Source organism: Camelus bactrianus, chromosome 20 (genome assembly GCF_048773025.1).
Source record: "Camelus bactrianus isolate YW-2024 breed Bactrian camel chromosome 20, ASM4877302v1, whole genome shotgun sequence".
NCBI lineage: Eukaryota > Metazoa > Chordata > Mammalia > Artiodactyla > Camelidae > Camelus > Camelus bactrianus.
In genome coordinates, this window is record NC_133558.1 from 2,211,646 (window position 1) to 2,323,367 (window position 111,722).

Below are 111,722 nucleotides of genomic sequence, written 5' to 3' on the forward strand. Positions count from 1 at the left end.
GATTCTGTTTCTGATTGAAGCCAAGAATCATGGGTGCAAACCTGCCTTCTATAGTCGGGGAGTCTTTGGCCCAGCCGTGTCCAAGACATGGGCAGATTCTGTCCCCTCTGTTTGAGCACGGGTGTTGTGTTTTGTGCACAGTCGACTTCTGCAGCTTAGTTCACGAGGCATAATTCCTTCCAGACGCGATGCTGGCTCAGATGACTGCCTCGTCCCCTATGTGGCTTCTGAGTTTCGCAAGCAGCAAACACAGTGTTCCTCTCGCCAGGCCTTCTGTGCATCCTGCTAACGTGGCAAAGAGCAAACTCGTAATTTTCAGCTTGGATAAAGTGTTTCCAGAATAACGTCACGTGCTGTTCACATTCCAAACCCACATGCGTAGAAACTATAATCCCGTGTGGACGGCAAGCCTCATCTACATACAGAATAAGGGTGATCTTGCCGACGGCACCTGCTTTTGAGATGCTCCCGCATCCGGAGGCCCATCCACGTGGGGCGCCCCGCCGGATACAGCGAAGTAGAAGCTCCGAGCTTCCTGCCCCGACACCCTGCCCGGTCTCCGTTTCCCAGCCCCCAGCAGAGCTGAGAAGAGAGCTTGAGGGGGCTGCTGTCTGGGCTGGTGACCACAGAGGTGTGTGGATGAAAGTCATCAATAAACAATCAGTCATAAGAATAGAAAAGGGTTTTATCTGAGCCAAACTGAGGACCAGCCCGGAAGCTGCTTCCCAGATGACTCCGCAAAACTGCTCCGGAAAAGCAGGGTTTCCAGCCCAGTTTTATATCTTGCCAGAACAAAGAACACCACACAAGTCAGAAATATGTTTCTTCAAGGCTTGAAAAAACACACAGATCAGCCCGTCCACAGCGACTCAGTGTGGCCTTGGCACCCGGGAAGGGGGTCTCGTCAGCAGAGGAGGACCAGCATGGGCGTCCCAGGAAGAGGGGTGTTCAATCTTTACTTTAAACATGGACACTCTTACTTCTAGTCAGTGGGCCCTTTTCTTTAGTAATTAAAGCAAATGGACAATGTATGTTTGATGGGCCACAAACAGGCTGTTCTAGTACACATCAAATTCGAGTTAACTCGTATATAAGCCATAATGGCTTGCCCAGACCTCAGTGTGTGCACATTTCTTTTATCAGATGCATGGAGCAGTGAGGAACCTGTGGGTGTGGGGTCTTCCTCAGGGACTGGGTTTTAAATAGTGAAACAGATACAAGTTCAAGGGCCTTCTTGCTTTTAAAAAGGGGCGGGGGTTAGTTATATTGCCATCGATAGTTTTAATGTACTTTAAGGTAAACGAAAATTCCATAAACAGAGAGAACTCTAACTACCAGCCCCTAAAGATTCGTGTGCAGCTGTTTCTACCTCCTCCAGAGTGGAGGGAATTCCAGGCCTGTGATGTCACCGCGTTAGCCAGATGGTTCTGAGGACACGGCTGTTCGGATGTGCAGACTTTCTGGTTGGACCATTTCCTCTGCGTGTCCCAAAGGCAGACAAGGAGGCCCAGTCACGGCAGCTTCAGCAAGCTGGGCTGACCCGGGACTGTGTGTCCACATGCGCGCGCGCGCGCACACACACACACACGGCCATTCCTGCAGCACTGCCTGCCCGGCCTCCCTCGCTGAGAGCTCCGAGCCTCAGCCTTGCAGGGAAGCTCCCTCCCGGCCCCTACACGCTGGCTGGGAACCCGCTGGAGCATCCTTGTGTGCACGGCGCCCCAGCTCCTTCTCACTCTCCCACCCTCGCCTGGATCACTATTTCCTTCCTCGGTGGTCCCCCAGCTTCCACCTGACTCCTTCTCCCGGAGGCACCCAGGAGCTTGGCTCAGAGACGCTCAGCCTCACCTGTGTCCACATGTCATTTCAGAGTCCTGGGTCGCCCTCGCCCCTGCGCTCTCTGCATCTCCCGTTCCAGCTGGAGCAACGGGATGGTCTCCATGCTCCACAGATCTCCCCTGCACCCCCACATCGTGCTCCTCTGTCCCCTCAAGGTCTTGCAGACTCACCTTCCTTTCCTCCCCGTCACTGTCTCCATGCACGCCCTGGGCTCGCCATGGGTCTGATTCCAAAACTGGCGTCAGGGGCAGACCAAGCCTTGGGGAGGCAGGGAGTCCTGTCCAGCACCATTTAAATAACTGTAAGTTATGGCTGCAGGAAATGTGCAGAATATGAAAAGAGTTTACAATAGAATCAGCCAGAAATAACACTGTGAACTCCATTCCCATAGTAAGAGACACGGCAGGAAGACAGAGGTGACACACAACTGAATGTGGGGAGAAGGTGTAAATCAAGCTGTTTCCAGACAGGGACACAGCAAGTCCAGAACCAGCACAGCAAGTCCAGAACCAGGCGCAGCTTGGCCGTCAAGGAAATCCATCCTGTGTGTCTCTAGCTCTGGCTCACACACCCCACCAAACCCCCTGCACTGATGCAACTCCACTGTCAGGGGTCCCCAGAATTCACCTGGGAATTCAGCCCCAGATTTATTTAGAGTGATATCATTTCCTTAGTGAGCACATGACATTTGATCTTGAAAAGACACAGAATTAAGTGTAAAAATGATGAAGATAAGCTGCACCTACTTTTGAAACACTGGGGTCAAGGAAAAGCTTGTGCATATTCGGTGTTTTCCCATTTGTTACGTGTAAGAGGCCTTTGTGTGCTGGTCACACACTCACAGCTCTCATTTAAACCACGTGGTTAAACAGTTGATTTAGATTATGATAGTATGTTGACATTTTAAGAGAATGTAAAATGCATCGTGTGTCCAGATTTTGTTTGTTATCTTTCCAGGAATATTTCTTAAGTGTTTGGCATGATCTGTTTGTTAATCAGACAATTAAGGAAATCAAATTATTACATGTGCAAACGCTGTTTAAAACGTCGTTTGGTTTTCTAAATAGGACAAAGATTAATCAAAGGCCCTCTCTTAAAAGTTATTAAATATTACCCAATTCATTGTTGAAAATTAGACTGGCAGGTTGAATGGCAGGAAAGGACACTGCCACTGCGTTAATTAAAGAACATTTACAATATTCACCAGTTTTAATTGTGGGTGCATTTCTGATGAGGCACTTTGGCAAGGGTCACATTTTCTTCCACTGAAAAGACCATTTCAGACACTAACAAGCATGTGCTCACAGAGAGGCAGAGAGTCTGGTCTGAGCTCAAGGGATGTGGCTGGTTAGCCTGTTGACCCTGAGCCTCTCAGCCTCTCAGCCTCTCTGAACCTCAGTTTCTTCATCTGCAAAATGACGTAAGAGCATCGCCACCGCGCAGCCGATCGTGAGGACAGAAGGAAACCAGGTGGGCGAGGAGAGCCCCTGCCCGCCCCGCTACAGTGGGCACCATCACGGTCTCTTTCGGGAGGACTACAGTACAGTAAGTGCAATATTCTTTGCCTGGGCCACCACTTTCTCGGATTTTATCAGAAATTTATGCTGTAAGGAAAACTTCCTGGTGACCCTGTTAGAATGCAAGAAATAAATCACACGTCGGCTTGAAACCCAATTCCCCCCAACAGCTCCATCTCCATCAGGGGACCAGGACTGTGGGCCCCCATCCCGCCGCAGGCCGCCTCCTCGCCCTCTGACCCCCCCCCCAACTGCTCCCCCCGGCCCCGCTGCGCTGCGCGCGGACCTGCCTCGGTGGCGCCTGCCCCTCTGCCTGGGAGCGAGACGTGGATTCCATGTGGCTGCCCGCCGCCCGCTTTCAGGCCTCTGTTCACACAGCGCCTGAGCCCCCTTAAAACTGCACCCCACCCCTCCCGCCTGGGCACCCCACTGCCTTGTCTCTTTCTCCCAGAAGCCCACATCACAGTTAATCAGACCCCTGTGTGGGGACGCATCTGTCTATCCACATTCCCGACCAGAATGTGAACAAAAGCCGAGGCTTTGCTGATTCTGCGTGCTGTCGTGTTCCCCAGGAGTAACAAGGGTGGCGAAGCAGCGGAGGCCAGAACCCAGGGGAGGTGGGTTTTAAGCCCAGTTCTGAGACTCACCTGTTTGGTGACCTTGTACGAGCACTCCTGAGTCACTGCCCCCGTCCACACAGCAGGACAGTGACGCACCTCTGGGCCCCTCCCAGGGGCCCACAGCGTTCCCTGGGTGTAAGGGCATGGGTACTAGAAGGCGGAGCAGAAACGCCACAGGTTATTCTCACCAGCTGAGGACACTTAAAAGACTGCCTGCAGGCGCACTGTTGGAGATGTGTTGTTTTCCCTTATGCAACGAGATTGCTACATCGAGTGGACTCGCATCTCCAGCCTCGATGTTCAGCCCTGCGGCATGACGCGGGGAAAGACGGTCACTGCGAATTTTCTCAAAACTGGTGGAAACAGGGTCAACCTGCAGATTCTGAGATTTGTCAAGGAGGCCGTGTTAGCATCTTTGGAATTAGCCTCATTGTTCTGTGAAATGCCTGGAGTGCGTTCTCCTGGGGGTTTCTGAAAAATCATGTGAAGGGAAGGAACCTGATGAAGTTCATGATCCCCGATAGTTAACAATTATGGCCGCAGCGGTAGTGGAAAAGCTTAAGAGGTAGAAACGTGATTTCGTCACTGTTTGTCTTGGGTTGCTCAGTCTGCATTTTAGAAAACTCCTCGCGTGCAATTCAGAGATGCAGGTTTTTCCTCTTGCAAAGAAGAGGCCCAGGCCTGGCTGCAGTACCGGGTCAGCGTGAGACGTCACCTCGCGGCACTACAGAGTAAGGCCGACGGCTCCCCTGGCTGAGGCCGCAGGTTCCAACACAAGAGACTCAAACCAGTCACCGCGCCACCACCCCAAACACGGCGCTCAAGCTGGCTTAGGCCCTGGTTCCGTGCGGGGTGGGACAGCCCTGTACCCCGTTTCACGGGGACATAAAACAACGTGCAGGCGTCTACAGTGCTGCAAAGCAGGTGGCAGGCGGTGCAGGAGGGTGGACACGGAACCTCTTCGTGGCCCTCCTAATTGCTCTGCAGCAATTTGAGGACGAGTTTGGGAGCTAAGACAAGAGATGAGCGCCACCTTGTGCGAAGACCTGAGGGTCCTCCTGGTTTCGCGTCCCCCAGCCCCTCTTCCCAGTCCGGCATCTGCCAAGCCCACCCGCCTTCACCGTCGTCAGACTCAAACCACGGGAGCATCTATCTGACAACATCCTTTCAACTTTCCAAAATAATAATAATTTAACAGCTAAAAGCCCTGCTGGGGCCCCCCAAGGTGCTGTGTGCCTTACTCACCGTGACTCACCCCCCAGCTCCTTTGCTCACCCAGGCCTCCCCCACTTCCATCTCACCCCATGTGATTTCAGGCAAGAAGCACCTGTTAGGTACTAAATGCCGCGTAGACACTGGAGATGCCCACTGCCCAAGGCCGGGCCCGGCTCTGGGACCCCGTCTGGCAAGGAGTCAGGATAACAGACACAGGATAAACGCTGTGACTGCGGACAAAGACAGGGACAAATGAGTTGGGGAGGGAAGGGGGGCGGGCCTGGGGCTTCAGAGCAGCCGTGGCCGCTGCCAACGCCCCCAGTGTCCACCTCCCTCAGTGCCGCTGTCCAGGCTCCTCCGAGTTCCAGCTGGAGCCGCTGCGGTGGCCTCGCCGACGAAGCCCGTCCTCGGGGCCTCTGGCCTCCCTGGCAGGGCTGGCCTGGGTGTGGACACGCTGCTTTTCCTCTCAGACCGTCCAAGGCAAGGTTGGAATTTTCCAGTAGAAATGTTTACTAGGCAACTAAAGGAAAAAACAGAAGCAAAAAAAGGAAGCACAGAGGTATGTAAGAGAGCTTGCTGAGCGCAGCCGCAGCCGCCCGCACAGACGCCTAAAGTCCAGGGCTGCTTCCCCGCACACATCCCCTCTGCCTCCTTCGCCTTGCCGCGTCTCCGGGCTGCAAGGCCAGCGGGGGCAGGATGGGGCTCCCATGGCTCCCCGGCTGCTGAGATCTGCAGGACATCCCAGAAGCTGCTTCCTCAGCTCTGCTTGGGGAGACTCCGGGCATCACGTCCCAGCCTCCACTGCAGCCTCTGCGTCCTGGCCCCGAGAAATGGAAGCCCTTTCCTTCTCTCCCTCCTCCTCTCCCCCCTCCTCCTCTCCTCCCTCCTCCTCCCCCTCCCCCTCCTCGTCTCTCCCTCCTCTTCTTTCTTCTCCTTTAAGACTAATGAACATTTGAGTTACATCTGAGCTCAGTAAAGATTTATTCTGGTTACTCTGGGACAGAATCTGTAATCTAATTTTCTGCCTTTCTCAATCTCACCTTGAGATGGGATTAAATACCTCCCGCTTCTAGCCAGTTCATGGGGACAAGCACGTTTAGTCTGGGAAAACTGGAACTGCTGTGAAGCAACACCGAATTCTGGAAGTCAGTCTTGAGGTGGCGTTCATGTAGCAGACACAGAGGACAGACCTGGAGGTGGGGTGGGACTCTTCGTGTCCTGAGCGATCAGCAGGCCATGGAAACAAGGGTCCCCAGCCCTGGTTCTGGACGAGGCCTGAGTCCGCATCTCAGCTCTGCTAAGTACTCACCGGGCCCACCCAGAGCGAGGCTGCCAGCAGGCCGTGCGCTGGTGTCCCTGCTCACAGACCACAGGGAGAGACACAGTGAAGGCGCAGGGCGGAGCCTGGCCCAGGGCAGGTCCTTGGGGAAGGCCCAGCCCCACCAGTGCCAGGCGCCTGTGGCCTGGACTCTCACACACACCTCGGGACAACACTGAGGCCATCACTTAGCTCTGCCTGTTACACCTAAACGGATCAAGTTTTGAAAAAGAGGAACTTTCCTGAGGGCACGTTTCTAAGCAGCAGAGCTGGGCCTCGGACTCTAGTTGGTTAATTGCCAAGTCTTTTTTAAAAGACTTTTTTTTTTTGAGGCAAAACACATGTAAAGAAAAGTACTCAAATCGTCAGAGTGAGTCAGAATTCAGCTCAATGAATCTCCAGAAGATAAACACACCGTGTAACCAGCGGCGGGTCAAGAAACAGACCGTTCCCTGCACCCAGAGACCCCCAGCCCCCGGCCCCCAGCGCAGCATCAGCAGGTGCCCCTGGTTGGAGAAGCAGCCCCCAGGCAGGCTCGCCTCCCTGGGCTCCTCCCCCCGGCTCCTCGGTGCCGTCTCAGTTCTCTGATGTCCGAGACACAGAGCATGTCTGTCCTGCTTCTCTAGGAGGGCTGGTCGAAACCACCGCAGCTGCTGTTACCAGAAGCCAACGCCCAGACCGCCGAGCCACCTGCCCCACCTTAGAGGAGACGTCCATCTTCACCACCTCTAAGAGTGTGTTGCGAGCGGCACTGTGTCCCCCGGACTCACACGCTGAGGTCCTAACCCCCAGCACCCCCGAGCATGGCGGAACTCGGAGACGGGCTTTACAGCGGTGATCAAGGTAAGAGGAGGTCATACAGGTGGGCTCTGACCCTCGTACAGGAAGAGACGGTTCTGACACAGACACACACAGGGATGCCTGTGTGAGGACACGGGGAGAGGGCGGCATCTACAGGCCGAGGAGGGAGGCCTCTGGGGGAGCCCCCGTGACACCCTGACCTTGCACGTCCAGCCTCCAGAGCTGTGAGAACATCCGTGCCTGCAGTTTGACCCCCAGCCAGCTGGGCCCGCTCAGGGCTGAGGGCAGGACCCCGCCTCCCTTCAGCACGTGGGGGCAGGGGGCTCGTCAGAAGCAGGACGGGTGACCTGGAGCAGGTCCCCAGGCCCCCCTCACCCCAGTTTCTTGCCAGAGTCTTGTCTGCAGGTCTCAAAATGTGCCTTGTGCAAACTTGCTTATGTCATTCATTTTTAGATTAAAAAGACCCAGTACTGCAAGGAGGAAGCACTTGACTTTTCTCTCCGGCGGGCTGCGTTCCGGAAGCCCGCGCGGAGCCCGAGGCCGTGCGCTTGGTGGTTTCCCCCAGGGCCCTAGCGGGCTTGGCCGACCCTGGCTGCACCGCGCCGGACCCGTCGCTGGACTTGCCGACGTTCCCTGTGCATCTTTTATCTGAAAGGGAAACACCAGCGATGGCCTGCCCGCTACTTAGGAGGCTCGTGCAGCAGTTCTCACAGCCCTCGGTCACGGCGTCGCGCCTTCCGGCACCGTGCTCCCCCGACGGAGGGCATTAGCAGGCTTTACTGGGGTCACGGGAACGTTCTGGCCTCGTTCTGAAGTCTTCTGCTGCAGGTGGAGAGTGTCAGGTACCCTGGCCAGCTGTGGCTTCCTTCCTCCTTTCTGAAGAGGACTAAACGGGCCGGCTTAGTTAGGTCCACTGTCCTGTAAAATCACATCTGTTTTCTCTGCGGATTGTCGATGTGAAGTGTGAACCCAGCCTGGGGCCTGCGGGGCAGGGAACACCCATCCACCAGCCTGTGCTCCGTCGCAGCCCATTATACCCCATTATCCCTGCAGAGGCTCCGACTGCGTCTCGTTAACCCTGCTCGTTCCCCCTTGTGGTGCCAGCCACTCGCCTCCAGGGCGAGGCCACGCTTGGCTGGTTTCCAGCATTGAGTAACTGGGGCCCAGGTGCACATTGTCCAGGTTGGGGCGGGCGGTGTGAGGGGACAGATGCCCACATCTCTCCTGCTGCTGACGGGGACACAGTGGTGGCCTCAGGTGCCACATCCTGGGTGGCCCACAGGTTGGGCCCCTTCTCTGACACCCATTACTCATCCTCGTCACGCAGCGATTCAGTGACCTGATGGCTTCCAGGCCTACACCCGGCGCTGGGTCATGGGCCTGCACAAGTCCACGGCCTGGTGGGGAGGGAGGGAGGGCCAGGGAAGCCACTGACCCCAGAGCCGTGCCAGGACCCAGGAGTCCCCCTCGTGTGATCCCCTCAGGGCCCTGTCCCGTTAGGATGTTCTCGGTGTAGGTGACAGAAACCCACCGTCCATGGATCAGCGATGGGGAAAAGGAGTGTCTCATGCAACAAAGTTAGAAGAAAAAAGAAACACACACACAGAAACCTAACGTAGAAAATAAAGGTAAAATTTAAAATAAAAACACTGTGCTTCAATAAAAAGCATAAACAATGAATAGGAAGTAAATAAATATGACAATAGGGACAATAATGGTAAAAAGTAAAATACAACCCAATAAAAGTAACTACCATATTGTATACCTGACAGGCCTTTCGGAGTGAGAGGAGCTGGATAACGTCCACACAGCTGCACGTCACTTCAGGGCTGCACGCACGGGAGGCATCGTTAACGTCACATCTCCAAGGCGCCCCTCGGGAAGATGTGACCGTCTGAGCATCAGGAAGAGTTAAGAGCAGCCGCGGACGGAAACACACCTCCATGTTCAGACCCGTCTGTCCCTCTGCCGCTCAGGCAGGACAGCGGCCACAGCAGCTGGCTGGCTGGGCGATGCTAGGAAACCAGCTTAGTATTTTGAAAACAGGAAAACAAGGGGAAAGAACGGAGCGTGCGCCTGGCCTTTCCTGTGTGAGCTGAACTGTGGTCATCAAACAGCCAGCGCAGAAGCACCGCAGGGAGCAGGCCGAAGAGAAGAGGGTCTAAGAAACGAGAAGATCTCCATCCCGCCAACTCTAGCGGCATAACCGAGGCGCTGCTCATGAACAGCCGGGCGTTCTGTGGTCCCAGCTGAGGCACACGGCACCGTCTGTGGAGGGGTCTTGACAGAAAAAAAAAAAACTGACCCCGAGCTCTGACCTCCAGAAGCCCAGAGGGCAGAGACACTTGCTAAAAGATAGCACGTGACTGCGGTGAGCAACACCCATGCCTACGGGACAAATAATTTGGTTTCTCCAACAAATATATTCCGAAGGGGAGGAAAAAAGAAAAGGAAAAATCAGAGATCTCAAGAGACTTGAGAGGAGCATCAATCCGCTGCAATGATTTGACCTTCTTTGGGTCCTGATTTGAGCAAATGTAAAAAATAAAGGAGACAATCTGCAAAATTTTAACAATGAATGGATATTTGATGCCAACAAGTAATTAATTATTTTAGGTGTGATGTTGATATAATGGTTTTTTAAAGAGTTTTACTATTTTAGAGAGCCACACTGAAGTACTTAGAGACAAAATTATGTGGTATCTGAGATTTGCTTCAAAATAACCCCGATGGAGTGTACAGATGAAAAAAGATTGGATATGCTTTGGTAATTAGGTTTTTTAAAGTTAATAATTGTTAAGCTGAATGATAAATACATGGTTTATTACACTATTTTTCTTCTTAATATTTGTGACAATTTTATATAATTTTCCATAATAAATTGTATCAGTCCCAATTTTTATCTCTAGGATAATTAATGTACATATTCCACCCAGGGAACATTTTGTTTAGTGCACACCAGGGACGTAGGTAAGACTAGCCACGCTGTCTGGACCGTTTCCAGTCCTGGGTCAATGATTCGCTGGCTTCTGCTGGAGTAGATGTGGCAAGTGTCCACACAGGAAGCAATTTCAATTCAATACTCTATTAAGCATGAAAGATGCTGTAGGAAGGAATTTTTGACCACAGCATCTTACCATCCTGTTTGTAGGCAGTAGACCAGACCAAGGCATCCATGTAGGTGGTGACATTCACCCCCATAGCATCAAGAACACCCAGAAGGGGCACCTCCGTCACTCGAGGATACACACACCCTTGTTCTCATAACCAGGTTGCGAGAAGCTCTCCTGATCGCCTGGGCCGTCTCACATCACACGCCCCCTTTCTAGCCAGTTGATTCTGGAAGCAGGCTTGCTGTAGGTTAAGCTTCACTGCAGCTTGACCAGGAAAGTGTTACTTCGGTGGGGATGCTGGAAACGCATGTCTTACTCCATGGTGTGCATCCGTAGTCACGCCGCTGCCCTATCTGCGTACTTCAGTGGCGAGCAGCGCTCTGCTGAAGTTTCCAGGCAAGGAGAGCAGAGGGCTTTTCACAGCAGGGGCTTGGATATCAGGGATCTGAGTTCATCTGGGGAAGTCCTGTGGTGCAGTAATGCGGCCACCCCTATCACCCTGTCTCACACCCCAACTCCTCAAACTCTGAGGCAGAGGGAGCCCCCAGTCGGGGCACCGCAAGTTCAGGAGGAACAATACAGTGAAGCCGTATTGGGCAGACGGGCAGTCTGGGAGAAAGATTCCAAGACGAAGAGCTACAGCTGAACTGGGGGGAATCTGGAAATGCCCCCACCTCCCTGCAAATAGCAGGAGGAGGCTGGTCTCCCCACCAATGTAGGGAGGAAGCGGGTCTCCCCGTCAGTGTAGGGAGGAGGCTGGTCTCCTCACCAATGTAGGGAGGAGGCTGGTCTCCCCGTCAGTGTAGGGAGGAGGCTGGTCTCCTCACCAATGTAGGGAGGAGGCTGGTCTCCCCGTCAGTGTAGGGAGGAGGCTGGTCTCCTCACCAATGTAGGGAGGAGGCTGGTCTCCCCGTCAGTGTGGGGAGGAGGCTGGTCTCCTCACCAATGTAGGGAGGAGGCTGGTCTCCCCGTCAGTGTAGGGAGGAGGCTGGTCTCCTCACCAATGTAGGGAGGAGGCTGGTCTCCCCGTCAGTGTAGGGAGGAGGCTGGTCTCCTCACCAATGTAGGGAGGAGGCTGGTCTCCCCGTCAGTGTAGGGAGGAGGCTGGTCTCCTCACCAATGTAGGGAGGAGGCTGGTCTCCCCGTCAGTGTAGGGAGGAGGCTCGTCTCCCCGTCAGTGTAGGGAGGAGGCTGGTTTCCCTGCAAATGCACAGAGGAGGCTGGTTTTCCCAGCGTTTGTAAACTGGGGGTTTGAGAAACTTTGTTTACATTTCAAAGGATGTGGTGACCCCAGTAGCTGGAGGACTGGGCCCATCTATGCAACTAACAGTTGGATGCGCCCCGTCCTGTAGGCCCAGGACCCGATTCAGCAAAAGTGATGCTGAATTACTTGGGGTTACTCTGAAGATGCTGGTTTTAAATTGAGCAAAAAGAGGCCGCACACAGATCTGTCTGTCCCTTTCCAGCCTAGAGTCTGGCTGGTGAACAAGACCTTTTTCACTTGGTGCCATAAATAACACGTTCAGAGAGATCCTATCAATTCAGCCCTGCGGAAATGCTGGGGTCAGAATCAGCAGCACTGCGCCCTTTGTAGGACGCGGGCCCCGCCACGGGGGCTCGCCGGCACCCGCCACGGGGGCTCGCCGGCACCAGCCCCGCCGGCCGACTTCCTTCGTCACACCTTACAAAGGAGCCCTGTTCGCTAAGAGGTTGAGACAAAGAGGTGGATACATAGTTCCTACTCATTTTTCTTTTCCATAGAGTTACTTTTTAAAGAAACTGAAAGAATCATCTCTAAGGTTTTCATTATGAAAAACACTACCGTCAGAGAACGTGGAAAACCGCAGGACACAAGCAGCGCACGCGGCTCCCGGGCTGGCCACGCGGCGTGAACGGTGCGGTATGTTCCTGGGGATGTTTTGATACATTTCTTTGCAATTTTTTCACGTTTGGTTTTTTTTTTAGAAAATTAGGAAATCTTTCAAACCTACAGAAAATAATGTAACAGACACCGACATGCTCATCACCAGAAGTGTGCCAGCGTCTCCTCCATAACTGGATAGCTGTAATTACCACAGCCCCCTCTTTTAAATAGATCAGAGATGGCAGGCACAGGAGAGCTCCCGCCCTGAGCTCACGTCCCCCCACACACGCCCGCACGCTGACGGCGGCGTGCCTCGGTCCCGCTCTGCTTCTGCTTTGTTCACTGCGTGTTACACGCACCCGTAAACAGCTTCTGGGTTTTTGTGTCTTTGAAATATATATAAGTGGTAACCTCTTCTATCTTTTTGTCTTTGTTTTTCCTTCCGACATGCTGCTACTGTAACTCGTCCGCCTTCACCCGCGGCATCCGTGCAGTGGCCTCCCCGGGGGCCTGTCCCCTCCAGCCCCCAGCACGCCGTCCGACAGCAGCCCTGTAAAGCACGCCAAGGCTCAAGGCCGCCCGGCTTCCCCTTTCTCTAAGCGCTGCCCATCAGAGCTCGTCCTGGGCCGCTTAGGTGACGGGGCTGCACACCGTTCCTTTCCCAGGACCAACGGCCCGTCCACGGCGGGGCTCTAAACACCCACCCTCGCGAGTTCCTTCTCACGCCGGACCCGCGGGACCCATCTCCTTCCTTCCTTTACGCCGTGTTCACACCCACCTCCCGGCCTTGGCGCGCACCCTTTCCACAGCCCAGAGTCCCCTTGCTTGTCAGTCCCTTGCAGCCAGGTCCAGGCCCCCCTGCCCGAAGCCCGGCCGCTGCCGGCCTCGTGCTGCGACTTTGCTGGGCCCTCTGGCCAGAGTCACTGGGTCTCCAGGCTGCTGACTCACAGAGACAGGAAGGTGGGACGCGCTCCCAGGGGGACGACAACTGATGGAACGTATTACGTGCTGAGCAGCGTGCAGTTTCCCCGCAACCTCCACCACAGGCCTGGGAAGTCGGTGTGCTCGCCTAGGCCGCGGACGCACACGCTACGATCTGAAATCGGCTTCCAGGCTGCAGCTGCCTGAGGGAAGTCTGACTCCTCCAGGGAAGAGGTACACTCGCTCCCGCCAGAGTCCGCGGGTGCTCCAGGCAGAGGCTGCTTTAAAAGGGGTCCCACACTCACCCGGTGTGAATTCAGTCCACTGCCAGGCCACAAGACGGCTTTCGGTTCCAATCTTCAGCCACGTCTCAGTGCCTTGCTCCCCATGTGCCCAGATGGAGGCAGACGTGCTCCCCCACTCACGTCTCTGCAAGGAAGAGCTCTGTCTCTCTGCCCTTCACGGAGAATGCCTTTAGTGTCTCAGCTCTATGCGGGGGTCTCCATTAGGCTCTCCACCTTGGGCATTTGTTGTTTCCTAGTGGTGTATGAAACACGGCTACGTAAAGTCGCTGTGTGCATCTTCAACCCTGTGATACTGAAATCCCATCATAAGTGGAAAAATGAAGGAAGGGGCCTTGCGCCCGTGGATGAAGGTGAGTGAAGCAAAAGCGCAGGAGGCTCTGACGGGGGCTTGTCGGTCTGCTCATCGGCCGCCGGCTCCGACCCACACCCCTGGGTTAGACCCCGAGCTGATCCGCTTTAGTCTGCATCCCAGGCTCAGGTGAACAGTCGTCCAATGAGGTGCACACAGCTTGGTATACAGACTCACGCAGGCAAACACGCGGCATTCAGTTTGCCGTCATTTCAATCTTCACATCGGGATGGAGAGAGAGAGAAGAAGCTGGGAGCACATCTCGGAGCAGGACGGGGCTGCGCCCCTTCCACGCCAGCTCAGCCAGTCGGAGGTCAGTCTCCAGGAGCGCCCAGCCACACTCAAGCCGGTTGCAAGATTGCTTTGCTGGGTAATTTTCTCCCGCACGTTACTGAGTGTCCTTTCAGAGAAAACCACGAGTCTGAGCACTTCTCAGCAACTCCACACTCACCGACACGGGTGACCCTCAGAGACGTGCTGTTGCGTGGGTCCCTTCAAGTCGAGTTCAGAGATGAGCAAAGCCAACGCCCAGGGACAGAGGTCAGCGGGGGGCTCCCCTCGGGGGCGTGCGGCGGTGGAAGGTGCTCGCGGCGGCTCGGGGATGCCTGTGCTGAGGTTTTCCCTGAGCTGGGCGCTTGCTGCATTAATGTGCTCATTTTGTGGACATTCTTGGAGCTGAACCCTCGGAGCAGTGCACTTCTCTGTATGAATTATGCTCATGTAAAAGTTTTACTTAAAAAAAAGGAAACCCAAAGCACCCTGAAAACACCTGAGGGTTTGGAGTTGCTACCAAGGAAGAACAAACTCACAAAGGGAGGAAGGCGTGAGGAAAACAGAAAAGAGATGAGGTGAGGCAAATAGCGGGCAGTTGGAGCTGCTGGGCACCAGACTGCCCGTGGGGGGCAGCGGTCCAGATTCCCAGCTGGGCTTTGCTCGAACAGCATTCACGCCCCGTCAACCGCCGCTAGGGTGGCTGCATTCTTAACACACTTCTGGGATGCTTAGCAAACACACAAAGGGAAAACTGAAAACCGGGCTGGCCACTTCCAAAGGCAACTGGTGGCTTGTCCCCTGGCCTCCCCAGGTGCAAGGAGGGGCGTGGAAGGAAGGCGCAGCAAGGGTGCGGACGAGGCAGTGTCCACGCAGCGCTGCGCTGTGACACTCTCACTGGTTGACGGGCTCAGCGATCAGAGGGTCCTGGTGGGACTGGCATTTTAGGGAGCCACCCACCCAACAGGGGGGAACAGCACAGCTGAGCTGTGACCTCGCCTGGGACACAAGGAAGGAAGAAGGAAGACGTTTCGGGCTGTCAGAGGAGCGAGCTGAGGCTCTGTGAAGCTGACAGGGTTGCTGGCAAGAATGAGTGGACCAGGTCCCGGCCCCTCCAGGCGGATCTGTGACATGTACGTGTTTGTGTGGAAACACACCGCCTGTCTGGTGCCCGCGGGGATTTACATCAGGTTCTGCGGATTCTTTCTCCCACTTACAAAGCAGCCTGTGTGCAGGGGAGGAGTGACCCGGAGAGGTGGTGATTTACGCTGGGACCAGCCCTGGGGGTGGGGAAGCTGATCCAGGGGGCCATGGGGCGGGGGGAGGTCTGAAAGCAGGGCTGTGTCTGCAGTGCTGGAGGAACATGTGTGCATCTTTGTTTTCTGGACGGGCAGAGAACAGGGACTTCCTGTCTGAGGCTCAGGGAGAAAACTGAGACTCTATTTCCTGTTTCCAGGGAAAGAAAAAAAATCCATCAGGCAGATGACTCAAGGTTCAACTCCCACACACTCGCTGGATGAACTGCAGGACGGGGCCTTACGTGCAGGATCGGGCCTGAGCCACCGGGAGCCACTCGTTAAGTGAACAGTCCCGCAAATAACAGCCTGACAGCCAGTCACTGGTGTCTGCTGCATCCGCAGGCTCTGGAAAATTGCTTCCAGACACGTTGGCATTTTTCTTTTTAATGTTGTTCCAAACCAAGGGAAAGCTGTGAGACTGCTGACTCCCAGCACGTGTTACATCGAGCAGCCACAGGAAGATGGCGCTTTGCCCTGCGAGTGGCAGAGCGTGGTCCCCTCTGGCTCAGCGGGTCGAGCGCTCCCGGCACAAACCCCGAGGGCTGAGCGTGTCTCTGCACCTGCGATGCCATCTTTGGTTTGGAGCCCGTGGCTTCTCCAGGCAACGGTGCCCCAGAAGGACCAGCGTAAGAGCAGCCTGTGACTCAGGGCAGGTGCACCTGGCAAGTGTCTCACTTGTTCCAAGGAAGGGCCCCCCTGTTTTCTCTGAGGACGGCTGTGCCTTGGAGAAAGGGCTTCTCACCAGCTAAGCAGCTGGAGAGACACCAGCTCTGTCTTCCTTCACAGCAGGGTGTGTTCTCCGGGAAACAAGAGACATGAGTCTTGCCAGCGGTCCTGGAAGCCCGACCCTCTGCTGAGCCCTGCGGTTGTGCGGACATGGACGCAGGGCGCATCAAACCCACTGCTTCCTGGGCGAGCAGCCTGCCTCCAATCGCACCCCCCCCATCACAGGCGGCCAACAGCTTACAAATCAACATCTCCACCATTTTTGCAAAAACGACAGCTGTGTGGAATACCCATGTCCAGTCCACATGAACTGAACATGTCTCCCCAAGACGGTGGACTCTCCCCTCCTACAGAGTGTGTGGACGAGGAACAGGTGAACATAAGACCAGGAGGCAGGGACCCTGGCTCCCAGCCCGGCCCCGCCATGAACAAGCTGGAGATCTCCCTGAGCCGTCACTTCCAGGTCTGTAAAATGGGGATCAAAAAAAAAAAAAGCCTCCTTCAGAGAAGTCAGTGAATTTCAGATTTATGAAAAAGGGTATGGGAGAGCTCTGTGGAAACTCCAAAACCAAAATATCACGTAATGAAGCTGTGAAACAGGGCCAACATAACCTGTTGTCGTGATGAATTTAACAAAGTGACCTCTGTGATCTTTACCGAACTGTTAATATGGTTTCCATAAATAAGAAGCAGCTAGTAGAAACTGACGCAGAAAAGGTTCAAAACTATTGATCGGTCGTGCAACGGGCTGGGGGAAGGAAGTGGCAAATTTTTAGTTAATGTACAAAAAGATTAAAAAGGAACACAGTGAAAATGCATGAGCTTATGACAAACATAAGAGCATGACAAAACGTCTAAGCACAGTTTGGACTAGAAGACGGAGCTGGAAAATGAAGGGCCGGAAGCAAGTCCACTTCCTGAATTCCCGTCCGGCCCAGTGGAGGGGTCAGCCGTCTGTGTTCCCGTGTCCCTCCCTGACCGGACGGAGGGCCAGTGCGCAAAGGCAAGCACTTTGAAGGCTGGGGCCGGCTGCCCGGGTCCAGGGCGGGCGGGGCGCACCGGGGAGGAGTGCGGGGTCCCCCCGCACACAGCGCCAGCCACCCCCTTTCCCGTGGTCCCCACTCTGCCGACTGGTGCAGCTGTGACGTCCAAGTCCAACCTGCGGAGGGAAGAGGGAAGTCCTGGAAGCCGCTCTGCAGTGTCCAGGGTCTGGTCCAGGGAGCAGGTCTGCTGCCACTAGAAAGAAATGCCCCTGGGTATGCTGTCCTGTCCGGCTGACTGCACTCTCAGGGATGGCGGCTCTCCCTTGCTGTCACCCTCCCCCCTCCCCCTCCTCTAGGGACTCTTCCATGCTTGGCTCTCCTGGAGGGTCCTGGCTCCACCAGCTGGCCCACAGCAAGGTCCTGGAGGCCACGTTGAATGTGGGCCTCAAATTCTCCCCTCGTAGAAAAGCATCAGGAACATGCCGGCTGCACTGATGGCTCTCGTAGCAAAACTCCTCTGGGTTTTATACCAACGAAGCTGTCTCTGCTCCCTCTCACCGCACACCCCTCTCCCACCAGGTGCAGGGAGGGCAGAGGGAGCTGGTCCTGCCTCTGCTCCTTAAACAGTTCCAGTATCTGCAGCATCAGACTCTGTCCCTTCCGGGGACCCGGGGAGGAGGCCACCCTTTCTAAAGTGCACAGAGCCCTGCAGCACAGAGGCTGCCGAAGTCACGTCTCCGGACAGCCCACTGCCAGGGAAAAACAGGCTCTCTTTTCACGTAGAGGCCTTTAAAGATAGTGAGAGAGACAGGAGGCTGGACTGAGTGACCTCTGGGCCTCCAGGCGAGGCTCAGGAAATTCTGACAAACTCAGAGATGTAGGTTTTTGGAGACTGGGGGCTTCGCACAATGAGGCCCTTTTTAGCATCTGCTGCTGCGGGCTGATGATCTGAATTAATCACTGTTCTCCGCAATCAACTCAAGAAAATGGCCTTTCCTTCAGAAAGCAGCTGTCAGCAATGAGCATAAATTGGCTCATTTTATGCGGAAAGATGCCCTGTGATAGGCTGTCAGCTAGATGAATGCTGGCTTCGCTGTGCCTTGAGACAGGCTGTTGGAGGTGACAACCTATGAATGAACAAGACGGGAATGAACGTCTTCAGTCACACCAAGGCACCACAGAAGGGACACGAGGGTGAATTTTGAAGCTGACAAGGAAAAATCGTAATCCTCACAACGATGCCGCCTGCTCACGTGCTCGCTTCGGCAGCACATATACGATGCCGCCTGCTCACTGGGCACCGATCACGGCTCCGGCACCGGACTGTGCACATCACTTGCCTCATCTCAGCCACCATTAAACACGTCCAGGCAGGTCTGTTTGCTGCCGAGAGCAGCCAGGCTTCACCAAAACCACAGGCCCGTGTCAGTGGCCCAGATGCACCAACTGAAAGACAGAGATTGTCAAGGTGGGTCCAAAGCATGACCAAGTTGTATGTTGTCCCCAAGAAACCCACTTTAACTATAAAGTTGCGTGGAGATGAAAAGTAAATGGATGGAGAAAAACACATCACGTTAATCTCATCACAAGAAAACAGGAGTAACTATATTAATTTCAGACAGAGGGGACTTCAAAGTGAGACAAGTTATCAGGGATAAAGAAGGGCATTATATTCAGCTAAAGGGGTTGATTCTCCAGGAAGACACAACAGATCTTCAAGTGCACGTGCCCCACAACAGAGCGTCCAAATACATGGGGTGAGAACCGCAAAGACAGACTGATGAATCCACTGTCGTAGCTGGAAACGTTAACCCCTTCTCGGTAACGGACAGTCCCGCAGGCAGAAAATCAGTGAGGCCACGGCTGGATCCCGCAAACCGTCCGTCCGCCGGACGTACTGGCATCTGTGGACTACTTCACCCCAAAACGGCAGACAACACATTTTTTTCTTCAAGCTCACATGGAACATTCACCAAGATAGATCACGTTCTGGGCCATAAGACACACCTTAATTAATTTAAAAGAATGAAAATCTTATGTTGTCTGCTCTCAAATTACAATGGAATTAAACCAGGAATCAATAATAGAAAGATACCTGGAAAATCCCAAAATATATGGGTCGAAACAACACACTTCTAAATACACATGGGTCCAAATAGAAGAGTAGACTTGAGGGGTCACCAGTCCCCATCACATCGCGTCCCTCTGAGTCACTCGGCCCCGGGCCGGCATGGAAGGCCCTGCCCTCCTTCCAGCTCTGATGTACTTTTTCTGCAGCAGACGCATCCCTGCTCACAAAGCAGCTCCCATAAAACAGCCTCGTGAAAATCCCCAGAGCACAGGCCAGTGATGCAGGCTCTTTCCTGCTGTCGCTCTTGGCCCCAGGAGGCTTCGCAGAATCTCCGCAGGGGATGGAAGCAGCTCAAGCGTAACTCAACGTCTCCCCTCCCCCTAGAACGGGAAAGGCCTAGACTCCTGGGGAGACCCTGCTACCCAGAGCACTGACCCCGCATCTGGGCCAGCAGGTGACCACCTCCTCATTCCCCAAACCGAAGGGCACTGAGCCCAAGCCCCACCTCGACCTGTGCCCGGACATTCCACACGTCAAACATCACTGTTTAAAGTAGGCCAGAGTCACACCCTCGAGCTGTCGCCTCCTCTGCTTCTGTGTTCCATCAAGGTCTCCCCCATCCTCAGCCTCTGACTATTTCTCTGTGTAATGAATACACACAGCCCCGCCCCACTCCCATCCTGGCTGTTCCCAGTCTATTCAGATCGTGATCCCCTCAGTGAAGGTGAGCACCAGGCTGCTAGACCACAGGGCAGTTTCCCTCGGAGAAGATGCTCTGACCGCCTGCCCCCTGGAAATGAACCAGCGGTCAGATTCTCCTGGCAGCCACTCTTACGTTCAGCTCAGCCTCGGACGCTGATGGAATCACAGGGCGGCCTCCCGCCTGCTCCAGGAGAACCGTGTTGTGGTCAGTCTCAGGATGACATAGTTATTATGAAATGAGATTAAAATATTCGTCATATTTGTACATTTGTAAGACTGGAATAGATTGCCCCAAGTGCATATTTTAGTTTTATTATGGTAATCTGTGCTCACATTTTTTTTATAAAGATAATGACAATGTCGATCACTGTTAACGTCTGGTAAGTGATCCCGTCGCTCGCTGGTAAACGCTGGGCGACTTGAAGCCCCACCAGCAGCTGTTTGAGGTCAGCCAGTTGAAGTGAGGTTCACAGGTTTTTTGGTGAATCTGTGACACTTGATATGAAATAGAAAGAAATTTACATTTCACTTTCTGGCTTTCATTATTATAACTTTGGGCATAGAAATTACATGACTCGGTTGTAAAAATAAAGGTCATCCACATGACACTATGTATAGAAAACCACATAAAAACTGCTAGAACTGATGAACAAACTCACCAAGGTAGCAGGACACAAGACTAACATTCAGAAATCTGTATTAAAGGGCTCTAACAAGTCCAACAAGAAGGCAGACCAACCAATAAAAACTGAGCAAAAGATTTGAACAGACGCTTTGCCAAAGGTAATACATAAACGCAAAAGAAGATACTCAATCATCTGGGAAATGCAAAGTAAACTCACAGTGAGATAGCACCACATACTCCATAAAATCTCAAAATTAATTAGACTGTCGGGACCAAGTCCCGACGAGGGGGTGGAATGACTGACTGGTTCCCGCAGTGCTGGTGACAACGTGAAATGCGCATCTACTCTGCGCAACACTGTCGGTTTCTTCCAGGGTTAAACACGCACTCGCCATGTGACACAGGACAGCCCACACGTTCACCGAGAGAAGAGAAGACACAACCCAAACGACGTGTGCACCCAAGTTCACAGCAGCTTTGTTCAAAGAGCTGAAAAGTGGAAACAAGTCAAATGACCTTACACCGGTGAGCAGACAAACAGGCTGTGCGCCCACACGGTGCGATCCCGCTTGCGCACGGGCGGGCATGAACTCCTGGTACAGCGGCTGTGCGCGAGGGACTTCAAAGGCGCTGCTCCAAGTGACAGCAGCCAGACACCAAGACCAAGTGCTCTATGGTCCCACATTAGGAAATTCTGTAACTATCAAAACTAAAATAACAGCAAGTACATCAGTGTTGCCAGAGGCTGGAGACCGGAGGAGGGGCTGAGTGCAAAGCAGCAGAAGGAAGCTTTCTGAGGTGGTGGGGATTTTCTACGCACTGACTATGGTGGCGGCCACCCTACCATATACGTTGGTTAAACATTACAAACAGTACAGCTGAAAATGAAAATATTACTTCAATTAGTCTTATTTTAAAACCAAATAAAAATACTGTGCTGAGCAAAAGAAATCAAAACCCAAACTAGAGCATACCAAACTGAATAAAATAAAACAGGACAAAAAGCTTAAGCCCATTTGGGTTTACAGACAAGTAAACAGTCACACAATTTCGGAAGCTGGAGAGTCGACGGGCAGGTGGAAACTGACAGCAGACCCAAGGAAGCCGTTTCCCAAGCCAGCTCCAGGGAAGGCTGGAGATGGCCTGGCGCACGTTGCCCGAAGGTCAGACAGACTCTGGGAGTTCTCAGTGTCTCCTCCAGTCGGGGTGAAAATGGGACTGAAACAGGTTGTTTGGTTCAAAGTCTATTTGAGAAGCAGTCAGAGCCCAGACGTAGGGTTACCAGATAATATAGGAAGACCAGTCAAATTTGAATTTCAGATACACAATAAATAATTTTTTCTTTCATCATTTTTTAAAATATATTTTTAATGTTGGTACTGGGGATGGAACCCAGGACCTCGTGCATGCTAAGCACGTGCTCTACCCCTGAGCTATACTCTCCCCCCAATAAATAATCTTTTAGTATATCACAAATATTGCAGGAGACATAATTATATCCAAAAATCATGTGTTGTGTATCTGAAATTTAAATTTAACTACACGTCAGGGGTGGGGGGTACAGCTCAGTGGTGGAGCCTGTGCTTAGCATGCATGAGGTCCCAGGTTCAATCCTCAGTACCTCCATTAACGAAAAACAAACAAAGAAGGAAAGAAATTTAACTACCCATCCTGTACCTCTGTTTGCTGTCTGTCAGCCCTACTCAGATTCCTCCTCCTATTTTTGGCAGAAGACTGGAGGGTAGTTCTCCGGAGATGGTGAAACAGAGTGTCGCCCAAGCACAGCTGAAGGCAGAGATCCTGGATGGGAAATTTCAGGACTGACTGAAAGTTCATGTAATTGATGTCTTAGACCCTCAGCATCTTCCCAGAACACAGATAGCCAGCACTGTCATCTCCAGGTGGGAGTCTGGAAGGTTCTTCCCTGGGGAAGATGGTCAACTGAAGGCAGAAGATCTTAAAATAATTGACTTTGGAAGTTCTCCGATGACACCGGCCTGCCAGGCCACCCTGCCATGAAGCCACAGTTGACAAGGCTCTCCACTCCCCGCGCACAAAGAACTTCCGATCAGCATTACTGGCTCCACTCTTAACGTGAACAGATAGCCAAGAGCACCAGATGTGTGAGGTGACCTGATGTGAAAAATACACACACACACACACACACACACACACACACACACACACACACACAGAGGGAGGAAGACAAGGCCGGGAGAAGGTACCTTTTATATATTTTGTATCTTCACGTAAGTGAGAAGATACTGAGTGCATGAAAAAAACAGCATGTTATAAAAATGGAACAGAAAACACAAAAGAGCTCACAGAAACAAAAAATACGATTAAATTTTTTCAACTTAGGGTTCCAAGATAAATTTAAGGAGATTTCCTAGAAAATAGAGCACAAAAAAAAAAAAAAAAAAAGACAAAGAGACAGAAGAGCTAAAAGATAGGAAATTAATGGCCTAACAGAGAGGTCAACTGCCCACGGCAGAGCTCCAGAAAGTGGGGCGGGGGAAGAAGGGGAGAACCATGGGTGCGAGGACATCTCTAATGGGGTGAGCGCAGCCCAGCTGCAGGCTCTGTCTCCACGCAGGCAGGGACGAACGCGCCCTGGGAACAGCGACAGCCTCTGGCAGAACGGTAACCCTCACGTGAGGACGAGTGGTGTGGGCAGCACGAGGGCTGGCTCTGCACGGCAAAGGCTCAGCCCGCGGCGGACGGCTCGTGTTTGATGACTCCTGAGTCCGTGGGTACAATTCGGAGGCACAATTAGGAGGGTACATGTGTGAAAGGATGAAGATCCGGACAGGGTGGCAGCCACAAAAATGGACAGGGCGGGGAAACTCCACAAGGAAGTGTGGGAAACAAGAACAAATGGGGCTCCTTGTTGAGCGCAGAAAGGTACACGAGTCAGAGCTCTTGGAGCCTGGCCCCCGGCCCAGAGAGGCGCTCCTGGAAACAGGGCCAAGAGGGCTGTGCCTTCCGGAAGCAAAGATGAGCTCGTATTTGGACATTCTGAGTTAGTTGAGGGGGAGAGCTCTCACAGAGAATGAGGTTCTCTTCAAAGAATGTTCTTGTAAAACTGACTAGCGAAGTAGTCCCCGGGGAGCGCTCATTACCTCAAACAAAGGAACATTCTCTAGGTTTTTTAAATAGACAAAGCTTAGCTCTGAGCAAATGTGATGTATTGATACAGATCAGGCCACATCAGACAGATAGAAGGCAGACCATTAACACAGAAAGTGAAGCAGACTTGGTGCCCGCGAACTCGGATAGGAAAGGTTAAACCGCGACTTTGTCCCGAGCCCCCACTGCGGAGAGATTTGGCGGCGGCCGGCTGGGGCACAGAGGTGTCGGCGTCGTTCCCAGAGAGCAGACCCTCCCGCTGCTGTGAGATCCCATTCGGGTTGCTGTGTGGCCAGGGAGGGAAGGGGTTGTGGCTGAGTGACAACAGGGCTGCCGGGATGGGGCAGGCAGGGTGGGGTGGGCTGTAAATGAACCCAGGAAGTGAGAGCCATCTCTCTGGGTCATGCAGGTGACCCCCCCCACCCCACCCCAAGGGGAGAGAAGTTCAATTCCCGTCGTGGGCCCTGGGCTTCCGCACGTCAGGGGGACCCTGCAGCGGCTCGAGGTCTGCTCCTTTGCCTGGCTGTTGGCATTCGGTGCCAATCCTATCTACTTCCAGTTCCATACCTTTACAAGAACAGACTGGGAGGACACTGTAGGAAAATATTTCAATATAAATGCCAAGCCTTGACAGGTGTAATATTTCCACAATTTCAGAGTTAAGCTTCTCCCAGAGAAGGACAGAAGAGTTGGGGTCATCTGTGTGACGCATGGCTGACAGCGTGTATGTTAATTCCAAGGATTTATTGGCTCAGCGTGACTCACACCATGGCGGGGTAGCTACAGAAACCACGGCACAGCTCAGGTCTCCTCTGTGGGAAAAAGGACACTAATGCTGAGACAGGAGGGAGGGGCAGGGCACGACCACTGAGCGGAGGACACGGCCGATGAGCATGTGACCTAAACCGGCTGGAACCACCTGGCCTGAGCCGCCCTCCTGCTCCCTGAGACGGCCCCCACTCTGCCTGTGGAGCGTGTGTCTCCCTGAAATGGACTTTCACTTCACTGTGCCTCACTCCTGTGTTCTCTCCTGCACGAGACAAGAGCCCACTCACTGGCAGTAATGCCTGTGTCCCACGAGACTGGCGTGAGCGCTGAGCGGGGCGACGTGGGTGGCGTACTTCGCACAGGGCCTAGCGTGCAGCTGGCACTCAAGCGCCGGGGGAAAGATCTGCAGCGCTCGACAAAAGCAGCTACCACACGTTCACAGGAGAAAACAAGCATGTTTCCCAAGGACGAAGTGTGTGAACAGGAAGCACAAATAAGCAGAAACAATGTTGGTTAATAATCAGGGAGGAAGTGGCCGCCCTACCATAGGAATGCAAAATAGAAGAGCGGCAAGAGGCAGGGGAGGAGACAGTGTCCTTGACCCTCTCTGGGCCCCTGGCTGCGTGTGCAGATTACAGGCTAAGAGGGGAAAAGCACACACATTTGTTTAATGCAGGGTTTCGGGCAACGGAGCCTCATAAGGAAACGAAGGCCAGGAGCGATGGTGGCCCCCGTGAGCTGTGCCCGTTGGGTGAGGAGCAGAGACTCGTGGAAAGACGGACGGACAAGGGGTGCGGCGACCGGGGAGCGGCGCGGGGCCTGGCGGCTCAGCCTCCGTCGGCTCCCTCGGCCCCAGGTACGAGGCTGCTCCTTCCCTCGGTATCGGGGGCGCCTCTCACGTGAGGGTTTTACCACTTGCTTCAGGGGAGAAGGGCAGGAGGAAGGTCCTAGTGACCTTCCTGCTTCTGCCGTTTTCTCAAACCTCCTGTAACTTAGAAGATTCAATACGCCAGGGGAGGGTATAGCTCGGGGTAGACTGCACGCCTGGCACGCACAAGGTCGTGGGTTCAATCCCCAGTACTTCCATTAAAAAACAAATAAACAAATAAACCTATTTACCCCACCCACAAAAATAAATAAAATAACATATATATTAAAAAATAATCTGCACGCCAAGATGCCAGACCGTGGATCAGTGTGTCCTGAACTCCGTGAGCACCTATGAGACTGGCAAAGACTTTTTTTTTTTAAAGACAATGCCCTGAGCTAGTAAGTATATAGCTAAATTCAAAAACAAAAAAAACCACTCTCTCATGTTTTATTGGGAGTATAAATTGGTGTACTTTTTAAGGTAATTTGTTGGTGTTTATTAAATTTCAACCTTCACACCAATTTGCCCTCACAGGTTCACTTCCAGAAATTTGTCCATGGAAACACTTATTCAAGTAAGTAAAACACACGTTATCCACAAGGACGGCTGCAGGTGAGACCCAAACTACAAATAAGGAAGAATATCTGTCATGTGAATTCAAGACATATTCACAAACGTGTGCAATAATTTATACCGTATAATCTATTTGGTAAGAAAAATAGAATTACAACATACATGCTAATCTACTCATAAAAATATCTACCCCTAGAGGTTAAGGTTATATAGCATTTTCCCTTTCAGTGTTATTTTTATGCTTAAACCACAAGCATTTATAAATCAGTACTAATGACATACTAGTGATCATCTGTGATCATCTCAGGGTTGGAGAGGAGACACCGGCGTGTAAGAGGAGGTCTCAGGAGGGGATGAGATGGGCCTGAGGTCACGCAGGAAGGGGGCAGATGCCAGGGGTGAGAGTCACCAAGAGCCCGGTGATGACCCACCAGCCACGCTGTCTGCACCCCATCAGGTAATATTCAAGTTAAACCGCTCACGCGCTCATTGGCAGTACAGACTAACCACTACTTGAACTTAAAAAAAAAAAAGCTGCCCTACTTTTCCATAATTTAGACTTTGCATTAATTCTGAGGAGGTCCTTCTCGTGCCTCCTCATCTCACTTGAAATTACCTCCCGCGTGAAAACTCAAACACATCTGTGCAAATGCTTTGCAAAGCTCCGAAAAGTGCTAGACGGTGCACATCTGGGCCAGACCTGAGCGCAGCAGCAATCAGCGTACGGAGGGCTCCGGGGAGAAGTGAGTTCTGTGGCTCCACGTCAGGAAGAGTGCACGTGTTTACCACATTTTGCCATGAAACTTTATATTTTAAAAACTGCACATGAGTTTTGAACACAGTCTGTGAACACAGCACTGATTCTCCACCAGTGTGTGGTCACTGCCTGAAGCTGCTGCTTAGTTTTGCCCCTGAAACAATCTCTCCCTTCATATCCTTACCTCTAAATTCATCCCACACTGAGTTTAGACTGTTAGCATTACATAGGCCGTTCCCTGTTTAATTCGCCAATCCAAGTCATTTACTCCTAATCTGAAAACATGCTTCATTTAAAAAAAAAAAAAAAACGCACTCAGGGGAATAAATGCGCGGAAATGGAACCGGCCCAAGGGCCTCACATGAAGGCAGATACAAAAGACATCTGTGCAGTAATCCGGGAATCGGATTACTCCGCTTGTCATCGGTATTTTTCAGGGATGGTAGAAGGAACCGGTGTCACCATGGAAATGCTCCTTCCTAAAACACAAATCTTAAACAAAACCCCAAAGCCTAGGAACATCAAGGAAACCAAGAGGCCCAGCCTTCCAGCGGAGACTCCCGCATTACCATGACACAGAGCGGCCGCCGAATCCTTCCCACGGCGGAGAGGCAAGAGCTACAAAGGCAGGCCTTTGCTTCCACCCCGGGCAAGGCGCCTTCCATTCTGTGAAATAAAACACTTGTCAGCAACCACAGAAATAAAATACGTGTCTGAAATTTTCCTAAGGAGGACTGTTACTCAGTAGCTAGGTTCAGCCACTTTCTGGAGAGAACCGTGGTGTGGCGTTTCAGTCCTAAAGCAGAGCTGGACACTCCCCACGTGCTGGTCAAAATGGGGCAGCACTTTGGGGAACGTGGATCCCTCCTGGCCTAAACTAAACGGAAACAACTGAAACTTGGACAAATTCATATATGGACAATAAACACTCTTCTGCCAAGGAGGCTGGGGTCTGGACCACCAGTAAGTATTTATCACACGTCCGTCGCATGGCAAACACTGCCAGGTGCTGGACAAACAGCTGCCAACAAAACCAACACGACCTCTAGTTTTGCAGCACTTAACGTCTGCTTTAGTGGACAATTACGAAATAAAGTAAAGGGGACAAGGGTACATGGTCTTAAGTAGCGGGAAGGGAACAGAACAGGGCAACGTGGAGAAGGCGACGGGTGAGTGAGGCTGAAAGTCTACGTGCGCCTGAAAGCTACTGAAGACGTGAGCTTCCCCTTAGACCTGGAAGCCAGGGAGAGTGAACGTGTTCTGATGGGCAGGAAGAGAGGCTGAGGCCGAGGAACCAAAACCCAGGATGGTTCTGAGACAGGAGAAAGCCTGGAGAATTAAAATAGAAGAAAAGAGGGTGTGGCTGGCACTTAAAGAGCCCAGGAGAAAATTTAGGGAGGGCGGGCCATGCCGGGGCTGATGGACCACAGTAAGCAGTTTGGATTTTACTGGATGTCCAAGGAGAAAACACTGATGGGCTTTTGCTCTGATATGTCCTCAAACATCCCTCTGCTGCTTTCGAGAAAAAGGACTAGAAGCAGAGGGGCCAGGTGAGACATTATGGTGGCTTAGACGAGGACGATAAAGAAGATGGAGATGAAGATAAGGCAACATCTGGCAACATATTTCATGGCAAAGTCAACAGGCAGGCACTTGCCCTCCCCTCCCCTCAATTAATTAACCGTGGAAAGGCACGTCACTGCAGGAGCAGGCGTGGGCTGACCTCAGCCCTCCTGCTTATTTTAAACTGCGGTGGCAACAGGTCTCACCCTCCAAGAACTAAAGAAAAATTCTCCTGGGGCCAAAAGAGACAACTTGGAAATTCGCAGTGAAAAGTCATAGCTATTTCGTAAGTGTAAAAAAAAAGTCGAAAACACATTCTGAAGATTCGGGTAAATAAAAATTTGCATGTTTCTCTTTTTAAATAAGCCTGGTAACAGAGCTGCTTATTTAAAACAGACAAAAGCTGGTAAATAGTATGAGGACAAATACACAGGTCAGAGTATAAGACATTAACCAAATAATGTGAAATGTGAAATTCTAGTCAAGACTGGGAAAATATAAAAGATATCTGAAAAATATATATAGTTGTGTTAAGAATGGATAAATGAGGAAAGAAACGAAAATAAGATAAAACAGTATTGGAGGGTGGTGAGATATAATATGCTACTACAGTAAAAAAAAAAAAATCATACTTAAAAGAGAAATGCACTGAATGTCTGAATTTAGTGTAGCAGAAAAACAATGAATTACACCCAAGTGCCATGGTTTCTGCTCTACGGAGAAGGAAATAAAGTCTATGTTCAGGTATATGCTGTGTATAAGTTGGCTTTTTATGTGTCCAAATCATTGTTCCAATCAGGCATGTATTATTACATTAATTGTGATGATCATTTCAGAGACCAATTTTCTGTGAAAATCTATGGGTTTCTCTAGATATCGTAACACTTTAGTCAGAAGACTTTTTAAAATATGTATTTACCAGGAAAAATACTTTCTAATAAACAGATGAAATATAGCCAACAATATGGGAAATCATGATGCATTCAAGGATGATCCAAAACCACTGGTGTGGGCACTCACCATTTGGAATTCAGGCTGGCCAAGCACCAGGGCAGGCCTTGCCCTCATGCTGCTGGAGAGGGTCGATGGGCAGGCATCCTGGGGGCTCAGGGCAGCACCTGGTGCCCACCAGTATGGAAGTCTTTTTTGTATGTCAACAACCAGTACGGCTGCACCAGCGGAACATCATTCCTGAGCGTGTCTATCTAATACAGTCGTCTGCGGCCACCGTACACATCAGTATTTCACGGCATCGAGAGCCGCACCATGCCATGTTGTTACATGAATAAGGCAGGCTAGTAACAGCGTGTGTCTCCTGACCCTTCAGGTAAGTCGGCGTGTATGTGCAGGAATGGACAGACAGGACCGAGACGATTTATAGCCTCTAGTAGGATTGTGGGTGATTTTTTTCCCTAATGCTTATTTATAGCTTGTAAATGTCCTACAATAAAAATACAAGGTAAAATATTATGCCTAGAATATAGAATTATACTATTTTAGAAATTACAATGATTGGTAAAGAAAAATGGAAAGGGGGATGCGTATCAGTGAAGAAACTCTGATCCAGTCAAGGAAAGCTGCCCCCTACAGTTGGCCCCCTGTGTCTTCCTTCTTCTATTACCAAGAGTGACACTGTTCTAGAAATACAGCCCTATGCTCTTAAATCAGTTGATTAAGACTCTAGGTCCTGAATACTGGAATTCTACATACCTGAAGTTTTATTTTACTTTCAAAGAATCATGGAATTTTTCAGCAAGAAGGATCCTTAGAAGATCACATGCTCTGTGTTGAGGCTGGCAGACTTCCATTCAGGCATGCTTGGCAGGATGTGAATCCTGCTCTCTGCCAGGCTGGTTAAAATTCAAGGATCTGCCTCTAATGGGCAACACAACATACCCACTCTAGGTTCCCGACAAAAAGGATAAAATCAAATTCTTTGCTGTTCTATATGGATCAAAAGTTTAGTCTCAAAACATGTATTCATGGAGGGTTGCTCAGAAGAGGTGAAACCCACCTGTTGACCTACTCAGCGTATACTCTGTCCTTGGATCACACCGTACAGCGGAAGCGTCACACAGCACAATCATACTTCCTCCTACGTTTGTCACGTTAAAGAACAAACTTCAAATTAGGAGTTTGGGATGAGCAGATACAAACTACTATCTATAAAACAGATAAACAACAAGGCCCTACTGTACAGCACAGGGAACTATATGCAATATCTTATAATAAACCATAATGGAGAAGAATGTGTACATATGTCTATAACGGAATCACTCTACCCTGTTGTACATCAGAAACCAACACAATATTGCAAATCACCTGTACTTCAATAATAAATAAACAAACAAGCTTCACGCCATCACTGTGGGATTGTGATGAAAAATGCTGTTCATAATACCTCGTGGCACCAGTGTCACAAACACCCAAGGAAGGAACGTTTCCCAGGCCCCACTGCCCGGGGAAGCGGCACTTCCTCTGAGCAACAGCTTTAATTCCGTCAGGCCCGTCCTGAAGTCTTGCGGACAGCCCCGCTTCCCTTTTTTGTTTGACTTCCAGGCCGCTCTGCACCTACCTTATGACCGGTGCCGCGTGTGTGAACCTTAGTTGGTGGCTCTGATAATCGGATCAGAGCGTGAAGCCTGGAGCCGCACTAGCCACTAAGCACGTGACCGCGGGCAGTCACTTGACTGTGACTCAGTTTTCTCAACTGTAAAATGAGGGGGCTAATAGTCCCTACTCCTCAGGACTGGTTGGAGGGCTAAACGCGTAAACACAGGTAAACCACGCTGAGCAGTGCCTAGCACGCAGTAATCACTCTTATGAATTCAGACCTTTCCTCCCCTGTGAGGATACTGACACTGACCACAGGTCTCTTTCCAACGAAGGGAGGCAGCTTTCCTACTTGCCCAATGCTAACTCAGACTTTTGAAAAGCAAAAGAAAATAAGTAACTGTTTACAGCCAATGCATTTGAAGATAAGCTTCAAGTTGGTTTCAGAGCTTCCTTGTAGTGGGATGGGGGTGGTGGGGGTGGAGGTGGCTGCCTGGAGATTCACAGCATCTACGTAAATAAGAGGTTGCTCAGGAAAGCGCAGAAAATGGAGAATTAATGTCTTCCTCTCCTCCTGTCTTGACTTTCTCCTTCTTGCCTGGCATGCAGGGCAGATACAAGGGAGGCGCAGACCTCTTCCACAAGCTACAAAGAACACAAAAATGACCAGAGGGAAAGAATCTTTTGTTTTTGTTATTTTCTTATTTCCTGTTCTTGATCGAGCTGGCTGGCTGACTCAAAGGACTTTACTAGCTTCCAGATACACAATAAATGGATGTTTGAGAATACAGAGAAATAACCATCATAACTGCAGTGACGATGCATTTCTAACAGTTGATGACTTTTCTGTGGACCTTTCCCCTTCGGAAAGCTTGAAGGCAAAGAAAAATATACTAGATTCAGTTTGTTTCAAGTATGGATTACAGCACGGTGAGTGATCTGATGAAAAGTTCTGTCTCGAAATTTCAAATCAATGGCCAAATGTAAATGGAGTTGGAGAAAATGGAGGTTGACAATTCTGGTATGTTTGACGTGCTGGTGGACGCGCTGCTGGAGATCCCTGGGGAGAAACTCTGTGACCACCAGTTTGCGTAAGGATCATAATCATTTCTATACAAGTGAACAAAACAAGGGTCTATTTTTCACTGGTCCTCAGTTCTGCTTTTCTTCATTCTAAGATGCTGGCCAGAGCACAGCCTCTACCTGCCAGAATCACGGCAGAAGGAACAGGTAACAACAGTGAACCAGGTGCTGCCTCACAAAACTTGTGTTCACAAATGACGGGCATCACTTCCGCTCACATCCGTCCATCAGACCGAGTCACGTGGCCCTGCCTGACTTCCACTAGGTCGGGATGTATAATCCTCCTGCAGGAGGGGCCAACAGTGAGACCACGCCGTGAATCAGAAAGTAATACTAATGTATCTCTGTGAGGTTCATTTTTAAAAGACACAAAATGAAACAGAAAATAATAATCTCAGACTAAAATTTTAGATTACTCAAAATACAGGCATGTCACAAGGGAGAAATGGAGGAAAACATCAGGTTAAAAGCCTGATGTTATCTGACAGCTAGAGGTTAGACACTGATTAACTCTCAAATTGATAGATATATTTCAAACACGGCCAACAAAAATGTAAGCACAGAGATAAAAACCACCATCAATGAAACTGACAGGCAAAGGAGAAAAAAGAAATAATCAGGAAAGCTTAACAAATGAAAGCCATAAAAAAAAAAAGCCAGAAATAAGGAAAAACGTAATTATTACACTACTCTTGTGAGAGTTAAATGAGGATGAAACAAACTCAGTGCCTCACATCTTATTTTATTTACTTAGAAAATTAAAAACTGGAGTTAACAAATTAACCTAGGCCATTCGAGACAGTAAAAGATTTTGGTACATGGTTCACATGCATTTAATTGGCTTTAGAAGTTACATGAATAAATGATAACTGGTCAGTACATAAATGTGTTCATTAATTTAAAAATATATAAGTAGCCACCTCTGGAATGGCCTTTTTCAGACCCTAAAAAGGACTTTCTTTAAAATAGTAAATAATGCCAAGACTGCAGGCTATCGGGTTAGCCTTTTCTAGGTCCATCTTTTAACTGTTCTTAGCCTCTCCAGGACACAGAAATCCTCTTGTGTTTATTAAAACCATGTGAAGTAGGCACAGCTATTCTTCCTCCCCTCCACCCTTTTTCTTAATAGACGAGGAAACTGAAGTCCAGAAATGTTAAGCAGTCTTTCCATGTTACACAGCTGGCAAGTCACGCTTGTAGCATTCAAATCCCAACCACTGACGCCGCAACCAACATTCAATTACACGGCCATCTCAGATACCACAGGCCACGTGGGATGGTCCACTCTGCAGTACAAGAACCACATTAGACCGTACCAAAGACCACCTAGAAACGATGGAAAGCTGTAACCATGCTCTCTGTTTTCCCTCACTCTTGGAAGATTTCTAATATTTAAGTTTGCAGTAGGAGCCAGTCTCCAGCGTAAGACTGCGTAAGAGCAAAATCAGGACGGTCCTTTGCTGCCCTCTTATGGAAGACGTACAAAGACACACAAAAATCTCCAGGCTCACTCTGCCCTAACTGAAGTACTGCAGGTGTACCTGGCTTCAAGTAACAGAAGAGTTTCTCGAACGGTGCAACTGGCATGTAAGAGGTACCTGATGAATGTTTACAGAAGTGAGCTGGAGGTTTTATCTGCTGAGTCTCTGATATGTACTAGAAACTTGACTTTGTAAGACTCCTACAAGTTATTTAGTTTATTTAGTTAAATGACTAAACACTTTCCAATTTCTAAAATATATTTTTAATTGAAGTATAGTTGATTTACAATATTGTGTTAGTTTCTGATGTAAAGCAAAGTGACTCAGTATATATATATTCTTTTTCGTGACAGGTTATTACAAGATCTTGAATACAGTTCCCTGTGCTGTACAGTAGGATCTTGTTGCTTATCTAGTTTATATATAGTAGTGTGTGTCTGTTAATCTCAAGTTCCTAAATTATCCCCCCCCGCCCTTTTCCCTTTGGTAAGAATAAGTTTGTTTTCTGTGTCTGTGAGTCTGTTTCTGTTTTGTAAATAAGTTCATTTGTATCATTTTTTTAGATCCCACATATAAGTGATATCATATACTTGTCTTTTTCTGTCTGACTTACTTCACTTAGTATGATCATCTCTAGGTCCATGCATGTTGCTGCAAATGGCATTAATTCATTCCTGTTTATAGCTGAGTAGTATTCCATTGTGTGTGTGTGTGTAAATATATATATATCATATCTTTATCCAGTCACCTGTTGATGGACATTTAGGTTGCTTCTATGTCTTGGCTATTGTAAATAGTGCTGTTATGAACACTGTGGTACATGTGTCTTTTCAAATTAGAATTTCCTCCAGGTATATGCCCAGGAGTGGGATTGATGGATTATGTAGTAAAGTCTAGTTTTTTATGGAACCTCCACACTATTCCCCATAGTGGCTGCACCAATTTAGATTCCCACCAACAGTGTAGGAGGGTTCCCTTTTCCTACTTATTATTTGTAGGCTTTTTGATGATGGTAACTCTGACTTGTGGGAGGTGATACCTCAGCGTAGTTCTGACTTGCATTTCTCTAATAATTAGCAATGTTGAGCATCTTTTCGTGTGCCTTTTGGTCATCTGTGTGTCTTCTCTGGAGAAATGTCTGTTTAGGTCTTTTGCCCATTTTTTGACTGGGTTGTAAACACTTCTCAATTTAATCTCCATGGTATACAGATTGGCATATGTTTATTTAAAATTATAAAATCACATCATGTAGCCAATTTATTCACAATGAATAAATAAAATCATAAAATTTACAAAATAAATAAAAATCGTAATCTAAAATTTTCACTTTAATCACTTAAGCACCTTTGCTTCTTTTCAAAGCCCAAATCTAACAAATAGTCAAAGTGAACAGTGCAAGTTTCTTCTTGTTTCCTGCTCTTTGTTTAGCCTGTTGGCTGTGACCACAACCTATTAGGAGAGACTTGAGCTCTGCGCTAGAACAGGCCTAATCACACTCAACAAAATCTATAAAGAACCGCATTGCTTGAAGTTTTAATGAAGATAAATAGCTACCTCCCTCACGATTTCCTCAAACTGATAAGGTTGTTAACGATTATACTAAACACTAAAGTCCATAATCTTTTGACTTCAGAACAGTGAGGGATTTTCATAGCTCAGTGGTAAAGGGAACTGTTTCACTGGCTCATGGATACGTGGTCTAATAAATGACCCGAGCGTTTCCTGGGGCCCAACCCCAGTCTGCTTCTAACACCTAAATATGAAACTAAGCCACTGCCTCTTTATCCACAGTCACAGCCAATACTGGGCCAAAGATCCCTGGATCCTGTCCAGCCCTTCCCACGCCAAGGGCTAACCAAAGGCAAATTTTCATCAAAGAAGTTTTGTAATAGATGATTTACTAATCGAGGTATCACTTAATTAGGTATAAACAACCTGTTTTCCAAAGCAAATTCTACTAAAAAGGAAACTTGCAATTGTATGAATATTTAGCAAAAACCATGTATGCACTATGTATTTCCAATTTTAAAAATTGATATGCATTTATTCAGAAAACATTTCCTAAATACATACTCCATTCTAGACAGTCAGCTATGAATGCTCAGAATGCAGAAGTGCACAGTGGGAAAGAAAGTAATTTTCATTAGAAAATACAAGTTATAATACAAAACAGAAACAGACTCAGACATAGAACACAAACTTGTGGTTGCCAAGGGGGCAGGGGGTGGGAAGGGACAGACTAGGATTTCAAAATGTAGAATAGATAAACAAGATTATAGTGCATAGCACAGGGAAATATATACAAGATCTTGTGGTAGCTCACAGCAAAAAAAAAAAGTGACAATAAATATATGTATGTTCATGTATAACTGAAAAATTGTGCTCTACACTGGACACAACATTGTAAAATGACTATAACTTATAAAAAATGTTTAAAAAAAAGAAAATACAAGTTATATTAACATCTAGTGGGCTTATAACTGATATTTTAAATTAATCACTAAGCATTTTTAAATTTCTAAATTTTAATATTCATTACAACAAATATCAATAGACATAATCCTCATAAATAAAAGCTTTGCAATAATTTGTAAGGATATAAAGGTCCCTTGGTTCAAAGCCACTGAGCACTGGCATCGCAGGCTCAGGGAGTGCGCGCGGGAGGGCAGCTCAGGGGGCCGCTCTGCCAGCCTGACCGCCCGAGCGGGGCGATGACCACGGGGAAAAGGAGCGGACCTGAGATGACGTGGGTTAAGAACACTAGCAGCCCTAAAACCCTAAAGGCCACAGCGCTCTCCCCACCAGGTATTCAAAATAAAGCGATACTAAACCACAGAATAAATGTCACGAGTCTGAACAAATTTCTGAGATTTCCTCTTGTTTCTTTTCTAGCTGTATTGAAACATAATTGATAAAAATGTTATAGATTTAGGTTGTACACTGTGACTTTTTTAAGGTACGTAGCATGATGATTTAATGTCTGCAGGTATTATGAAACGATGGTCACAATACAGTAAGTCAGCACGTCTCTCACCTCACACAGTCACGTGTTTCTGGCGCTGGGAACAGCTAAGATCTATTGTCTCAGAAAAGGTCAAGTGCACAGTATAGTATTATTAACATAGTCACCATGCCGTACCTTAGATTCCCCGGAACGTATTCATTTTATGACTGAAATTTTGTGCCCTTTGTGCCCAGTATCTCCCTGTTTTCCCCACCTCTCAGTCCCTGGCAACCACCACTCTACGCTCTGGTTCCACCGTGACTTTTTTAGATCCCACATACAGGTGAGGTCACACAGCGTTCGCGTTTCTGTGACTGTCTTATTTCACTTAGGATAACATCTTCCTGATTCATCCAGGTTGTCGCAAAGGGCGAGATTTCCTTCTTTTTATGGCTAAATTGTAAATATACGTGTCTTCTTTTTCTTCCAGCTTTATTGAGGTATAATTGACATAAAACACTGTGCAAATTTAAGGTATCCAGATAATGATTGGATATCTACTGCAAGATGACTGCCACAATAAAATTGGTTCATGCATCCGTCATGTCACATAGTTCCACATTTTTTTTGTGCGGTAAGAACTTTTAAAATCTGCTCTCTTAGCAACTTTCAGATATAGCTGACCATACAGTATTGTTAACTACAGTCACCATGTTGCTGATTACATCCCCAAAACGTATTCATCTTATAAGTGGAAGCTTGCACTCTCTGACCACCTTCACCCATTTCCCCCCACCTCCCACCCCGACCCCAACATAGTCTTATTGTATGTTATAGACTGAATTGTGTCCTCCCAAAATTCATATGTTGAAGCCTTAACCCCCAGTATGACTGTATTTGAAGACAGGACCTTTAGTGGGTAATTACGGTTTACTGGGGTCAGCAGGGTGGGGCCCTGAGTGATTTGATTGTTGTCTTTACACGAGGAGGAACAGATACCAGATCTCTCTCTCTCTCCCCCCAACTCTCTCTCTGGAACACACGTAGAGGAAAGGTCGTGTGAAGACACATCAAGACGACAAGACAGGAAGAGAGGTTTCGTCAGAAACCAAATTTCCCACATCTTGATCTTGGACTTCTTGCCTCCAGCACGCTGAGAAAATAAATTCCAGTTGTTTAAGTCACCCAGGCAGCTGGGCAGACTAAGTCACTGTAGGATCCAGTCATGGTCCTCCTGCGTATTTACCCAACTGAGGAGAAAAGGTATGACCACACAAAAACCTGCATGTGAATATTTTATAGCAGCTTTGTCCAGAATGGCGAAAAACTGAAAACAACCAATGGGTGAACGGATAAACTGTGGTACATTCAGACAAAGAAATATTATTCAGCAATAAAAAGAAATGAACTATCAAGTACCCCACCCCAGTGCCAAAAAAAAAAAAAAAAAAAAGACACGTGGGAAACGTAAATATATATTGCTAAATGAAAGACACGAATCTTCAAAGACTATATGCTGTATGATTCCAAGTATGTGATATTCTGGAAAAGACAAAACTATGGAGACAGTAAAAAGATCAGTGGTTCCCAGGGGTTCAGGGAGGGTTGGGGGGATGAACAGGTGGAGCACAGGAGATCTGGGGAGGCAATGAACCTAGTCTGTATGATACTGTAATAGTGGATACATGACATTATACATTTGTCTAAACCCACAGAACTGGAAGATGCAAACAGTGAACCTTAATGTAAACTACGGACTTCATGTATCAATACGATTCATTAATTATAACAAATGTACCACATTAATGCAAAATGTGGAGGTGGGAGAAGAATATGGAAACTCTTTGCACCATCTGCTCAATTTTTCTGTAAATTTAAAAATGTTCTAAGTAACGTTTATTAATGTTTAAAAAATCAAATGATTTGGAAGGGAAGAAGTACAAGTGTTTTTATTTACAAACAAGATGATTAATAGATGGGAAAACCAAACAGATCTGTATAAAAGCTACTAGACATAATGAGTGAGTTTAACAAAGTGGCAAGCTACACAGCCAATACACAAAAATCACTTATATTTTGTACATCGTAGTAAACAAATGAAAACTGACATTGGACAAGCACCACGGCACTGGGAAAGCTGAACATGTGAGGATAAATTTAATAAAATGTGTAAGACATATACTGAAAACTAGGAAATACTGCTCAGAGAAATTTTAAAAGATCTAAATAAATGGAGATTTATTCTATGTTCATGGATCAAAAGACTCAATATTGTTACCACGTCAGTTCTTTCCAAATTGAACTACAGATTAAGCACAATTCCAGTCAAAATCACAGCAGAAGTTTTTGAAAAATCAGTAAGCATACTTCTGTGGTTTCTAGTCAGACATGTAAAGTGCTTTGGAGTTTTCACTCCCATCCTCAGAAGAATAAAGCTAAACAAACTGAAAATCAATTAACTCTTCTTAGAAACATGAGAGAATCAAGGTCACAGGGAAACTGTTGCCCCCCAAACTATGGAAACAGGATACAAAGGATCTGAGGTACAAAGAATCACAGTGTACTGGGAACAAGCACCGGGGAGCAGAGCTGACAGCTGGAGCCAGTGCTGGAAGGAACACTTGAAACTGTAATTGACAGACTGCTGGAGGCTTAGTGTGGAGAAGCTTGAGGGTTAAAATACCTAAGGGGGCCCATTCTTGGCGGGGGGGTGTCCCCACACTTACATGAGTTTTACTTCCAGGAGTCCTACTGTGAAGGTCAGAGAAAAACCCCTTTGTGCTCCCAGGAGGGCCTGGTACCAGAACCTACCAGCTGGGGTTTTACCTTAGCCTAACTGGCCTAAGGGGAGGGAAGTAATTCCATCCTCCCGTAGCCTTCAACGTGGGGACAGGGAAATAGTCAAATCAGGATCACTGAAAGACTGAGACCTAATTGTAGGACTGCAGGATGCTTCCCTCCCCAGACCTGACCGCAAGATCAGCAGAGCGTCTGCATAGTCAGGGGGGTTGCAGCTAAACGAACAGCGAGTGTCAGGACCTATTTAAGGAGCCTCTACCCAGGGGCAACAGAGGACACAAAAACAAGGGCAGCACAGGAGATTTTCACCTCTGACACCACCGCGGCTACAGCCAACCGTACATGAGCCCAACTCTAAGCCAGATACACGTAAAACCTCATGCTAAAGGTCCACCCGCCTCGCTTCCTCACACATGGCTTTCAACAAAAAATGTCAAGGCTAAAGGCTAAAAATGCTAAAAATCGAAAAAACATAGTCTGGAGATATAAAGCAAGCATCAGAATCCAGCTCAGATATGGCAGGAAATTTGGAATGATTAGATCAAGAGTTTAAAAAAACCATGGCTAATATGCTAATTCTGGGGAAACAGACAACAGGCAAGGATGGGTAACCTAAGTAGGAAGATGGAAACACTAAGAAAGAATCAAAAAGAAATTCCAGGAATCAAAAACTCTGTAACAGGAACGAAGAATGGGTGGGCCCATAACAGAAGGAACGAGACCGAGGAAAGAGTCAGAGGTTGAAGACAAATCAACGGAAACTCACAAAACCAAAATGCAAGGAGAAGGTCGGAAAAAACGACACGGAGTATCCAGAAACTCTGTGACAATTGTATAAGGTATGACATGTGTGTGATGGAGCCACCAGGAAGAAAAGGACAAGGGACGGAAGAAATGTCTGAAGGAATAATAGCAGAGGATTTCCCCAAGTTAGTGACAGACACCAAACCACAGATCCAGGGATCTCAGAGAACAGGAGGAGGATAAACACCAAAAAACAGACACCAAGGTCTATCGTATTCAGACTGCAAGAAATTAAAGACAAAGAGAATATCCTGAAAGAAGCCAGAGAAAAAGACATGAATTACATCAGATTTCTCACCAGAAACCATGCAAGCACTAGTGGAGTGAAATATTTTAAATTTTGTGGGGAGGATGGTGGGGATCTCACCAACCCAGAAATCTGCACCCAGCAAAGTTATCCTTCAGAAGCACCGAGGGCCATCCCCCTGGTTCACACAGGGAAGGCAGTGATGAGGTTTTTCTCAGGGGGAGGGTTGTAGGAGAGAGGAGCTAGAAAAGGCAGGGAGAAGAGAGTGAAAGATGTGATCAAGAAAGAGTAAATGAAACAATGCAACATGGACTCTAAACCAGGCAGGGAGAGGAGCAAAGAGAAAAGAGGAAATGGAGGAGTTGATGGGTTTAGGGGTCCCAACAAGACTGAAGATGCTCATAGTGGCTGTGGCTGGAAGTGGATGTTTGAATTACTGGGCTTGGCAGAGAAGCAGGTCCAGAGTGTGACCTTACACATAGGCGACCAAAGGAAGTAAATAAAAGGACGCTGGAGAAGCTGTGGCAATAGGGTTAGAATTTTGGGTGTCAAGACCCCATTTTATTTTCCCTTTCTCCTTTTTTCTCCAAATTTCTTTAATGGAATAATGAGAAAAATTAAATTAGCTTCTTACACCCACTGTAATTACCCACCCTTTCAAACCTAAAGTAGTCTAACTTTATTAAATTAACCTTTTATGGCGGAATTAAATTTTGCTTAATATAACAAGTTATCTTACAGCTGAGTGGAATTTGCTAGGTTTAAACAAGAAAGACATGAAAGACTTTTAATAAAAACTGAATGTATAAAAAAGTAAAGGAGAAAGGTGCAGTCACTGTGGAAAACAGCTTGACAGTTCCACAAAACATTAAATATAGAATTACCACATGACCCATGAATTCTGCTTAAAGATATACAATTGACAGTTGAACAACATGGGTTTGAACTACAAGGGTCCACTTACAATGTGGAGTATAATAAATTGAAATTTTTTTTTCCAGTGAATACACACTACTGTGCTACACGACCCATGGTTGGTGGAATATGAGGATGCAGAATCATGGATATGGAGAGCTGGCTGTAAAGTCACATGCTGGTTTTCAACTGCGTGGAGGGTCAGCACCCTTAACCCCTGCATGGTTCAAGGGTCAACTGTACATCCAAAAGGACTGAAAGCAGGAATTCAAACAGATATCTCTACACCCATGTTCACAGCAGCACTGTTCACAATGACCAAAAGGTGGAAACAACCCATGTCCATCAGTGAATGAATGGATCAAACCAACTGTGGTGTACATGCACATAGTGGAATACTATTCAGCCATGAAAAGGAAATAAATGTTTATATACACTACAACGTGGACGGACCTTAAAGACATTATACTCAGTGAAATAAGCCAGACACAGAAGGACAAATATTGTATGATTCCACTTTTACGAGGTAGCTAGAGTAGGCAATTCACAGAGACAGAAGGCAGACTAGAGGCTCCTGGGGGGTGGGGGAGGAGAAAGGAGGAGTTAGTGTTTAACGGGAATAGAATCTATGTCGGGGGTGATGAAAGGTTTGGGCATAGACAGAGCTGAGTACACAGCGTTGTGGATGTAACCAATGCCACTGAACTGTACAGTTATGAATGGTTAAGGTGATTTAAAAAATTTATAGTTTACCACAATTTAAAAAACTGTTATTAAAAAAAGGCAAAGAGAAATAAACAGTTTCTTATACAAATAAAAATTGACAAATAGATTCTAAAATTACGTGGGAATGGAAATGGAAAGGACCCAGAATAGCTGAGCAATTCTGAAAAAGAACAAGGTTGGAGGTCTTGCAGTGCCTGATTTCAAAACTTGCTATAAAGCTACAGTAATTAAGACAGTGCAGTATTGGTGTAAGAATAGAAATGTTGATCAATGGAATAGAACAGACAGTCCAAAAATATAACCATGCGTATATGGCCATTTGATTTCTCAGCACGAGGACCAGGGTAATTTAATGGTGTTGGAACAATTGGGAATCCATATGGTAGGAAAAAAAGGGGGGAATTTGACTCATCTTACACCATAATGAGAAAATCACTGGACAATCTAAAACTACACAACATCTAAAACAAAACATAAAAAAAAAGCTTTCTTTTACTGAAAATACATTTCTTGTGCAAGAAATTGTGTTATAACAGATTTCAAGAAAAAATACAATTAGTCACATATAGTTAAGATTAATATGACTTAAGAAGGGCACTGAAACAGAAGATGTTTCAAAGCAGACCAGGCAGTTAAAATAAGAAACTCTCCTAAAAGCGGTCAACTGTATTCGGTAGTGTTTTTTTAAATAATCAAAGCATTTCATAATTAGATTTATTTTTATACATAGTTTAGAGAAGTTAATTATTTTAAAGGTCTCTATTAGATACATATTTACCTAAAACTATTATCAACCACCTTTCTAATCAATATTATACCTTAGATCATAGTACTAAAAGTAACAAACTTCCCAAGAGTAATATTTAGATAAAAATTAGCTAAATACTTAAATGAACAGAAAAAAAGATCAGTAAGAGGATTAGTGAGAAAAATCACATCACTAAGAAGATAAAAGATTGTACCAGTTTTTTCCTTCATAAATTACTAACTCAAGGGAGGCGGGTGTAGCTCAGTGGCAGAGCACATGCTTAGCATGCACAAGGTCCTGGGTTCAATCCCCAGTCCCTCCATTAAAAAAAAAAACAAAACTCAAGGATAGTACAGATTAATGAAAGATGTGGACAGTTGTATTTCCTCTTTCATGTTTTCTGAAAATCTAATTATATAAAAAAATTGAGAAAGATATGTATAATACTTACTACACAGTGAAGAAGGGACAAAATTATAGCGGTGCTGGACCATTCAATGGGGGAGGGATAGATTAGGAGTTTGGGATTAGCAGATACACATTACTATGTATAAAATAGATAAACAAAAAGGACCTACTGTGTAGCACAGGGACCTACATTCAACTTCTTGTAATGAGCTGTCAAGGAAAAGAATCTGAAAAAGAATATATATGTAGAAGAATATATAACTAAATCATTACATTGTACACCTGAAACTAACACTGTAAACTGACTACAATTCAATAAAAAATAAGAATTAAAACAATAAATAAAGGAGGGGAGGATATAGATCAGCGGTAGAGCACACATTTAGCATGCACAAGGTTCTAGGTTCAATCCTCGGTACCTCCATTAAGATAAATAAACCTAATTATCACCCCCCCAAAAAATAAATAAATAAAAATTGATGTAAAAATAAAAAAAACAAATAAATATTAAGATTTTTTTAAAAAAAGGAATGGGGCATTGCTAAGTTTTTAAATTAAAGAAGTAGAAATACACGGTACCTTAGAAGAGCATTTTCTGGGACCCAAAAGTTGCTCATTCACACAGAACAATAGGAAGTGATTCAAAGCTCATTATTCTTAAAATCCTTTTAATTAACATGGAATATTGGAGGCCAGTGCAAAGTAGCAGAAGGAAAAAAGAATTAAGATAATCTGTCCTTAACTACTTGTTTCAAATCCTGTCTCTGCCGCTCACTAGCTATGTGAACCCGGGGAAATTACCTAACCTCTCCGCAGACTTTTCACCTGTAGAATGAAGACGGTGTTGCCGACTGGACAGACTGAACATGAAGCTGAAATGAACTGCTGTGTGTAATGCAGTCATTACAGTGTCTGGCGCATACGGCTTAGCGATCATCACTATTACACTGTTATCACTCTCCTGGAAGGTGCTGTGGAAAACAGATTTCCCAGAATTGTTTACGCAAATGGTTAGGAAAGTAGATTTGACATATAGAGCCTGGTTCCAATTTCTGTGTCTGAGTACAGTGGCCAAGCCCTGCCCTCCTCCGCCCCGGGTCCCACGTCTGAGCAGGACTGGATGCTCCTACTTTGGTGCAAGTTCAAACCACACAAGCCCAGGCCGGGTCGTGGGAACCCCGCCCCAGACCACAGAAAACCCCAAGCCAGTCTCCCTTGCCTGCTCTCTCAAGCCACTTCCCCCCAGGCTGGGAGCCAGCGGCTCCCTCCCCAGAAAGCCCGACTGTGTACGTAAGTTTTCCTTACCCTCTCAGTGGTGCGCAGCATCAGAACCCAGTTCTGGGTGGGTCTGTCCTCCTTCTGCTGTGAGGTTTTCCAGAGGGAGAGGAACTAACCCAAACACAAAACTAAGTATATAGAAAGGGCTGAGGAATGTGATGAGGAAAGACATGAAGTCAACTGAAAGATGCTGTCAGACACATGTTATGGTGCTAAACGTGTTTATGAAAAGCAACTATTATCGTATTTCAAACCTTCTAAAATATGCCAGTAGCAATAAAAAGAACAACAACTACAGCATCCCTCAGAACCTGTGGGGGACTCGTCCCAGGACGCCTCAGATGCTAAAACCCCTGGAAGCCCAAGGCTCGTACACGGAATGGCACAGTGTTTGCACAGGACCCACACACATCCTCCAGCACGCTGTACACCACCCCTGGATTACTTATAACATCTAACACAATGTCAGTGCTACGTAAACAGCTGATGTGCAGCAAGTTCAAGTTCTGCTTTTTGGAACTTTCTGGAATTTTTTTTCCCCTGAATATTTTCAAATCCTCATGGATGCGGAACCCATGGACATGGAGGGCCGACTGGCAGGGTCTAAGTTTCTCTGTTTTATACACCTCAGGATGTTATCAACATAGTCAAAATATACAGCGATTAAATGGCAAAATAAGTATATGGTTGGGGGCAGGGGTTGTATACTTCTATGTCTAAATTCAAGGTCCATTTTTAAAACAGTAACACAGAATATTTTAATTTAAAACATTTTTAAGCTTTTTTATTTCATCCATTAAGTTTTGCCCCCCTCTACTGGTTCTACCTTAACTTTAAATGACTGAAAATAACCTGTGTGTCAAATTGGAGCTAAAAAAAAAGAAATGTTTTTAAGGAAAAAGCCAGAAAAAAAGGACTGGAAGGAAATATATCAAAGTATTAATCAGGCTCATAGATAATTTATTTTTCACTTTATAGCATTCCGTAGTTTCTGGATCATCTTCTAACAGCAACATACCAATGCAGTTTCGCTGCTGTTGCCATTTGGTTCTGTTTTCTTCACATTCATTGGACAAATGTGAATAGGAATTGTGGGTATGGGCATTGAGATGCGTGGGAATCTCAGGCAAATTTTTGTTTGTCAAAAAAAAAAGCACAAGGATATATATAGTATGTTTAGACGATCTATAATCTTCAAGATGATAATGAAGGCCAATCAGAAATACTCACTTTAATTCTATGAATCACAGTGCAGATACAATATAAACCCGACCTATATATTCGCAGATTAATATACATCGTATCAAAAGTAAGTCCTCTAGGGATGAATAAAGCAGAAGAGTAAAGTTACAGTCTATAAAAGGGAGCAACACGGGAAGACGGGACCACTGTCCCGAGTCTCAGGCACCCTGGCGTCCCCTGCGGCCCCGTGGTTCTGTTCCAGGTGGTCCCCGCTTTCTTGCAAGTGCTTTGCCCTTGCTCTCAGCGCGTTTACTTTACTAACTCCCAGTAACTCCTCTGGACATACTCTTAGAGACTGCAAAGCGCTTTTCATGTACATGTTTGTAATTAGGGCAACTACTCATATTACCCATATAAGACGGCAATGCAGCGGAGTTGTCTGACGCATTCCAGGCCGTCTACAGACGGCTCCTTGTAGCAGTAATATTTATAACCAGACATTTGTTCCTGGCAAAACGAATGAACTTGTTTGTAGTTAAAAATTAGAATCATCTCGCTGGCACCTCTCCACAGTAAGGGTATACCATTTCAGAGTTTACAAGCCACTCTTATACGTTAGGACATTTAATCCCAAACAAATCTAATTTTCCAAAAAATACTGCCTAGGACCTAAACTTGAGGCAGTGCCCACCAACCAAAGGAAATAAATGACTTCCTTCTAGCAGGGTGGGCCAAAGTTGTCATCAAGACAGGTGAGACTGCTCTTCCACTGAAGTGAAAAGGAACAGGCTGGTGACCATTCTCTCTTTCGAGAGACGAGGAAAACACAGGAACATGTCCATGGAGACACAGTGGGCCAATAACCTAATTCTGCAGCCGACTTCTCTCCCTCCTGCCTTCTCTGCTGATAACCACATCCACAGCAAGCAGTCGGTCATCAGGTTAATCAGCACCCAAGTAGGCAGCGGCCAGCCTTGTTTATTCCTAATAGTTCGTGAACATGGCAGAAGGCTCTAAGGAGGCAGCAAATAACAGGAGGAAACAATGACAGAAACCAAAGACTTGTCCCCAACGTATGAAAGCGGCATGAGTCCTGGAAGCTTCGGTTTTACCCTTTCTCTGGTCTTTGGGAGGCTGGTCACGCATAGCTGTCCAGCATCTATTTACTGCTTTGGATTCACTGCTACTTGGTTGTAGTTTTCAAATTACGCCTAATTCCTCCACCATTAATTCTTGAAAGCAAACGTCTGCCCGATTAAATTTCACAATAATTTCCAACTAGAAAACATTACAGAATACACTGAGGCAAAGTAACTTGCCAAAAAAGGAGGTAGAGCTCCTGGACCAGCGAAGGTAAAGAGAGGCGGCAGGTGAGACCGCAGCGGGCGGAGGGCGCGCTGCCTGTGGGGAAGGGCCCCCCCGCCCCCCGGCCCCCGGCCCCCGGCCCCTAACCCCACTCACGGAACGGCCTCGGCCCTGCACACTTCCCCAGTGAGATCAAGAGCCCGCACGGCCTGCGTCGCCATCACCTCGGTGGGCGTGCACCTCCCGGCTCCGGGCTCCGCGCGCCCCGCCGCGCTGCTCCAGGGGGTGCGCAGCCACGCCCCCAGCGTCGTGATTTCCGACTGCCCAGCGGAGGGTCCGGGTCCTTCAGCCGCACAGAGGGTGTGTGCAGGCCCGGTGTCACGCATCGGCTGCTGGGGGAATTGCTGGCCATGGGGGAACGACACACACTATTTCTCAGAGCTGATCTTGCTCTGCCTCTTCTCCGGTGAGTAAACGCGTTGTCCCACCCAGCGCGAGGCTGTGTTGTGTCTCCCTTTGCAACTCCAATAGCAGCTGATGAGCTTTGCAGTCCTGAGCGAGTCCCAGTCCTCCCTGGCCTTGTCAACCCGAGCACCGTGTGATCCCTCCCTATTTTGTCCATTTGACTAACTTTTCTAACTACCACAGCAGTTCTCAAAGTGTGGTCCGTGAATCGTTAGGGGGTCCCAAAATGTTCTCATGGGGTCTACAATGTCAAAACGACTTTCAAAACAACACTAAGACGCTGTCTGCCTTTTTGGCTGTGTTGACGTTGTACTGATGATGCGAAATCAAAGGTGGGAAAACTGCTGGCACCTCAGGGCACAACAAGGAGGTGGCACCAAACTACAGGACTTCACCACTGTGCACCACGGTGAAGGGGCTGCAGGCTCGTCAAGACATGCAGAAAAGTTTCTAACTCTTCAAAATTGTGGGCATATATTCAAACAGAGGTTACAAGGAGACAGTATAATGCACACACTAGAAAATTATTTTCTACTCCCACATACTTGTACTAAATTCTATCAAACTGCCTGAAAGTATGCAAGCTACCAAAGGTTAACTGTAACCAGTTGCACCACGAAACACAGGCGCCATGACTGTCCACGTCCAAAAATACAACTGGCTGAATTTCATTTAAGATGAGTGAATAAGAACAGCAATGATAAAAAAAGAAATGCTCTAAACTTCCCAGTAAAATTGTTCTCCAGAGACTTAAATGAGTTATCGTAATGAGAGGTCTCCAGAGACTCCGTTTGTGCTTAGCTTCACAGGAAGCCGAACACTCTGGACACTAGAAAAAAACAACACTGTGATGACTGATTCCTCTGTTTCCCCCCCCCCATCATTTTGTGCCAAGAAAACTTCTTCCACATCAAACACTGATGATGACTTCTACTAGCGCGTGAAAAATTAAGGGTCTTCCCGTTAAGTTCTATTTAGTCATCTCAATTACAGTAGACATGTGTAAATCCAAAAGGCCTCTTTTGACGTTTACAATGTAATTTAAATATAACTTTGTTCTAAAATATCAGGCTACATAGAAGGTTCTTTTGGGGAAGGGTATAGCTCAAGTGGTAGAGCACATACTTAACATTCATGAGCTTCTGGGTTCAATCCCCAGTACTGACTCTAAAAATAAATAAATGGCTGTACTAATATCAGATGAAATGACCTTTAAAATTAGAAAAAATGTTACTAGATACTACATATAAAATAAACAAGGTCCTACTGTTTAGCACAGGGAACTATATTCAATATCTTATAGCAACCTATAATGAAAAAGAAGTTGAAAATATGTTTGTATGACCAATCATGCTGTACACCAGAGACTAACACAATGTTGTAAATTGACTTCAATTTAAAAAAAAAGTTACTAGAGAAAAAGAGGGACATTTTGCAATGATAAAAGTGTCAATTCAATAGGAAGATATAACATTTATCAACATGTATGCACCTAATAACTGGGGACTAAAATACATGTAGCAAAAACTGACAGGAATTTAAGGGAGAAATGGACAACTCAACAGTAATTGAGGTGTTTAAGACCCCACTTACACCTAGACGTCTCATAGCCTCCTAAACTCATATGGCTGAAACAGAACTCTATTTCCTCCCCATTTAAAATCTGCTCCTCCCTTAGTCCCTGTCTCTGTAAGTGGCAATTGCATGCACCTAACTGCTCATGCCAAAATACCTTTAAATCACTGTCTCTCACAACCCACATCCACTTGATCAGTGAATTCTATAGCCTGTCCTTTCAAAATATATCCAGAATCCAACCACTTTTTTCCACTTCCACCCTGGTCTAATCCACCACCATCACTCACCAGGATTTACACTCCTAACTGGATTCCACCTTCCTTCCCCTGGTCCCCGGCTGTCTATCTCCACACAGAGGCCAAGTGAACCTTCTAAAACATATTAAATCATGGCATTCTTCAACTAATATCCTATTGTCCTCATGGTACTGATGTGTAAAATGAGGCTCAAAAGGTTAAACAAGTTGCTTGAAGTTGCAGAGCAAGTGGTGAATCCAAGGTCTGCCTGACTTGAATGGTCATGTTGTAAACACTACTGTAGACACTGTCTCATCAGAATCATTACAACAGCGCAGCACAACTGGCTAGACACCCAGGAACAAACAAAAGGGACACCACATAGTCACAAAAATGTTTACCAAAATTAGAATTATGTGAAAATTCTTGGGCATGTTATGTGAAAAGGCAAACTACCACATTCCATACAGGAGAACAAGGAAATTTAATATTTCATATGGAAATAGGCCAGAATAAGCCTATATACTAACGTCGGTTCAGTTGGGGTAATGGAACCCTAGGTGGTTTTCAGTTTGTTCTCTTTTGCCTTGTTACATTTTCCAGAATTTAATGAATGTTCTAACTGTATCAGAACTGCTTTAAAACAAAATTTTCATGAAACAAAGGGAAAAGTTTTTGTTTTGTAATAAAGGAAAAACTCAACCCAGTGTCTTCCCAAACATCTACAAACCCCAAGCCTAGATCTAAACTAGATAAAGCCTCATGTATTACCTAAAAGGCCATCCACATTCTCTTAATTGACACCTGGGGACTCTGCACGGGCCACTTTTTCTTAAAGGACTTAATGATCCTTTTTACTTTTGTTTGCTGCCAGCATTATAAGGAGCCTATTAAGACCTTATCGGGAATGATGCTGACCAGGTAGCGGGGAAGGTCCAAATTTAATAACCCCTCTCACGGGAGCAACGCCATTCAAAAGCATTTCCGCACTATCTCCAGAAGGTTTGTCTTGCAGGAAAACACTAATACTTGTAAGGCGGGAAGCCCCATTAAAAGACCAGCAAGGCAGGACCCCCAAGCAGGGCCACTACTCCTGCCAGCACCACCCGGTTCCCTGGCCCAGAGGCTCTATCTCACTCTTTGCCTCTGAACTTACTCCTAAAATTCTATTGGTTCCCTGAGCTCACTTTTGATTGGTTATTTCCTTCACTCCTGATTGGTTATTACTCTCACTTTTGATTGGTCCTCTTCCCTAACTTCTGATTGGTCCATTTGTGATACTTTATTTGCATGGAACTCACTCCAGATTGGTTATTTCTCTCACTCCTGATTGGTCTATTTCTACAAAGCTTGTTCCTAGTTGGTCAAGTTTTGTTATACTTTATTTGCATATGATACTGCAAAGTGTAAACTGGCAGCCTATAAAGGCCTGTGTAAATGTGCAGAGGAGTCCAGAGCTTGGAGTGTGAATTCCGTTGGCCGTGATGGTGAAATAAGCCTACTTGGTGTCTCGCTGGGATCCAGGTTGCTGTCACAACTGAGCTGTAACATTTTTCGCAACGCTTGGAAGATAGTACGAAAACGTCCAAGTGTGCAAAAATGCACGCTAGTCCCCGAAACCTTGCCCAGTGACAAGTGAAAGTGCCTGGCACCGTCTGGTAGTACGGCGACAAGCACTAAAGGTCCCACGGTCCTCGCTGGCAACAGCGAGCGGACCTCAAATACTACTCACCACCCCGACCGCAGTAGCGGCGTCTTGAGGGCGGGCTCGCCCCGGTGAGGAGGCGCCCCGGAAGACAGCAGCTGGCGGCTTCAAACTGATGCTTTAGGGCGGGGACGGGCGTGGACGGGCGGGGACCGCGGCCGCCGCTGTCCTCGGGCCCGCCCATCCCTCCCCGGGCGCGCGCGCACGCACGCACGCAGGCACGCCCGGATCTGGGCGGTGCGCGGGCCCAGTGTCCCAGGCCGAGAAACCCGCGCTCGTGGAGGCACCGCCCCTCCAGGGACTTCCGGTGGGCGGGTCAGTCTATAATCAGTCCCCCGGTTCCCGTGGGGTCCAGCCGGCCAAAGGTTCCCGAATTCTGGCAGGAAACCAGCGAGGATGAAACGATGGACTTCAAGTTTGAAAGTGAAAAAATTGCGCTTAAGTTTGTCGCTTGATAAACGTTTGCTGAATGTTTCAAGTAGTAAGTGGATGTTTGCTTTAAGTCCGCCTTCAAAGAACCCCGTTTTTTCCAAAACTGCAACAGTTTGGGGTGAGTCCGCGACAGATCCTGCTGCTCTCCGAACGTAGTGCCTGCAAGCGAACTTGGTGAGAAATGTTTAAAGGAAATTTCTTGCCAGCATCATCTCCTGAAACTTTTATTTGTTTTTAATCTTGAATGGTTTGTCCAAGTCTGAACTTCAGCCAGTCATAATTAGGCTTCACACCTGAACCTTAGTTCCTATCTCCCCCACCCATCCTTCCTCACACTCGATATGCTTAATCTCCGCATTAAGCATACTGCAAAGAAACGTAGAGCAGGGGCGGGGGGCCAGGGCGATCATATTGCGGCTGAAGAAGTTGAGATTGGCTTATGAGCTCTCCAGGAGCAAGGAAGAGATAGCTTCCAGACCCAGAGAAAATAAGGAATTTCTGGGGGCCAATCCAGTGCTTTCCATTACCTTTATTCAGAAACCATTTGGAAATCAAAGAGCTCTGTGTGTGCGTGCTAAGTAGACGCCAAATAAATGACATTTCTGTGGGAAGCAGCACAGTAAGAAGGAAGAGGACAGGCTTGAGAGATTCAGTTCAAATCATAGACTGGCTCTTAGAAAGTGAGTCATCACAAGCAAGTTACTTTGTCTCTTAGTGGCAGTTTGCTAGGCTTCTTTTGCCTTAAAGTATATTATTCCACTTTATATCCAAGATGAGATCTCTACAGGTTTGTGCTCACTTCCAATAAGATATCTAATAGATTTGTACTACATGCACTATGTTCTTTTATTTTAATTTCAAAATTATTTATTTAAAAATAGTGTAGGGGGAGGGTATAGCTCAAGTGGTAGAGTGCATACTTAGCACGCAGGAGGTCCTGGGTCCAATCCCCAGTACATTTAGGGTCCATTTAAAAAATAATAACAACTAAATAAACCTAATTACCTCCCCCTCCAAAAATTAAAAAAAAATTTTAAACGTACTAATTTTCTGCTATTTTAATAACATATTTGAGCTATAGAGAATATAATAATCTGTAAATACAAGGCTGTATACGTTAATAGCTTTGAAAAAATATAGGGATTACAATCGAGAGGTAGGAACAATTAGAACTCTGAAATCCCAACCTACACACTATTTGTACGTAAATATATGGTTGAGCAGATAAACCATTCTTAACATATTTCTGAAAACTATTTCCTTTGAAAGAAGTCTTCCAAGTTATATCTGAATTTGATTATTAAGGAGAAAGAGGGAAATACTTCCTAAGAAAACAATATAAGGACTATAAGAAATGCTTCAATGGGTGTGGGGTAGGGGGTGGGGGAAACCCACAAAAATCAATAAATATCTAAGGACTGATATAGTTTTCCATATTAATAAAGTCCACGAGGGGAAAACGCTTAACATTTTAACACGTTTGGGATTCAGCCAACTGTGGACTGACTTTGTAAGAATATTTGTAACTCTCCCTCTGTGAAAATCAAAGAGATATATAAAAAGCTCAGATATTCAGAGCTCAAATTTCTAGGTCAAACCTAAACTCAGTTATTACAAAAATGAAAGTGACCATCACCCTGCTTTGAAGTTCCAAAGTGTGGAGAAAGACAGGTTTTTTGGTTTGTTTGGTTTTTTTTTTTTTTTTCTGAAAGAGAATGTAAAAACCTACGTGGTGTTGAAAGCTCTCCAAGACACAATAAATGTCTTCTTATACAGTATTTAATTTAATCTCATTACTGTAGATGCCATTATTATAGGAAAACAAAATCGCATAAAGTTACTTGGACAAAAATGCCACTTAAAAATTCAATTTACAGAACCCGCGAACCTGAACAGGGGTAACGGACTTCTGAGCCCTTACCCCTGGATTTGGCAAAAGCTCAAACGAAGTTCAAACGTTTCAAATAAATGTATCATTAACAGTCCCCTAGGTTCTAGGTTCAGCCCTGCCTTTCCAGTATTCTCAAGATGCTCTTCCACACGCTTTCCTTTAAGGCCGCATCAGACTGAGTTATCTAGGCAGCGAAAAGGCGTTTCTTATGCCCCCAGCGCTGCCCAGAAGCAAGATCATCGCCTCGTCTGCCCTCATTTGAGAATCTTAACCCAGCTCTGGGCCCCACTGTGAAACCAGTTTTCGGAACCGCAACCTCGGTGCAGACAGCCCTCTGCCGCCACTCCCTCTCCATCTGATACCGAGAACTAACCTCGGGCTCTACACTGGCGAGAGCGCTCACCCAATCAACGCTCGCCCTTGAAGCGCTGCGGGCGCCGGCGCAGCCCGCCCCGGAAGTGCGTCATGACGCTCGTGCGCTCTGTCCCCGGATGCACTTTTATATCCGGATTCTACGAGCGGACTCGGAGCTCCACGGTCCCCGCCGCGGTCGGCACATGCGCGACGGCGCCGCTCCCTCTTCCTCCGCCTCCACTGGCTCGCTCCGTCCGGGCAGCCGCCGCCACCGCCGCCGAGGAGTCAGGAAGTTCAAGATGGCCGCCGCGGAGGCCCCGTCGCTGCGGGAACAGCCAGAGTAAGTGGTCCGGGAGTGCGGAAGGCCGGCCCTGGGGCCGGCCGAGGGGGGACCAGCGAAGAGCTGCCCGGGCGGGCGGGAAAGTTCGGGCCCAGCGGCCGCGGCCAAACTTTGCCTCCCGCGCGGCGTCGTGGGGCGCGGGCGGGCGGGCGGCCTCCGCGCTCCGCCCTCCCGGAGACCGCGGCTGTTGGGTCGAGGGCGGCCGGGCCTGCCGCGTCGTTGCCCTGGGAGGCGTGGGCGCTAGCGGCCTCTACAGGTCCCGAGCGCGAGGCCCCGGCGCGGGCGCGCCTGCCCGCCTGCCCTCCGCGGGGACGAGCGGGCTCCCGGCCGCGGCTCGGCGGCCTGGGTGCGGGGCCCCCGAGCAGCAGGGCGGCAGCTAGCGAGCCCTGAGACCTCCCCTCCGCAGGCGGTTCCCGCGGTGGTCCTGCTGCCGGTGGCCGTCTTAGGACTTGAAAGCAGAGAGAAGGGGTGCTGGGGCCGCCCTCCTTGACCCTCCCTGAGCTGTAGTTTGTGGCTGGCGGGCACTTCATTCTCCCACCCCGTGCTCTTTGCTCCAGCATCCACCCGCTATTTTTCCTCCTGCCTATTGCACTTAATTGCCAACTTGCAAACTTGAGGCAAAGTAAGAGCAAGTTCTCGGTTTTGAGGCCTCGCGTTTTTGGCCAGAGTTTATAGCCCTTCTTTGAGAGTACAAGAGGAAGAAGTAGTGGAAATTGTTAGCTACCTCCAGCCCCCAGCACCTCGTGTCTGTAATTAGGCTAATACACGAATCGATGCGGCGGAGTGGAAACATACTTCTGTGTGCTGCAGGGCTCACCGTTGCTTAACTAAAACCAATATGTTGTTTTCTGTGTTTTTGCTAGGAAAACTCAAACAAGAACCTAAAAGAGAATGGATTTTAAAACAGTATTCCTATAGCGACCTTTTTTTGTATCAGCGTTATCTGATTTGTTTCCAGCCATCTTAGGAAAGAGGTAAATGTAGTCTCCCAGCGAGTTTCGACTGAGAGAGGGGAAACCTCTGCCACCGGCCGGCCCCTCGCTTCACTGCTGTGCACCCGGTTCTGGACTGCTCAGTCCTTTGCTTTACTCAGCCGGAAAGAGAAATGCACGAGGTTTTTCACTAAAGGGTTTTGAAAGCTGAAATTATCTTCACAATTTGACTTAAAAGAGAGCAAATGGATTCTGAAGTTTTAACTAGACTTTGCCTCTTTTTGTTTCTCAAGTTCACTATGCGGCAGAGTTCTGGTCTTTGTGCTTATACCATACAAATCTTATGCTTTGCAGCTGATTTTTCTAGTAATCTATTTAAAGTTCTGTGGTGTTATGTCCATGTATTTGAGTTCAGGGGGACAGTTCAGATTCGTTTTGAGGAGTGGTTCAGCCTTTTTTTTTTTAATATTCAAATAACACTATGTTTAATATTTATTTATGCTCCTCCAATATAAATGGCAGAGATAGTCTAATGCCACCCCTCTTTCCCCAGAACACTTGGTATACATGGACTCTCTTGTCTATGTCCCACTTTGACTTACTTGAAAATGTTTAACAAAGGAAATGGCAGTGTGATAAGAAAGTAGGTACCATGTTGGCAGCTCATGGTGAATGCTGGAATGCAGTGTCTGAACAGCTCCCAAGAACACTGAGGAGTTCACGTTCACAGTTATATGGAATCTATTCCAAGTAGGATTTTTAGAAATATATAAACATACAAACAAACATGTGAAATAGTGTTTAAGCTCTCTGAAGGCTTTTTAGTGGCTTTTACATTTGTCAGTCTCTTTAGCTCAGCCTTTCTGATGGTTTTTAAACATTTAAATTTTTATATGTAGTAACTTAATTGCACTTACCAAGACCTGTTCAAAGCACTGATCAAATCTTAACGCACTCAGTTCTTATGAGAACCCTCTGGGGGTGGGTACTGTTATTTCCCACATTTTACAGGTGATGAAACCGAAGCACAGAGAAATTAAGTTAATTTGCCCAGGAGCACACTAAGTCAGAGAAGCAGGATGTAAACCCAGGCAGTCTGGTTCTGGAGCCCTGCACCTCACTTGTGCTGTATGGTCTCCCACTGTACATTGTGACTCTTTTTTAAAATGGCGGGTTCGAAGTCATTTTTATTCGTTTCCAGGTCCCAGAAGGTCCATTTTTTTGATATGACAGTTCTGACTCTCTGAAACTTACTTTCCCAGACTAGATTTGGAGAAAGTAGGTGTGGAAAGGTTCTTTTTAAGACTAGTTGGTGTTTTGAACTCATTCTTCTTACATCTACGTTAGTTCTGTATTAAAGTAGTTTAACTTGTCAGAGAAACAGGCTTAGTTATTTCCCTGTGTAAAAAGCAGTGGCCTTGCCCTTGCTCTCTGAAGATGTTATTAAGAATATGCTTTTTAAAAAATAATGTGAAACAGGAAGTTAGAATAGCACTAGCTTTTGGTAACAGGGCACTTAATTTTAAAGTTGTTTCATGGTGCCAGATACTGCAAGACCCGGTTTGTTTGAAGGGTGAAACTTGTGCGTTGCGTTTAACCAAACACGTGAATAAAGACTGCTAGACACTCCCGTGTTGTCTGCGCCTCAAGTTCAGCTTTGTTTCCAAATGAGACTTGAAGGCTGTTACTCAGTAAGTAGCGTTATGACAAACCTGTCGTAGACCAGCTAGGTATAGACAGACCTGCCAGATGTGTAGTGTTACGCTGTAAAGCACAGATGGGCAAGTGCAAATTTTTATACTTGGCATTTATATACCTGTATTTATTGTTGATATGAACTATCCAAGAATACTGTCAGACTTTTTGACCAGAGACATTTTCCTAAAGCTTTCGAAGAAAGTTGTTGGATAATGGACCTAAGTTGGCTGACCCAGCACAAGCTCGTTCATTCCACGTGATATGTTATGGGTGTTATTGACCCACTGAGTTCAGGTTCTCCTCATTCACCTAGTCCGACTTCAGTTTCTCTGACATTTGCCTTGAGAGCTCAACTGAAGAGACAGAGGGTCTGCTCTCTGCCTGCCCTCAATGTAGGAGGACTTCGCGGTGTCAGGGTTAACCTAGCTGGCCCTAAGGTGCTAACAGCATTTTATTAGTAATCTAGTCATTATTAATTGAGTTAACATTCATTAAGTTACGGTGGAAACGGGTCACTCGTGGGAATGACTGAAGTGACGCTGGGCGTTGTGATGTGAGCCTGATCTTCAGAACTTGAGGAGCTAGGTTGTCTTTTGAAGGAAATTACATCCTTTGTGGGTAAACTCTTAAGAATTCTGATTTGAAGCTCCTTGTAAGACTTGTAAAGCATTAGAAAAGGGTTCAAAGGGCAGATTTTCCTTGTGAGGAGATGATTAGGTCATTTGGGTTATTGCATTCAGGAAACAGGTGTGTGCCCTGTGTGCGACACTGCAGGTATAACTGAGCGAAAACAGTGCTTCCCATCGAGTGCCGAGGGTGAGTGCCGAGGGTGTGGTATGGCGGCGCAGACCGGCTGTGGTCAGAGCGCTGCTTCTACGTTGGTCTGTGTAAATCTTTTCTCTGACGCGGCAGATACTTCCTCAGTACCTCCTCTACCTTAGATAATCTTCTGGGCCTGAGGGATAGAGCTGTGGACTAAACAGATTAAACTTCTGCACTCATAGAGCTTATGTTGTAATAGGGAGAGACAAACAAGAATTATATTAGGTGGTGGCAATCTGGAGAGAAATTAAGCAGAGAAAGTGAGTATTTGTGTGGTACGGGGGGGTGGGGGTTGCAGTTAAAACGAATTGATCAGAAAAACTCCACTGAGGCAGTGTAATTTGAGCAGAGACCTGAGGTAGGTGAAGGAACCAGCGGTGTGGGCAGGGAAGAGCATTGCAGGCCCTGCAGGGGGGTTGCCTATTGATGGGGGGTCGGTGTTGGGGGGTTGGGCCGATTGTACGAGGGTTTAAGTTTTCACTCTGAATGAGGCAGGCGGCAGTAATTTCACTCAGAGTGGTGATACAACCTGATATTTTAAAAGCATCTTCAAGCAAATGCAAGAGGTCTGACTTCAAATGTAATTACCAGCCTTCCCACCAGCTGGACGTACACATGACCTTGGGTGAGGCCCGTAACCCTCCTTGAAGGTGGGGTGTCATCTGTCACGGGGACATGGAGAGACGGTATTTCTTGGGCACTTTGTGAGACAGCCTTTTGTACGTATGAACTCACCGCTGCAGCAGACCTGTGATGTGTCAGTACTGTTAGTTCCCAGTTTCTGCAGTGGAGGAAAGTGAGGCACAGAGGGGCAGCTTGCCTGTGCTCGCACGGGGTGTGTCGTGCTGCAGGCTGCGTTGAACAGGCAGTTTGACTCTTGAATTCATGCTCTTGACAGTATTCCTTAAAATCATTCTTGGGGCCATCCCTGCAGCTCCTCAGTGGCATGGTGAGTAAATTTATCCAGTATCTGAACATTCGTAACACTTATTTTTTGGGCACCTGGTTTGTGCTAGGCTTTTCTGAGCCTTGACATCTGTTCACCTGTGCGGTCCTCACCGCCCGCGTTGGGGTTGGCACCACTGGTCTTAAACTTGCCTTTGGCTGCACAGCTAGTGCGCAGTGGGGTCAGGATCTGAACCCAAGTGGTCTGGCTCTGGAGACTTCACCACCCAGCCATCCTTTTTCTTGAGGGTACTTAGATGGTCTTTAGATGGAGTTTTAGCTTACTGATGAGAATTTTGTACTTTAAGCATTTAGATTTTATATCCCTGAAAATCATTCTCAACCTCTAAGAAGGTTCTCCATATCTGTCTCCATATCTTGAATTAGCCTGGTTCCATTTTTCTCAAACTTTCCCCCTGTAAGTCAAGGTTCAGGAAAAGAGACACACACTCTTCTTCTGGGTTGTGGGCCGGAGGGTCCAGGGACCAGGATGGTTGCCTCTTATAGCCTGTAAAAGAACACAGAGTTGAAATGTCTTTGTATCTTCCTAAATCTGTGATTTCCTCCCTCCATACTAGTCATGTTGGGTTTTGTTTGTTTGTTTAGTACAAAGATACTACACTTTTTCCAAGTCTTTGAGAAAACTTGATGATCCCAGAGCACTAGAGTACTTGTCCTGGGTCCTTACACCCCTTTAGAGAGAAGTCAGCCCGAACTAAAACCTGACTCAACCTGAACACAGCTTCCTCTGCAGCTCTCTCTCATGCTGTTTCCTTTCCCACAGTCCATAGTACCAGAAATGGACATTGGCCATCTGACACCCACAAATTCAGAGTTCTTTCCATGTGGTAGTTATATGTTCTCCACACCCTTTCACTGTTGTGACTAGTAACTTTCCAAGTGTATCTCCAGTGTGTTGTCCACACACCCCCCCCCCCAGCCCCTTCCCTCCTAGTTTATTGAAGACTGAGACCTGGCTGGAGGACCATAATGGACCAGTATATTGCAGACAACCCAGCCAGCACCCCAAACTTACAGTTCCTGGGTGTCTGACTATTTCAGCCAGATCTTGGAATCTCGTACTATGTCTTTTCAGCTGCTGGAACCGGTCCACTTGAGATCCTAACCTCCATTAGACCAGTTTCTTCCATGTTTGACACCTGACAACACTAATCTGCTTTAGTTTGCTGTATTATGTAACTCTGCCTTCTGCACCATTTTTCCTGTATCTGAAATACCCCTTTACCCTTCTGGTTAGTTTCTTATTCTTTAGGACAGTGTTATTTCTCCTTATTTTTTTAATCCATGTATCTTGTTGATAAACCGTTTTTTCTCTCCCCTCAAAGTGCCTGCTGAACAAATAGCTTGGGTTTTTCCTGTCATCTCCTACGAGGTACCTTCCTTGACCACTTTGGGAATGATTTTAGGTGACGTCAGTGTTCCCATAATGAATGTTCTTATTCATGTCTTTGTCATTGCAGTTCTCCAGTGTTTCATGTGACTTCCTTTTCCACTGGTCTGTAACTTCCTTGAGAGAGGCAAATGCTGGTCTTGTACAGTTTAGTTTCCCTGCTGCCTGACTTAATGCCTACGTTATGTGTGGGGGATTTTTTTTTTTAATGTTAAAAGAGATTGAATAGATTCATTAATTCTTAACTTGCAAGGAGCTATTTGTAGTATATGTCGCAAATAATAAACTTACTAAAAGTATAGGAGTGTATAATTTGGAGGACTTGGACAAAATAATCCATTATCTTCTACCAAAAATAGTATGATGGCCTGAATCCAGATAATTTAAAGTCTGGTTTTGGTCTCACACTCTAGGACATGATGGTTTAGTATGGTGTGACTTTAATGGGGAAAGTTAAGTACTGCTTTATTGTAGCCTGCGTTTAACCTAGGATTACTGAACAGCAAGGATTTAGCAAAATAATTTGGAATCATAAACTCTAACTCAGCATAGTCCAAACATTTACGCACAGAAGCACCTTCTTTAGAGAGACTAAATAGTCTGCTGAACAAATATTTGGTTGAACCGTATGAAATTGCTGATGTTGGACTGTTGGCCTGCAAAAGACCCTTTGATATGTTTCAACGAAAACTAGATTTGTCCCACCTTATCCAAGGGGGATACCTTCCAAGACCCCCAGTGGACGCCTGAGACCAGGGATAGTACCAAACCCTGTATGTACTGTTTTCCCTATACGTACATGCCTGTGATAAAGTTTAATTTAAAAATAAATTAGGCATAGTGAGACATTAGCAACAATAACTAATAATAGAATAGTTACAACAATATACTGTAATAAAAGTTATATGACTGTGGTCTCTCTCTCTCAACATATCTTGCCCTACTGCACCTGCCCTCCTCCCCCTGAGGGTGTGAGAGAATAAAGTGTCTGTGATGAGCTCGGGGGGCGGTGAGTGACGTGGCGTCGGGCTGCTGTTGGCCTGACCAGATGTCAGAAGGCTCGCCTGCTTCCAGTGACCCTGGGTTATCAGCCGTGATGATGTGGACTGTTGACCATCAGGAGCAGACGGTGGCCGTGGCGGGGGGTCCTGGGCAGGACGGTGCAGGATTTTATCACACTGCCCAGAACAGCACTGGATTTAAAATACGAATTGTTTATTCTGGAGTTTTCCATTTAATATTACTAGGATGTAACTGCGAGTAAAACAAAACCGTGGAGGGTGTGGGGAGTGGGGGGACTACTGTGCCGCATGGTGGCCAAGTGACCACTTAGCAAGCCTCGAGTCCTCACCCCTGGTCAGTTCACTTTGAAGTTTTAGCCCACGGGGTGTGTTCACACTGTCGGCATCAGCCCTCGGCCACCAGGGCCGGACAGGGAGCGCTTGTTTTGGGTGTAGCTCAGTGTTGGCTCTGGAGATTTTTTTTACATGTGTATCTCTGAACTTTAAGTGGAGAAAGAGATTCGTGTCTTAATATACGTCATTAATGTTTTGTGGAAAACCAGAGTTGGGGGCTTCGTTGGTGTTGAGTTTGAGGGAAATGCTGGTTTAAAAACCAGGTCACTGAGTGACTGTTTAACCAAGTATTAACAGTTCACTGTACCTGGTTTGAATTTCCTTTTTCTATCAAGTATAATCATGTTAACCTCCCCCATTATGTATTTCCTCTAATGCTTTTGATGTTTGAGTTTAACCACTAGAAACTGAAGTTAAATCACTATTCATTTCAACTCATTTCTTGCCATATACCTTTGAAGTAAAATATTTCAGTGGCTAACTTCATGTGTTACATTGAGGTGTATTTTATCATTACTATTATTTTGATAAATGATGTGACTTTTAAATATGTTTGATAATTTATAGGATGGAAGATGCTGATAATTCTGAAAAGAGTGTAAATGAAGAAAATGGAGAAGTATCAGAAGACCAATCTCAAAATAAGCACAGTCGTCACAAAAAAAAGAAGCATAAACACAGAAGTAAACATAAGAAACATAAACATTCCTCAGAAGAAGATAAGGATAAAAAACATAAACATAAGCATAAACACAAGAAACACAAAAGAAAAGAGGTTATCGATGCTTCTGACAAAGAAGGTATGTCTCCAGCAAAAAGAACTAAACTTGATGATTTAGCTTTGCTGGAAGACTTGGAGAAGCAGAGAGCCCTGATTAAAGCTGAACTTGATAATGAGCTGATGGAAGGGAAGGTGCAGTCTGGGATGGGGCTCATCTTACAGGGCTACGAGTCTGGCTCTGAAGAAGAGGGGGAGATTCACGAGAAGGCGCGGAACGGGAGCAGGCCCAGCACTAGGCCTTCCAGCACGAGAGGGAAGCTTGAACCTACGGACAATAAAAACAGCGCGAAAAAGCGAAGTAAAAGCAGATCCAAAGAACGGACTAGACATAGGTCTGAGAAGAAGAGAAGTAAGGGAGGCGTTGAAACAGTCAAAGAGAAGACAACGAGGAGTAAGTCCAAGGAGAGGAGGAGGTCCAGAAGTCCCTCCAAAAGAAGCAAGTCTCAGGATCAAGCGAGAAAGTCGAAGTCTCCCGCCCTGAGAAGGCGCTCTCAGGAGAAGAGCGGGAAGGCCAGGTCGCCCGCTGACGACAAGGCCAGGGCCGAAGATAAAAGTAAGTCGAAAGATAGGAAAAAATCCCCAATTGTAAACGAAAGTAGGAGTCGTGACCGAGGCAAAAAATCTCGATCCCCAGTTGACTTGAGAGGTAAATCCAAAGACAGGAGGTCACGGTCCAAAGAGAGAAAATCGAAACGGTCTGAAACTGATAAAGAAAAGAAGCCAGTTAAATCTCCCTCTAAGGATGCTTCCTCTGGGAAGGAAAACAGGTCGCCCAGTAGGAGGCCTGGTCGCAGTCCTAAAAGAAGAAGTCTGTCTCCGAAACAGCGTGATAAAGCGAGAAGGAGCCGCTCTCCGCTCGTGAACGACAGGCGGTCCAAGCAGAGCAAGTCGCCCTCCCGAACTCTGTCTCCTGGACGGAGGGCCAGAAGCCGGTCCCTGGAGAGGAAGCGGAGGGAGCCTGAGAGGAGGCGCCTGTCTTCTCCAAGGTAACTCGGTGTCAGAGCCTTCGCGTCCCCCCAGCGCGTCCCACTGGAAGGAGAAACTGGAGCCTGGGGCGGTGAAAGTGGTGACGCTAGTGAGCTCTGTCGTGTCAGCGCAACGCTGACGGTCGCCTGTAGTAATAGTTGCGGTTTTGTCAAGTGAGCGTCTTGACTGGGGGTGATTTATAAATATTGAACTTGGTGACACAATTGGTTTTCTTTTTTTTTCCCCCTAGGTCTTTAATTTAGTGTCTGATTTGCAGAATCACTCCCGTAAATCCAAGTAGTTTGGCTGAGAGAAGTCCGTGTGTACCCATTTATGGGAAGGGGAGGTCGTTTCTAGGGCCGGGATTACTTGAACAGTATAGGCTGAAAATTTTACCTTTAAAAACGGAGGTATCAGTTTAAGGATTGTGGTCTGTCCATTCTTTTTGAATTGGTATGATTTTGAATTCTAACAACGTAAGTTGAAACTACAGATTTTTTTGGTCCCAAAAACATAATTAAATTGAAAGTGGAAATTTTTTTCTGTTACTAATTCATGTACTTGTAATCTTGTTGATGAGTTTAGGAAGAATAGGAGATGAAATGATTTTATTTTTTACCAGCAACAGTGAAAATTCATATTTATGTAATACATTTGCTCCATCATTTCTTTTCTCATAAATTGTCATGATTATTTCTCATGAGGTGGAGTGATTCTCATACTTAACTTCTCGGTCCATTTTCTCACTTACAAATTATTTAGCTTACCTAGGACTGTAGAACCAATAAGTAAAGGAACAGAAAGGATTTTAGCAGGGAGGGGAGGGCCTCATTTAGCCAATTTAAACTACTTTAGAAACTGGTTTTTTAAAATTTCTTTTATATTCAGTAGTTAGGCATGTGAAATTAGCAACCAGGCTGCACTTGAAAGAAAACTGGCGTCTGCCGTGTAAAGGTGTTTCGAATTCCTGCTTGTCTGCTGCTGCTGCCAGTGCTTACTGTCTGCGGGTATTAATGCAATACGGGTGTAAGTAGGCATCCCCGGGAGTTTTAAATCATTCTCATTTCTGAGAAGCTTCAAGAATACTGTTTTCGGAGCGCTCTGTCTTGAGATAGGCTTTACTTCTGAGTGTTCTGAAGAATTCTAGGATTCTTTACTCCTCTGTGATGTTGTAATGAAATGGCCCCCTGCCTTTAGTTTTCGGCGTGGAGACAGTGTTACTGAATTGTGTTTCCTCAGGATCCTGTTCAAAAGTTGCTTTCAATTTGAAAAGAAAATTCTGAGGAGTTTGTTAGGGACCAGAGTTGAATATTTGAAATCAGTTTCTTTTTAGTTACAGAATAGATACGTGCTAAAGAGAAATTTAAATTGTCCTGGAAGCCTGTGAAGTCTCTCCCTCTCTCCCCCACTACCACTCCTAAGAAAGCTGTTTGTTTCTAGCCCTTTTTCTATACACGTACAATTGTATGTGTATGTTTTTTCTTACAAAAATGGAATCACACCATTTATTTTAACAGTGACTTTCTTTTTCATGAAACACAACTTTGCAGTGCATAAAGATAATTTTTAATTCTTTATCTAACAGCAAAATGATTGTTCACAGTGCAGATGTACCTAATGTATTTAATCAGTCCCTTGTTGAAACTGATGAGGATTGGGGCTGGTTCCAGTTTTTCGCGATTGTATGCAAAAATGTCCATTGATTATGTGTGAAGTTTCTTTGTAGAATAGATTCATAGAGTGGGATTTGGTCTGAGGTTACATTCATTTACGTTTTAGGAAGTTACTGCCACATTTACTTCTAGGAAAGTTATACCAATATTTACTTCCATGCCTAGATTAACTGTCCTTTTCCCTGAACCCTCACTTACAGTTCTCTGTTCAGAGACTCATGTTGATTATAAGCTGCTTTTATTCTTAGTTGATATATTAGAAATAAAACTCTTAATTGCAAAAATGTTAAAAATTTAGAAAGAAAACATCTTCAAACCAAGGGAATGGAATATTATTACTCACTTGGGCACATTTTATTTGAGTTGTTTATCTGAAATTAGAATCAGTGGCTCTACCAATATAAATAATCTTTAATAATTCTTCAAATTTTGAGACCAGAGAAAACAGACCTTCTATTGCATGTGTGCTGTGTCACCAAAATGTCATTGTGACCATCGAAATTTGTTTTGTTGCAAAGTACACCCGTCTGTGCCTACTGTCTTTAGGTTAGTGCACCCTTCCTGAAGGTGTTCTCGACATGTGGGGGAAATCGTTTATTCTGATTTGATTTATTCTTCCCTGAACTTGTCATTTGGTCCTCTTAAGAACACGACCTCGAGATGACATCCTCAGTAGACGGGAAAGGTCGAAGGATGCCAGCCCGATCAGTAGGTGGTCTCCAGCCCGAAGAAGAGCAAGCAGGTCTCCCGTCAGAAGGAGGTCTCGCTCCCCGCTCCGGCGCAGCCGGTCTCCCCGAAGAAGAAGCAGGTCTCCTCGGAGAAGGTAGATCCCTTAAACACGTGTTACCCGTTTGATCCATGCAGCTCGGAATGTTTTTGAAGCTCCACGTTAAAGGCCTTTTTTCTCTGAAACGTAGCTGTGACCCCATATAGTTTCCTGTTACCAACAAGTGATATTTCACACACACTGATTTTTCTTTAATATAATTTTCCCTCAAATTTAAGTAAGTCAGTGTTCATTAGGAACTCTGTCTTTTTCAAGAGTTGGACATTTTTTCTGTTTTTCAAGAGGTAAATTCTGATGGAGCTAGGTTCAGGATTTTTCTTTTAATAGCAGGATAGATCACAGAAAGTAAGTATCCTGTCGTTTCGTAATTGCAGCTCTGTGCTTATTGTCCTGTGAACTTGGGTAACTTGGGTTTGGTCCTCTGAGAGCACCAGCTGGAGACGATGACCTCAGTAGCCGTGAAAGACTTTAGGCAAAGACCCCTTTAACTCACAGCAGTAGAAACCCCTCCCTGTGAAGCATGTGGAGCCAGCAGTTGGTTAGTCAAAAAGGTTGTTTTTTAAAGCAGGGAATCATTCTGAAAATCCATATACACATTAAATATTTTGACCTAAAGCATAAGTAGACAGACGTTCATTTGCCAGTCTTTTATCATTTTTAATTAAACTAGTGCATGAATATAGTTTTGAAACACAACACACGAAAGGCTCATGTTGAACCAGTGGATATATCTTTATGTATCTCAGAATTTTTGCATACTAGATTCTCAGAAGTAGAAATGCTTTGTCTGAGAGTGTGTGTGTGAATTTTTTGAAGTTACTGCCGCATGCATTGCTTTCCTGTTTCGGAGGATCCTGCTTTTTTTAATACCGTCCCTCGCACATTTCTGCCTGATATCACATTTGCGGACGCACGTGCTCATTGTTCACGCAGTCATTGTGATCACCTGCATTTCGTTCGTTGCTGAGCAGGTCGTCGGGAGCAGAGGGGACCAGAGGGCCTTCCTTCCCGGGCTCGTGGCCTCCAGCCCAGGCTGACCAGTGGGCCAGCTTAGACGGTTGTCGCTGTAGGGCTTGCTTCCCCTTTTCCCTAGTCCTCGTTGCTGTTGTCACTCCGCTTCCTGCGTCCAGGGTCTTCCTGCGGTACCTCCTTGCTCTGGTAGTGCCTCTCCGGTATCTTCTTGAGCAAAGTGCATGGGAAGGACATCTGGGGGGACCTGCATATCATTCTCCTTGCTGATTTGTCAAGGAATAGAACTCTAGGTTGAAATCACTTTTTCTTTGGAAGTTTTAAATTGTTACCCTCTGAGTTCTTATTTTCCGTCATTGCCGTTGGGAAGTCCTCCTCTACTACCTGGGCGTCTCTGTAGGCCTCTCTTCTCTTTCTCTGCACGAAGTGTCCTGTGTTCTGAAGTTGCGCTGCCATGTGTCTTGGCGTGTGACTGCTGCTTCCCCTTCCTTTTGCTGGCGCTGCATGGGCCCCTCGGAGCAGGGCAACCGCGGCCGCCTGTTCTGGGAGCTCTTCTCTCGCTTGTGTTGTGTTGCTCGCTGTCTCCCTGGTTCCTTTCTCTTTTCCCCAGTGGGACCTCGTGTGCTGCTCACTGACTCCCCCTTACTCATCTGCTTGTCCTTTTGTTCTGCTTTCAGTCTTGAGAGGCTTTCTTCTTCTATCCGCTTACTCTTCTATTGATTTTTTTTCCTCTGTGCTCATAATTTTTTAAATTTCCAGGACCTTGTTGACTATTTTTTAATAACATTTTACTCTTGCTTTATAAGAAATAACGTCTCTTACGTCGAAGATGATAATGAGTTTATTTTGTGGAGTTTTTGCTCTTTTTAGTTTTTCTCTTACCTGTGCGGTTTCTTCCCAGATTCCTTTTGCTGCTTGTTCACTGTTTCCTTTGAAGACTGTCCTCCAACAGCAGGCTCTTTCCTTGTTGTCTGTTCTGATTTAAAAGTCAGGCGCTGAGAAAGCCGACTGGAGGCTTGCTTCCATCTGACAGCCTAGAGCTTGAGGGCTGGTGAGGACTGGCGCGTCGGTGACTGAGGGTCTTGTCTTTGGGCTGGTGGGTTTTCCAGTCCTCCCCCCCACTCGTGAGTAACTCACGGCTGCCAGCGGGGCTGGTCTCTTTCCCGCACCTCCTGGTACTCAGGCCCGTGTTACAGCCGCCATCTCTCTGTCAAGCGAATGTTGAGTATCCTGCCAGAGCGTGGAAGGGGGAGCTGGCACCTTCCACTGTGTCAGAAAGGGGACTCTGCCATGCCGAGCTGTCCCTCGAGGGTGTGAGCAGTTCTCTCAGCTTCTCCCTCCCTCCCACGCCGCAGAGGACGCGGTGCCCCCGGCTCTGGGCTCTTAGTTCCCTTGTCCGTCCCCGTTGGACCACGGCTCAGATTTCATTGCTACTGCTTTTCTGCCCACTTGGCACATGTCAAGATTTTGTTGGCATCTCTTGTCACATCTCTTCACATTCTCTGTGGCTGAGCATTTTACTTTTCCATCATCCCTTTCACTGTTGTTTTAGTGAGGTTTCAGAAGAACTGAGATGAACGTGCTCAGACGTGACAGTATTAGCAGGGAGTTGCGGCCCGCTGCGGGCTTCCGGCCTTCTCCGCTCGGTCCCACAGCGTCTTTCTAACACCAGCGTCCGCTTCGGGCTTGAACTCCAATGCCAGTTCCTGTCTGTTTAACAGCAGGCGCGGCCTTTATGCGTTTGTAATGGTGTCCGAGGGCTGTGTTAGACCTGGAATTTTTGTCAAAGACTTTGTCTTTCCCGTACCTTAGCAGTGATCTTTTTTAAAGCTAGGCTTATTGAAGCATATCATTTACATAAAGTAAAATTCACCCCTGTTGGGGTAGAGTTGTGAGTTTTGGCAGACGCATCTAGTCACATAAGATACAGAACATTTCCGTTGCCCCTCCAGGTTCCCTGGTGCCTCTGCAGTCAGTCAGAACAGTAGCTGCATTTTAGTTATCTTTAGTTAAGCTGATTATTCCAGTCTTACTATATGTTAATTTTACCTTAAAATTTTAACTAACTTTTTTTTACAGGACTTTTTAGTTTTGGGTTCATAGCAAAATTAAGCTTTTGAAAAGTACATTGAGTTCCTGTAACACCTGTAGCCCGAACACACTCGCAGCCTGTCTGACTACTTGACCGGTAAAAAAAAAAAAAAAACACACACGTGTCTTCTCCTCAAATAGGGACCGAGGTCGGAGAAGCAGATCACGCTTGAGAAGGCGGTCTCGATCTCGGGGGGGTCGTAGGCGCAGGAGCAGAAGCAAAGTGAAGGAAGATAAGTTTAAAGGAAGTCTTTCCGAAGGAATGAAAGTGGAACAGGAATCTTCATCTGATGATAAGTAAGAATGAAACTTCCCATAATTTCCTTTTTCCAATTTAGAGAAACACTTTGATTTGGAAATCTTTCATTTCCGCCTGAATGTTTTAAGCAAATCCATCAACGTGGTCTCACATTTAAGTTAATCTTCGTGCGTACTTTATAGGTTATGTGACAGGTCGTGGTATCTGAACACAGAGGTCTCAGTTTGGCTGGAGTGGGTGTTGGGCCTTTGCTGCGTCACGAGCCTTCTCTGCTTTATTTTCACCAGGAACCACCAGTGTATTAGACGGTTCTGCCAGTCTTAGTTACCGGTTTGGGGGGTGCGATTTGTATACTAAGTGTTTTATGTAAAATGATACATACTTTGCAGTTGAGGCCAGCTGGTGCCAGATATGCCTGTTAGATTGTGGAAAATGCAGAAATATTTGTGTCTAATAAAAGTGGGGAAAATTTTTTAATGCAAACTTAGTTGTCTAAATGGAACATCTTAAATAATACTAAATTAGAGCAGTGGGTCTCAACTGGGGGTGACTTGCCTTCCCGGGGACTTTTTGACAATGTCTAAAGACATTTTTATTTGTTACGTGGTGGCTGGAGGCCAGGCCTTCTGTGTCTTCCAGTGCATAGATGACCCCCACAGCGAAGCGCTGGCCAAGCGTCGCAGTGCCGAGGGGAGAGGCCCTGGTTAGAGCTAGGTGATAAGGAAGTTGGGGGGGGGGTGGCACACGTGGATCTGATACCTTCAGAGCTCGGGTCCTGGGAAAGGCTGTGCTGGGAGGGAGCATAAGGCCCGTGGGAGGCTGGGCCGGTCGGGGCGGGGCTTGGCGGTAGACCGCTTGCCCTTCAGATCATATGCAACTGTCTACGCGTGCATTTTTGGTGGGGAAGGATCTCTATAGCCTTCTCAGGCCCCTGTGACCCAGAAAAAGTACCAATTTACATCTCTTTCCCAGCCCTCTCTCTAGGAGTGAGAAAAGGGGCTGGAGAGGGAAAGTGCCTTTACCACATGGCACAGCTAGTGGTGACGTTTTTAAACTTCAGGATGTTTCTTTTGTTCCCTGTTTGGTGCCGTGAAACAGGTGAGGAGGTTACGTTACCTGCCAGGGCTCCAAACCAGGACCGTTGAGAAGCAGGGACAGAGTAAGGCGGCTTAAGGCTTGCTTCGGACTCACTGGTGGCCTGCGTTTTTCAGCTCTTTTAAATGCACATGAGTTATGGTCTTGGAATCTCAAAGGATGTTTGGAATTAACTGCGCGCGTGTGTGTGGTTTTTCTAAGCCTTGAGGACTTCGACGTGGAGGAGGAAGATGAGGAAGCCCTGATAGAGCAGCGGAGGATACAGAGGCAGGCGATCGTTCAGGTGCGTGACTTTAGTAACAGTTTGATCAACATTCCTTAAATAATCACTGTTTTAACAAAATAAAGGTTTTCACTTTAACGAAGAAGTGATAGTAGTAGCAATTGAACAGGCCTTGGAAGGAAGTATATGTAAACTTGTGAGATTTGAAAAGATGACAGTTTCTTCATAAAATAGGCGTCCTTGTTACACATAAACAGGACTCGGATGGAACCTCTTGTGTAAGACAGAATGGGAGCTTTGCTTTTTCTTTTTTTTTTTTTAAAGTTGATGAACAGGAAAACCATCATAAATGAGTATAAGTTGGAGGAATTTCATTTGGCAAAAACATACCCTATTATGTGGGAAAATTTTTTAATGCCTAATGAGATGGATTTTCTGATATAAATGTGATTATTTAAGTTGAACATCTCAAGAGTAATTTGAAGGCTGCCCGAGAGCCAAGAGACGGGGAAAGGGGGGGTGGTGTCATGCACAGGCCTTACTGAGAAGGCGGGCCGCCTCCGAGGGCTGCCAGTTCTCCTTGGCCGTCCTCAGATGAAGCCTGGCCGCTCGGTCCTCGGAGGGCGGCAGTCCCTGCAGAGTGCCTTCTCACCATCAGTGATGGAAGGTGAGTGGTGGGGTTGAGGGGAAGAACAGCTCGCCCAAACATACACAGCAGACCATGAATCTGGTGACAGTGTCTCAGAGCAAAGGAAAGGCCTGGAACCACCAGAGTACGGGGGGCATGGCTGGAACTCCAGGGGAGCCACGCCTTTCTGGGGCACTGGTGAACCTTACTAAACCGGTAGCCCTGAAGACTTGGTTGAATCTTTTTGTTCTGAGCCAGGCCCGTAATCCCTTATCTCCAACCTTGGGGCCAAGAAGTATTTGCATTTTAGCGGGTGATGTGGTTCATGTGTGTGCATCACGTAGCCCCATCGTCGGGCACGCTGAGTGTTCCCGTAGTGAGGCATACTGTGCTCACACGGGGGAGGCACGGAAGACTTCAGGGCCTCGCATCTGTTCAGGTCAGGTTTCGGCACCTTGTGAATGTGCACCAAAGAAAAGAGTACTTAAGAGTTTTGTGGATTTGAAATTACGTGTAAGGGATTGTGGGCCTAATTCAGTTAAGACGTAGATACCTTTAAAGTTTGTTGATATTATCTGACACTTCGTGTTTCAATGCAGCACCTCTTAGCAAATATAAAAATCTTCAGATAAGATCTGGGTTTGTGGAGATAATGCTGTGTCGTTGCTACAGAAATACAAATACCTTGCTGAAGACAGCAACATGTCCGTGCCGTCCGAGCCCAGCAGCCCCCAGAGCAGCACGCGCACGCGCTCGCCTTCCCCGGAGGACATCCTGGAGCGGGTGGCTGCGGACGTCAAAGAGTACGAACGGGAGAACGTTGACACGTTCGAGGCCTCGGTGAAAGCCAAGCACAACCTGATGGCCGTGGAGCAGAGCAACGGTGAGCCGGTTAGGGTTTGCTTCCGCTGGCCGTGCCTGTCTCCTCGCAGCTCTTCTCCCTGCTGCGTCGCAATGAGGGTGTATTTGGGGAGGGAGACACGCCCGGGACTAGGAGTGTGTTGCTCCCGCTGGTGCAGGAGCAGCGTTAAGTGCTTTCATTAGTTCATGTAACTGTGCGCCCGCCTGCCCCCTGCCTTCTGCGCTGCTTCCTGGAGTGCTTTACAGCGGATCCCAGCCACGACTTGATCTCATCCGTGAATGCTTCAGTTTGTACTTGTTAGATACAGGCTTTTTAAAAAGCATGACTCGTACTTGGTAAAATTGACTTTGCATATCTGCTGTCTAATTGCAGATGGTTGCTTTGACTCAGAATCCAGAATGAGACACACGTTGTATCTGGGGTATCTGTCTCTTAGGTCTCTTTCTCAGTGGTTTTCCAGCTGTCCCCATTGAGGTGCCCCCGCACCCCAGCCCAGCCCCTCTTGCCGTTGACTTCGGGGACTGCCGGGGACTGTATCTGGGCACCTTTTCTACTCTGATGTTGTCTGACCTTAGTCTTGTCATTTGCTGCCCCTGTCCTCTGTATTTCTTGGAAACTAGTAGTGGTAGAGACTAGTTTAACTTTTCCATCCAGAGTACTTGGTACATGTGTCCCATTGGGTGGCATGTGGTGTATGGCTGTCCTGTTTTTGTTGAGATGGTTAGACAAGACAGGCCTCTGGGTCTCCTCTTGGCTGTCACCGTGCAGTTAGCCAGCAGCCATCCTTGCTTAGATCCATTATTTCATGGGGAGGTTCCACAGTGGTGATTTTTTTACATTTCCGTCATTCCTTTTGAATTACTAGCTCTAATTCTGTAAAAGAAGTTTCCATTCTTTGATTATCTCAAAATAGAATTTGTGCAGGAAAGGCATGACAGGCGTCTGATTATTCTCCTTTGCTAGCCCGGTTTTGGCATGGAATAGGGCTGGCGCCCCCCAGAGGTGACCAGTGAGACTGTGGAGGCCCTGGGGTCGTCATGCACTTCCTGTGCTGGAGTCTGCTGCTGCCATTCTCCTGACGCTCGGGCTGTTTTCCGTCGGGGGTGGGGGGGGTGCTTTTAAATTGGTCTCTGGTGTCTTTTTGACCCAAACCCTGCAGTTTTTAACATGGCTGTCTTTCTAGGACAGGGGTCCCCTAACTTTCTGTAAAATGTCAGAAAGTAAATGTTAGGCTTTTGTAATTATTTCAGACTGCTCCAACTGCTGGACTCCACTGTCGTGTAGAGTGGCCTCGCCCCCGTATGAGTGAGCAGGGCCGCGTCCCCAGGACACTTGGTGGATTGAATGTCATGTGGTGTTCACGGGTCACGAAATACGCATCGTGTTTTCCCCCAGACCTCTCCAAATGTAAAAATGGGCCATACAGAAAAAGTGAGGCCGAGGTTGCCGACTCCTGTTCCACCACAGTGAGTGATCATGGCCTCACCTGTGGGTGTCTTGCTCTAGAACAGGATCAGCTGGTGCTCCAGGAACCCTGGGTCCATTTAGTAGGAAATGCCCCTTGGAAACTACAGGGCACTGAGAGATGCCCATTGCTCCTGGGCCCTTCCACCAGACCCAGGTAGGAAACACACACGCTTTTGGACACGAGGCGGATGTTGCCGATTTGGATTTGAGGTTTATAGGGGTTTTGCTAACTTCCTTGACTTTACATTTTATCTTTTTTGCGGTGGAAAAACTTGGTTCCCTATAAACATGGTTACTTAGGTTATTACTTTGAAACTTTCATATGTATAGTCATCACTATGATTATCAATATGAAATACATTGAATGCAATTAGGAAATGTAATTTTCTTTCTGTCCTTGGGATGCAGTCCAAGGTGTATAGTCAGCAAATCTGTGTCTTAAAGTTAATTTTTCTGTCTGGTTATACCACCAGTTTGATAAGTTTTGGATTATTTTCATTCACTTCTGATTTTTAGGGATAATTTGGGCTTTTAAAAAATTATTTAAACATTTCATATAGGTATGCATTTGCATTCCATTTACACAAGCACACGAAAAATCACCCTGTACACACTTACCTGTCTGAGAAGACCTTCATTCCTTTCTACAGCCGTGTAGTATTTCAGTGTGATGAGGGTGTCAGTTTACTCAGTCTTCTAATGGGGGTGTTTGGGTTGCGTCCTGTCGTTGCCTGTTGGTTGGAGCATTAATCATAATTGCATTGTGCATTAAGGCTTTTTTTCCTACTTGCTACTGTGTCTTTGGTTTCCTGGAAGTGGACTTGCTGGGTTTGAAGAGTCAGTGAATATGTGATTTTGCTGTGTATTTCCAGAGTCCCCTCTATGGGGGTTATACAGTTTGGCCATCCTGTAGTCAATGTCTGAGTACTTTTTTATCCAGGACCTTGTTAAGAATATTGTCATACTTTTAAATTTTTAGGAAGCTCATAGGAGAGGAGAGAAATGCTATTTCATTGTGATTTTAATTTGTGTTTCATTTACTGTGAGATTGGGCATATGTTCATATGCTTAATGCCATTACGTTCTTTTTTTTTTTTTTTTCTTGTTCTTTTTTTTTTTCTAAAAACGCCTAATTTTTTTTTTGTCCAGTTTTTTAAAGGAGTTATTAGACTTTTTAGGAGAGAAATACAGACAGCTATCTATAGTGGGGATATTAACCTTTTGAAATTTAAGCTGCAATTTAGAAATAAGACTTTTTTAAAGATGAGCTTTCATTTTAATAATTATTACTTAGCTAATAGTATATTAATTTAACTAATGTTAGTGAAAGTATTAGGCTTGTCAACCTTCTGAAATGCATTCTTTTAGTAAAAAGTGATAGCTTTATAGATCTTAAGTGTTATAAAGTGATTTTAAGTTGGGTAGTAATGAAAAACTGATGTGCAGGTGGGGAAAAAAGTTTGAATTGCTGGTAGTGATTTTCCAAAATTACTATTTGTGGTTTAATGTGTCTCTGCATTTTTCAAATATTCATGCTAATTCCTATTAGTTTACCATTATTTCCCATTAAGGTTCATCTCAGAAGAAGCTGTTGGCACCTGATATGTTTACAGAATCCGATGATATGTTTGCTGCATATTTTGATGTAAGTAATTTTAAGTCTTAAAAATACAATTGTCAAATAGAAAAGCATGTGTAACAAATGTGTTTGAGTGGTATATACACACGTAGAGAAGGGTAAAGCAAATTAACGTTAACATTGGGGCAGCCTGGGTGAGGTGTATCTGAAATGTCTTGTACTAGTTTGCAACTTTCCTTTAAGCCTGAAGGTAGGTCAAGTTTTAAAACAAGTGCAGTGGGATAGTCTGAGAACTTCATTAAAGTTAGCACTGAGTGACTTAAGTGTGTAGATGGTTTCTTTTTAGACAGCTGTTTTCTTGGATTTACAGATGTGTGGCAGGGAGAGGCTGGTTGTAGTGAGGTGAGACAAAATGATGCCAGTAATTTCCAGGCCTGTTTGGAACAGAGTCCTCTTCGGGCTCCCCTCGTGTAGGTGATTGGGAACTTGAGGGTTTGGAACCTAGCAGAATTCATTGAAGAGTTGGAAATGTTATAAGGAGTGGGTTAACACATTTTGGTCTTTTGGCTATTTTATCAGTGGTTTTTCTTGAACAACTTAAAACATACTTAAAAGTCTGAGACCATTTCCATCATAAATTGAAGAGAACATGAGAAGTAAGGAGGCTTTGGTAAAGGGAGGTGGGGTGGGGAGGATGGACATGAAGAGGGAAGTTAGAAGTGGAGTGAGATCCTGGAGACACCGGTGAGTGATTTAAGTGACGTGTCCCTAATGTGACACGTTGCAACAAGAACACACGAAAAAGATGAGTTAAGAGAGGATAGAGTGGTTTTGAGCCAGTGAAAGTACCGGCACCCATCACTTGCCTGGACGATGTTGAAGGATTTTCTGGGGGGGGTTGGAGAGGGGTCTGTGACAGAGACTTGAGAAGTCCCAGAGTTCCTGAGTTCCCACGCAGACTTGTCCAGTGCCGCCAGTGACGCTGCACACACAGCCGGGCGGAGTGGCGGAGTGTTGCATGGACGGGGCAGGGAAAGACATGCAGGTTGATAGGGAGTTAGACACCGGTTTTCCTGAGTGCGCCTCTGATGTCTGTCTGTCTCTCTGTCAGTAGCCATAGAAAATCAGGTGTGGTTTTGAGATTTTACTTTCATCTATAATGCCCCAGGCATGTTCCTGGAAGTTTCTGAAGATTATGTGTTAATTTTTTTCCCTGAGCATTACTGTATGCAAGAGACTTTGGTGTCGTGTTTTAGCTGCATCACATTTACATAAGTCATAGTAAGAGTTTATTGAAGTTGGCATAAAATGGTTTTATCAGATCATGGCAGGGTTTGCCCGTGTTTCTTTTGAAGGAAGTGCTTTCACTGTCTGCCTCGTCGACGGCTAAATAGCTCACATTGCCGCCTTCATTTCAGAGTGCGCGTCTTCGGGCTGCTGGCATTGGGAAAGACTTCAAAGAGAACCCCAACCTCAGGGACAACTGGACTGATGCCGAAGGCTATTACCGTAAGTTCACGGCGCACTTCAGGCTCCTCGTAACGTTCTGTAGAATTAACGCTGCTTGATGCCTGCACACTTGGGAGGACTCTGCAAGTAGCATCGCAGTGGCATCACTTGTAAAGTGTGGCACACGTGGCAGCTGTGTGAGCCCGTGCTGTGTTCTGCCGAGCAGCCCAGAAGCATCACAAGTTGAACCAAGGTGAAGACTTGCTGTGCAGCTGAAGGCTGCGCAGAGTTACTTTCAGCCGTGAGATAACCCTTCAGAGGGTAGGGTGTGTCATTTGCTTGTCTTGAACCGAAACCAAGAAAAACGACACACCAGGACCCTGGGTGCCAGCCGTGCGGTTTGTCCTACAGTGCGCGCACAGCTTCCCTGCTCGCTGTTAAGGTCGTCAGCAGTTGCCGGGACAGCGGAAACGCTTGTAACGGTTGGAAATCGGCAACTTTAACCACAGTATGCCGGAGGCACAGGGGAGGCGAGGCCTGGGGTCTCCGGGGTGTCCAGGAAGACACGTTTGACAGCACTGTTTCGCCTGCTTCTTGATTTATCATGCGTATCTCATAGTTTTGCCTGGTGATCTGTTAAGGTCAGAATTCTAATTTTTTAATTTATCTCTTCAGGTGTGAACATAGGTGAAGTCCTGGATAAGCGTTACAACGTGTATGGCTACACCGGCCAGGGTGTGTTCAGTAACGTGGTCCGAGCCAGGGACAACGCCAGAGCCAACCAGGAGGTGGCCGTGAAGATCATCAGAAACAACGAGCTCATGTGAGTCGGGGCCGCGGGACACGGGACACGGGACGCAGCCCTTCCCGCCCGGGCAGGCCAGGCGTCGGGCCCCGTGGCCTGTGTAAGGCAGGCACCGCGCGTGAATGGCTGGGTTTTACCTCACAGCCACGCGATTCGGGTGTGAAGTTCTGGGGCTGCGGGCCAACGGCACGTGGCTCAGCCCAGTGCGTTTCAGCACCCACTCTGTGCACCAAGACCAGCGTAGACATCTGCCTTCTGCCGCTCGTCGTAGGGCTGGCCTCGCCGCGCCTGCCTCCCACTGGGGGCCAGAGGTGAGAGACAGGACCGCGCTGACTAGCCGTCCCCGAGCGTGTGGCGGCTGCGGGAGTTACCTGCAGCTTCCGTCTGTCGCCTTTCCTTCCATCGGCGGGGAGGTACCTGCTGTCTTGTGCGCTCGGCTGTAGTCTGTGCCGCCCACCGAGCGGCAACAGTCAGCTTACTGTTGGTCTGAGAACACTAGAAAAAAGGGCTTAGGTTTACACTAAAGTCCTGGGCTTCCCTCGGCTTAGAGAGTTTTTTTTGTTTGATGGAAATCCCCAGCTTCCACATTACAGACAGTAAATTTAAAATGCAGACAAATTATAGCTAGAATTTCAGAGGATAGTATTTACATGAAGATGTTCTGAGATTAAATGTGCGAGATTGATCTCCCTTCAAGTGTGGTGGCTTTGTTCCTCGGTGTTTCTGTTTTGTTAATTGATTATTCTGGAAATCAGCTATGGAAACAGTATTTGGCTGAGTGTTAATTATTGTGTGAATGATACAGAGACTTCTCAGTCCTCAGCAGATCTGTTATTAGTACTTTAAAAAAACACAAACTAAACTTGTGATACATCAGACTGGAACTAACAAATACTTATTATTTAGTTTTCCTAAACTTTGGATGTATTCTGTCCTGACCTAATTTTCTTTTTCATTTCAGGCAAAAAACGGGTTTAAAAGAATTAGAATTTTTGAAAAAACTTAATGACGCTGATCCTGATGACAAATTTCATTGTTTGCGACTCTTCAGACATTTTTATCACAAACAGCATCTCTGTCTCGTGTTCGAGCCTCTGAGGTACGTGTGAGAACGTGTACGTCACCCAGAGAGCTGGCCGCTTCGCCCCTGCCAGCCTCAGTTCAGGGATGCTGGGATCGATGATCTGTGTCCCTGACTTTTCTCCAGTTAGCTCTAGTTTTTGCTTTTTATTGATGAAGAGCTAACTTCTTGAAAGTCATAATGTGTGAACATGAACTGGCTGTGTTCTGGGTGCCGCACATTTACCTCGAGTGGCCTTCAGCTCGGCAGAGAGAGTCTCTGAAAATTAAACACTTTAAGGAAGGGTTGAGCTGGAATGAAAAGACATGAGCATAGTGGGGTTTGATCTTCAAAAGTATGGCTTCATTTTTCTGCCATCAGCTGTAAGCCCATTCTAAAATCAACAGGGATTTTTACCACTGCATGTCTTCCCTTCTGTTTACTTGGAAAATAGTGTTGTGTACACAGTTTCATGTGCTCGCCTTTCAGTGTAGAATCTAATTTATCAAAAGTTTGGGCAGCGGGTGGGGGGGTGGGTTCTTGAACCAAGTATTTTCATTGTAGTTCGTGTTTTGAACTTGATTTTATTTTATTTCCATTTTGCATTTTAACCCCTAATTTTGGTTTTTCTTTTCTTTCTTAAAAGTATGAATTTACGAGAGGTGTTAAAAAAGTATGGTAAGGATGTTGGCCTTCATATTAAGGCTGTAAGATCCTATAGTCAGCAGTTGTTCTTGGCACTGAAACTCCTTAAAAGATGCAATATCCTCCATGCAGATATCAAGCCAGACAACATCCTGGTAAGTCAGAGATCAGCGGCCCTGCCCCTCTGGGTGGCCTCTCACCTGGTGTGGTTACCGCTGTGTTGTGCTAGAGGTCGCGTCTTAGGAGAATAATTCAGCATATGAGTTACCCGTTACTATGCTTGACCAGCTTTTGCTTCTTTTGGAAAGTGGGCCGTGAAATGCTCTAGTGAAGTGTAAGGAGAGCGGGAGGAAGCAGCGCACTGTCTGCGTTTTCCCTCCTGACGGCGGGTTTAGTGCACGCAGATCCCGGGGCGCCGCTGCGCAGTGACGGTGGCGTCCTCTGGTGTCTGGGAAGGTGCTGCGATGTTACTGTCTTGAGATGCGTATTCACAGTCCTGGACAGCGTGAGGGACACTTAAGGGCGTTGCCCGCTCGGGACGCGCGGAGTTGCGTTCCGGGTGTCCGGGGGGTCCCTTGCCCTCTGTTCCTTGTGCTGTGGAAGCTGCGGCTGCCGGGGCCGCGCCCAGGAGAGCTCGCTGTCCTAGCTGGCCCAGCCGCTGGGCGGGAGGCACAGGCCTCGCTGTGTGTTTGAAACTTGGAAGTAGACCTCGTCACCGCGGAGGGGTGGCGCGTGCGCAGCCCTTCCCTCCCTGGCCCTTTCTTCGTGTCTGTTGTCGGTGCGTCCCGGCGGGGCCGTGCTCACGGCTTGCGGGGTGCGTAGCTCGTCCGTCAGTAGTTAGCATGTGCCACACGTTAAAATAAGATACCCCGTTAAGGTTTGTTCAGGACTCCGAGGCAGTAGCTTGGCACTTGATTCAGAGTTCTCTTTTTCCTTTCTTTTTTTTAATATCTTAAAAATACCCCCTCGCAGATGAGCACGTTGACGCTGTGTTGTGCCGGGTCTGAGCGGGCGACCTACCGCATTTCCGATCTGACTCGGGTGAGGGGGGGCTGGGTGACGGCAGGGAGGTGGCAGGCTCGGTGTGGACGGCTTGCAGACCTGCCTAGTCAGCTTCATGGGTGACTTTGACCTCTTTCTCTTTTTTACATTGCAAAGTACACCATCCCTGTCACGGAGTGTGTGAACTGTGTACAAGTGAAAGGTAATTACTCAGGGAACGTCTGTGTGACCACCGTGGAGGTCAGATAAGACATGGGTGAGGATTTTAGGAGCTCTTGTTTTTACAACTTTGTTTTTCTTCAAGTTTTGCTAAACTAGTGTAGGTTTTCACATGGATTCAGACAGCTTTCCCTTCTTCCTGAGAAAGGAAAAAGTAGACGTCAGAGACCATGTGGGGCTGTTTGTCCATGAAAATGCAAAGCGCTCCGCCCAGGTTGCAGCTGTCAGTGTCCTCCGGGGCCAGCAGAGGGGAGAGCAGATGTGGGCCCTGCTGTTGAGGGCGTTTGTCAGTCTGAGCTCCGTGGAGAGATGATGATTTTAAAGCAGCCCTGGGGTTTTCTCTGGGTTTTCACGCTGCATCCTGAAGTCACTGAATGCAGTTTACGTTTAAAAGCACTTTTCCATTTGAAGATTCCTATATCCCTGATCCCCCAGAGGACCAAGAGAGCGGTGACTGAAGTGGCAGCTGTAATCCTGTCTGTTGTCACCGTCCTCTGGACGTCAGCTGCAGCGGGTGGTCTGTACCGCGCCTGGAGAGACTGCCTGGGGCCTTGGATTTACAGTGCTGTGTCTCTGGGGCGGGAAAAGCAGGCCTCGTTCAAGTCCCAACTCGGAATCTGTGTGTGTCTCTTTTGAAGGGGGGAAGGGACTCTGCACTGTGAATTGCCTTCACTTGCTAATCCCGAGCCTGCCTGTGACTCTGACTCATGAGTGGCGCAGCCATGGGAGCAGCTCCAGGCCTTGTCGGCAGGTGTCACTGTCCCTGTGTGTGTGGAGTGTTTCCGAGGGAAGAGGAGCAAGTGGCTGATACAGTGTTCGTGTTCCATCAGTTTTGCCAAACATACTTAACGTTTCCTGACTAATACCTTCTTCATGTTTAAGGGATTTTATATTTTTTATACTCGAAGTGAGTAAATTTGGGATGGCCCAGCAGCTACGGATGGAGAATGTTTTTACGCTGTTTTGTCTATAAATTTAATCTGACTCCTCCTGCTTTCTTTGCCATCATAATTTTCCGGCAAACGAAAGTTAACTTAAGTCAGTTGTAGGTTAATCTAATGAATGTCTTCATGTTCCCTGTAAGTAGTAAGTTGACTTTATGCAGGTTTTCTGGGGATTTTTAGAAGTTACTTCAGTGCTTTCTCTTAACTACTCCTTTCTTTTCTAAATAGTATTGGTTAAAATTAAGTTTACTTGGTATTACCCCTATTTTCTCACTGAAGAGGTTCTCTTACTAATTATAATCAAATATTTGATAGCTCATAATTATTCATAATTAGGAAATTAAGTTATAACATAATTTAGGGCTAAGTTAAAAATAATTAAGGAGTCAGTGAGTGACTTTGTCCTCAATATTAGAAATAACTTCTCAAAGCCAATTATTTTTATCTGATTATTTGTCTTAATTATTCCTGGCATGAGTTCAACTTCATGATAAAATATTTTGCAGGTTAATGAATCAAAAACCATTTTAAAGCTCTGTGATTTTGGGTCGGCTTCACACGTGGCAGACAACGACACGACGCCCTACCTTGTCAGTAGATTTTACCGCGCTCCTGAGATCAGTAAGTGTCCTCGGGTGCTCTCTGGCCCGGGCCGTCCTGTGCGGTGGAGGCCGCGCGGTTGAGGCTGAGCACGGTTTTCCGTCACGCTTCAGCCGCTGCACGAGCCATTCGTCCCCAGGTGGAATGACGTAGAGTGACAGGAGGCTTGGCCGTGTCTGGCAAGAGTAGCAAGCAGTTGTGGACAGTCCTCCCCTTGAGAAGACTGCTCTTGGTTACGCAAGGTCTGATCGTCACATGTATGAATTGCGTGGGACCTTTGTCTTTTCTTCCTGTTGCCTTGGCCGAGGCTGGTTGGCACGTCTGCCAAAGATGAAATGAAGAGAGAAATGCGTTTCCTTCTGCCCTTCAGTGCCTTCCCCACTCCCTCATGTTTTAAGGTTTTAAGTGTGAGTCTGTATTAAGAATTAATAGGAAAGAACGTGAAACTAATGCCAAAGTGGTGTTAAAATTGTGGATCTAGAGTCCAGGCTAAGTCAGTCCCCTGTTAACGGAGATGAACAGCAGCTCATTGGTTTCCTCCACGTGTGCTGACGTCTGGTTTGCTTCAGTTATAGGCAAAAGCTATGACTACGGCATAGACATGTGGTCTGTAGGCTGCACCTTGTATGAGCTCTACACTGGAAAGATTTTATTTCCTGGCAAAACCAATAACCACATGTTGAAGCTCGCCATGGATCTCAAAGGAAAGATGCCAAATAAGGTAGGGTGTTCGTGCGAGCCTGCTCTCCTCGGGGCCTTGACGGTGCCTTCCTGTAGACACGTGCTCCTCCCCAGAGAGTGGCTCTGAGACAGTTTCAGAGGCAGGCACCTGGCGACTGTGACTCCTTAGCTCTTCCTCATTTCTGGTGTGTAAATTAGTGCTTCTGAACAGCCAGGCGCTCTTGAGAGAGAAGACGAGAACTGCCTTCTCCTTTTCTCGTCTGCAGTCTGTCTGTGTGCTTTTCTTGGCCCTCCTGAATCCTAAGCAGGAGGGCAGGGGCCTGCTGTTGGGCAGAACTGGAGTTGAGGAGGACAGCTGACGCAGGCACCTGGCCGCGTAGATGGGGCTGTTTTCACCTCCCCCTCCTTGTGCCTGGCCGTCACACCGCGGGGGCCCTGGGAGCACGGCCACACTGCCACAGCTGGGCGGCAGCAGGTGCAGGCCAGGTGGACAGACAGGTCAGGACGGCCTCGGTCATCAGGATGAGTGGGGGGAGGGGATCAGAAGGGGCACTTGATGGCGGTCAGTTGGAAGTTATTTGGGGAAGGAAGAGGGTTTGGAGGAAACTCACAGGAAATGACATCTTTTTAACCTAAAACCCTTGATGCTTGAGCTATAATATCAGTTTCTGTTTGATTAACACAAATTAAGAACTTTATAGACATTTTATAAAAATGTCTGCAGGCTGTATTATGGCCTTTTATGATTTCAGCTTTTTTGCTGAATTTGAGAGATTTATAGATTTTTCTCCCTATAGGTCAGAGGCCATTGTGTTTTTTAGTTATGTCCAAATTCTGTTTTGTTGGACTTTAGACTAAGTTACACAGAAATTAGCTGTCTTGACATTTGCTTTAATGAGGTCTGACCTGTGTCATTTTAGGGCTGTTAGAACATAATTTTAAAAACGTCGTTAGGTTTCTTAACTGCCGGAAGAAAAGGCCCCAGTTGTCTAGTACGTTTCCTCTCTCCAAACAAATGATTTTTAAGTTTTTATTTAATCCTCAGTTTCAAATAGTGAAAGCCTGGCTCGTGTTGTAACTGGCCTGGCTCGCTGCCTGGGGAAGCACAATGGCACCTCAGTAGGTGGTTTCAGGTGCGACATTTGCCAAAGATGTTACTTTCTGGAAAGCAAGGAATCGGATCATTTTCAAATAATGAAACAAACCCAGAGAGAGAATGTTTGTGTGACTTGTTACATGTTAGCTGGTCAGTAGACCAGACTTTTCTAAGAGCTCAGAGCCCATGTTGGTTTTGCTTTATTGCCAGATGATTCGGAAAGGCGTGTTCAAAGACCAGCATTTTGATCAGAACCTCAACTTCATGTACATAGAAGTGGATAAAGTGACAGAGAGGGTGAGTCTCCTGTAGGTGTGGTTCATTAACTGGCCATCTGTTAACGGAGTGAGTGCGGGGGGCGGGGGTGGGTGCTGTTCTAGCAGATTTGAATATTTTAAAACACTAAAAATAATTCCGTCTTGCTGTTGACCAGTTCCTGAACAAACATCAGATTATGGAAAAGATGAAGAGATTTTAAAATGTTTTCCTAGTAGAATGAGTTTATTTTTACCACATTTAGGCCCTTTTCTCTCCCCTTGGATCGCTTTCTCGGTCTGGCCTCCTGTCCAGCTTGCGTGCTACTGCCAGAGTGGTCTTTTTGAAAACAAATCTGATCATATCACTCTGCCAGCCTAGAAGTCCTTCAAGGGCTCCCTATTACTTATAAAATAACGTGTTTCACTCAGAAAGACTCCGTCCTCAGCAGTAACCCCGCTCCTGGCGTGGGCCCAGGTTGGCTGCTGTGCGGCCCCCAGGCCTCCGTGCACGCACCGCCCCGACGTCGTTGTCTCTTGTTCTCCCTCCTGATTCACAGCACCTCGTGGTACAGACTCGGGTGCCTGCCTGCCTGTCACCTCAGAGCAGGGAAAGTGCGGTTCAGACACAAGTGCTGACCGTTCATGACTTTTCATTACATAACGTTCTTTTGAATTCTTATAGAATTCCTTTCTCTGGTCATTTTGATCTTAAGTTACGTATGTTTAGTGACTTATTTAGAGACACACATTTAAAAAATTATTTTTAGGAGAAAGTTACTGTCATGAGCACCATTAATCCAACCAAGGACCTGTTGGCCGACCTGATTGGGTGCCAGCGACTTCCAGAAGACCAGCGTAAAAAAGTCCACCAGCTGAAGGACTTGCTGGACCAGATCCTAATGTTGGACCCAGCTAAACGGATCAGCATCAACCAGGCCCTGCAGCACGCCTTCATCCAGGAGAAGATTTAAACGAGACGAAGACGCTCCCAGGGTTTGCATAATTAAATACAAAGACTGAAGAAATTTCACAGCAGTCTATTAATGTATATAAACTTATAAATATTTCTCCAGCAAATTTGAGGAAGCATGATATATTTGAATTAACACCAAGGGTGATATTTCTTTTAGAAATGTTAGTTTACTTGTTTTGTGTCTTACGTGAAGTTTCACTGTAGAACTGTTTTAATTGCCAAGACTGCACAGAATCACAGTGCTAATGTAAGTGGTTGCAGCTCACAGGAAAGACAGAGCATCTGTTACAAAATGAGTAGTAATGCTGGGTGGTTGATCTATTTAGCAGAGTTGGCTTCATTGTGGTGTTGAGGTGGGATGGCCAGCATAAATGCTGTTTATATTCACGTTTCCCTAGGTGTGTGCGCAGGCCACAGCAGCATGCCCTGGGTGTGGTCAGTGCCGCAAGGGGTCTGTTCCTTCTTGAGCCTGCCTGCAGGGATGGTCTCCTCTTTTAAAGCAGGTTGTGTACAACATTCAGTACACTGAAGGTAAGCTAAACCATCAACATCACTGGTGTTTTAAGATGTTATTTTATTGGAACAATTGACAAATGAGGGATATTAGCTTTGTGGCAGAATTCCCTGCATGTGTGATAACTGATCTTGTTTTATTTTTGGCATTGCAACTGTGGCATAGTTACAATTTCTGTTCTGTTCATCACATTTAAAATTGGAAGAGTATGCGCTTGATGGATAGAGCGCCTTCAGTGTACTGTTTCTTATTAACTTTAATTTTTTTAAATCAACTTGCTATAGACTTTATATACATTTTGTTAAATACAGTTCCTAGTGACATAGAAACAAGGCGTAGTTTTCATTTACTAATAACAAATGTTGAGGCCCGATTCTGGAAGTCCTCATGTTTAAAATTTAGCTAGACAACATAATGAAATTTTTAACTATTTGTATGTCATTTTGAAAGTGTACTGCTTTATGGTAAAAGTGTTTTTCATTTGTTCATTGTTTTCATTATTTGTGATCATGTTGTCTTTCAATACAGGCATAACCCTCCCACTCTTGAACAAAGCAGCTGCTTTTTAAAAGCGGTAATTGCTTCTTTACCTTTTATTTCTTTTGTAAATGAAGCTTTTCTTTAAGAATGTGACTTTAAAGTGTTGTCTATTGCATAAAACAGTTGACACTCACTTATTGTAAAGTGAAGATTGTTCTACTGCATGTGAAGTGGACCATGCAGATTTCTGTATGTTCTCAGTATGCATCACTAGATAATAAAGTCTTTTGTGAACAAGGCATTTGTAGCCATTTTTAAAAGTTTTTGTCTTCAGTGCTGGTAAGTCAGGTAAACCGTATATAGTTAAGAGCAACCTTGTGTTTTTTCCTTTAAGTCTTAACTGAAAGAATTATTTGTTAAAGATGTGAACCTAGCCACAAGTTTATCATTTTATTAATAATTAGGATCCTAATCATTTCACCAAAAAATTCTACCAGTATTGTCAGCTTTCAGTGTAGTGAGGTAATTCCTATAGGTTACGGGGTGTAATTCAGGATTTAACTAATGTTTCTGCTATTTTCTCACTTTTCCTTCTGATGGTGCGGAAAGAGAAAAAGGAAAACGGGGCACAGGCCACTCACCGCCTTCTCCAAGGGGTCTGATTTGCTGAGACACCAGCTTCACCTTCTTAACAAGGTTATTTCTGACAGCATGTGTAGATAAACATTTAGCAACAATTTAAAACAAAATCATGTAAATCAGTTTGGTTTTGCAACACAAAGGAATTTGTATTTTTAACATGGTTGAAGAGAATTTTTCAGAAATGTATGTAATCTTTTCTGTTTGGGTGGTAAAATTTATGCTTGTCTCCCTGAGGAATGTGGAAAAATAATCAGATTTTAGGGGTTTAAGTAGTATTTAAAAATTGTAAATGGGATTTTTTTATTCACCCAGGCTCCTAATTACAACACACATGCACATTTTGGTGCATCCAAGAATGGAAAAATCAGAATAGCAGCATTCTCCTGGTGGGTTTTGCTCCATGTGAAGGTGATAGATGCCATAATCATGATAGCCAGCTCTGACTCCACCCCGACTCCTTGTGGCTTAGACTTAAAGTCACCTAGATGCAAGGTGGTGTTGGCCTCCAGGCGTGAAGCCTTTAAACAAGGCATCACGCATGCAGCCCTCGTGCCGTAAGGACGCAGCAGCGACGTCCCACCGTTACTTACTCTGGTGACGATACGCTGCCTGGTCAGGTCTTCTGTAGTTTTTTCACTCAGAATAGTTACCGTTTGATGTTTCTGGTGATTTTCATGGTTCCATTTTTATACGTAAATGTTTAAGTAAGTTAACTTCCACTAGAAACCGTTCATCTTATGCCTTCAAAACTGTTACATGTTCTTTAAAAAACAAAGTTGCTTGTTACTTGTTCTTTGTGTTTTAGGTGCAGCTCAGTGGAAGATGATGACACCAGAAGACATGAGCTAAGGTTTCTGTTCTGTAAAAGATTAAAAAAAAAAAAAAAAAGAGAGAATCCTCCACTTAATTCTGTCTGGTTCTTTAGTTGGCAGCGTTACGATTTGGGTTGCTTTGCCGTCTGGGACTCAGACCCGCAGAGCAGCCGTGCTGTGCCCGCTGTGAGGTGCTTCCTGCCTCCCTGCCCCGGCCCTAGAACCAGACCTGGGGTCAGATGCAGCAGCGTAAGGGGCATGGGTGGCGAGGTTCCACTTAGACGAGGTTGTCAGCTGGGCTCCCAGGGTGGTTAGAAGACCCCGCCCGTGGGGGAGCAGTCTCCCAGGTAGCTGGCGGCCCCCTTGGCTGGTGCCCAGGGAGAGACTGCACGCCGGGAGCTCTGCCCGGCCCCTGTGGCGCTCTCCGTGTCTGCGCCCATCCAGGGCTCCTCCACGGGCTCGGAACAGGCCCGATATGCAGAGCCACTGCCCCTTTTCTTTCTCGAGGGAAATGAGGTGACAGTCCGTAGATCTTTGATGTTCCCGAATTCGGCATTCCTCTGCTTATCTATTTGAAAGGAGCCCCAAGAACGGTCTTTGTCCTGCACACAGCCTCGTGTCCTAATCTGCGGCGTTGCCGCAGCTGGAGCCCGGGGCTCTGCGGGGCCGAGGCCGGTGGTGAGCTGTCCTGGGCCGCCTGCGCTCCTGGGCAGTCGCTGTGTGGTCTTCAGATAGGGTTCTCTTGTGAAGTTTTTGCTTTATTATACTTGATGGCAGAAACGATGGTTATCAGAAATTAGGCTAGAATTTCAAGCTTTTCTAGGGAGGGAGCGTCTTGTCATTAATATTAAGACCCTCCTGGCATTTGTAGTCACCCTGAAGTCCTTGTTAACAGTGCCTGTATCCTCGTTCCCCAGCGCCTGGTTCATTCCAGTCTACTTCTTTTTCTCAGAATAATTGTGTTTGAAAAAAATTTTTTTTGCCATTATAATTACTACTTTCTTTTCCTAATAACTAAAACACTCAGGACATTTTTACAGTACGAAAAAATTGTATAACTTGCGGGGTGTGGTAGAGGCAGTGACAGGGGACGTTCTCAGACGCTTCCTCATCTGCACTTTATCATCACTTCGGAGCAGAACTCCGGCTGGCGAGGTAGAAGGGAAATCTGAAAGTGAAACAGGAGTCGCCTGTCTTCAGATTTAGGCCAAGCGGTTAAGGAATCCCCCTTTTAAACACTGAGACAGGAAGGAAGCCCCAGGTGTTCACGTACGCGGTGCTTTCTGTTACGATGTCATTAGACATCGGGCTTCACACAGTGCTCTTCATAGTGTCCTAGCTCAAGCGTATATTCCATGTGAATTTTACCATTTTCCAAGATGAAGTGTCCTTATAGAAATGTTCACTACGAATCTGTGTTTTTTACATGGCAATTAATGTGCACCAAGTTGAGTTTTGAAAATGTTTTCCAGTTATTTTTACGTCATCATGGCATCTGTGATTTTTCTTCTCCTTCTACGTGTAGGGTAAGGGCCTGTCCTCCTGAAGAGCCTTTCCATTTAGTGATCAAGATGTGGAAGCTGATCTCTCAAAATAGCGCGTGCCCGAGTTGCTCCCGGTGACACTTGAATTGCAGCTGGGATTTCAGCAGCAACGTTCCCAAGTTGACTTACTAGGAAAACTTAATAAAATATGCCTCTTGTTACCATACTGCCTCCTGATTGTTTCATTGCTTAAGCTTGGCATTTTACATTTAGTTTAAAGTTAAAAACACCATGTCTTACCTGATGTCTCTCTCACCAATCTTCGCAGAGGTGCTTTGAAAGGCATTTTGTGCCCAGAGATGACTGGGAAATGCCAGGTCCGAGTTCTCAGAAGACACGGGCTGTGTGAGCCTCGCGGGTGGGGAGGGGAGGATGTGCCGGAGGCTGGCCGCCCGCCTGCCGGCATCTGCCTGCCGGAACCTGCAGCCTGGGAGCCGCCGAGTGAGCGTAGGTGTCCTCGCCAGCGGCCAGACTCACCGAGCGACCCAGCGCAGGGCACACGGCAGAGTGTGCTGTGTTCGCGTTCCTGGGACATGTATTTGACTTCACTTTCCTAGTGATAAACACAGGAAGTAATGAGAGAATCCCTGTTTCTGTACAGACTTGAAGAAACGGGTTCACTGCAGATGGGGAAGCCCGACGAATGCTGGACTCATCCTCCGGCCACCCGTCATTTTCTCCTGAAGAAATGTCTCCAGCTTTAAAAAAAAAAAAAAGTGATTAAAATACATGGTAAAGACAGGTTGTGGGAACCTTGCGCACGTGCAGCGCGGGACCGCAGGCCGGAGGGCCGGGGCAGCCGTGGAGCGGGCGCGGAGGGGCGGGGGCTCCGGGCAGCCTTCTCGTAAACGCGCAGTCGTAGTTAGGCCTGAAGACTAAGAGCTACATCCTGTCACCTGAAGCTCACCTAACGTGACAGCAGGTCACGGGGGAAGTAGCGTGTAGGGTGTACTGGGTTGGTACAAACTTCTAAGAGGCCTCTCCCGTGTGCTTCCTGACGTGGCAGAACCTGCCTGTGTTAAGATCCCAGACGAGCCGAGAAAGGGCATCAGTGCTGGGGAGCTAAGCGTGGGGACCGGGAGCGGCCGAGAAGCCCAGCTTAACTAAAATCCCCTGAACGGAAGTACTTTATATGTGCTGCTGCAAATTTTGCCAAATGTTTCTTCAAAACTAGTGGTAGAAGTTGGCTTCCAACAGGTCCGGCAAATAGCAAAATCAGCATTTGTAACTATATGCCCACCCCGCCCGCCCCTGTGGTGCATTCTCCCCGGTCTGCATCCACTGCCTGGCTGCCCCCAAGTTGTGCGAGGGGCTCTTGGTGTTTCCTACATACTCCCCACTTCCAGCCTCAATTTAGGGACTCGGTTTACAAAGAATCGCAACAAGTGTATTTTTACCAAGTGATCGTGTGTTAAAATTATTAGTCCCTCGAGGGATATAAAGGAAGACTTGGGGGAAAGGACCAAGTACTCAGGCCGTCGAAGAGTCCTTGGGACAAGCAACTGGCTATTGACAAGGTTATTTTGTAATGTTTTATCGAACTTTTTGTTTAAAGCTCTGCCTCAGGCGGCAAGTTCATTTTATGTGCCATTTTGTTGCTGTTATTCAAATTTCTTGTAGTTTAGTGAGGTGAACGACTTCAGATTTTATTATTGGCTTGGATATTTGAGGCAAAGCTTCCTTTTTGTTTATATAATGCTGAATTTTTTTGTTTGAAATTAAACAGATTGGTAACCTAAAAAAAAAATAGTCCCTTGGCCTCATAATTGAAGTCGGGCAGGGTGCTAACACATTTGTTACATAACTACATTTAAAGCAACTTGGTGTTTTAAAAAAAAATGCAACTGGGGACTCTCAATGGAAACCTCTGGTAGGGGTTTCGGTTGTTGTTTTCTTGTACTATCTCCCCCTTCCACCCTTAGGTCTAACGGCATTTTCAATAACGTAGCCTGGTTGTGTTTTCAGTAAGAAATTGCTCTTCCCTGTCTCTAAGGCATTAAAGGCCAGAATTCCAAAAGACAGGATAACTAATTTGAATTCAGCAACCATCCACCAAAACCAAAACCCACTACCCCTGAAAACATCCAAACTCTGCTCTATGCATGTTACATCAGGTTTTCCCCTTGATAATGTTTTTCAGAGTGCGAGCCAAGAACCACCTGCGTTAAAATCACCTGGGATGCTTGTTTACTCTGAATCCCCGCGCCCCACTCCCAAAGACTCTGTTTCCACAGGCCCCCAGTAGAACCCAGGACTCTGCCTTTTAGTTTCCCTGGTTTTTAGGTGCAGTAAAGTGTGACAATCACATAGTATTCCTTTCTCACCAGTTAACGAGTTAAGCTTTCGCTGTTTGAGTTTCAACTAACCAGGGTTAAGACTTCCGGCAACAAGGAGCCCTGGGAAAACCCCATTAACCTAAGATTCGGGCTGCTCTGTGTACAGTGACCTCTTCCCATTTTCCTTCAACGGCCTAAGGCTACTAGATCCGAGGCAGGATGGTGGTTTCATGCCCAAACCCGTAGTTAGGCCCTCAAAGAACCGACCTTGCTTTACTGTGTCTGACCAAGGACCCCGGAAAGGGAAAGGCTCTAAGGGTTCATGGGGGGGCCCAAAGGACTCTGTGTGTCAGTTTAACAAAATAGCACTTCAGCTTTTCATGGCCAAGCAAACACCCAAAGGCTAGGTCAGAATAACAGACAAAGGAGATCTGTGGAGATGGGAAGGGAAATGAAAAAGGTACCAGTGGAAAAAACTGAAAAAAAAAAAAAAAAAAAAAAAAAAACCACTGAGAAAGACAAATACCGTATGCTATCACTTACATGTGGAATCTAAAAAATGACACAAAGGAACTTATTTACAAGACAGACACAGACTCACAGACATAGAAAACAAACTATGGTTACCAGGGTGCGAAAGGGAGGGGAGGAACAGAAGGAACAGACCGGGAGTGTGGGACTAGCAGATACACACTACGTGTGAAATAGAGAAGCAACAAGGATTCACAGTATGGCACAAGGAACTGTATTCAACATCTTGTAATACCCTATAATGGAAAATAATCTGAAATATATATGTATAGCTGAGTCACTTGGCTGTATACCTGAAAACTAACACAGTATTGCAAATCAACTATACTTCAATTTAAAAAAAAAACACTGACTCTCATGCTGTATAATAGAGCAGAATAAAGGGGTGTTGTACCAGCAGTAAGTCGACGGCACCATTTATTGATGGAATTATACGGGAAAACAATCACAACAAAAGGACCATCTTGACTAGTTTTCTCAGTGAAACTACCTTTGAAACGTAACATGTGGGAGGCTGTCCAGGGGGTCGGCAGGGAAGCCCCCAGGTTTCCCTGTCGACATCTCAGCTGGGTCTCAAGTTCTACTCCCCGGCGCAGCCAGGAACCGCGTGGAGGGCATGGGTGTTTCTGGCCCGTAGCTCAGGGTGAGTGACCATGCTTCAGCCGGGATTCCTGGAGTAGACCTGCTCACATTGAGAAGCAGGGAAGAAAAGAGTTATTTCTGGTCGATGGGTGAGCACTTGTCCTTCTCTATCAACGAAGACGACAGACAGTTTAGCTTCTGAGCACAGAATGGTTTGTTCAACACCACGTTTTTTCGGTAAAGTTTCTTTTGGGTCCTTGGTACCTTAGCTCCTTCCCTCTCATTTTCGGGAAAAGACAGAGATATAGGTGCAACTGGTATAGGAGACTTTGGTGGCAGACATCGGGTTGGGACCATTTTAACCAGCAATTGAGCTGCCCGGGCAGGAGCAGGCTTGGCTGAGAGCTCTTGGCCTGGGTTTAAAGTGGCACTTCTGGGGTTCTTAGAGTCGTCATAAGTGGCCGTCACTTGCTTTGTGGTGGAGGAGCTTTTCAGAGATGGTCTAGAACCCCACCTGTACCTACCAGCACTGCTCCATCCAGTCCCACCTGGATGTGCTGCACTCAAGCTTACAAGAACCAGGATCGCTCTTGCTTTTTTCATGACTTTTATCTGCACAAGTTGTCTGAAGACTCAAAGAGTCAGAAAGCCTGGGCTGCCTCGTTTTGGGAACGGGTTTGGAAGAAGAGGGTCTTTCAGGGGCTCCGGGAGTGCAGCGCGGGGTCTGCAGTCTCGGCCTTTCTTTTTGAATTGTCACATGCTGCAGTCGTTCCATTTCCAGTAACAGAGTTATCAAAGGCTCCAGGGAGCTTTCTGGAAGCGCCGCTGTCATTGTCCAGTTTGCAGACCTGGAGAAGGCTAACCTGTGCAGGTCCAGGGCGCCGAAAGGCGGGGGCAGCAGGTCAGGATATGGGAACGCGGCGCTCGGCTCTTCGGTGAAAAAATCATCAACACTTTCTATTGTTTCTGGCTTTAAGCTCAGGCCCATCTTTTTAAAATAGCTGAGTAAAGCTTCGTTTGCTCTCTCGTTTCCTGGCAAGTCACTTTCATCTGTTGAACCTTCCTCCACACTGCTGCGTCCACACTTCAGATCCCAAGTCGGAGTGGTTAAAATGTCCCCACTGTTGTTTTCTACAGCTGAGCATAAATTCACCTGAGGCTCGTTTCTGTCTTTGCAAAAGTCTCCGTCGGCGTGTGGCCAGCAGAGACCTGCCGGCGCCCCCAGGCCAGGGCAGGCGCTCACCCGCTGGCCCACCGAGGCAGCTGCTCGGGAGTGGCTCTCGGCGAGCAGCATTGTGGGACTACTGGTCACGTGATAGCCCGTCTCCATCGAAGATCTTCTGAAATCCCTTAAAAAATGATGTATTTAATGAATGGTTGGTTGACTAGCATTAAAATGCTATTAAAATGATAATGAATAAGAAAGCCTTATCAAAGACTAGCTAACCTTTGGTTCCCAGTGGCCTGAGTGTGTCTCTGTAACAGAAACATGTTAACTTTCAAATATGCTCGAATTATATCCAACTATAGACACTTTTTAAAGTATAGATTGGGGGAGAGGGTACAGCTCAGTGGTGGAGCACATCTTAGCGTGCACAAGGTCCTGGGTTCAATCCCCAGTACCTCCATTAAAAAAAAAAGTATATTTACTGTATATAAAATAGATGAACAGCAAGGTCCTACTGTAGAGTATATTCAATATCTTGCAATGGCCTATAATGAAAAAGAATAGGAAAAGGAATACATATATGTATTTATAACTGAATCACTCTGCTGTACACCAAAAATTAACACAACACTGTAAATCAACTATACTTCAATTAAAAAAGAAAGAAAAGAACAGAAAATTACAGTGTAGATTAAAATATTAGCTGGACATCTGTTTGTACATCACAGGAGACCAGATCACCGTGCCTGCAAATGGTTAGCTGTGGCTATGAATGGCCACTAGGTTGGAAGTGGCCAGGTGTTTCCATTTGCCTACAAAAATACTGTACGTGCAGTTATGATGTCTGAAAAGGAGGCTCTCAAACTGAAATTACAGTGAAGTGTGTACTGACTCAGAATTAGATCAGACGAAACTCGTAAAGAACATAGTTAGGTTACTTAATAAAGGCTTCTACTTTTAAAAGCCACTGTGGTTTTAAAATTATTCTAATAAAAAAGGAAGTAAAACAATGTCTATCAAACAACTACTACCCCAGATCTAGTCCACAGTAATTGTCACCTGACGGTGCTTTTTTTTTTTTTTTTTTTTGGAGTAATACTTCTAGGTGTTGTATTAAAAGGAAAACTGCAAAAAAAGCCTTAGAATACTGAGTTTACAGTTCTTTTAGCGCTTACTAGAGATGCTGACATTGAGGGGTTTGATGCATTAATCGACACATAGACATTCTCTACTTACTTTTAAAGCTCACTTACACTCGAGACAGCAAAGTAGCCTTGAAGAATTTTGAAAATTACTTTCATTTTGATACAAAACGGTAAAAACTTACTCATTTAGCTAAATGCTAGGTATACTGACTTGCCTCTGAAAAGCCACAGGAAAGTCACTTTACGTCTGCAGTGGATAACAGACACAAGCCACGCAGTCTGGGGAAAAGGGCGTGGATCCGCGCGTGAGGCGCAGGCCTGGACCCCTTTGCCGCCAGCGAGCAACATGCGAACTCTCATCCACGCCCCCTCGGAGGGGCTCCGAGCAGCAAGCCCGTGACATGAACGTGCTCTGCAGGCTTCATCGGAGTGACAGCTACCACCACCTTGATTCTCTGAATTGCTGACGGCAGGCTGAGCTGAAGCCCCTCGTGAACGCTCCCCTGACACCCAGCTCCCAACTCGGCCGCAGCGTCAGCACCCCTGCCCCGCCCACCAAGCACGCGGTTCGGTTTAGTCCTCACGGCAGCGCAGGAGGCCGGCGGTTGCGTTCTCCGCCTTTTACGGACGGACGCGGAGACGGCGCGGCGGGTGAGGGCGGCGCTGGGAGGCAAACCCCGCGCGGGCGCGCGGCCGAGCCCTGCTCTGCGCTCCGCGCACGCCGCTGACTGCCGCGCACCCGGCTCGCCCCTCCCTCCGAGCTCTTTCTGGTAAAAGCCAGCCTCCCCCGCCCCCCAGCACCTCGTCCCTCAGGACGGCAGTCACAGCCCAGCATCCCTCGGTCGTAGTGTTAGGTGAGCTGCGTCCTGGGCCTCACAGAGGCAGGTCCTCCGACGGGGACTGCTAACTGAACCACCGATTGTCAAGGCCGGGGACAAAACAAAGGCGCAGAACTCGGGGCCACCGGGAAGTAACTCATTCCACGTAAGAGTGACTCACAGCAGTGTTCAACAGATGTTCGTTTCCAGAGAGCAGCAGCCCGCGTTTTCAGACATTCTAGCTGGTTCTCATGCACACAGTTTAAGAACCAAAAAGTAAGAATTCAAACCCAGGGATGGGGATCTGGGAAGCAACATCCCGTGGTGGCTGGAGCATGAACCAAGGCCTTACAGCCCGGTTCTGCCACTCAGTACTGGTCACCTGGCGCCACATCCTCGTCTGGGAAGTTGGGATGATGGCAACTGGACAGACCTTATAGGACGTCGGGGGTTAGAAGAACTAACACACGTAAGGAATTAACATCGTTCCTGGAGCACGGATTGTCACTTTCCTGTGACGGTTTCTTGTCACTCCCACAAGAAGTCCAAACTCTCTCCACCTGAACGCTGCAGGTAGGGGCACAGTCAACTCTGAGTCACCCCACACCGACCCCTCCCGGTGTCCGCGGCCACCTCCTATTTTAGGGTGCATTTCTGTCGTTTCCCACTATTCACACACAGTTCTGTTTTCTTCTGGATGTTTTTCGTCCTTGTATTTGAGATGACTAGTTAACTCACCTGCACTTAGGGTTATTTCACCAATTTCAGGGTTTACACAATATGTATGCTCTCACCTGTCCTCCGCGATGCTTCTTCCGTCAAGAGGAAAACTCCGTAACTGGAATACCCCTTGTTTACCGTTCTGGCAACAGAAAAATCGTGACAACATTTTAGGTAGTAACTGCATACATTTTTATTTTTTAAATAATACTTTAGAAGTATGATGTTAAATTCCCACCCGTGTTCTTTTGGGAGTATGCTCCGACAAACTAAATTCTAGCATCAGCTACTCTGCTGGAATTTCCAAATGGTTCTACAAAGACTTTTACACACACTGCGTCTCTGGTCCCTACTCTTGTTCTAAGAATGTATAATTCTTGTTCTAAGCAAGCAATACACAGTAAAGTCCTATATAACAGTCCCTCGTTACATACAGATGCTCGTCTCCACTGACTTCAGCAGGATTTAGGACAGTCTGTTTACCAATACCAGCTAAACAGTGTTAACAGTGTTAATGACTCTTGAATATCACTGTCTTCATTATATTAACAGTTAACTATTTTATACTTCGATCAAAAAAAGTAAATGAAAGATTAATTTTTTCACCACTTCAAAACAAAATAGCAACTGTTTCAGTGGCTTCAAGGTATCTTAAGGTCTGAGACCACTTCCCTTTTGTCAATGACTAGAAATGACTAGAAAACATTACATACATTACAATATTAACTTCCATTTATAATATTGTTACTTGAAAAAAATAATATAATAAGATACGAATTTAATGACCAATTTGCAGCCTTGTAAAATAGTCAATAAAGGCTTCAACTTGTTTGAAGAACTCTATGGAAATAAAATTTAATGTTTAACTTTGAGGAAAGAAATTCTCTTTAAGGAACATACATATAATTTTAAAATGTTCTGTGAATTATTTAAAACCAAGCATTTATCCTTACCTTGTTAACTTTGCCTGAAAGAATGTGTATGAAAAAAATGACAATAGTTACACAAAACATGTTATATTATAAACAAGCCCCCTTTAATATGAGCAGTTGTTCATATTATAAATATGAATCTAAGTTTCCATATATTTATAAATACAAGTATCAACACACACATCTAGGATTTCTCACCACCTACGGCACTGTCCCTTCCAGGCAGGAGGTTTTTATTTTCAGGAACAGGCACTTCTGCATCCAAATTCCAGTGAGATAAGTTCTAAAACAATATTTGTTTTAGGATAAACTTAATGTAAGAGAAACCCGTGAAAGCTCAAGCACATAATTTTACATGTTCCTTGGGTAAAGCAGGACAAAAGACACAGGCCTGGGGACCGCCCTCCCTCCTGCAAGGCCCACCCAGCACGCCTGAGGAGCCGTCCTGCTCTCTTCACCCTGCTGTCAGCTTGCTAACACCACCCAGGCAGGCAGGGAGAGGCCCTCCCAATAACTGATGGTTTCGTTCTCATTTTGTTAAAAATAATGGCACACACGTTTTCAAAATTGACTTTAAACATATGATAAACTGTCCAGTTCAGCACATTCACCAAACTGCATGTATCTGAGTACCAGATCCGAAAGTCTGTAACGTCTTTCCACCAACAGAGTGGAATTCTCTGACCCTCACATCACACACAGCACTGACCAGCCCACCATCCTGGTCTCCAGATGCTGAGAAACACTCGGGAAATATTTTTTTAAAGGCGAAAAAAAGGACTGAGTAAACGTATAATCTCTATTGAGGATTTATGTTCCAGACATTGTGCTGAGGGCCATGGGGGGTGGTGCGAGGAGACAGCTGTTGTAACAGTTTATCCTCGAAAAGGGAAAGTGAAGAGGTGAGTAGTTTATTTTTTTAAAAAGTAACATTTGGGGGATGAACTCACTTTTTTTCTCTCAAGTGAGAAAATCCTTTGCAAACTACCCTCTAAGCAACATGCAAATGAAACGACAGGTGGTACCAGGTGCCACCCCCACACTGAGGAGGCTCAGGGAGAAGCAAGCCTGAAACAGGGTGCGGGCTCAACAGGCCCACGAGGAAGTCACCTCGACAGGAAGGCCGGCGGAGCGCCGCAAGGCGGCTGCAGATTGTCTTCCTCTGGAGGCTTTGGGAACATAAAGTTAATAAAATCCGCAAACTTTAGCCACCGCAATAGTTAGTATATGTTTGCCAGCTACACAAACGTCTCTGCTCTCTGAGACTGTGTGCATTGGATCTAGTCTCTGCATTCGAATCACCAGGGGAGCTCTTTTTTTTTTTAATTAAAAAAATTTTTAAGCTTTTTATTTTGGGGGGGTGGGTAATTAGGTTTTATTTATTTAATGGAGGTACTGGGAGTTGACCCCGGGACCTTGTGCGTGCCAGGCATGTGCTCTACCACTGAGCTATACCCACCCCACCCCCAAACTTATCTGTATTTTTAAAGCTTCCTTGATGGATTCTCAAGGTTCTCTCAGCTCTGTAATCAGGGTCCACTAAGGCACAAAATGACGCCTGTGAGAAATATCTTTACAGGGACACGACAGAGAAGCTGGTGAAAACCGTGCGGCTGAGATCCAAGAGTAGAACTAACGTAGCCAATTGGTCAGCTGGTAAGGAAGGCTGTCCCACCGAACCAGACAGGTCGCAAACTCCCCGGGGTGGACACTGGTTATACCTTTTGATACCCCGCGGGCCTCACCAATATTCTTCACAAAGCCTGTGTAAGAAGACTGAAAAGGTGAGCCCTGCCGCGTGGATCAAGGTGGCATCTTTAACGACACCCAATTGCAATTAGAAATGTTTCGAGGTGTACAGAGAAGCTGGGTGAGTTTTCCTTTGTTAAAAGAAATTAAAACTTTCCATTGGACAGCCCAAATCCCAGGCCAGTCCGCTCCCGGAGAGGAAGCAGCAGGGCCGTGGGCAGGGCGCCTCCGTGGGGCGAGGCTCCGACGCCGGACCGGTTCCCCGCGCGGCCATACCTCCCCGGAGCTGCGGGCCGCGCGCAGGCTGGTGCCGCTGCTGTCTCCGTTTCTTCTCCCCATCTTGCTCCTCTGCTTCCTGGCGGTGCTACACAGGAGTGGGACAGGCACACGGAGCGTAAGGCCCAGCGCCAATTTAAGAGAAAGCACAGCTCTGGCTCTCAGCCACAGGAGGTTAAGGAAAGGCTCAGAAAGCGGAAGAGAGGTGCCACGAGGGCGGGCGGGGTAACAAGGGGAAATTAACTAGAAACGAGGGGCACGCCAGACCGTAAAAAGCAAACTGGAAGATCGAAGTGACAGAAGATTACACAATTCAGGCCCAAGGCGAGAAAAGAGATACCGTCGGATAGGAGGATAAGACACAAATTAGAAAAAACACAGTGACTCATCTGGCACTTACTAAACTGCTTTTTACCATTTAGAACAGGTGCTCCGTTTGAAAGCAGGGTTAACCTCGCACACGGGCAGAGCAGACACCCCCCACATGCTGCAGGGGCACGGAGAGGCCCGCCACTCCCACCCCAAACTACCACGGCGTCTAAGCCCACTACCGCGAAGGCAGCGGTGTCGGAGAGCCGTGAGGACACGGGAGAGGCACCGCTGAAATGGATTCAGGCATTGATTAAGGCATGGCTACCTGGAAAAAACCACAAACTGAAGCCAGCGGTAATCAGTGTATTTGCTAGTCGTTTACAACTGTCTCCCGGAGGGAAAGGTGGGTCCTGAAGAGACAGGAAAGGCAGCTCAGCAAGTTTTGCATCTGAACCTATCGGGCCCCCACCTAGACGCCGGGCACCGGCTGGAAGAGGTGAGTCTGCGGTGCGGGCGGGCCGCCGGCGCCACCGGGTGTGCGGCCCGGCCTTTGTGACAGGGCCTGGGAGAGCGGTCGGGCCGGGGAGCGGGGAGGTGGGTGTCTGGCAGGTGCGGGGGGGCCCGCCGCCTCTTACCGTTCGGCGCCGCTGGCCCCCGGCTGGTCCCCGGCGGCGTCTCCGCGGGCACTGCCACCCCGAGGTCCTGGCCGCTCCGCGCGCAGAGCCTCCGACTTGACCGGCCTGCAGCGGGAGGACAGAGGGCAGCGGGAGGCCGAACATCCTCGGGGGTCCCGGGCCCGGATCCAGACCCCGCCCCTTGACCCCCGGCCACGCCCCCGATCTTGACCGTGCGCTCGACCCCGGACCTAGGCCACGCCTCCGGCCTCGAGCCCGACGGGGTCCCTGGTCCCGACCCCGCCCCCCGCCCCCACCTTGAGCCCGACCTCACCTAGCACCCAGGCCCCGACTCTGCCCCCAACCCAGATCCAGAGCCCCCCATCCCGACCCCTGAACCGCAGCCCCGCGCCCGATCCCCGACCCTCGGCCCTGGCCCTGGCCCTGTCCCCAGCCACCCGCCTCGACCCCGCCGTTGACTCCGCTCCCACCCCTCACCCGAACCCCGACCCCAGCCCCGACCTTAACCTCGGCCCCGTCCTCACCTCCGGCCTCGCGCCCGACTCCGTCCCCGGTCCCGACCACGGCCTGCATCCGAGACCTTGAGCCTTACCTTGCCCCGAATCCGAACCCGGACCCGGATCCAGATCCCCGACCCCTAACCCCGCCCCCGACCTTGCCCCCGCCCCTACCTTGAGCCTGATCCCGCCCCGCCCCGAGCCCTGACTCCGCCCCCCCGCTCGGACCTCGACTCGCGGCGCTCCGTGCGCCCCCTGCCCGGCCAGCCCGGCCGCAGCGCTGAGTGTGAAGTTTGTCCGCGCTTCTGACCTGCAGTGTCTACAGAACTGATTAAGTTCCGTAGAGGGAAGGTGTCCCCGCTGAGCGCAAGCCCACCTCCAGTCAGGTCCGGATTAGGCCAGATTAGGTTACCAAAGCAAACACGGACATTTGAGGAAGAAATGGGCCCCTCTGCCGGTGCTACCACTGCACCCTGTTGGTACAACACCCTGCTCTGGATTCAACCCCCACAATGTTCCATTAAGCATCTAAGTGCACTGGTTCTTAACATTTGGGGGAAAGGAGTCCTGCGCTCCTCGGAGTGTCTTCCCGGAAAACTGCGTGCACGCCAGATGCTGAACACATCTCAAGGTTCCTCAGGGGTCTGATCCCCGACTCCGCTTTCAAGAAGCCCTTAAGCAGTGCTCTTTGAAATTATAAATATTCAAAATAAAATAAATTATGTGGGAGATATACACACAGTAAAAATAAAGAAGCCCTCTGTGTGTCGCACAGCCGTCTTGCTTTCTTCCCTGCACGCCTCACCCTTGTGTTTGCGTCTCTGTCTGTCTCTTCACCCGACTGCAAACCCTGGTGAGGGCAGGGGCCTTTTGCTTTTCTAGTTCGTTTCTATCCCCATCCCTTTAGAACTGCTGGGCGCGGAGGGGCCCGGTGAATACAGGTGCATTAATATAGAAGGAACATAGGCCTCCTTGGAGGTCTCCCTCCCGGGCGCTGGCCTCCTCCAGACTGGTTTCTACACCGCGGGTCTAAAACCCACACCTAGTGGGAGGGTATACTCAGTGGTAGAGTGTGTGCTTAGCATGCACGAGGTCCTGGGTTCAGTCCCCAGTACCTCTATTAAATAAACAAACCTAATTACCCCACCACCAAAAAAAAAAAAAAAAAAAAAACCCAAAAAAACCCCCCAAAACAAACCCCACACACACCTGCCCCCATGTCCCCCTAACGCCTGAAGTTCCACATTCTGTAGCCAGGTTGTAAGTGTCCATCTGCTCGTTACCTTTCCAGGGTGACTTCATGTCAAATACATCAGACCTTTTGCAATTTTCCTAAACACTCTTTCCCCTCCAGGACATATATCATTTTTATTTTCCCTATAATAGAGCCTCCTTTTTATCCCCTCCTTCCTTTTATCTGCCAAAGTTCTGTTCACATAGATCTAGGTCCTAAATCATCTTCCCTGACTCCTCAAAAAGAATAAAAGGCTACCTCCTCCAAGATCCCTATTTTGGGTTATATTTTAGTGATTTGTTTACACTTTCTTACTCACTGCTACATTATAGCTATTCATTCTCTTTTCCACACCTTGAAGGCAAGATGGGCCTTCTATCTGGCAGAGTACTTGGCATAGGGTAGCCACTCCATAAATGTTTGAGTAGAATTAATTGCTCTGAAAATTACATTTTCGAGACTATATGGTGTGGTTACTCTGCGCCAGGCCTGCGCTGAACACTTCAGACGACCCAGTCTGATACTCAACACCACAGTGAGGTCCTTACTACTATTTATTCCTATTTTATAAATGAGTAACCTGGGCCTTAAATAGATTAAGTGACTTTCCCCAACTTACAGTGACTTGAAAAATAGTGAATTGGGTAAACGTGGGGCCCACGTGTTCCCAGCTAACACTTCCTACAAATAACTCAAGGTGAGAAAGGTTTTTTTCTGTCCTCTGGCTGGGGGACCATCGCCTCCCCTTCCCCATCCACATCACGGTTGAACTGACAGTGTCACGTGTTTAACACTATCGTGCCAGCATAACCCCTGCACAGTGTTTACGGGGAGCACCCAGCCAGAGGGGTGAGGGGACACGGCTAGGAGAGAGGAGGACCAGATGTGAAACGCGGTGGACGTGGTGGATCCCGGGCACCGACGTGGAGAGCCAGACTGCAGTGAGAGGCTGGTTTGAGTCTGGTTTGGCTCTAGGCCAGCCTTCAGTCGAGTCACAGGTTGAACGGTAGGCTGTTTTCCATAGCAGCTCAGGTTGGTCCAGCCGCGTAAAGCCAATCCTCAGCCTTAAGAATGCTTCTTCTTTCTTGATCATCCCAAGGCCACTGAGGGGCTTCCATTTTGAGTGGTAGCCCAACTTGCCTGACCTTCAACCTGTACCTCTTTATTAATCCAATGAAGTAGAGCCAAGTAGACACTTTGTCTCGTGGCATTTAACTCGCTCTGATATCAGTTACAAAGGAGGTGGTCTGAGTGGGCGGAAGGGAAGGAGATCCTGGGGCCCACCACCTAGTGGGTAAGATGCCTTGCAGCCACCTCGGTTTCTCCTGCTGTGACAAAGGTGGCAGCACTGACCACTGACAGCTATTCTGGAAAGCACTTCGACAGACATTCCCTTTCATTGTCCACGTTTATGCACAGAAATGTCAGTAGCAACAGCACTCAGTTTCTAGTTATTCTGGAGAGAAAAGGTCCCTACTTCAGCCTCCCTCTGTGAATACCTTTCACGGTTCACATTTCCTGAGTATTTGCCCCCTTGATTTTCCCCAGCCTATGGCCAAGTTCATGGCTGGTCGTGTTTTACCCTAGACTCTTGTTCAGCGTAACTAGGTAAATTACGTTTTCAGAAAGTCAGGACAATCTTTTCTAATTAATAATGTGCATTTTCTCAAACAATAGGATGCTGAGTCTGTGGGAAAGTTTTCAATTCAATTATGAGCAATTTGCATTTACTTTATTTAGATAACTGGTCTTTTTTCCCCTTTTCCAGTTTCTGCTTTGTCTTTCAGTCAGGATCAATTACATGAATGCCTGATCCGGGGCTCCAGTTCTATGAGTTTTTACTGTAAACCCCCTAACTCTCTTGTGTTTGTATAATTCTGCTGTAAGATATACACATGGAAATATTTTTACTTAGAAATTGTGTTTTTGTTTTAAAAATTAAACTTTAACACTTTTCTCCCTTATTTTAGCCTGTAAATTTGGGAGGCTACTGTATTTTTTGTTGCAAAAATACAAGAAATCTTGTCTAAAATCTACTTGTTCCTACAATGAACGAGAGAGTGTTGTATGTGGCTATAGTTCCAAACGTACGGTAAACACACACAGCAGTAAATTCCGGTCTGCACGCGCGGCAGCGCGCACTTGTGACTGGGTTCTCAACAGACCTGCACCTTTATTTAGACTTTTCTGCAAGACGTGGTTTCTGCAGTTCGAGCTGCTTTATACGTCTTCCTGCGCTGCAGATCCCTAGCGCCCGCAGCTGCATTCTCTCAGCCTTACCTCACGCGCACACTCTGAATTTCGGTTGGGGTTTCGGGGTCAGAACTTACTTTCCAGCGCCGGGAGAGCTGCAGCTGGAGTCCTCTTTCGGGAGGGTGGGCCCTTCCCACCGCATCTGCCTGGAACGGAACACTCTCTTGAGAACGCTTTCTTTAAGGAACTTGGAGATGACCTTTTCTCTTCGGACGTTGCTGAACACTTTGCCTCTGGAAGCCAGCTGAGCCTGCCACGTCCGCCCGCCGTGGCGGAGGGGCAGGGGGAGGAGTTCCGGAGACGCGACGGCCCTCTTCGGAACGAAAAGAGGAATTGCCGTTTACCTAGAAGTCACGGGTGAGAGATCAGCCCGCCTAGAAGACGGCCGAGAGCCTGCAGCGGCCGCGCTGTGGGGTCGGCTTGGTCGGCGGCACGGGGCGCCTCCGGCGAGCGGCGGGTCCTGCAGGGCAGCGCGGCATCACAGGAAGGGGGCAGGGCCGGCGAGGAGGGTTCCCGGGGGTCTCCCCGTGGGAGAAAATAACGTTCTATGACAAACGCGGGTGTGAAAGGTAAATCTATCGGTCCCTGAAGAATAGAATTGTAAACAAGAGGCACAGGACACAAGGTGTACAGCGGGAGGATTTGTCCCACCAAAGACCGTTAGCAGCGCAGGGGAGACCCGGGTGGCTGCGGTGACGACCGCACAGCTGGTTAGCAGCTGGGCCCCGCCCGGCGGCCCCTCCTCTCTAAGCCTGTTACCTCCCCGCGCAAACACACAAGGATCAGAGAAGATGAATGAGCTCGATTCCTTGAAGAAGACACACCCAAGGCAGAAAACGCTCATCTGTGTAGGTTTGTCCTCTAAGCCTGCGAGTCTGTTTCTGTTTTGTAAATAAGTTCATCTGTTACCAGGACGGAAAGCTGGGGGGGTGGGGGGCGGAGTTTGGGATTTGCAGGCACTAACTGTTCTATATGAAATAGATAAACAGCAAGGTCCTACAGTTTAGCGCAGAGAACTATATTCAACATTGTATAATAACCTGTAATAATAAAGAATATGAAAAAGTATGTATATGTATAATTGAATCACTATACTGTACGCCTGAAACTAGCACAACATTGTAAATCAACTATACTTCAGTTAAAAAAAGAAAACGTTTATCCACCAGATAGTTTATTTAAAAATAAAACGTAGTAATTGTGGCCTCCTGATTTCAGCCATGGTCAATGAACTTCAGATTGCTAGGAAGATTCCTACATTCGCTAATAAGAGATTGAGAACACATAGATTGGGGGAAGGGTATATATAGCTCAGTGGTAGAATGCATGCTTAGCATGCATGAGGTCCTGGGTTCAATCCCCAGCATCTCCATTTAAAAAATAAATTAAATAAATAAATAAACCTAATTACTCACCACCACCACCCCCAAAGAACATATGGGTCAATTTACATGGAGTGAAAAGAACCAATTTTAATAGATCACTTCCTTAGCCTGTTGAATGGTTTAAAACATAGTGTGTTCTTTCCTGTTTATGTAAATGAGGATTTAGAGTGATACACTCAAACTTGCTAAGAAAAACACCTCTGGCTATCAGAATAATTCTGCCTGCCCCTCACTTCCACCAATTCCTTTCTCTCTCCAAAGACACCCGTGAAATTATGAGAATCACATTATATTCCAAATGGTTCTGGTTAGTCCTACACCATACTTAAAATATATTTCTATTTAAAGTATAGCTTTCTATTTATTTTTTAAAGTTTTACTTTTTAAGTTTGCAAGTGGGACATTAAGAAATGGAGTTTTGTCTCCTGTGCTGGGCACTAATGGATAGTAAAATCATCATGATTTCTTTTTTACAGTCCTGGAGAAGGGTTTTTAAGTTTGGTGAACTGTGAGCTTTTGCCATGGCATGCTTGGCTCACGTGACTTTCCCTGATGCTCACCATTCTGCAGTGTGATGGCGCAGCCCGTTCACGGGAGGGAGCCCTAATGGGGGGCTCGGCTCCGTTGAAGGCGCATGCTGAAATTCAGGAGTGGCTACAAGCCGCACGGTTTGCATCTTTGCCCCAGTTCTGAGAGTAGCTCTTGGCAGCTCCGTCTTGCTTGGGTCTGTGCTATCAAGCGTGGAGGGTTAAGATTCTCTAGAACTTCTCCTGTCCTGTTTGTGATCCACAATGAAGAGTGGCTTCTCCACTAAAGCCAGAACTGAGGATTTCTGTTTGTTTGCTTTTGTCTCCTGGGTGCTAGTTTGTTTAAGCGAATATGCCGCAGGTGCGCGTCTTACCTGGGCTAGCCTGGACATTTCCTCAGTTTTAGAAGAGGAAGCTGTTCCCTCAGTTCGAGGACTGTGCTGATGTAACCTCGCTCCCTCAGGGCCTCGTAGATCTGTGGAGCCCTAGCTACGTACACACAGGGTGCATGGCCTCCCCTGGGGGCCAGATGGGAAAATAGCACTGCTGCGTGCACTCCGGGGACCCCTCTTCCTTTAGGAAAGCACTCTGTCTTCCTCAGATATTGTCCATGTCCAGACAGGAAACCTGGGCTTCTGCCTAAAGTCCCTGTAAGACTCGGTGGGATATTTTTGAAGGGCTGAGTTCGTCTAGTTTGAAGCTGTGGAATGAACACTCAGGGTTCCAGGCTGAGATCCGGGCCATTGTGACCCTCAGAATGTGAGGCAGTCAGAGACCAGAAAACAGGACCCATGGTCCCTTCCTGGAGATGAAGGCAAGCCTGGGAGGAGAGCAGCTGCAGGGGACTCTGCCCTCCCCATCCTCTGTCTGCTCTTTTCTGTCACTTAACGGGCCATCATGGGAACAGCCAGGAACAACCAGATTGAACTGAAACTCCCACTCCTTGAGAAGTCTAAGACCCCGAAGGACTACGGCCATCCTGAGGTCCTCCGCCACACCTTTGAGAGCCTGTCTAACCTCCACAAGCTGCTTCCAAATCATCTGATGGAGCTGCTACATTCCTACAAGAGTGACGAGGACAAGAAAAAGTGTACGTGAGCGGCGGAGGGGGGTGGGGGCTGGGGGTGGGCTCTTCAGTCAGCCTACACTTGATCGTGGTACCATGGCCCCTTCGTTAGTCACGAGTGCGAATTTATTCTTACGGTGCAGGTGATGCAGGAAAAACGGGGCGTGAGAGGACGGTTGTGTCGTGAGTCCCTGGGACGCACCCCACCAAGTCGGGGTCCTTGGCTTCGCGCAGGGAAGAGTTCAAGGCGAGCCATGGTTGAGTGAGAGTAGATGTATTCAGAGACATGCGCACTCCGAGGACAGAGTGCGGGCGTCTCAGAAGGCAAGAAAGGCCTGGGAGAAACACACGCCACAGGCAGAGTGCGGGCCGTCTTCCACAGAAGGGAGCGTGGCGGCCTCAGAGCACGGGGGCGGCCAGGGAGAATGAGGGCGGCCACGGGGGTGGGGGCTGGTGGCTTTTATGGGCTCAGTAACCTCACATGCCAACAAGTGGGAGGATTATTCCAGCCACTTCGGGGATTCCCAGGAGCTGGGCCCTCACCCACATTTTGACCTCTACGGTCAGCCTGGGGGCTGTCCTGGCGCCCTGGGAGGGCCGGTCAGCAGGTACTGTATTTTAGTGGGCGTGTATTGAAGCTCAAGGTCTACTGGGAGCTGACTCTTCCAACATCTTGGTGCTAATGGCTGTGTCTTTTTGGGGGGGGGGGTAGGTTATTAAGTTTACTTATTTATTTTTATTTAATGGAGCTACTGGGGAATCGAACCCAGGACCTCGTGCTTGCTAAGCACGTGCTGTACCACTGAGCTGTACCCTCCCCCACTTGTTGTGTCAATCTTTGAATGGCGGTGCCCCGCCCCCTTTCCTCCTGTCTCACAGGTCTGGTTGGTCCTTGGGACCCACGGCCCGTCCACTCTGATTATGCTGTAGGGCCCAGGTGCACAGAGTGGGAGGGGAGCTTACGCACCTGCACTGACCTCACCATCGCTTCCTCCTGTGCCTTTAGTCCAAGTTAGTCTTTTATGAACCAAGATAGGCCATCCAATCTTCTTCAGGCAAAGTATACCTGTGAGGAGACAGACAGGGGACTCAGTGATGCAAGCCAGACAATTTACGATTTCAGCTTTAGGTCTGACTTTCAAGATCAGTGAGAGAACTTCCAAGTTGAAGGTCAGGCTTTGAAGTCTATTCTTTGGCTTTAGTTCCTACTGCTCCTTCCTCCTATCGCCAGGATTGCACCAACCAGAGAGACGCTGGCTAATTCCCCAGAGGGTCATAAGCCAACTTCACTTTTTGCAGTTTGGCGTGGCCCCTCCTGGATTCAGTTCCGGAGGTGGCTAACTGGACCGACTTGCAGGGTTGGCTGGAGCCTGACTCCTGAATTGTTCACGCTTAAGTGAAGGGCAGAGGTAGGTGGCAGCCACGTGTGCCCAGGAATTTAGCAAAATGGCAGCTGCCGCAGCAATTAAGACACAAGTCCCGGGTAGGAAGTGGGTACCGGGGTAGCAATTTTTAAAACATTATGGCAAGTTTGGCCATTTGTGTTCTGGTTAACCCCTAATCCCTGAATCCAAGTATTGCGAATCAATCCCAATATCCAGATTACACTAAAGACTACATAAGAATCATCAAAAAATATATAAGTAATCTAATAGAAGAGATCAGTGTTACAGACAGACAATCCGCAAGATGAAATACAAACCATCAGTGAGCATGAATGATGTCCCAGCACGCTGGTAACCAAGCACACACCGGGAAAGTCAAGGAGACATTTTCAGGCCGTCATAGTGGTCACAGTGAGTGAGACCCATAATGATGAACGTGGGGAAGTGAAACCCTCACAATCTAGCCCCTGCTAATCAATGGAGGCTTTTTCGAGGATAGTTTGGCAGTCTCTCTCTGTCAAAATTTAAAATACACGCTGCTGGCATATTGAACGAGTTGAACTTGGTAAAAAGCAAGCAGAACACAGTTTTCTTCTCTTCTATGACTGCCCCCTTTGGTCCCTTCTGCTGATCTTTGCTCATCAACTTGGGGTGCAATTACAAGCAGATCTTATAGCTGTCCTGGGCATACTCAGATAAAAAAAAGTCCACTCTACTATCCAAACTCTAACCCCCCACCCAGTCTGAAGCTTCTCTGCTCCCCACCGCACTAACCTGATTTAGACTCAGAAGCTGGAGTGGGCTGGCCGTGGGCAGGTGTCTTTTTCTTGCTCTGTCCCCTCCCTTGCTGGCTCCTGTTAGGTTGACAAGGGTGAGGGTGGGAGGAACTGGAAAGCTTCTCCTTGACTGGTGACATATCGCACTGTCCCCTGTCCTCTGTGCTCTCCGGGGGTGGCCGCTTTCAGAAGCTGACCTTTTCCCTCCGGGGCATTTCTGTGGGTTCTTTTGGGGCTTCTGTGGCTGGGGGGGTCTCAATGGCACAGCCTCCTGCTGACGCCCCCTCCCTGGCATCTGTATGATACGCTTCCATCCTGTTCAATCACGGCTGCTTCACCCTTTCAGAGTCCTCTTGAGATCCTACTCGAGATGACCCAGAGCTGACTCCTTTCGGGGGAACTCACAGCTCAGAGGAAATGTGAACCCTGTCCTCTGGACTTCACCCAGCTGGCGAAGGTGCAGCTGGTTTCCAGCACTGACCCCTTTTCTCTGTGGCCACAGGCAGCTGTAGTCCCAGGCACTTACCATGAGACTTTTCCAGGTGTTAGGGGCTGAACTGCATCCCCAACCCCCACCGCAGATGTCTAAGTCCTAACCCCCAGTGTCCTGGGATGTGGCCTTATTTGGAAATAGGGTCCTTACAGATGTGCAGATGTAATTAAGTGAAGATGAGGTCATACTGGAGCAGGGTGGGTTCTTAATCCAATGGGACTGGTGCTTCCAAGAAGACAGAGACGCAGGGAGGAGATGGCCATGGGACGGGAGAGGCAGAGCGTGGCATCTGTAAGCCGAAGAGCACCGGGGATCCCCAGCAAACTTGAGAAACTAGGAAGAGGCAGGGAAGAACCCCCTCCTAGAGGTTTCAGAGGGAGCACGACCCTGACGACACCCTGGCTTTGGACTTGAGCCTCCAGAGCTGTGAGACAATATGTTTACTGTTATGGCAACTGATACCTCAGGTGTCGGGGCCACAGCCCAGCTCAGCTCGAACTCTTAAAGCACCTCCCTTTGCCAGGAGGCGGGGAGATGCTATCGTACTCGCCTAAAGAAACTTCACGTGCCTTAAAGAATGTTTAGTCTTTTTTAGATAGATAAGCACATTGTTCATAGATGGGTATCTGGTGCCACTGGGATTTTTTTCAGACTCTGTGGCCTTAGGACAAAATCCTAAAACAATGCCTCCATTTCCACTGGAGACAACAGGACAGTTCATGTTTTAACATTCCTTTACACATGCCTGTCCTTCAACTCAGCAACCCCACTTCTAGTTAGCGCCCTGGAGAGACTGGCACCTGTGCACACAGAGGCATGAACAAGAGTGTGCGTTTGAATCACTGTTTTCTAATGGTGGAAAACTAAAAACTGCCTAATATCATTCAGTGGCAGAATGGCTAAATAAACTGATACATCCATACCATGGAATACTATTAAAGAGAACGCTGACATTAAAATGTCTCCAAAACACACTGCAGAGTTTTAACAAACAAGATGCAAGATAAGAAACGATGATTCCATTTGTGCCAAAAGAAGACAGTGTACTTGTAGATACAAATATGTCTCTAAATGCAACAGGGAGAGTTCTGGACAGACACACACCGAATTCAGGACGGTGCCTGCCTCTGGAGGAAAGGCAGAGGCTGGAGGAAGGAAGGCGTCCCCTTTGACCGTTGCTGCCTTGAGACAGACAGACGGCCAGATACTCTCCAGCAGAGATGGGTTTATTCGGATCAGCAGAGAATGGCAATTCGGGGTCTCAGCCACAGCAGGCCCCGGGCAGGTCTCCCCGTGGCAAGGGGAGGAGAACACGATTATGGAGGGAAAGGGAGTTGGGAGGGCAAGAGTAACAACTATAGTAAACTCGGTGTCTTTCCTGGGCTGAGTCTTCCGCAGGGCTCGGCTGCCCCCGGGGGCGAGAGCGCCCCCTGCTGGTCTCCCCACTCCGTTTCACCCAGGTTTCTGCTCATCAACTTCTCACACTCCGTGCACCTTCTTTAAGTCGTTTGAGTTCATTGATTCCAATGTAAGCCTTTCCATGTGTTTTTGTGATTAAAATGCAGTTTTACAGTCGAGGGCGCAGTGAGCGTTTATGTGAGGCTGGAGGAGCAGGTCTTGATTTCCCAGGGACATTCCCGTTACAGGTTGATTGGGGTTTTTTTCTCAGCCTCCCCGCATAGACGCTCACGGACACGGAAACACCTCTGGTAAGCGTTTCCGACACGTAAGCCAGCCACGAGTTCGCTCGAGTTTGAGATCCTGACGACAAAGCGAACCACCTGCTCCTGTGCCTGTGAGGCTCCTGGGGGGCGCTGTGCGGTCACTGAGCTGACAAACGGCTGCCCAGACGGCGTGTGTTCCAGGCCTGCTCCTGACTCACGTGGAGGGCTTTCGGGTCTCTAAGGATCAATCCATTCATCTTACTTTCCTTTTCAAATCGAAGTTTAGTTGATTTACAATGTCGTGTTAGTCTCTGGTGTACAGCAAAGTGGATCAGTTATACATAATATATTCTTTCTCATATTCTTTTTCCTTATAGGTTGCTACAAGCTGCTCAGTATAGGTCCCTGCGCTCTACAGTAGGAGCTTGTCATTTATTTTATATGTAGTAGTTTGTATCTGCTAACCCCACACTCCTAAGTTATCCCTCCCCTCTCCCCCAAGGATCAATCTAATCATAAAGTCATTATGTACCTTCCAGTCAGAATGCCAAGCTAGGCTTCCCTGAGCCAATTCTTTGTTCCTTGGGGTCTCTGCCAGCTACCCTGCCTGGGAGGGACCTTCAGGCCTTCAGCCTGAGAAGGAACGGGGGCTGGACAAGCTCTGATCTAACTCCTAATCTCAAGCAGGATCGCCCAGAGTCTGCGGCTCGCTTCTCTTCCTGCCTCAGGTTTGGGACAGCGCTCCACTCTTCTACCCACCCAAACGGATTACAGAGCTGCTCACAGCGCAGCCTGCAAACCAGCTTTTTTTCTCAAGTTGTTCAAAGTTGGCAGAGATAAGCAGCTTACATCACAAGATGACTCAGCCACGTCACTAAACACCCTGTGGAGTTCAACTGACTTCCCCTCTCTCCCTCTTCCTTACTTCCCTCCATCCTTCCTCCCCGCCCACCCTCCATCCCTTCCTTTCTTACATTCTGGCATAAGCTCTTTATCTCACAGCAGATGAGCGGTTTGGCTAGGGGCCAGTTGAGGTCAATGTGAAGCAGTGGACGTGATGTCAAAACAGAGCGTGGTTAATATTACTGAAGATTAAAAATAATTGTACAGTTACTGACCATTCGTTTGAGAATCATGCACAGATCACACAAGGAACCTTCAGGAGCCCTAGCGGTACCAGCACATCTGCTTGTTCGTTCACTCATTTACTGCAGTGCATCTGCTAGATGCCTAGGACCAGGCCAAGGTCTAAATGTTGCTCAGTGATATTTCTGGCAGAGCCAAATCGCAGTTAAGTCGCATGAATGTTCTTTCTCAAACTGATCCCATGCTACGCTTGCCGTGCAAAGATGGAAAGGAA

At 47.3% G+C, this 111,722-nt stretch overlaps 2 protein-coding genes and 2 long non-coding RNA genes across 11 annotated transcripts; 3 read left to right on the plus strand and 1 right to left on the minus strand.

The window, feature by feature from the left end:
* Window positions 1–6,901: 6,901 nt before the first annotated feature.
* On the plus strand, window positions 6,902–10,480 carry LOC123612365 (uncharacterized). The gene is made up of 3 exons (XR_006719572.2): window positions 6,902–7,352; window positions 7,764–8,152; window positions 9,083–10,480. It is a non-coding gene; the product is annotated as an uncharacterized LOC123612365 (long non-coding RNA).
* Window positions 10,481–23,188: 12,708 nt separating this feature from the next.
* LOC141574184 (uncharacterized) lies at window positions 23,189–37,642 on the plus strand. The gene is made up of 3 exons (XR_012500902.1): window positions 23,189–25,290; window positions 25,840–25,879; window positions 36,750–37,642. It is a non-coding gene; the product is annotated as an uncharacterized LOC141574184 (long non-coding RNA).
* A 15,820-nt stretch (window positions 37,643–53,462) lies between these two features.
* On the plus strand, window positions 53,463–88,102 carry PRP4K (pre-mRNA processing factor kinase PRP4K). 8 transcript variants are annotated; one of them, XR_012500906.1, is made up of 19 exons: window positions 53,464–53,672; window positions 61,403–62,602; window positions 64,902–65,078; window positions 68,244–68,399; window positions 69,658–69,739; window positions 70,980–71,190; window positions 74,208–74,281; window positions 75,634–75,724; window positions 76,340–76,487; window positions 77,431–77,568; window positions 78,176–78,329; window positions 80,846–80,960; window positions 81,509–81,660; window positions 82,927–83,013; window positions 83,741–84,477; window positions 84,989–85,034; window positions 85,550–85,636; window positions 86,388–86,432; window positions 87,920–88,102. XR_012500906.1 is itself a non-coding variant. In XM_074348036.1 (16 exons), the coding sequence occupies exons 1-15, from the start codon at window positions 53,470–53,472 to the stop codon at window positions 83,942–83,944; spliced, it is 3,192 nt and encodes a 1,063-aa protein (XP_074204137.1). In that variant the 5' UTR covers window positions 53,464–53,469; the 3' UTR covers window positions 83,945–83,966; window positions 84,345–88,102. The 8 variants fall into 8 exon arrangements, 2 of the variants coding, with proteins under 2 accessions (XP_074204137.1, XP_074204136.1); XR_012500904.1 differs by having other exon boundaries at window positions 83,741–85,636; XR_012500905.1 differs by having other exon boundaries at window positions 84,989–88,102.
* A 3,042-nt stretch (window positions 88,103–91,144) lies between these two features.
* FAM217A (family with sequence similarity 217 member A) lies at window positions 91,145–103,999 on the minus strand. The gene is given in 9 exon segments (XM_074348037.1): window positions 91,145–91,870; window positions 91,872–92,676; window positions 95,253–95,320; window positions 95,417–95,491; window positions 96,132–96,145; window positions 96,309–96,393; window positions 98,136–98,223; window positions 99,083–99,187; window positions 103,144–103,999. Coding segments are annotated over 9 exon segments (1,716 nt in total). The 5' UTR covers window positions 103,209–103,999; the 3' UTR covers window positions 91,145–91,459.
* Window positions 104,000–111,722: the final 7,723 nt, after the last annotated feature.

Excerpts from the sequence above, each read along its gene's own strand:
- PRP4K (XM_074348035.1), top strand. The coding sequence starts at position 53,470 with ATGCACTTTTATATCCGGATTCTACGAGCGGACTCGGAGCTCCACGGT. Across the intron at positions 74,282-75,633 it reads TGTTTGCTGCATATTTTGAT|AGTGCGCGTCTTCGGGCTGC; the intron begins GTAAGTAATTTT and ends CCTTCATTTCAG. Across the intron at positions 78,330-80,845 it reads TCAAGCCAGACAACATCCTG|GTTAATGAATCAAAAACCAT; the intron begins GTAAGTCAGAGA and ends AATATTTTGCAG.